General features: G+C 35.3%; 20 protein-coding genes across 28 annotated transcripts; 10 read left to right on the forward strand and 10 right to left on the reverse strand.

Moving 5' to 3' along the window:
* Positions 1-599: 599 nt before the first annotated feature.
* On the reverse strand, positions 600-4,375 carry LOC105176339 (protein kinase PVPK-1). The gene is made up of 3 exons (XM_011099105.3): positions 3,815-4,375; positions 2,262-3,295; positions 600-1,669 (listed from the first exon to the last, which is right to left on the reverse strand). Exons 2-3 carry the CDS (start codon positions 3,293-3,295, stop codon positions 832-834), a joined length of 1,872 nt encoding a protein of 623 aa, XP_011097407.1. The 5' UTR covers positions 3,815-4,375; the 3' UTR covers positions 600-831.
* Positions 4,376-6,836: 2,461 nt separating this feature from the next.
* On the forward strand, positions 6,837-10,503 carry LOC105176340 (GPI transamidase component family protein / Gaa1-like family protein). The gene is made up of 6 exons (XM_011099107.3): positions 6,837-7,026; positions 7,111-7,202; positions 7,726-7,825; positions 8,035-8,890; positions 9,133-9,257; positions 9,521-10,503. The coding sequence occupies exons 1-6, from the start codon at positions 6,938-6,940 to the stop codon at positions 10,383-10,385; spliced, it is 2,127 nt and encodes a 708-aa protein (XP_011097409.2). The 5' UTR covers positions 6,837-6,937; the 3' UTR covers positions 10,386-10,503.
* A 1,290-nt stretch (positions 10,504-11,793) lies between these two features.
* On the forward strand, positions 11,794-13,649 carry LOC105176341 (uncharacterized). The gene has a single exon (XM_011099108.3). The coding sequence runs from the start codon at positions 11,955-11,957 to the stop codon at positions 13,356-13,358; it is 1,404 nt and encodes a 467-aa protein (XP_011097410.1). The 5' UTR covers positions 11,794-11,954; the 3' UTR covers positions 13,359-13,649.
* Positions 13,650-20,734: 7,085 nt separating this feature from the next.
* On the reverse strand, positions 20,735-21,559 carry LOC105176342 (cyclin-dependent protein kinase inhibitor SMR6). The gene has a single exon (XM_011099109.3). It carries the CDS (start codon positions 21,199-21,201, stop codon positions 20,893-20,895), a length of 309 nt encoding a protein of 102 aa, XP_011097411.1. The 5' UTR covers positions 21,202-21,559; the 3' UTR covers positions 20,735-20,892.
* Positions 21,560-27,800: 6,241 nt separating this feature from the next.
* Positions 27,801-29,564, forward strand: LOC105176418 (LOB domain-containing protein 25). The gene is made up of 2 exons (XM_011099214.3): positions 27,801-28,127; positions 28,829-29,564. Exon 2 carries the CDS (start codon positions 28,837-28,839, stop codon positions 29,359-29,361), a length of 525 nt encoding a protein of 174 aa, XP_011097516.1. The 5' UTR covers positions 27,801-28,127; positions 28,829-28,836; the 3' UTR covers positions 29,362-29,564.
* Positions 29,565-34,424: 4,860 nt separating this feature from the next.
* Positions 34,425-35,175, forward strand: LOC105176344 (oleosin H1). The gene has a single exon (XM_011099112.3). The coding sequence runs from the start codon at positions 34,494-34,496 to the stop codon at positions 34,992-34,994; it is 501 nt and encodes a 166-aa protein (XP_011097414.1). The 5' UTR covers positions 34,425-34,493; the 3' UTR covers positions 34,995-35,175.
* A 17-nt stretch (positions 35,176-35,192) lies between these two features.
* Positions 35,193-38,290, reverse strand: LOC105176343 (Transducin/WD40 repeat-like superfamily protein). The gene is made up of 10 exons (XM_011099110.3): positions 38,055-38,290; positions 37,662-37,762; positions 37,469-37,578; positions 37,318-37,384; positions 37,014-37,113; positions 36,550-36,666; positions 36,340-36,477; positions 36,131-36,212; positions 35,656-35,708; positions 35,193-35,466 (listed from the first exon to the last, which is right to left on the reverse strand). The coding sequence occupies exons 1-10, from the start codon at positions 38,124-38,126 to the stop codon at positions 35,329-35,331; spliced, it is 978 nt and encodes a 325-aa protein (XP_011097412.1). The 5' UTR covers positions 38,127-38,290; the 3' UTR covers positions 35,193-35,328.
* Positions 38,291-39,210: 920 nt separating this feature from the next.
* LOC105176345 (uncharacterized) lies at positions 39,211-42,237 on the reverse strand. Its single transcript, XM_011099113.3, has 3 exons — positions 41,806-42,237; positions 41,124-41,414; positions 39,211-40,431 (listed from the first exon to the last, which is right to left on the reverse strand). Exons 1-3 carry the CDS (start codon positions 42,100-42,102, stop codon positions 39,388-39,390), a joined length of 1,632 nt encoding a protein of 543 aa, XP_011097415.1. The 5' UTR covers positions 42,103-42,237; the 3' UTR covers positions 39,211-39,387.
* Positions 42,238-43,417: 1,180 nt separating this feature from the next.
* Positions 43,418-48,096, reverse strand: LOC105176347 (glycosyltransferase BC10). 2 transcript variants are annotated; one of them, XM_088876801.1, is made up of 11 exons: positions 47,299-48,096; positions 46,744-46,860; positions 46,413-46,513; positions 46,131-46,202; positions 45,806-45,887; positions 45,576-45,656; positions 44,966-45,004; positions 44,725-44,790; positions 44,468-44,617; positions 43,894-44,022; positions 43,418-43,805 (listed from the first exon to the last, which is right to left on the reverse strand). In XM_088876801.1, the coding sequence occupies exons 1-11, from the start codon at positions 47,530-47,532 to the stop codon at positions 43,761-43,763; spliced, it is 1,116 nt and encodes a 371-aa protein (XP_088732927.1). In that variant the 5' UTR covers positions 47,533-48,096; the 3' UTR covers positions 43,418-43,760. The 2 variants fall into 2 exon arrangements, with proteins under 2 accessions (XP_088732927.1, XP_088732928.1); XM_088876802.1 differs by lacking the exon at positions 47,299-48,096 and having other exon boundaries at positions 46,413-46,509; positions 46,744-46,866.
* Positions 48,097-50,901: 2,805 nt separating this feature from the next.
* On the forward strand, positions 50,902-53,262 carry LOC105176348 (pentatricopeptide repeat-containing protein At2g13600-like). The gene has a single exon (XM_011099119.3). It carries the CDS (start codon positions 51,001-51,003, stop codon positions 53,191-53,193), a length of 2,193 nt encoding a protein of 730 aa, XP_011097421.1. The 5' UTR covers positions 50,902-51,000; the 3' UTR covers positions 53,194-53,262.
* Positions 53,263-54,045: 783 nt separating this feature from the next.
* LOC105176349 (Isocitrate/isopropylmalate dehydrogenase family protein) lies at positions 54,046-58,810 on the forward strand. Of its 2 annotated transcripts, none has more exons than XM_011099120.3 (15): positions 54,046-54,380; positions 54,467-54,510; positions 54,601-54,710; positions 55,606-55,643; positions 55,729-55,806; positions 55,899-55,952; positions 56,029-56,130; positions 56,231-56,319; positions 56,419-56,522; positions 56,640-56,708; positions 56,799-56,914; positions 57,208-57,242; positions 57,332-57,474; positions 57,674-57,796; positions 58,208-58,810. In XM_011099120.3, exons 1-15 carry the CDS (start codon positions 54,128-54,130, stop codon positions 58,299-58,301), a joined length of 1,452 nt encoding a protein of 483 aa, XP_011097422.1. In that variant the 5' UTR covers positions 54,046-54,127; the 3' UTR covers positions 58,302-58,810. The 2 variants fall into 2 exon arrangements, with proteins under 2 accessions (XP_011097422.1, XP_011097423.1); XM_011099121.3 differs by having other exon boundaries at positions 54,208-54,346.
* Positions 58,811-58,931: 121 nt separating this feature from the next.
* LOC105176350 (phosphoenolpyruvate/phosphate translocator 2, chloroplastic) lies at positions 58,932-63,744 on the forward strand. Of its 3 annotated transcripts, none has more exons than XM_011099122.3 (10): positions 58,932-59,948; positions 60,903-61,086; positions 61,219-61,341; positions 61,428-61,580; positions 62,156-62,241; positions 62,321-62,405; positions 62,495-62,605; positions 62,714-62,791; positions 63,072-63,201; positions 63,291-63,744. In XM_011099122.3, exons 1-10 carry the CDS (start codon positions 59,728-59,730, stop codon positions 63,359-63,361), a joined length of 1,242 nt encoding a protein of 413 aa, XP_011097424.2. In that variant the 5' UTR covers positions 58,932-59,727; the 3' UTR covers positions 63,362-63,744. The 3 variants fall into 3 exon arrangements, with proteins under 3 accessions (XP_011097424.2, XP_088733395.1, XP_020554297.2); XM_088877269.1 differs by having other exon boundaries at positions 60,906-61,086; XM_020698638.2 differs by lacking the exon at positions 58,932-59,948 and having other exon boundaries at positions 60,360-61,086.
* Positions 63,745-64,028: 284 nt separating this feature from the next.
* On the reverse strand, positions 64,029-70,189 carry LOC105176351 (ATP-dependent RNA helicase-like protein DB10). Its single transcript, XM_011099123.3, has 10 exons — positions 69,863-70,189; positions 68,972-69,307; positions 68,522-68,662; positions 67,793-67,861; positions 67,024-67,293; positions 66,368-66,718; positions 65,972-66,249; positions 65,204-65,563; positions 64,548-65,061; positions 64,029-64,419 (listed from the first exon to the last, which is right to left on the reverse strand). Exons 2-10 carry the CDS (start codon positions 69,281-69,283, stop codon positions 64,372-64,374), a joined length of 2,343 nt encoding a protein of 780 aa, XP_011097425.2. The 5' UTR covers positions 69,284-69,307; positions 69,863-70,189; the 3' UTR covers positions 64,029-64,371.
* Positions 70,190-70,701: 512 nt separating this feature from the next.
* Positions 70,702-77,032, reverse strand: DRM2 (domains rearranged methyltransferase 2). 2 transcript variants are annotated; one of them, XM_011099124.3, is made up of 11 exons: positions 76,875-77,032; positions 76,666-76,730; positions 75,632-75,672; positions 75,343-75,483; positions 74,906-75,005; positions 74,782-74,828; positions 74,556-74,678; positions 73,643-73,790; positions 72,372-72,466; positions 71,519-72,223; positions 70,702-71,333 (listed from the first exon to the last, which is right to left on the reverse strand). In XM_011099124.3, the coding sequence occupies exons 3-11, from the start codon at positions 75,632-75,634 to the stop codon at positions 70,896-70,898; spliced, it is 1,800 nt and encodes a 599-aa protein (XP_011097426.2). In that variant the 5' UTR covers positions 75,635-75,672; positions 76,666-76,730; positions 76,875-77,032; the 3' UTR covers positions 70,702-70,895. The 2 variants fall into 2 exon arrangements, with proteins under 2 accessions (XP_011097426.2, XP_088733394.1); XM_088877268.1 differs by having other exon boundaries at positions 76,653-76,730.
* Positions 77,033-78,415: 1,383 nt separating this feature from the next.
* On the reverse strand, positions 78,416-82,953 carry LOC105176353 (shaggy-related protein kinase epsilon). Its single transcript, XM_011099125.3, has 13 exons — positions 82,681-82,953; positions 82,355-82,535; positions 82,142-82,234; positions 81,214-81,273; positions 80,718-80,990; positions 80,333-80,404; positions 80,197-80,253; positions 79,619-79,759; positions 79,447-79,497; positions 79,243-79,338; positions 79,073-79,156; positions 78,756-78,858; positions 78,416-78,640 (listed from the first exon to the last, which is right to left on the reverse strand). Exons 2-13 carry the CDS (start codon positions 82,463-82,465, stop codon positions 78,558-78,560), a joined length of 1,224 nt encoding a protein of 407 aa, XP_011097427.1. The 5' UTR covers positions 82,466-82,535; positions 82,681-82,953; the 3' UTR covers positions 78,416-78,557.
* An 853-nt stretch (positions 82,954-83,806) lies between these two features.
* On the reverse strand, positions 83,807-85,898 carry PDF1B (peptide deformylase 1B). Its single transcript, XM_020698610.1, has 6 exons — positions 85,625-85,898; positions 85,410-85,548; positions 84,969-85,161; positions 84,600-84,710; positions 84,174-84,236; positions 83,807-84,031 (listed from the first exon to the last, which is right to left on the reverse strand). Exons 1-6 carry the CDS (start codon positions 85,851-85,853, stop codon positions 83,930-83,932), a joined length of 837 nt encoding a protein of 278 aa, XP_020554269.1. The 5' UTR covers positions 85,854-85,898; the 3' UTR covers positions 83,807-83,929.
* A 5,922-nt stretch (positions 85,899-91,820) lies between these two features.
* On the forward strand, positions 91,821-95,199 carry LOC105176354 (MYB-like transcription factor EOBII). Its single transcript, XM_011099126.3, has 3 exons — positions 91,821-92,044; positions 92,162-92,291; positions 94,667-95,199. Exons 1-3 carry the CDS (start codon positions 91,909-91,911, stop codon positions 94,998-95,000), a joined length of 600 nt encoding a protein of 199 aa, XP_011097428.1. The 5' UTR covers positions 91,821-91,908; the 3' UTR covers positions 95,001-95,199.
* A 2,713-nt stretch (positions 95,200-97,912) lies between these two features.
* Positions 97,913-98,768, forward strand: LOC105176357 (large ribosomal subunit protein bL12c). The gene has a single exon (XM_011099128.3). It carries the CDS (start codon positions 97,986-97,988, stop codon positions 98,556-98,558), a length of 573 nt encoding a protein of 190 aa, XP_011097430.2. The 5' UTR covers positions 97,913-97,985; the 3' UTR covers positions 98,559-98,768.
* A 1,517-nt stretch (positions 98,769-100,285) lies between these two features.
* Positions 100,286-103,812, forward strand: LOC105176358 (PWWP domain-containing protein 6). 4 transcript variants are annotated; one of them, XM_011099129.3, is made up of 2 exons: positions 100,286-100,515; positions 100,761-103,812. In XM_011099129.3, exon 2 carries the CDS (start codon positions 100,837-100,839, stop codon positions 103,543-103,545), a length of 2,709 nt encoding a protein of 902 aa, XP_011097431.2. In that variant the 5' UTR covers positions 100,286-100,515; positions 100,761-100,836; the 3' UTR covers positions 103,546-103,812. The 4 variants fall into 4 exon arrangements, with proteins under 4 accessions (XP_011097431.2, XP_011097434.2, XP_011097433.2 ...); XM_011099132.3 differs by having other exon boundaries at positions 100,815-103,812; XM_011099131.3 differs by having other exon boundaries at positions 100,286-100,511.
* A 150-nt stretch (positions 103,813-103,962) lies between these two features.
* LOC105176359 (universal stress protein A-like protein) lies at positions 103,963-106,253 on the reverse strand. The gene is made up of 4 exons (XM_011099134.3): positions 105,963-106,253; positions 104,926-105,047; positions 104,590-104,708; positions 103,963-104,364 (listed from the first exon to the last, which is right to left on the reverse strand). Exons 1-4 carry the CDS (start codon positions 106,150-106,152, stop codon positions 104,256-104,258), a joined length of 540 nt encoding a protein of 179 aa, XP_011097436.1. The 5' UTR covers positions 106,153-106,253; the 3' UTR covers positions 103,963-104,255.
* Between the last annotated feature and the right edge of the window lie 1,249 nt (positions 106,254-107,502).

A 107,502-nucleotide genomic window follows, 5' to 3' on the forward strand; every position in this document is an offset into this window, starting at 1 on the left:
ATATATCTTACTTTGTTTGAAAATTTATAATACACCATGAAATTAATAATTGTCTAACAAATACCTATTCATGACAGCACATTATAAAGAGTATTTCTTAGACATTCGTTAATATCACGAGAATATTTATAATTTTTTAATAATGAGAAGCTATTTGTAATTATATCAACGTTGACAAAAATCTATTATAATTTATTCTAAAATATTTATGTATTTATATCAATACAAGTTCACCATTTTTTTTTTGTTATCCAGAACCCGTCTTGATTCATGTATTTTCTTCAGATTCAGTGACTGTTAGTTAATCCGATTCAATGAATTGAGACTTTAAAAAATGATGTTATAATTTAGTTTTAATAATTGGAGAAAAGTTACTTGTTAGCATATTTGACTACGGTTTTACGCTATGTGTCAGTATCAGCAGTCACATCAATCCACAACATACCGATTAACGTGCAACTATATTATTGAAGTGATGTCGAGTTTTCTCATTGACTCTTCAAAGATTGGCCCAGCTCTCTTCATATGTAATCAAATGGTTCTACAGTGCAAGAAGCACAGGATTATCATTCTTCATATACAATCATACAGTATCAAGATATGATAATATTCTCTCTTTAATTTCATTTTCTTTATCAAGAATTTTACATCCCTGTGCTGTGCATGAGAATTTGAGCAAAATAATCAATGGATTGCAGCAATTTACACTTAGTTCAGTATATGAATAACAGATCTGTATTCCTTCCAATGGAACAGTAAGCCTACAAGTATGTATGATTGGGTCGAAGAGATGAAACGTCGAGCGAGATGAAAAGGAAATAATAATCAGGTTTAGAAGAAATCGATTTCGTAGTAATTACCTGCCGGCTTCACATCAACACCGTGCACTGTCCCAGCCGCCGGTGGAGGTACACCTGCATTATCCATTATGTAGGGTGGAGGTACCTCCGGAGGACTGGCACAACGAATAAGAGCCCAATTCACGTTCTGAAAAAATGGATGTTGCTTTATTTCGGTTGCCCCTCGTCTGTATGCGAGCCGATGCTGTGGTTCTTTCACCAGCAACCCTCTGATCAAGTCCCTCGCAGCAAAGCTAACTGTAGGCGAGTCAGGGAACCTCAGTGGTTGTCCAACAATGTTGAACAATGTAGCTCGATTCCCTGCTCCTTTGAAAGGTGTTCGCCCGAACAAAAGCTCATAGAGAAAAATCCCGAATGTCCACCAATCCACTGCACTTCCATGACCTTCACCTTTGACAATTTCGGGTGCTAGATATTCATGTGTGCCCACAAAGGACATGGAACGAGCGTTTGTAGGTTCAGCTATCAGTTCCGGAAGAAGAGTGATGTGGTTGTGTATTTCTGCATATCGTCTCGTCTTTTTTTCCTTTTTGGGCTTGCCTGACAATCGTGGCCGGAAACATGTAGGCTGGATGGAGCATGATGGCTCGAGGCAAGCTGGCTGAATGCAGAGTCCCAGGTTCTTGGATTCTGCATTCGAGGACTTAACGAGAGTTGGGCTCACCGCACATCTCAACGAAAGGTCGAAATCTGAAAGCATAATGTGCCCATCTTCCCTCACCAAAACATTTTCTGGTTTAAGATCTCTGTAGATAATACCAAGCATGTGCAGATACTCTAAAGCTAGGAGGACTTCAGCAATGTAGAACCTGAAAGAACAGCATAAAACATGGCACCGACATGCCATCCTCTTATTTCAATACAAAAAAAAATAGAAAGTTTGCATTCAAATGTTTTTGCATTTTAACGAGAAACTTTCAAGTTCAGGACTCCCATCTCAATAGTTTAGTAAGGGGCTGTTATAGCAGTTAATTAGATAATTGAAATAAGTCGAAAAGAGTGATCAGAGCTCACATATGCATAAAGGGGAAGTTCGAAAATAATGTTTTGAGTTCAGCATATTCACTTAATGAAGCTAACTTCCTGCATCCTAGAGACAACACATATTAAAGAGATGCTTTAGCTTGCCATTCTGCTAACAGGAGATAGGGACCATTTGTGCAAGCTTGGCTTTAATAGACTTCAGCACTGCATACTTGAGTTTTATGGATTAGGTGGAGACAGGAACCCTACATATGTATGACATAAAGAATTCATGATGTCCGCCTCATTCAAGGAGGATAATCTTATATTTTGAATCAAGCATACTGCAAACGAATTTATAATGAAATATAATTCTTCTAAAGGTTCAATTGACTAAAAAAAAAACACAGAAATCAAACAGAGTTAATCACTCTCTACCTGGCAGCATGCTCTGTAAAGAACTTCCCAGGTTGTCTTTGCCGAAGTGCATGCAAATCTCCCCCAGGACAAAACTCCATCACTAGGAATGATAATTTCTCCGTCTCAAAGTGAGCATATAAGGTGGGCAGAAAGGGATGATCAAGAGACTGCAGAATCTCTCTTTCCGTCTGAGCTCTGAGAAGCTTCTTCCGACTTGCTAGAGTTTCTTTATCCATCACTTTTATGGCAAAACAAGTTTGTGTGCCAATCAACTCCGCCAGATGGACAGTGCCTATATCTCCACATCCTAGCCTCTTGAAAATCCTGAAATTTTTCGACTCCAATGACCCATTTTTACGAGTTCTAACGGCTTGAATTGCTTCCCACCTTGTATCATTTGCTTTGTGTGGTTTGTATATAGCACTGCTAAAACTACTAGAGCTGGTTTCATCACTAAAATCACTGCCAGTGCTGCCTCTATATAGACTAGTCTTCCTGCTCTTCACGAAATCACGCAAGTTGCTGACTTCCACATTTTCACCATTTTTCTCCACACTGCTCATACTTTCACTGACTTCAGTGTTGGTGAAGCTTTGTTTAGCTTCTGCATACTCTGTAGCAGAGTAGAAACTGTTTTGGGGGCTTGAACAGTAAGCGACTCCTGATTTTGAAAGTAATCGAGCATTTAACAGGTCTACAGCTCCTTCAGCAGGCAATGAAGCAACATCAGCTGATTCCAAAAGCCCATTAGGATTGCAATTCTTGACATCATTGGTTTCAGATGTTGTAGCCTGCTCCTGGCTTATATCTTTTCCTTCATCTCTACAATGAAATTGCTCCTGCCCTTGCTCATTTTCTCGCATAATAAAACGGGATGTTTCATAGCGACATTCTGAAACAGCCTTGGAGCTGGATTTAGCATAGGTAGTTCTCATATCGTGATCTTTAGGGACTGCACGAGATTCAGATGAGCCCGCTTCACGACTATGTTGTCTGGCAGATGGAGGACGGGGAGCATGAATATTCCTCGTGCTGACGGAATTGGATGTCATCTGTAACAAATCAACTCCCTGATCAGACGGCATTATCGTCACTGAAACATTATAACACCATCAAAATGGAATAGAAATTTAAATAACCTAAGCACTCTCCAAAACCGGCTGTTTTTTTCTCAAGAAAATCTGAAGCAAGAATCAAATATCCCTAAAAGCATATAAACAAGAGAAATAATGAAAAGGCACCAATGCAACAAACAACTCTCCTGCACTAATAGCAACCCTTGTAGATGTAAACCTTCCAACATCAAGAAAATCACTGTCTCTGAAAAGTGAAAATTGTCAACCCCATTCATTAAAGATTACAAGAAAAGAGCACCCCAAGAATTCAGTACACAACTATTCAGTTCCTTCATGATCATACATACATAAAATTGACGCAATTCTTGTTTCCCATCACATATCAAGCTTATTTTCCGGGCTTAAATTAGCGCAGAAACCAAAATCAAGAAACCAACAATCAAACCCCACAATGAAAACAACACTAAGAACAGCAAAAACAGATTCTCCACTTACCTCATTAGAGAACGCAAATGCTTAACAATCATGAAAAGACTCTGAGATAGAAATCGAACTTGGTAGCAAAAGCTCTCTTCCCGCTAAATTGTTGTGGGAGTCCTTTTCAGATCCGATCAAGACAAGAAACAGAAACGGATAGTTAGATTACGTGAACCCAAAAGAGAAAAAAAGAGTTGAGGATCCCAATAATGACAAATCCAGCGAAGCTTATCTTTCTTGTTCCCGTCGTTTAATGGGCAGAATGTTGTGTAGTAAAGAAGTCGAAAGAAAGAAAGAAGGCCGAAAATGGAATTCGATTCATAAGCAAAGTATAGAATGGCAATGGGGCGGTATCTTCGACTTTTGCTTATACGAAGAGATGAGAAGGCGTCTTTACTCTAATTAAGAATACGCATCACACTCCGTCAAGTCTCCTCCTTTTCTTGTTTCTGCAACGCTTTCTCTCCCATTTCCTCTCTTTTTAATCTCTTTTTGGTTATGTTGCAGTACAAAATACTGTATATACTTCCTTTTTCTTTATCAAGGAACGACTTCATTCGCTCTCCCTATACTTTATTTTCACGCACCATCGCTTCTGTCTCTCAAAAGCAGCCGCAATTCTCTTTGAATATAATTAATAGTAGGGTTTAATATAAATTATTTTCATATAATATTATAAAACAGCACATTACCTCTTTATAAAAATTTTATATTTTTTAAAATAAATCAATTTATCACCCTATTTAAAAAGGTAAATTGCTTTATTTTAAAAATTACAGAGAGATAAAATTATTGTATTTTTAAAAAACACAGGGAGATATGTTACTATTTTTTTATAAAAATATAATTTGCTTATTTGCAATATCACAAATATTTGCTCGCATTTTTCCCTTAATTGTATGTACTCCACATATGGTATGTTTACTATTTACGTAAATTATTTTTATTTTATTTTATATATAATCATAGAAATCATTCATTATCTTTAAGAAATAGGGATAATTTGTATAATAATATTTATATTTCCATGAGGTGTACATGTAATTTGTAAAAAAATAATGATGATTCGTGTAAATATTGGTGTATGTGATCTGAGTTTGACCGCGACAATGGTCGCTCAGATTGGGGGGCGACGGTGATAATGCCTCTCTACGTTGGGCGACGGGGGAGGGCAGCCTGGTGGCGGGGTGGGTGGGATTGGGTTTATTAATTTTATTTTGTAAAATAATACTATTATTTTTTATAGTTTATAATTATAATTATAATATAATAAAATTTGGTTTCTTAATATTTTTTTATAAATTTAAAATCTAATGATTGAGATTGATTGATTATATCCTATGTATTTTATGAAATAAAAAAGTATTCACCGATGATTAAAATAAAAACTAATATATAATAGATAAATACATGATAGTGTTTTTACAAAAAAAATAAATAACGTCGTTAGTTTCAATTAGTGGTAATGCAGGGTAGGGAAACTACATAAATTAATGCTCCCCTATTTTCTTAGGTAATAATTACAAGAACCGGAATAATTATAAGACTCTTCATTTAATAAAATAGGTTTAGTTCCAGCCTCCTCTATATGTTATTATTTGTGCTGACTATAAAATTATACTGAAAATTATATTTTGTGGTTCGAATTATATTTGTTTTTATATTTTGATATCTAATTTTTTTATATACTATCTCAATTTTGTGATATTTGTATTTTGCTATATAACTTTTTTTTTTGTTCATTTTTCAGATGAAAAAACATTAAATATTTTGCTTATGTGAAAAAATCACATCACATAACTCTTAAATATTACATGTCCTCTGTATGCAATGTTTTTCCAATAAATAACTTGAGGGGAAAACAGTTATAAATGACAAAGTGCAAAGCTTCATAAAATTGACAAAAAAAAAAAAGCTTAAATACCAAAATGTAAAAACAATCATGATTTGGATGGTAAAATATAATTAACCCTAAATTTTATTGGTTAGTTATTATTGTTACTAACCTAATTAAGAGAACCTAATCCTCATGTGATGTTACTTTTGTCAAAGTTTATTGATTCATTGTTCAATCTGGTCACTGTAATCGTATTATATGAGTGTTTGTGAAAAAATTTATTTTTAGAAAAGTGAGTAAAGAAAGTTGAAATAGAATCAAAAGTGTGTATTGTTTATAAAAGAAAGTGAAAAAGAGCAGATAAAAGTTAAATTAGATAGTATTTAAAGAGAAATCACTTTTAAAATAAATTTTAATTGATTAAAGACCGTTTCATTCCTATTAAAAAGATAATATTTTCTACTTATTATTTCACTTGTTGTTTGTCAATAATACTTATTTTTTCACAAAAAAATAATAAATTTTATTAATTAGTGTATTTCATATTTTTTTTAAAATATTAAAAACTAGATATTTAATTTAATAATGCTTCCACTAAGTAATATAATTATTCATTAACTTGCATGATTGCAAAAAAAAATATTTATTTTATTAATTAATCAAATAATAATATTAGAACTAAATAATATGATGATATAGCAAATAAATATATAAAATTTAAAATAGTAAACATGTGATAGTTTAAATTTAATTATTATTAAATTATTCAAAAATTTAAAATTTCAATATCAACTAAATACACAATTTAAAAAAATTAAAAATGGTAAAATCAAATTAAGACTATTATAATAAGGGTATAGTAGTAAAAAATAAAAGTTAAATCTATTTACAAAAAAATCAAAACAACTAAAAGCACTACCAAGGTGCTTATAATTTTTGGCCTAAAAGCGCTTCTCTTAACTGTTTCAAAAATAAAAGTTGGCATATCAAATACTTAAAAAGAAAAGAAAACACTTTTTATGCCATATTGTAAATAATATATATATTTTATTTTAAAAAGCAGTTTTAAATTAGAGACAGGCCCAAGGGGGTCTGGGCCCATTCTATTTCTACAATGGCAACGGGCCCAAAACAGTCGGCCCAACCCAAATAGAAACCCATCTTCTACCGAAAAGCTACAGGAAAAACAACAGCCGATCTGTTTACGACGTCGTACTGTGAGTCGAGAACCCAGAAGCTTAAATTGAGTGCTGTAGTAGAGGGCGAGAGGAAGCGAAAAGCTCGACGCCGATCGGCGAGCAACCATGGCGGAAGCTGAACAGGTCGTCAAACCAAAGCCTCGACCGATTATTCGCATTGGTCTATTTCTCATTTCCCACAGCCTCTTCGTGAGGTATATTTATTCCGTAAATTGCTGAAAATGTTTCAATTTTCTTGCTCGAGTGGAAATGCAAACTGATTTTTGTATGATTTCAAGTGTGATATGCTGCACGGCAGGAATTGTAGCTCTTCTTCTTCTGCCTGCTCTCGCCAAGAACACCTATATTTCGGAAAATGCCCTGATGCCTGGTTGGTTCTACCATTATAATTCCCTTTTTCTGTTCTACGTTATTCTTTGGTCTTATATTTAGCTTTTATGCATTGATTTGTTCGAATGTTTTATGAGAACGTAGGGCTTTTGGTTTTAAAACTCTCGTGAAGCTCGGGTGATAACTTCCTTTTATGTAAAATTATTCGTGATCCATGTAGTTCAAACAATAGTTACGCCGTACTCTGTTCATCTACTCTTAACTTGTTTTAATCTTTTTACCGTGTGAGAGATCACCTTTCGTTGGACAGACTGAAACAAGAGAATCCATGTTGTAGAGATGATGAAGCTGTTTGAGTTGGTTATAATAGTATTATTTTAGTGAATCCACTTCTGCTTGATGTGCGCTTTCAGTTTTGCATTTGGGAGGAAGATGAAGTTATTGATAGTTTAAATCTTATTACTAGTCATATGCCCTTCAGGATAAATATAATCTGATTTTAGTTTTCGTTTTATGGTTGGCGAGATGGTATTCCTCAATGTTTCTGAACTGGCAATCTGCAGGTTCTGCCAGTCCTATGCTCTCTAAAAATGATGCTTCAGAGGGACACAATTTTGTGAACGGGATACTGAATTTGGATTCAGAGACTACCAAAACTGGCATGTAGGTATTTTCTGCTGAACCTAAATTTTTATTAAGATTCTCCATATCTTATCTCGTAACATTTGTCTGTACAATTCTTGGCAATCCTGTGTAATTTAGGTTGTAAAACATGTATAGGTTTCCTCTGTTTGTCTTTTCTTTTTCCTTTTTCCATGCTACATCTTCTGCTCAAATTTCTTTAAACTCTGCCTTCTAATTTGTGCATGCAGTGAGATCCCTGAGTTGATAGCCAAACACATAGTGGAGTTGGGTGGTGAAGTTAACTATCACAAGTTCCAACCAGTTTCTAATAAGTTTCATCCGCTGCACTTCTTCTTGGGTCCTGATGCAGGAGTAATACAAGAGAACTACAGTTGTTCATCTTATGGGATCAATACTGTTGGAATAATAAGAGCCCCTCGTGGTGATGGGAAGGAAGCCATTGTGATGGTCACACCTTATAATTCTGTCAAGATCACTACAGGCCAGGCTTTATCTCTTGGAGCCGCATACTCGGTCTTCTCTTTGCTTTCTCGAGTTACTTGGCTTGCTAAAGATATTATATGGCTTGCTGCTGATTCAAAGCATGGGGAATATGCTGCAGTTGCAGCATGGCTGAGAGACTATAATACACTTTCTTTTGGTGACTTGAATCTGTACCCTGAAATGTGTGGTGTAAGTACTTCGGCATCACGTAAGAAAAGTCAAGTTAAGCAAGACACAATATCTGATGGTTTTCGACGTGCTGGCACCATGGCAGCTGCGCTTGTCATTAAGGTTGCTGACACTAGCACAGAGTTTGAGAAGGATGTTCTCAACATATATGCTGAAGCATCTAATGGGCAGATGCCTAACCTTGACCTCATAAACGTTGTCAATTATTTGGCTGTGCATGGGCAGGGTTTGCAAGTGAGGGTGGAGAAGATTTGGTCATTGCTTGATTCTTGGTGGCTGAACAGTCTTGGGGAACTGATTGAGTTGCTTGGAAAGGTGGCTACAAGCTTAAATCCACAAGGGAGGTTTGGTATTCCTGTTGCAGATTATGTTGAAGGCTCTGTCACTCTAGCCAGTTCCCTATATAATCAGGTAAAATTTTTATTTTCATGAAAGATTGTTATCTGGCATGCTGAGACATCATTTACATGAGTATTTCCCCTTGTCTATGTTTCCCTTCCTCATAGTTGTGGAATACAGGTACTGAGGGTGATTTCCACATTTTAAGTCTTTGATTCTCCTTTTAGGCTTGAATGAATGGGCGATACCTGCTTGCTTTCACTTTCTGCGAAATATTTGTTGTCATCATTAATGCTTCTGATTTATTATGTCAGGCATTGGGTGTTCCGACGGGTCCACATGGTGCCTTCCGCGATTATCAAGTTGATGCTATCACTATGGAAATCTCACCAAAGTTTTACTCAACTGAGAGGGTTCTGTTCCTTTTGCGTGTTGGCAGGTCAGTCTCTGTTAATTACGCTTGTATATTTGCCCCTAGTTCTGAAACCAAGCAATGCACATGAACCATTGGCATGATCAGGTTTTGTGCATCGTTTTCCTGTTATCTCTTATTAACTGCCATTATTCGTTTGCAACTGTTTTGCTCTTGAATGCTTTTCCAGGATGTCTTTGTGCTCTTTGCTAGGTCTGTTTCTTGGAGAATGTGTATGTGTTGATTTGTTTGTGTTCCTCCAGTTGAGATGAGTTCCTGGTATTTTACAGGTTGGTTGAAGGAGTCATACGGTCTGTGAATAATCTCCTTGAGAAGTTTCACCAGTCCTTTTTTTTGTATCTCTTGACGTCGCCAAATAGGTTTGTCTCTGTTGGAGTATACATGATTGCCTTCGCATTGCTCATTGCTCCCCTTCCATTGGTTGCTGCTGCTTTGTTTTCTGATGCTAGTAAAACAAAATTGGGGAAAGACAAAGTTCCACTTAAACCTGCTCCTCATGGGGAATCAATCCCAACTTTTACATCATGGAAATGGCTTTATGCTGCAAAAACTGTTCTAGTTGTCCACTTATGGGGTGCAGTTGTGACATTACTTCCTAATTTTCTCTACCAAATTCCTAATTCCTCACCATCAACTAACCTCTTAATTTGGATCACTCTTTCCATGCTAAGCCTCTTCTTCACGTATGTACTATCCGGTTCTTTTTCATTTTTTAGCACGAGTCAACCACAAAGAAGAGAATGGGCCCTCCTTAAGTCGGTAACTGTTGCTGCTGCTTTCATAGGACTTTGTCTCATGTCTGTAATAAATTTTGCAACAGCAGAAATTGGAGCACTCCTGTTAGTTCCTATGTGTTTGACTGCTGTGCCCTTGAGGCATGATCTTAAAGTAAATACCATGAGGGCATTAATCCGTGGAGCCTGTAATATGCTATTGGTATTTGTGGGGTTTCCTCCGATTGCCTTTCTTTTGCTAAAAGGTGCATCAGATGGTTTTGGTAACGTAAGATTTGGTGACTTCTGGAATTGGGCCGAGACCCTTTGGGCATGGAACAGTGCAACTTACATCTACATATGTATGGTTCATCTCCCCTGCTGGGTTCTGTGTATTCACACTTTACTACATCAATGTTAATGTGTTCCAAACATTTTAGGCTCCTCCTTTGTTGTATCAGTTACTCCTATATGAGGACAGTAGAAATTCTATTTTGCTTCGGCTCTAACACGCATGAGCTCCGAAGCTTGTTTGGTAATTGATTACTTGGTGCATGTTCATATGAGTTTTATGCTTTACTCAGCAAGATCAAAATCTGGATTCGGACATTTGCTTCCTTACCCAATGGCCTAGTAATCCATGTATCTCCATACTTTAGCCTGATCACGTTGCAGTAATAAAAGCAACAACGCCTATTGTCACTTGGAAGTGATGAAACATTCTGATTGTGGTTGAGTCTTGGAAGCAGAACACAACTGCATAGGTACCTCTCAAAAGCTTCTTTTTCGACAAGGTACAGAAGGTAGAATTTCTCAAGTAAGCTACGTAGATATTTCTCCACACCTTTTGTTTGCACTTATTTACAGGTGATATGTTCCTTTATCCTTCAACTCAAGGAAGCTAATGGTTACCTGGTACGATCGTCTGACAAGTGCTTGTCGCCCTGCCAGATGTCTCTCATTGAAAGTATGTTCTCTTGAAACTGCCAGTAGTTTTCTGCAGAATGGAATGGTTGTTTATTTTGGTACAGGCATAGACACTGGGAACTCTGCTTTAGCAATGTAGGAAGAAACAGTTGTGATTATGGAAAGGTAGGTAAGTGGGAAGTCGTTTTGATGTTTTATCTAAGGTTAGTGGCAGGTCAATTTTTTTATTTTCTTCACAAGGCGCACATATCCACCTTTAAATACTATGTTTGCTATAATCAATCTCCCTTCCCTTACAAAATCTCAGTTAAGGTTATTAGGGATAAAGCCCATCCACTTGAAGCAAGCCGCCAAGCCGGCACGATTGATAGGCGGCTCAAGTCTTACAACTACATCACGACATTGTCTGCGTGGTTTCCTCTTTGAAGTAATCTCTCTCTCAAAGACTTGCTCATTTCATTGACGTAAGAATCAGAGTTTTTTGTAGTACTCTTTGTTCTTTAACTTGTTTTAATCGAGTAGAGTTCTGTGAAAGTGATGAGTTTCTTAAATTGTAGACAACTGGGAGAAGAATTATTAAAGATTTGCACTACCATCATGTTTAAGGAAAGAATAAAATCAAGGAAATAGTACTTGGATACGAAACCAGAATATTGGATTTTTCTCGTTATATATTTTATTTTTACACTTAACATGGAATGTTAATTAACAGTCTTTTTTTTAAGAAATGAAAATTTCAATATAATCACATAATCATTTATTATTTATAATTATTTTTGTTTGTCTAAAAATAATTGATGAAAATAAATTGAAGTATAACCAAATTAAATTAGGCTTCAGGATTAAATATTCCGGTTAAAAATCAGAATCACAAAAAACGCCTTAAGAAATAATAAAGGGGGTGGGGGGTGGGGATGGGGATGGGGGTAGGTAGATAAAGACTTGTTAATTGTCCTCGTCACCATCGTATCATTATCATCAATCAATCATCATCAGCATAAAGACAGAAATAAAAGAAGCAAGCAAATGTGAAAGGAGAGGAAAAGGGAAAGACTCTTGGGAAATGGATGAGCTTCTCTGCGATGAGCTTATCCAAGAAGTCTTCTACCGCCTTCCCCCTTCCTCCTCCTCCGCCGTCTCCCTTGTCTCCAAGCGCTGGTGCCGCCTGCTCCGCTCCTCCACCACCTCTATTTCCCTCTGCTTCCCCCCTCCCCACAACCCCACCACCATCGCTTCTTTATCCGCCTTTCTTTCCCACCACCCCTTTCTCTCTTCAGTTTCTCTCGCCGGCGACTGCCCTGACTTCGGCGATCCTCTCCTCCTCGCCGTTGCCTCTTCTTGCCCCAACCTCCGGAAACTCCGCTACTTGACCTCCCCAGTTTCGTACTTTTCTCTTTCCACTCTCTCAATCTCTTGTCTTCATCTCTCGTCAATTGCTATCACTATCTCAAGGCCTCTGTCTTTCCATTGGTTGCCGTCGTTTAATTCCTTAAAATGCCTATCGCTTTTCTTGGTAAGCCCTTCAACAGAATTTGATAATCCCGAAGTCAAAGAAATGAGAGATTCTGTCTTTGATTCGGAGTTGAATTTGGAAAGCCTTTCCTTGTGTGGAATCTTGCCCGGGGATAGTGGGCTTAGCTACCTATGGAGAAACTGTAAGAATGTAAAGAAACTGCGGCTGAAGAGCTGCGAAAGCCTTGGAGATTACTCATCCTTTTCTTGTTTCTCCAAGTTCTTAAGTGGTCTTAAAGAACTGGAGCTGAGAACTTGTAGGAGTATTTTCAATGGGGTGTTATTGAAATTGGCTGAGAACTGTGTTTCTCTTGATTCGTTGTTGGTTTATGATGGTGGCAGCGGAGAGGGTTTGCTCCAATTCATTAATCAGTGCAAGTGCAGTTTAAGGAGGCTAGATTTGAGGTTGCCTCTTGATCTTGATAACTCCCATTTAATTGCCTTAGCTGAGAATTTGAACTTCAGGGGCTTGGTGAGTTTAAGGTTGCAAAGTTGCTGTTTTGTTACTGGTGAGGGGTTAAAGGTTCTTGCCAGGGCCATAGGTAATGTGCTAGAGGAGCTTGCTTTGATCAACTGTGATATGGTGGAGAGGGAATCCGGTTTGTTAGCTGCTCTAGGACAGGATTTGAAGAGGTTGAGGAAATTGGACTTGTCGTACAATGACATGCTGCTTGATAAGGAGCTTGTGTCGATGCTGGTTTCATGTAATTGTTTGGATGAACTGAAGTTGAGGGGTTGTGCAAGGTTGTCCAATGCAGCTGTGGATTCGATGGTTAGAAGCTGCAAGCAGTTGGAGAGCGTCGATATAACTTATTGCTGTGGTATTGAAGTTGAGGGAGTTGAAGCTCTTGTGTTGAACTCCCTGCGGTTGAGACGACTTAAGGTGGAGCAAAGCAAACTTTCTGTGGATGCTAGGACACGGACAGCGGATAAATTCATTGAGGTTGTCTATTGATAGGTGATTTGGCTATCAAAGAATTAATACAGCTGACGAGCATCTTCTCATGGTCTTTGTTGCTATTGTACAAAGCCAAAGGGGTATATATTCTGTGGCGTTATTACTTGTGCAGTTATCTTCCTCGTGTTGATTGTGTGCTGTAAAATTGGTAAGAATATTTATTTTGCCCTCATCAACATAAGCACCTTTGTTGTAATCATACGGTGGACTATTATTACATGAGGGACAAACTCAAGTTGTATATTAAATTTACTCTGCACATGTTTTAAACAGTTCCGATGATGCTTATCTCGATCAGTATTCATTATAATGTACTTATCATTGATTCAGGAGGCGATTGGGTGAGTTAAACTCACTTCGATAACATATTTGATAACTTGTAAGATGTCGTCCCGACTTGTGAACTTTTTTTAAAAAATAGCAGCTTGTAAGATGAAAAATAAAATGTAAAGATTTGCTTTTAACGAATTACTTATATTCGTTATATTATTTATAAAATATCAGTATGTAAGTTTTAATTTTTATTTCATTCAAACACTTTTAATAGTTATTTTTAGCATTAGAAAAAAGGGAAGTAAAAATTGAAAATTTTGTAAAAGGGAAACTGAAAATGTAATCTGGAATAATAATGCGTTGGTGAGGAATTTTGAATTAAAGCAAAAGTAGATCCATTTGTAAGGTAAATGATCTGGGCTTGTCGAAGCCGTAGAGGCCCAATTATGGGTCATACAGCAGGCAGCAGCGTATGCTCTGCTACGGCCCAAACTTGGGATCTTGACCAAAGTTTAGGAGGCCCGTTATGGCCCAACATTTTTCCCGGGGTTTGGCCCTCATCATGATTTCGTAAATGCAATTTGCACATCAATTATTATTATTATTAGCATAAATTATAACGGATTTTTTAAGGTTTGATATTATTAAAAATATTTTTTTATTATTTTTAAAAAATTATGAACATTCTTATGGAATTAACGGTTGGCTAATAAATACTATTTCGTGATAGCCTATTATAGAATATATGTTAAATGTCTGTTAGATTTAAAAAAAAAATTGTAATTTTTTAAAATAATTAAAAAATATTTAAAATTATTACAAACTTCAAAGCGATCCATTATAATTTATCCTTAATATATTATTTTTAACATAACCGATTAAGGGGTTATCACAAATGACTTTTTTTGCCAAAATAAAGAAAAGATAATTAGTTAACTATGAACAATGATATTGAATTCATAATTACCCTAAGTGGGGTAGTTTTTAATGGTTCGGTTATCAATTTTAATTCAAACGTTATTGAGAATAATTCGTAAATGTTTGAGGTTGAGATTCTTTTTAAATGATATTTTATTTTTATTAAAGATACGTCTCGAATTTGAGTGTGGAGAAGAGTTGAAAAATAGGTCTGGACATTCTAAAAAAGACCGTGGAAACTAAGTTTGTAGAGTTTAAACTTGTTCCTTTTATTACAGATATTGTAATATTTAATTTAGTAAAGAATAAGTTGAATCTCTAATATACTATTAGGACTGCAAGGATAAAATTGAACATATTTCCATAAATTATGATCTAATTCTTTTGTTACAAGAAAAATAAGAAATAAAAAAATATATTACTTGGAGATGTGATCGAAGACGACAAGTGCAGAGATCATTGGATGGGTGGTGTTTACAGGCAAGTACACTGTTGGAAAAATCAACGGTCGCTATAGCACAATGAGGAAAGAGACTGATCATAGAGAATCACCGCTTTCCGCGGGCTGCATACATTCCCGTTGCGCGCCAATTCTAAAAATTCAACCCCCCTTTTTCCCGCCCAAAAGTCCCGGGCAGTTCGGGCAGACACGGGTTTGTTAAGTAAACACAGGGCCGACAGGCAAAGCCAAATGGGCCTGCGCCGCGGAATAAAGGGCCCATCAAACTGCAATTCTTCAAAAATCAACCCCCGTTTGCCCATCAAAATGTGGAATGTGGTGTTCCATAGGATTCCTGGGACGGGGCATCTCTCCTTCAATTCAATGTATTCCACCATCTCATCCACGCCTCGGATTCCTATTCATTAACTATCTATCAACCCTATTCATCTCAAATTTATAACTCTTATTCATATCCCTTTTCCCTTTCCTATAAAATGGATAAATTGCAGTGGGATTTTTTGAAATTTATTATAATTATAAATAAAAAAAATTCAAGAATCCTATGTGATATTAAAAATATTTTTATATGAAATTTTAATTTTATATATTATAGATATATTATAAATATATTTAAATAGACTTAGGTTGACAAGAATGGGAGTTTTAGTTATTATTATTTTTTTTATAAAAATAGGCTTAAATTGACCAGAGGTAGTGTCGGTCATTATTCATAATATAGATGTGATTTTTTATATTAGAATTTTTATATATATATATTTTTTTCATATCGCAAGGGGTCAAAGTGAATTTAACTCTTTAATATCTTTTTATTGTTTGGAAAATAACAAATACCCTTTAAGATTAATGATCGTCTAACAAATATTCCGTACAATGGACTGTCACGTACGAGAGGGTATTTTATTAGATGGTCGTTGATTCTAGAGATATATTTATAATTTTTTAAACAATTAGAAGATATTTGTAATTATACCAAATTTAGGAGAAGTGTACCCTATTTGAGATGACACTCCATAATTCCCCCAAATACTCATATTATTGCTGCAGTAGCATTCCATCTTTAGTAATAATAATTCTTTTTAAGTGGTTATTAATTACGAGAGTGGTCTAATCCAAAAGTTTTACAAGTAAAAAAAAAAAAATAGTTAAATTCAAAAAAGAAATCTGATTTATTTTACAATTTTTAATTTAATTCTAAAGTATCTTGAGCCAATTTTATTGACCTAACTTAAAAAATAATTCAACCAATATTATGTCAACCGAGTTTGACCAATTGATGATGGTTGCCTTTTTTCAACCTTAAAGCACATCATTTTGAAATTTTTGTGAAAAAATTCAAGATCATGTGTTCGAGTCTCATTAAATGTGTGGATATTTTATCTCACTTTACGCGAGTTATTATATGTAATTTATTTACCGTCATTAATAATAATAAAAAAAAGAGAAATAATATTCCTATACGTCTCTAAACAACGGAATCAAAATCTGTTAATTGATCTTACAACAATTATTTGTCCCATTTATTTCACTAAAATTACATGTTAAATTCTTGTCGGACTGAAAATTTTTCGAACACTATCAAGAAGAGATGATCATAAGAGAAATCAGAATCATATTATTGAGAAGAGATCGTCATAACGGATGAATCTATTTATTAAACAAAAATAAATCTTCAAATTTTATTGCATAATTTCTCAAATTATGAAAAATTTACGTATAATTAAAAAAAAAAACTCAAAAAATGATAGTGTAATAACTTCAACTTGTGCGTGTATAAGTTCAAAGTCAAGATGCTAATTAATACTAGGAAGTAGGAACATATCTATATGTATCCACCACGTCCACATTTTAACGCCCAACAATCAATCCGATGACTTAGGATGAATTGTAGGAAAATTGAATGCTCCATTCTCTGAAATAAGCAGCATTAAACCTCTTCCTTCCCAACTCAATTTTCTTTTTTTTTTTTTTTTTTTAATTTTTTAGTTTCTCCTTGTCCTTACCCACTTTAATCTTTGAGGTTGTCCCCACGCGCAAAACAAAGTAAGCATCAAAACTCGGTTAATGTTATGAACCCATCTTACAGGTCTTACTCGAACAGTAAGGTTTAAATTTTAGGGTAAAAAAATTGTAAGTTTGAGTCCCGTAAATATATATGTACATATATAGTAGTGTCTTGCTTCGTTGTTTTATTTTGATATATTTATTAATTTCAAATTATCGGTATATTGAATTCATAATACGATCATGAATCTATTTTTTTTTTAAAAAAAAAGGAAAAAAGGGAAAGTACACCTTGTTCAAATGGTGGTTGGTATAACTGTAGTAATTTGTACTGATAGTTATCGTTTTACCTAAAAAGATGTAGCTTTCTTGAATAATATCTCGTACAATTCCAAAGTAAAATTGTGTGTTTTTCTAAGCGGGAATAGTTCCCCAACATGTTGAGCTTTAATCAAGTAAATCTCTTTGTTATTAGTTTTAGTTTTAAATATACTATCAATCCAATCCACCCACATTCGATTCGTGTGTATAAATTGAAAATTTTATTATATTTATTTAATTAAATAAAGAAAAAAAACCAATTGTAAACGAAGAACTTTTTAAAAGAAAAGTATAATTTCATATTTTTAGAGAAGGTGTAAGTGTAAATTAAAAAAAAAAAAAAAACAATAGTGGGACTTGGAATATCAAGATTTTTGGACATAGTGTAATTTTGGGTAGCAGATTTTTATGAACAGAGACTTGAAAACTATGTAGTAATAAAATTAATTAAGTGAGTAATAATAGTTAATTAAGGTTAGAAAGTGTAGACTAAATTATAGCAGTAGTCAACAATATTTTATACACTTATACTTTCCTATTATTGAATCAATTCATTAACCCTTTCGCTGTCCAGATAGAGAAAAAAACAATAACTGATAACAATTATTTACCCAAACAAAAGAGATACTTTTTGTGCAGCAGATGATGCTGCTCCTTTGAAGGAAACAACACTGAAAATTGCTACTTATCCTTAATATCTGTTAAGGGAATCCGATGAAACCTATGATTTATGGATACGGACACAATATCAATACTATAATGTGAAGAATTTTTAAAAATTAGAATATGATACGACACTGATATAATTACATATATATATATATATTCTCAATTTATTATAAAATTAAAATATATAATATGAAAAAATATCAAGATAAAACATAGAGAGGCTTAGAAGGGGAAAAGATGATACTAATCATATGAAAAGTGAGTCACAGAGAGAATTGAATTATTATTTTTTTTTATTGAATTATAGTCCAAAACTTTTTAAAATTATAAAAAAAATCACAAACATGTCGGACACCCCAGAAGGCGTGACACTGCGTCTTTTATTTTTTTAATTTATTTTATATTTTTGAATGTAGAATCGTATAAGACACTGCATCGAGTAACTTTTAAAATTTTCGTACATTATAAGATGAAATCCTTACAAGTTTAGATTAACGTATGCGTATTTAAGAAATTTTTTTATACGAATTAAATTTGACCACACAATCAATTAATATGACAAATATTTTTTGTTTATTGTATAATGGTCATTTTTTATAATTTGGTACACCAACACAAAATATAATATATTAATCGTGTAAATAATTTAAAATTTCTTATATACGTTGATTTTCGAGTCATCTTCCATAGATTAAAGTACCAAATCTACTAACCGGTTTGCAATGCAAAAATCAAGTACCTAACCAAGGTTGCAAGGGTTATCCACATAAGAAACCCTTTGATGGTCGAGAAAAGGTATTTTGAGATTGAAAATGCTTGTAATTTGGGTTTCGACAGATCAATAATCATAGAAAAGAGAGGATTATTGCACGATTATGATGTGACTCTTTTATATATATGTTGCAAGTATTTTTTATTTTTTTTCAAAAAACAACTTATATTTTGGTTCAAATTGGGTTATATATACGGAATTCGAATAAAAATAGGTTGATCTTGATCTGTTTGGACAAATATTTCATTGTTTAGGGGGGCATAATGGGAATTGGACAGGTTTTAGATGAACATGTGTTGGGGGGGAATGTAGTAAGAAAGGTAATGAAGAGGGATGTCAGCCTTTTGCTACTATTGCAAATTAGGTAGCTTTGTTTGATCCCAAGAAAGCTCTCTCTTTCAATTTCAAGTAAAGATGAGGCTTTAGTTTAACTTCCCCTTACACCACACACTTTTTACACAACACAATCCACTTTGATTTGTTTGATGAATGATGCAAAATGTGTTCTTGCCCTCGCCTCGTCCTACCCATGCACATCATGTGGGGTTTAGGACAAGCATTCTTTGACCCTTTAATTATCCTTAAACGTGTTGACTTCACTCTTACACTACTCAATTATTCATCTTTTCACATACGCGCTTGTTTGGTTTATTAGATTTAAAATAGTCATGGAGACACATTCCTACATTAATATTTTGTATTTTCATACTAAAGAGAGGATAAATTTGCTGGAATATGTGTTTTATTTTTACAACTTAGATGTCGAATTGGGCTAGTGATGTTTGGACTGCACAAACAACTCGTTAGGTTAGCTGATATGACTCTTAATTAAAATCTTCCAAAATTTAAGTCAGTGTAGGATTTGAAGTTATAAGAGGTCACACTTATGCGATCTTTGTACGTAGTGCGATTTGTCAGTAATAAATACATATCTGTCAAAAAAACCCTTCAAGTATTTATAGGATTTTATGTGATAGAATCCGTACGGGCCATGTATCAAAAAGATAATTACTATATGAGTGTTAAATCAATGAGTATCCAAGTAGGTGTTTAGAAATACTTAGAACGTGTGGTTCCCAATAAATTCAAATATTATGAATATACTCTGTACATAAAAAATAGTGAACATAATAATGAAAAATTAAAAAAAATAGTATTGTGTGCAAGGTGATGCCCTCATTCTTATCCTTGACAGTACAGATCTCTGACAGTAACTAATTACAATAGTTAAAAAAGAAAAAGGAAAAAAAGCAGTAAGCAAATTACAAAGTTTGTAAGATATAGTAGGAGATAGATAATAAGCAAAGGTGATAATGAGGAAGAATGATGTGGGCCAATCAGATTTGACTGTGAGAAAACGCAGTGCCTTGAAGTCATAAAACCCCACATAGGATTCTCTCTCATATAGCAGAGGCTGAGCCTCACAATTATGCAAACTGCTTTGTCCTTTTTATTATCACCACTGTAGCTGTAGCATATTACGAGGGGGGGCTTGACTTGGGTTGGGGTTCCCAATCCAATACACACTTAATTCAGCTATGATGGCGACCCCCCATTTTCGAAAATTTGGTACTTGGCTTCCAAGTAACAATGATAATTATTAATTAGGACAAAAATTAAGGATTTTTCCTTTTACTTGCAACTTTTGCGTTCTTGGTTTTGCATTTCTATGTACGCACGTGTTCTCTGTTTAGAGTATCATGAAAATTTAAGAAACGGGTTATTTTCTGTCAGAAAATTGATACGATCAATATTTTTAAAATTATATTAACGAATAATTTATAAATACTAAGCAATTTATGATTTCTTAATATGTGGTGTCGATCGAGATTCAAAAAAAAAAAAAAAAAAAAAAAAGAAATGGGGGTGAAGGTAGGGTTTATTAAGGGTTTTAGTGGTGGTTGTAAAGCAAAATTAGGGTCATAAGTAGTGCAGTAAAACAGAAAAGGCAGAAAATCATTGAAAAACTAATCTTGATTGAGATAAGAGGGACAGAGTAGTAGAAGATTGATACTAAAATCTAGTGTATTTATACATAAAACCCTAAAACTACAACTGACTAGCAAAAAGGGCCTTCAATTACCTAAACCCTTGAAACTTGAACCTCAATCTCATCACTTGGCTCTCTCAGCATGACATATAAACACCGATTCCAACTCCGGAGGATTGAAGAACTCTCTTACTCCATTGTAATGGCACGTCGAAGCAGGGCGGCGCTTCCTCGGCGCCGGCGGGCACTTGAGTTTTTCAGGTTCAGGTATCCTTGATTCACGCGCAGTCGGGGTTGTGGAGCCGTCTTCATCTTCGCTGTCCTCTCTGGATATGGGTTTCAACGGCGCCATTATCGCTATTCCGGCTATAACCCATTTCTTCCCTTCTGATTCCTTCCCCACTTCTACTTGATGCTTCTTTGAAAAACCCATGTCAATTTCTCAATTCTAGGGCGCAAAGACTACTTTTCCGACCACCAGGAATGAAGAAAAAGGAGTATTTTTCCCTTTCTTTTCTTTCAAATTTGAAGAATAAACCAAAAAGGGTTTCTCTTTCTTGTAAGTGAATGATTGCAAGAAATTAAAGGGAAATTGAGGGGTTTTCGTTTTCAAAGGGAAGTTTGAATGAGAAGAAGAAGAAGAAGGGATGGCGGCAAAATGGGGGGAGGGGGAGGAGGAGAAAATTGTGGTTTAAAGAGGGATTTTTATATTTGGGGGAAAAATTGCTTGACCTAATTATATAAGTCTGGGAGGTTTAAAGGGCTGATTGATTGTCTGGGACGCTACTCTACTCTACTCTACTCTGTCTGACCGATGATTGAATTTGTGGAAATTTGGGAACGCATTTTCTCGGGACCTGCCCGTCCAAATATTCGGGCAGCTGAAAGATTTTGGCGCCACTTTTTGGTGGTCTGGCAATCCAACGGCTCTCGTTCCCGCCCGTGTGTTATAATTTTTTTTTCCCGATCTTGCCCCTGTTTCTGCTTGTTATTTCCGGATTATGATCTGGGCTGGCGACGTCGTACAGTGTGTACAAGCCCAGGATTTAGTGGGCTGGTGTTGGGCCCAATAGGCTGATCAACAGCTTGAACTTATTGTTAATTGGACCGTAAACATAAGCTCAATATCGAGTGGGCTTCCAAATTTATTAATCCGCCCACGAACCTATCACATACCACGTGAAGTTACCCTTGCCCCAAAATTGCTGTTTCCCTTCTTGCAATAGATAACCGTTGAAACCTTTTTTCCGAATATTATAAGTTGGGCTGTGTAATAATAACCATTCTTGTTGAATTGTTAGAGAGGGTGAGAATCGTTGGTTTTCTTACAACAATTGTTTCTGTATCATATATGATTACACAATTATTCCCCTACAAACTTTTTTGGGCAAACCCCAAAGAAGTTAGAATACATAACCCACTGACTCAAATAATTCAACCATATATATAATTCCTCCCCCAAAGAAGTTAGAATACATAGCCCATTAATTCCTCCCCCAAAATAAACAATTTGTATCCGCATTGGATTTTAATTGATTAATTTAAATAGAGGATAGAAGAGGAATAATTATTAAGAGGGTTCCTAATGATTAGGGGAACAACACTTGATTGGACCTCAATTATTCCCTACTTACTTTCTCATCAAAATCTAACTCCATTTCATTCAGAATGTATATAAATTATAAAGCAGAAATGGACTCCCATCATATAAAATTTGGGGGGGAATCACATGCCATTTACCCTATTATTTATGATCTTATTTTATAAAAAATTGCATTTTAATTAAGTCCCACAAATTAATTCTTTTATAATTTTGATCTCATTATTTTTTAACTCACCATATTGCATCATGAAACTCCATAGATATACATTTTTAATTCCGAGCATGAATTCCATTTTACGAAAACAATGATTGCACGACACAAGTCCCGTTAAATCTCAAGTGATTTAGGCTATTTTTTTTAAAAAAATATAACAAAATTAAAATTACTTAATTTTCCCAAAAATTTTAGTGATGGTACATATGTAATTAAATAAAGCGTGAAAAAGATTAAACAAACCTCAAAAAGATTTTTGTAGGTGTCCCAATTAAAGGTATGCTTTAACATTCCAAGAACTAACAAATAATTAATGGTTTTTCCAAAGCCAATTATGGAACTAAATCCTCTTTATTTTCAATTAATTAATCTTGGGCGTGCATGGTTATGGGTACAGAATCATATATATTTTTATATATACATCTACTACTATATATATATATATATATAGGTCGGTCACCAATTTTATTTATTTTCTTAGTTTTTAATATTTATGTAAAGGTAGTAGCTTGGAGAATAATCATATACATAATAATAGTTATGGATTATTGGGTCAGGTCACATGATTTGATTGTAATCCTAATTTTATTTAATTTATACTAAAAACATGCAACAATGATTGCACAAATCTGTGATAAGATTTGAATAGGTAGGTACATGTATATATTTATCCCCCACATATTATACATACCTTTTCTTTCCATTTATATAAACAAGAAATTGACCCCTATGTACTCACACACCTCCAACCAGACTTGACTTAACCGCGAAAATATAATTTTAGTCTTGTAATTTATGGGAACGGTATTTTGATTTTGAATAAATTGTACTTTCAAAATTTAGTTATGTAACTTAAAAATTTTTGGAATTTTTGTCATTTTTCAATAAATTTAGCCGGGAAATTGCATATTACTTGCAAATGACCCTATTGAATTTGTAACTTTAGTCATGTAACTTACGGGACATGAACAATTTTAGTCATGTAACTTAGGAGACTTGGCACCTTTGGTCCTTCACGAATTGATTTACAGGATTAAAATTATAATTTAATTGGGCCATGCGCAAATCACATGCAATTTTTCGGTCAAAAGGATTAAAAAATTGCCAAAGTTATGAAGTTACAGGACTGAATTGCGGAGTTCAATACATACAACACTAAAATTACAATTTGTTCTAACTTAATTGATGAAGTCGAAGCCCCGTTATTATAAAATGATGAGTTCGAATACCACCAATATGTAGATTCATTCTACTTTAATAGTAATTACTGATTAGATATAGGTGTTTGATATTAATAATTAGTATATTGGTTTTTATAATTATTATTGGTGATTGGCATGATTTGTGATTATAATCGATTTATTTTATAAAAAAAAAAAAATCATAAACTTACAACTTGTTTATTTCAAAATACTACAATGTGTATTAAGTGTAAAAATTTTAACTTTGTCACAATATAATTATCTAAAACTTATTGAGAAGGATTTTAGTCCCATAATATAGAGTATCTTGCAAAATTAATTCCACACTTTTCATAATAGATAATTTTAATACCATAACTTAGTATTGGTGTGACAAGTGTTGGGAAAAGTATTATTTTAGTCCGTTAAGTATGTCTAATTTTAATTTTAGTCCGATAACTATGTTCATTTTTTTTAGGTTCAGTAACTTACGAAATTACTTACTTTTAGTCCTCTAGCAGATTTTCGGACAATTTTACCCCTATGAGTGCATATGGACTAAAACTGCCTTTCAAAAGTTGCATAGAGGTAAAATTGTCCGAAAATCTGCTAGAGGACTAAAAGTAAGCAATTTCGTAAGTTACTGAACCTAAATAAAAATGAACATAATTATCGAACTAAAATTAAAATTAGGCATACTTAGCGAACTAAAATAATACTTTTCCCGCCAAGCGTTATGCTGTTAAATTTTTGACAGAATGACGACATGCCCAGCTAGTTAAATGTTGTCATAATCGTTAAATTACAATTTTAATCCCATATTGTAAGAATTTTGCAATATTAATCTCATGCTTTTTAATATTGAACTAGCTGCTTAACCATCATTAAGAATTTAATGATGGGATGCTTTTGCCATACCACCATCAACTTACTGAATTAAAATTGACTATTATAAAAAGTATAGAACTAATTTCATAATTAAACACCTTATATAATATGGAACTAAAATTATAATTAATTTTAATATTTGCCTTTGATGAATTAATTAAATAATGTAAATGTATCCAATCTGCACCTTAAAAGTCTTCCCCACGACTTGCACATATATATACATATATATATGTAAAGTTTGCTATCACAATCACCATTTCGTCCCTTTACCGACACAACCTTTTTCAGAGCTTAAAAATTGTCTCACAGACTCTTGGATGCTACGTACCATTTATATTCTCTTTTAACTGCACAAATTTTGTCAAATACAACTTTAAGGTTATTTTTTCTGAACTATATATTATAATTAATTTTATAATATAATTAATCACTTTTTATGAATTGTATGCTTATCACGTGGTTGAGTTTGTTTGGTTCTAATGAGAGGAAAAAAAATTGAAAGAGGGAGGGGAAGGGGAAGTGAAAGGGGGAGGGAAAGAGAAATAATAATAGTTTTCCTTCAAATTGTTTGGTATGATTGGAAGGGAGTAATCTCAAATACTTCTTCTAGTTTGGTACGAGAAAAATAGATTGAGAAGAAAAAACTAATTTTTATAATTTTACTAAATAACCATTCTCTTCATTATTTATATTAGAAAATAAATAAATTAGTATTATACTAATATGATTTTAGTATATCAAAATTAAAAAATCTTATTGATAAAAATATTTTTTATTAATAAAAATATTAATCAAAATGAGTATTGTTCATTTATTTTAAACAGTTTAGTTTAAATAAAATAAAAATTATTAATAATATTTTCAACTAACGAATTCGAGTCTTACGTCAGTACTTTTATTGATACCAAAAACAACTTTAAAGGAAATTATATATATATATATTATATACATAGGTAATAGAGTAAATAAAAATAAAAATTATATTTTTTTTGTCTTTTTGGCCTTATACTTCCACTTTTCCACCTAATTTTGAATAGAAATAAAATTAGAATTCGTAGGAGTTTCATATACATGGAGTTTTACTTTCCCTCCATCTCTTTTCTCTAACCAAATATCAAATTATCTCTTGCAGTGTTTTGAAACCTAGACCGTTCATCGAACCGAAAAATTAAGTGGGTTACGAGTCACTGGTTCAACCGTTGGGTCAATCATATTCGAACCAGTAACATCATATTTATACCATAAATAATTATTAATATTTTAAAAATAACATTAGTTACATAATAAATAACATTAATATACTTAACAACTTATCTTTTTTTTTAAAAAAAAATAATTATTTTTTCTTACATTAATAGTTCAATAAGATATACAATATAATAAAATAAATTTAGAAACAAACTTATAAAGATCAAATACAAGAAATAATATTATATATTTTCAAATTTAACAAAAAATTAGGTACACTAAATTATCATAAATAATCTAACATAAATAGCAAAAATGAATTGAGAAGAAAAATTAGGATTTCATATTTAGAAATAGCATAAAATAGTTTAAATTAACAGAAATTATCCCGATTTAACTTATCTTTTAGAAATAATCTATTATCCTTTTCAAAAATAACATAAAATTATGATACTTAACAAAAAATTAATACACATTTTAAAACAAAAATTAAAGATTTAATGTTTGGCTTCTCATTTTTTGGTTTCAACCGACCCGTTTTGTGGGCTGGGTGGCGGTTCGGATGGTCCGACCATCAAAGTCGGGTTGAATTTTAAAACATTAATCCCTTTTATATATATTTTTACTTTCACTTTTTTTATATTTTTACTTTTCAGTTTTCACCCCAATAAAAGACACTCTACATATACAGAAATTGACATTTGTCCTGGAACAATACATTTTGATGACAAGAACAGTGAATACATGCAAGTTGTAGATGGACATGTCGGCGAGAAATAAGAGAAACAAAAAAAATAAAGAGGTAGCTAGCAGTAAAGTGAAAATGATAGATACTGATACATGAAGCCCCCCATCCATATATTACATTCATGGAAAATCTTGTATGTCTATATATATATATTGTGAGGGGGGGGGGGGGGGGGAGTAGTGGGGGTGGTTCAATAATACAAGTAGTATAAACAGTGATTGAGGGATGGATGTAGGTTGAGTTGGATTTGTACATACATTTCAATTATGAAACACTGACACATTAGGACTTGCAAAGGAATATATATCATATACATATATATATGTCCTTTCAAAACATACATCAATTTTCAGAACTGGCTGTTCATGATGCCTTTTGTCTCCTTCCTACAATGTGTATTTTTCCAGGCCATCTTAAATTATCCATATGTATATGCAAACCGGTAAATTGTTTCTTTAGTCCTATAAAATAAAGGTAGAATTTGTTTTGGTACTATAATTATGACAAGTATCACTTTTAATTTAATAAAATTCAAAATCACGTTTATTTAGTCCCACAAATATCTTTTTAGTCCCAAAATAACAATGTACATGATTTTTTTGGACTAAAAATGCATGATTATAAGTTTTATGAGACTAAAAAGGACACTTATCATAGTTGTGGTATCAAAACAAATTCTGCCCTTATTTTATAAGACTAAAAAAATATTTTGCCCATATACAAACATACAGCGGACAAATTGGATAATTTTCGAAAAATCGGTATTTCCTTATTGAATTAGTCGAATGAATTTAACCTAATGTAACCTTTTTGTTTAATAAGAAACATTAATTACTATGTTCGTACAAAAATTGACTATGAGAATTATTTCAATTTTGTGGTACGTATCGATTATTTGGTTGTAGCTAGCTAGCTCAATATCTGTAAATTTAACTATACCAAATTCTATTATTAATTATGTAGTTTTTTTATCAACGTATTTGAATTTAGAAATTTCAAATCTATCAGAGTTGTATAAACTCATGCAATAAGAAAAGTTGGAATCCATTTAATATGAAATTATTAAGACTTTGTTTTAGAGAGAAGAGGCAGCTAGCTAGGTAGCAAGGGTGAAATGAGTGATGAGCATTAATTAATTAATGTCTAAATTAATATATATATATATATATATATATAAGTTATGATGGGAATTAAAGGGTAGGTTTTGCTTTACATGGGGTTGCAGCATTGATGAGTCTAATGTGCTCCTTTCCATATCTTGACTCTCATCATATATACTCAACATATTATATAGATAGAGAGATATTGCAGCAGCAGGCTGGTCTTCTAGGGTTTTCTATTTTCTGCTCTTTATCCCAGAAAACTTTGATGGATGGCGACAAAGAGGTAGCTAGCTACAACTAGAAGCAGCTTAAGAGATGATCCGCCCCTGCTGCACATCATTCTATCCTCGTCTTTTCTTCTCTATCACCAACCAACAAAAACCCTTGTTTTCTTTGCAACTACTAACATAGATCCAGTACTTAAGGATCAGGTATGTATATGTATTATGTATGTGTTCATCTTCTTAATCACTTTTCATCATCATTCATCACCACACACACACACACACACACATATATATATATATATATATATATATAGAGAGAGAGAGAGAGAGAGATCCATAACTTTTACCTATTTTGATTTGCAGGATTCATTCATTTAGTTCATGAATTTCTAAGCAAGAGTAATAGAATTTCTGAAATTATGGATCGACCCTGATAATTGAACTAATTAATCGTGTCCATCTTTGTCCAAATCTTGTTTTCTTGAGGGTCTGTACTTCAATTATAATTATACTAATTCTTCAAAGTGTGTTTAATGAGGTTAATTTGGATTAAATCATAAATTTAGGTCAAAAATGAAGGAAGAGGAAATTATTTTAAAATTAAACCTTAGAAGTTTTCTTGCTTCTTCTCCTTTTTTCCTTTCTCGAAAATAAGTAGAATTCTTGATTCACCTTTAAACCTTTTGATCAATGGTTGTGATCTTTTTCATCAATTTCTGTCGTTATATTTAATTTAATTACCACCAAAAAATTTCCCTAATAATCCTTTAAAATAAGCAAAGATTAATCAACCATACTCGCATGCATATATATATATATATATATATATATATACATAATTGATTATTATTGAGAATATCTGAATTATGATCACAAAAACACACATTATTCATGAAAATTGGCAGCAAAAAGGATGGCTTCCTCCAGCAGCTACTCAAACCCTCCGTGCGCCGCCTGCAAATTCCTCCGGCGAAAATGCCTTTCCGGCTGCATTTTCGCCCCCTACTTCCCACCCGAGGAGCCCACAAAATTCGCCAACGTACACAAAATCTTCGGCGCCAGCAACGTGAGCAAACTCCTGAACGAGATCCTCCCCCACCAGCGAGAAGACGCCGTCAACTCTCTGGCGTACGAAGCGGAGGCCCGATTAAAAGACCCGGTTTACGGCTGCGTCGGAGCCATTTCTGTTCTTCAAAGGCAAGTTCTTCAGCTGCAGAAGGAACTCGACGCCACCAATGCTGATTTGATGCGTTACACAAACCTAGTAATGAATACTACTCAGCGGAGGAGTTTCGATGACCATAATCGGGTTAATGTGGGTTATGGTGGAGGGTCCGATTCGTTCGACCCGAATCCGGGATATCCTGTTCCGTATTATTGTCCCAGCTGGAGTAATGGGCCTCCGGGGGAAAACCCGGAGACTGGTGGCGATGATTAGTGTTGAGATGAACATCGATCGTCCACGTTTCGTGTGTATAATGTACGTACGCGTATCTATACGTAATTCGGGTGGGTGCAAGTTCATGACATGCTTGTTATGATTTGGAGCTGCGGAATACTTAATTAATGTGATCACTTATCTAAATTGATTGTATGTGGATGAGTAAATTTTTGTGAAATAAAATGGAACTTTAATGTTAATTCGATATATGGTGTATATATACATGAAATACGTGCATGATTGATCATTCTATTTATTTATATTAAAAAACTACGTTAGATATGAGATGGTCGTTATTTAACCACTCTATTTACTTGAATTAGGAAACTAAGTTAAATATTCGATCCTCTCGTCCTAAATGTAACTAGCCCTAAATGTCGATTTTTGTGTCTATTAACTGTTGTGGCGGATTTCTAAGTAAAAATTATCATAAATTGTAATTTCAAGAATAGAATTAAAATTCCTAATGCCTTACTTGCACCACCCCTATATATTAGAATTATTATTTATATAATAAGTATATTGTACATATGGTACAATAGTTAAAATTCAATTGACATTGTACACAAGAATAATAAAAGTATGGTGTGGATGATTAATTTAAATAAAGTGGTGGCTGTGGCTGCCCTTAATCATGCTTCAATGTGCTTAGTTCAAATGATTTTGTTTGGTTTAATTTGGATATGCTTTACAAAGGTTGCTCAGTTTTTGTTTGCCCAAAGATGAATCAGTTAGTCTACTTATTAATTAATGTAAAAAGGAAACTCAAAGTTGCAGGTAAAGCATCTTCTATATATTACACAACCCACCTATATAATTTACGGGCTTAAACACAATTTTCGTCCTATATTTTTTGTATTTTAATATTTTTAATTCTTATTTTTTTGAATAATAAATACTAAATAGGTTCGATAACTTTTTAATTTTTTGCGATTTCGATCCTTCAATCTTCGAAGGTTGCAAATGTCGCTTGAAAAAAAGAATATGAGGCCGTGCTTTTTAATTTGAGATTTTTATTCCTATTGGTCAATTTCTGCTAGTGTGGGAGCCAAATTTTTGTCATGTATCTTTTGTGTTTTGACGTTTTAGTTATTTATCTTTCTAGGATATCACGTAGGTCCTATAACTTTTAATTTTTCCCAATTTTGGTTTATTAAACTGATCAGTAGGAACAAAAATCTCAAATTAAAAAACCACGTGCTGGGCACATACTTTTTTTCCTACAATATTTGCAAACTCCGAGGACTAAAGGGCCAAAATCTTCAAAAATTGAAAAGTTATAGAATCTATTTGCTACTCTAGAAAAATAAAAGACTAAAACGTAAAATACAAAAGATATGAGACAAAAATTGCTTTAATCGTATTGTAGCAGTAGAGAGTAGTCGCCAATGAGACTTAGTTCGGTTGACGAAGTTGAGGCCCCATACTTAAAGATTACGAGTTCGTGCTTAACAATACCTTATTGTTCGTAATGTTAATTATGATATTTACAAACAAAAGTTGAAAGTGAAAAAAAAAAAGTTGAAGTTGGAGAGTTCAAAAAATTAATTTAAACAGTTTATAATTTAGATCAACTCAATTGAAACGATTTAAAAGCAAAAACTATACAACAAAAATGCTATTATTAGCATATTTTCAGCAATAAATTGATAATTACTCATTTCAAATATTTACAAAACACGTCTATATTATTATATTTTATTATTGTCGTTGTCTTCAATAGTAAAAAAATCCTAAGAAGATTTTTCTCTCATGTGAACCTACATCAACCTACAGAACTTCCATATGCACCTTGTAATTTTACTAAAATACCTTCTTTTTTTTTGTTCTTTCAAAAACTATTATCTTCTTATATATATATATATATATATAATTATAGTAAATTATTTTTTAAATTTATTATAATTATAAATACTCTTTATATTTAAAAGTTTACAAATATCCTCTAAAATTAACGGCCGTCTAACAATTACCTTGATCATGACATCCTATTGTTGATGGCTATTTGTTAGACGGCAGTCGTTAACTCTAGGAGTTGTTTTTAATTTTTCGAATATTAAAAAAATATTTATAATTATAACAAATTTAAGAAAAATCTTAAACTCGTAATAATACAGTGAGGCTCCATAGTCCATACTATAAGTCACTAAAATGTTGTCAATTATAGTTTTTTTTTTTTAATTTATTTAAGATCTCATTTAGTCTTTCACTTTATGAAATTTATAAAACTAATAATGTAGATCGAATTTTGAAAGATAATTTGGTAAAACGCAGAACTAAGCGTAATAGTTATAAGGAAGAAATAAGGAGCGATTTAGATTGAAAAGTAGGATGTGCAAGTTATGTGAAGTGGTGAGGGATTGAGAGTTGAGAGCCGCACCCGCTCCCCCATCCCTACCCCTCAAGAAAAAGCGCATTTAGGAATGACAGTTTTTGGAAATGTCTAAAGGGATAAAAACAAAGAATTGGGAGGTAGGCTAGTGGAGGGGGACTATGGGATTGGAGTTGTGGGGCTGCTGCCGATCATTCACATTTATTTGCACAAACTTGTACATCAAAATATGCTCTCTGTCTCTCTCTCTCTCTCTCGCTTTTTCTCAGTCTCAACTAGTTCAAATTTCTCAACCACACATGGCTTCTAAGGGGGTTCAATTTCATTACAAACTCACTCACTAAATTGTATGTTTGATTGAATGACAGTGAAGTGTATTTGAGTCTAGTAACATTATATAAATTCAAGTATTTTTAGAAATTATAAAATGTTCATAGGGTTAACCTGTAAAATTGGGATCAACGCACTCTGATGTTTAAATCAGCAAATTATTTGAATCAAAGGAAATAAAGAAACTTTCAGTAGAATGTAAGACCTAACAAGCTTAATGTGTAAATTTTTTGTGTATAGAGTACTGAAATTATAGAAACTCTTGTGTGAAGAGTGGACAGTGATGAGAAATCGTGTATATTTTTTTCGGTAAATGTAAATTTCATTAAATAAATGGTAGTACATAGAAAAATAATTTGTCGAGTCAATACAAAAACAAATTAATCGAGGAGGTAGTTACCTGTCATCCTTATTCAATTGGATACAGTTGACGAGTACATCTTTGTTGGTGTGCTTTGAGGGTAATGTGTTATTTGATGTGTACAATATGATCGACGTAAAAAGTAAGGTGGACGGGCCTTAGCCTTGTCGAAATTGCGTCTGGATGAAGGGCCGTCTCGTCAGTAGGTGAACAGAAGTTGGATTGGTAATGGTACAACCTAGTAGAGCTAAATGAACTAGTCTTGACTCCTTAATATAATATGGATAGTATTTTCTTGTTGAATTATGAAAAAATGAACAACCATAAATGTCAAATAGGACAATAATTATTCCCATCAAATAATTCATACACTACATTCTAATTTTGAAGCTCCAGTAGATAAATTCCATTTTGCACAAGAGAATCAGAACATTATCTTTTTAGGAAAAAATAAAAAGAAAACAAAAAATAAAACCCAACCTTGAAAATCTACAAAGATGACGTCCAAAGAAATCAACAGTACAACTAAAAAAGAAGTCTCAGTTCTTTCTGCTGGCCGTTGATTTAGGTCCAGCAATCAACAAATAATTAGTCCCATCAATCAGAGTCGACAGATGGGCCATCCCTACCGCCCTCGTGTGGCCCAACAAACAGGCCCAATCCCAAAGTTTGTACAGTGACTGATTGATTTGATGGGCTGAAAAGCCCTTTTTCTCGCACTCACAACCGGCAAATTACACTGTGCCCTTACAACCAATTGTCTCGCCTTCTGCCCCTTATATGCTAATGTTTTATTTTGTTTCCCATGTAAATTTGTTGTCTTGTGGGGGGTATAGTGGTGGGTTCGTTGCATCCAATTAGCACATTTACATTTTGATTTGAAGTGGGATGGTCCTTGTGTCGGTTCCACAATTTTTTAATTTTTATTTTTTTAATTCGAGTCGAGTTTGATAAAAAATTTTATTTAATTCTTTTATCATGTGAATGTACAGTCGTCTGGTTATTAGTTCATAAAAAAGAAAGAAAAGTGACCGATTGATATAACATGTACGTTTGTTACGAAATTGGCTACTTCTTGGATTTGAGTTTTTCTATGCTTAACATGTGGAAGTATTACGAGAGAAAATTGCCCGATGAGGCCATATTGGGCCCAATAAAGGCCCAAACTTCAGGAGATCCAGAACTTGCCCGGGCGAGCCCAATCTTACTTGTGAGTTAGCAATTGGACAATGATGTGGTCAAGATTTCTTTAATTCGGCCCAAAAGTTACATGTAATATATTGATGGAGGTGGAGTTCTGGTCGAGGGTTGCAGGCAATAAACTTAAAATTAACACAAACGTCAGAGATGTTGGGGGTTATATCAACGAAGCACTCTGATGCTCAAATTAAAGTTGGTCATGAGGTCATGTCAATAGATGGAAAAATGCATATGAAAATGCGCTATATATAGGTAATGCCCAATATACATTTCCCATTAAGCACTCCAAGAATAATACAATATTGATTCAAGAATTCAAATCTCGAGTTATTAGGGTGGAGATGGGTCAATCAGGTTCAACCCAAGTAAAAAGATGCGAATTCAAGAGCTTAGGGACATCTGGAGGAATTATTAAGATAATTTAACTCTTTTTTTTTTGGGATAAATTACATTGAGATATTTTGATATTTGTCATAGTTATAAATATATCTTTTAGAATTAATAACCTTATAACAAATACCTCTTATAATATGTTGTTATGAGGCAATAATAATTAATCGATCATGATTCTAATAAAATATTTATAATTTTTTAGATAATAAAAAAAATAAGTTTTATATAAGAGTTTTTGTCATAATAAAATAATAAAATATCATATATAAATAAAACCGAAAAAAGATGAAAACAAGATAGGTGTAATGGGTGTGAGCGTCGCGGCAGGAAAAAGAAGGGAAGTATTAATGTGGCAGCACAAAATGCAACTTGTATCTCATGCAAGCCCTCTCCTCGCATGCAATCCAACACGTCGCACTTCTCCTTCCCTTTTTAATCCTACCCATTTATACTCAATTTCACAATCGAGTTTCCACTTCTAGCTCATTTCATTTCCTCACGCTCCACCCTCCCATGGCGGACCGCGACCGCCCACTCCCGCACCACATCCAAGTCCACCACCCTCAACAGCAACACCGCTATGAAGACAGCGTCAAATCTCTCCTCCCTCAAAACGGGCCCTCCACCACCCAAGTCCTTGCTGTAATCACCCTCCTCCCCATAGGCGGCTCGCTCCTCGGCCTCGCTGGGATCATACTCGTCGGAACACTAATCGGCCTCGCACTTGCCACCCCAGTTTTTGTGATCTTCAGCCCGATATTGGTGCCGGCGGTGATTCTATTCGCCGCCGCAGTCACCGGATTCTTGACTTCAGGTGCTTTTGGTCTCACCGGCCTTTCGTCGATATCATGGCTTTTGAATTCATTCCGGCAGGCGACAGGACCTTTGGACTACACAAAGCGGCGGTTGCAGGAGGCGGCGGTTGCAGTGGGGGATACGACGAAGCAAGCGGGTGAAACGATTAAGGCAAAAGCTCAGGACGAAGGAAGAGAAGGTGGTGGTGGAAAGACTTGAAGAAGAAGCTCCAAGATTCTGTTAACTAAAAATACTAATAATAATGCGGATTTTTGTTTACTATGATCTACTTATGTTAGTGTTTGGTTGTCTGTGTATCTGTTGTGTGGTGCAGAATTGATGTGGAGGAATATTGTGTAAAAATTGTAGAATCAATAATTGTTGGTGTTGATTTTGTGTTTGTCAGGTTACTGCATGTTTAAGCAACATAATGCCAATTCCAACATTTAAATTAACGAAAAGATAAAGAAAGTCCCCTGTGGGTTTCATAGCAAGAAAAGGAAAAGGGAAAGAAAGAAAAAGTAGTAATTCATGTGATGAATTGAGGCAGACATCAGGATTCAGGGGCAGGCTTGGCGTCGTTAGGAATCCAGAAGGTTAGAACTGAAGAGGCAGCAGCCGCAAACATCACTCGGCGAGGAGCCCATTTTAGGCACGACGGTACGCCGATGTAACTATCCATACACGCCACCTGAAGACATACATACAACACCAACTTGTTCAGATTCTTGTAAAAATTTTGGATCATATTACTCGTTTTATCCAAGTTCTTCTACATATTCAGGGTGCATCTTACGGCTGTCGATTTTCTGGCAGTTAGGTAAATTCCCAAGACATTTTTGTGCGTGTATAGGTGTGGGTGTGGGTTCCCGAATAATACCTTATTTGGCTCATTACTGATGTTCCACGTATGTATGTTTCCATCACCTGAACCTGGAAGAAGATTAAGGCATTCAATTCAGTCACAATCTGACAGACAAAATAACCAGAATGACGTTCTGAATGTGATATCATTTCATCAGAGGGAGATTCAACCTTCAATAGAACACCCATGCAGAAATAATGTAATGTTCCCATACATGTTCGCACAGATAACAAAGAAAAGTCTAGAAGATGTAACTCGTTCATAGGAATCTCAGTATTAGAAGAACAAAATGCAGGGAGTTCAGGACGAAAAATCCATACGAGAAATATTGAGATCAAAACATTAATTGCATGGAGAATTCAAAAAATAATAAAATAGAATAAAATAAAAATAAATAAAATTGCACCGAGAACAACTTGCAGCAATCCCAATAATAACACTTTGGGATGCTCTGTATCTAAAAAAAAACAGTTTGGAAAAGAAGCTGTACCAGAGAGCACATATTGGCCATCCGGCGTGAAAGTTGCCTCTATGGTTGCATTTGGGGAAGAATCCATACTAAATCCACTCCTCTGCACAGGGGAAAGTAAAACCATTTAAGGAAAGCTTAACAATAAGACCTCAGACCCTTGTAAATCCGAATTCATACGATTTGCAGCAGCAAAGAGGTCTGGAAGACAGTTCGAGGGGAAAACTGACCTTCTCTCCATTATAAGCATCAAGTAGATAAACATGGTTGTTTGTTGTTGTCAAAAGCATTGATTTACCATCATTGCTGAACTTAATATCACAGACCTCAGCTGTATCGCCGCCAACTAGGAAAGTGTCAAAGGGACCCTGAACAAAACAAAAATAATCAGACTGGTAAAATCTAAAGTTGTAATCTAACAACTTTTCGAACATGCAAACCTTGTCATATGATCTAGAATCGAATAATTTGATTGCACCTCCTTCCATTGCCACTGCAAAGACCAGACCTTGTTGATCATAAGCAACTGTAGGCCTACCTCGCAGATGTAAGATCCCCTGAAAACTACATTGGTGAGCACACACATCAGACTTTACATGCTCATTTGAAGCAAAAAGATGGTTCAAGAAATTTGCAGCTCCACAAGAACCATCATTTATTCTCTTATTCTTAGGTTTTAATTTCAGGTGGATGCAACTGAAATCGCGAATCACATAGGCTGTTTTGTGCCATGGTAAAGTGATTCTTTAAAAGTCAGTGTAAATGTAAAGACCAAATTCATTTATTCAACCACTAAAGAAAAATCAACTTATAAAAGATATCTCAGTCTAATGTAGCATAAATGCTGAATACATAATCCTTTTTCCAAAAACAAAAAGATCATTTCACAGAAATAGAAACCAACCTGACAGGCGTTTACACGAAGATCCCACATCCTGACACTGTGATCTAGAGAACCAGACATGAATCCGTCATTCACTGGAGACATGCACAGGGACACCACCCTGCATCAACTCAGAAGCAAATTCTCAGTCATCATCGCCAAGTATTAAATTTCAATGGTGAGCTGTGCTCTTTCAAGATCAAATCTTGTTCATAAATAAATGATAGAAGGACTTCCCAATAGATATTAAGTCATAACAAAAAGTGCAAATGCTTCTTCCAACCCCCAAAATAGTAGACAAACCATGCAAGCCAGGAAATATTACCTTTCTTTGTGCCCCTTAAAGTATCGAAGGCATCTATTGTCATACATAGATAGATACCTCAAACACTCTGCCAACAAAAAGAACAAAATATATCAAAACTAGCATGTTATGTAATTAGGTAGACCATCAAAATGTAGCTATAATTAGTCACCTCCATGGGCATCCAAATTGTGCTTTGAAGAACATATAACCGAACTTGGGTGATGAGTGAAACATATCCTGTCGGCCCCATGTTTCTTATGATACGTGGTCTTCAGCAATCTGAACTCAACAGAACCCATCAAACTAAAAAGAAGGAAAAGAAAGGGAGACAGCTCTATTTGCTAATCAGGACAAGGTCTTACTTAGCACTAGCAATGTCATAGAGTCGCACCGAATCATCATCACTTGCTGTTACCAAAAGATCAGCCGTTCGATGGAAATCAAGCGAATTAATTTTCCCACCCTAGAAAAACATGCACAGCATCCATAGTTACAACTTACAAAGGCACTGCTCGAAACAGCAAAAACCAACAATTCAGCGTATTCTACGCGACAACCATTAACTTCATTAAAGAATTCCACTGCATTACATTCGCAAACTATAAACCAACTCATGCAATTGCATAAAATTGCACTCGGATGATGCTTTTACAGACAACACAACATCCCATAACAGAATTTCATACAACAATCGTGATTCAAAAGTTAATGGCTTCATCCAAAAATAAAAGATTTTGAGAAAGACAAGAACTTACAAAATCAGAGAAGACAGCTCCAACTGACATGCTGCGAACGATGTCGTCGTTGAGTTCGGAAAGCGCCATCATCTGCTTCGGTTAATACTTCTCCGGCAGTGATTGGGGAATTTAAATCGATTAAGAAAATAATGCAGTGATTCAGAAACAAGACGGTATTTTCGTGCAGCGATAATTTGATTAGGGTTTATGTGGGGTACTTTAAGAATCACCTAGATTTTGGCTTTTCTTTCGCCCACTTTTTATTCGTTTATTTATTTCTTGAATATTTTTTTATTTTACTATCTATATATCGTGCTACCTTAATTGATAAAAGAATTTATGAATATAACGATTATGTATATTCAAATTATAAATATATTATTTTATTTATTTATAGTAAAAAAATTGTATCTAATTAATTTGAATTTTTAAAAAAAAAATATGCACGCGTACCAAACTCCAAAAATTATATATATTGGCCTTGCAATAAAGGAATAGACTCCTTTTCCTCCAACATAATGTTATTTGGGCCATGTTTTTCAATTTATTATATAATTAAATTATTTGTTTAAATATATATTTAGCTATTATTAATTTGAAAATAAAGCAACAAGTAAATACAGAAATTTTCATTAAAATGATATTGATACGTGAAATTTATTAAAAAGTCGTATTTGTTTGTCTGGTTGATATATATTGATTAAAATATACTTAAGAGTACAAAATAAATATTTTGAAATTCCTTTTTGTAAAAAATATTCTATTCATACACATTTAAAGTTAATGAAAATTATTTAAGATAATATCAATTTTGATAAATTATTTATTTTATCTTTACTAAAAATAATAAAAACTTAAATTATGCAACACATCAAGTGTTGTTATGCGGTATTGCACACACTTACCTACCTTGGATTTCATTTGCAAAGGAGAAAAAGTGCAATTGAATGGTTCTCAAAAGTTTAACAGTCTGCTGTTTGTTTACATCTTGCAACGTATGCTGAATTGTAATAAATCAAGGCAAGAGACTAACAGAAACACTACACTGTTCATCAGGAGGCCATTCAGCTTGTAACCTAATTGCGAATTTTAGATCGAATAAAATGTACATGTATAAATGATACTTGAACTAGCCTGCTTTCACTAAAAGAAGGAAAGAACTTGCAAAAAGTCATGGGCGGCGAATATCTTGGAACAGGAGTTCCAATGCTCTCAAGTATAAGGTGTTGAGTACAATAAATGTTAACAGCAGCAGATATGAATATACATTGGAAAACAAAAACAGAAAAACAAGAGTAACAATCACTATAAAAGCACAAGAAGAAAGGTCTCATGAAGTAAAAGAAACCCATTAGTGGCCAAACCAACCTCGTTGAGCTTGGCCGTCCCCATCATTCATCAACTTGTCTAGTACTATGTTCAAATCAACTGACTGTCCATTCTCCGTTAACTTTCGAACCGTTGCCCTCACTTGATCTCTTGGAAATCCCATGTTTGTCACCTTGTCAACCACATCATCAATAGGAACCCTATTTCCAGAACCACCAGCTGAGCCGGAGGCTGTAGGGAGTGCCTGAGGCAATATTCGAGCAGTAGGAAGATGTGGATAACCACTTCCACCACTCTGGCCCAAAGACTGAGAAGAAAGTTGTATTGGTTTCATGGGGGGGCCATCACCATAGTGCGGTGGAGGGCTACTATAAGTGTATGGCTCCCCATGACCTGATGTTGGACCAAATGAACCAGAATATCCTGGACCAGGTCTGCCAGAAGGAGCCTCATAGACACTTGGTGTAGGTCCATAAAATTGTTGAGAGGGAAGGGGAGGAACAGCAGATGGGGAATAAGAGGAAGATGGGCGAACAGGTGGTGAGTAATTTGGAGGAGTATATGGTGCTTCTTCAGGAGGATGACCTAACGATGGCTGAGGTGGAGTAGGGTTAACACCTGGGAATAAGGGTTGCTGCAGTTGGGATGGTAACTTGTATTGGTGCTCTGGTGAAGGTGGAGCCAGGTGCTGCTGCTGTGGTGTTGTTATTTGGTATCGCAGACTTGGGTTTTCTGGAGTTTGACCAGATGGTGGGAAGTGAGGCTGTTGCTGAGGGACAGAAGGAACCTGGTTCTGAGGGAACTGGTTAGGAAGCTGAACCTGAGGCTGCAAGTTCTGCTGTGGAGGTGGTGGAGCATTAGGTGGAGGGAGCATTGGGATTGGTTGTGTAAGAGAAAATGTAGAGAATTGCGGGTCAGCCAATGCACCAGGCTGGGCAGAACCGATATGTGGATTCTTCTGGATTTCAGCTTCTTGTTCCACCTTTGGAATTGGCAGTTTAGCAATGTGCAATTGAGCTTCAACTACTTCTTGTTTATCCCTTATAACCTGTACACCAGCTTGTACCTGCAGAAAAAAATTTATGATAAGCAGAAACATAATCGAATTTTATGATAAGCACAAACATAATCAATTAACCATTTTAAACATGTTACAAAGGGTTAAGCTAAAACCTGAAAATACTACACACTTCAATCGGATAGGGCCAATCCTACAATAATCTAAATCCAAAAATACACCCTCAACATAAAGCTGGAGTACCCAACTCAAGACATTTGTTATTTCATTAAATTTTATTCTTAAATTCTGTAAAAGATTAAGGAAATTAAGCAGCACTGACCAGACAAAATGATCATTATTATTATCTAGAAGAGAGGTGCTAGCAGGGGTACTAAGACTAGGTAGAAGACAAGCAATGCTTTGACTTAAGGCAGGATGCAAGCAAGTAATGGGAAAACAAGCCCGAATAGCTAGACCTGGCTCACATGCTGGATCAGCCGACTACAAATGCAAATTATGATACCGTTCTTAGCTTGCATGCATGAGCATACATGTATTTGTAGTGATTCAGAGGTTAAGCTTCAACTGCACAGAGTGTCCATATCAAGTTTCAAATCAGGCGAGCAGTCAACAACATGAGATCATGATTATGAAGCAAAGCAAAGATTTGAACACACTGCTCCGCCAAGTTGATAATTGAATATATTCCATTCTCCTTAGAAGTCATTAATAAAAGTAAGAAGTTACAGAATGGTTACCTCTCTAAGAATATCCTCCAACTGTCTAATTTTCCCATCAGTGCTCCCCTGGTTGTTGTCAATGGACTCCTTCAGATCATCCATGGAATTTTCAAGGTTACGACTCCTTGTTTCCAACTGTGATAATCGTGCACTCACACCATCCAGGGTATGCATCAGATTATCTGCATACTTCTTCATTGTCCTATCAATCTCAGAAACCAAAGACACATCCAAAGATGCATTTACGGGTTTGTGACTCTTCCCCAGAATGAATTTGGCAGGTTCACCGGCATCAAGAGAAGTGTAATTCTAAAAAATTACGAAGAATAATTCGTGAGAGCGTATCTAAAACTATAGATCAGCAAAGACCATAGAGCAATAAAACACAATTTACTCAACCCCAGATAAAAGGATAACGATATAAGTTATAACAGCAAGCATGTAGTGGGACCAATTCCAAAGCAGCTCAGCAACAAATATCCAAATAAGTGATACCATCCAGAAACCTCTGACATGGATTCCGCAGCAAAACAACCAACACCAATCGTCACCCACAAAATCACTACTATCACTCATCCACTCATATAACAAACACTAATAAAGTTAAACAGTGAACCAACCCACCAATTAGACCTTAGATAATTCAAGCATACATACAAAAGAAACAGAAATAGAGAAACAAAAATTTAGAGAGAATTACTCTAATAGGAGAGGCATTAGTTTTGGAGTCCAAAGAGTTCCACGTCCTGAGCGGACCATCGTCGTCACCGAAGTCAAAATTGGACGACCGCGTAGTCGGAGGCGGAGGTGACGACGATCCAACGGCTGGGCGAATCGGCATGAAATCGTAGCTGGGGACGATGTCGTCTTTCTTCCCCGGAGGACGATTCATGAAGTCGATGAAGTCAGTGTTACTGCTGACAGTAGCTATGCTCTGCGAACTCGATAGATCCATGATCTGCTTGTCCATTAACTGCGACGTCGTACTGCTGCTCATCTGATTGCGAGCAAAAGACGGGTTATATATCTCTCTATATATGTATATGTATATATATGTATCTGTGTGTGATCGAAAGAATATAAAATTCGGGGTGGGGAGATGGGAGTGCTGCTGCTGCTTTTGGATATTTGTTGTGATAAGCTGAACTGGAGAAAACTGGAGCACCGGAAACTGGAGAGTAGTTGAAAAGGCACCCGGAATTGGGCTTGTTAGTTCAGGCCCGTTAGATAGATGGGCTTGGGTCAGAAAAGAGCCTAACGTTTAGGCCCACCTAACTCAACCCTTGAAAGGGCAAGATGGAAGCCGTCTTCTTCTCAACACCGATGTCCTAATTTGACATTTACCATCAATCGAGGGTCTAAAACGTCATTTCGACCTCAGAGGTATATAAATAAGCCCAACCGTTTTTTCTTTTTTTGTATTTCCTACAAATTGACGAAAAGCAAAGTAGAAATGACCACATCTAGGGATTACAACAGAGTAGGTCTAAAACAAATCTGTTAAAATTTGAAACCCGCTTCATCAAGAAATTATTGAATTTGGAGTCTTGAACTAACATATCCGATTAATATTTTTAAAATATTAAAAAATAATATTATATAACTTTATAAGTATAAAGCAACAATATTATTAAAAGGTTAATATTTTTTTTAAAAATTTGTATGTTCATGTCTCAGTCATTGAAATATTAAAATTTTAGTATATTTATTACTAATATAAACATTAAGATGTTTATAAACTATTTATATTATTATTTTAATTTATATGAGTATTAAACTTATATACGATACGTAAGTATAAATAAATTATACATATTTTTTATATGCGTACGAATATATTTATACAAGTATATATATAATATGAAAAAAAAATTACTCAAATAAGTTACGGTGGATCCAACTCGGACTGTTGCCATCTTTAACCACATCGTAGTATATTAAATAACTATTTTATTTAAAATATATAAATTGATAGAAAGAAGAATTATTTAATATGAATATCTTAACACGTCATCATAAAAATAAAAAGCATCAACTAACAGCATCGTTGATATACATTTTCCAGCAGCTTGGACTTTGAAACGCAGATTCTATTTTTCTCCTAGCTGAAAAGCATTCCACTCGTGCCTCTATTTTACACGTTAAACTACAGTTAGAGTCACAAGTTTTCGATTTAAACACTGATAAGAGTTTGAATTCCACCAAAATTGTAAAATTTATCACTATGCTGGTCTATTATGAATTGCATCAATCAATTCATAATGTTCGATTCAGTATACCGAAAAAATATTATTCAAAAAAGTATATAAAAATTACTGCAGAAAGAAATTATTATTATTTTATTTCCTGGCAACACATTTTTTTTTGCTTGAAATAAATACACATTTTACTGCCCAACTGTAGGCCCTAAAATGAGGGGAGAGAATGAGAATTGTGATTATTTTGATACTCCCTTTTTCAGGGCAACAAACAAGAAGAAACCAATGACCTAATATTTTCCTTCTAAAAGCAAAGAAGTAAAAGATATTATAATGACCAGTTTTATTGCATTATTACAACAACAAAAGAAAGATGTACATATAATGCTTCCATTTTCTGCTTCCTATTGTACAGCAACTCCTTTATTCATAAAAGTTCCCACACAAGTGATCCCCTTTAGTTCCCTCCACTTGTTGCTTCGCTGAAAATTCCCAGAGCAGACTGCAGCAGAGATCAAGCATTACACCTATAGTTTGAATTGATCATCTCCAAGTAATAGGCAATGGCATTCACAAAAGATTGAACTCACTGTATTAAGAACGCGTAAAGCAGCAGGCCGTGTAAATTTCCTCGCAAAAAGGAAGCATCGAGAGGGTTTTCCCTTACTAGTGCACCATTCCCGTCTGTATTCGGTCTCATAATAGATGTTAACTATATCCTGGAGAAGTGAAAATGTTTGTAAGCTTTAATATTTATTTACCACAGAATAATGGTGGAAGTGGAACTAGGCAGTTATAAACTGTGAGCCGAAAATAAAATAACGTATTTCCAAAATAAATTGGCACTATATAAAGTAGCACATTAAGATATATTCTACAAAATACCTGCAATGGGAATTTTATGATGAAAGATCTCAATCATGTCTATGTTTTCTAAAAATAGAGTTGTTAGTTATAATATGACAAATTGGAAGTTAGGTCCAGATATTTTGGATTTTATTGGTGGGGTTGCAGGTTGCATGGCTTATCCATACCCTTCTGGTTCTCCATGTGGACAGGTAGGCTTCACGTATGTTCGAATATTTACTGATGCTTCCAACCATTCTACATCATCATGAAAGTTGGAATGCATAAATGCAAAAATCACGGCAGGCACGAACATACCTTGATAGATTGGATAAGCTTGGGAGTAGCATCAGCCAGCTTGTAGGTCACAGGATGCCATCCTCGCCTTTCAGGGTCTCTGGAAGATGAAACATCCCAGGAAGTATGTGTCAGCGATCTCCTTGTAATTTCTCCTTCAAGACCTTTTTGCTGATCAGTCAGAAAAAGAAAGGATAGCCAATCAGTGCAAACTGACCTTATTACAGGAAATATTGGTAAGGTAGTTAACTCACGTATGTGAACAAAGATCAACTTACAGCAAGCAAGGTTTGAACATAATGCTCATCTGGTATACAGTTATGTTCCTTAGATCCATCAGCAGGCTGCAGATGGCAGAGTAGAGAAAACCGATCGAAGCTTTAGAAGATTACTTGCAGTTTAATGAAGACTACATAGGGTTAACCCATGCAACTTCAGCAATTTATATATGTGAGAATATTATGTGTTGTTATATCCAAAGATATGACTGGAAAGAAATAAGCAAGAAGCAAAACTTACAAGGGGATGGTCCCGCCAAAATTCAGGTAAAGACTTCTTCTGCTTGTGGGGGAAAAGAGAAAAACGAACAAGTTACCAAATTTGTAAAACATGAAACCATAAGAATCTATGCCTCTGTGGTCTGAAGATATATGCACATTTGTGTATATAGTGTCGCTTTGAGTAACGCAAGATTCACATTTGAATGAAATTGTCGCCAGATCAGATCGATGTGGATTAAATGTGCAGGTGTCCTAGCTCCTATGATCACAAAAATATCTGTGCAATTAGAATTAAATGTTTCAGGCCTATAACAGAATTAAAATTTGTACTTGCCTTCACTAGCCAATTAAGAAACCACAGGTAATATAAGTGGAAAATAATAATAGAGTATAACCCAACTGATGAGTCCTACTTGATTTTTATTGTATCAGATAAGATAAATTCAATATGAAACTAAGTCAATCATTACTTGCAGAAAATAAAGTTGGCACCTACACCAATGGCCCGCATAAAAAGGACAAAAAGGAAAAAACATCAGGCCCTATATTTATGACTTGTGGCAAGGACTCATCGGCTCGTTGCAAAAGGATTCATATCTTGATCGCTACAAGTTCAGAAGATGACTTGCCTTACAATGCTGCTCGAACATAGGGTATACAGTGTCATCTTGAACTACAATCTCGGCATGCTTTCTGGTCAGAACGACCCACTGCGAGAACAAAACACAAAGATAACAGGCCAGAACTGGATACAGCACGACATTTCTTCTCTTTCACATTGCCCATTTTACTTTCAGCAAGTGTGTTTCTGAACTAGTTTTACCTTGGGAAACAAGGAGTGAAACAAAATAAATGTTACCTGAGATCCTTTCCTCCAGTTTTCAACAGGAATCACTGGATGCATTTTTGGATTGTACCGGCCTTCTTTTGTGTCAGCAAAACTGGTTCCATGATTACAAGAATATCAAATTATAGTAAACAGTCTGAGAGGCACTTTTCTCGCATGCCTACTAATCCATCAGATGTTTATGAAGAGAGAATTTTCTAGAGGACAAAGGTTTTAGAAAGATACAGAGAAAAGAAAAATATTTCTGAAGAAACAAACCATATTAGTAATGACATTTATCAGACACTTCAGATGTTAATGATTATGCAGCGGAAACAATAATTATATCCCCACTGACCTGTCAACAAAGCTAGTTGCGGCAGACATTATATAGTCATACGTATAGCTGAAATTGTATAAAGGTATGCAGCTGTAACACAATCGTGAAAAAAATAAAAGAATGTTAATGACGGAATTTACAATGACCAGAAATGCATGAGCTAAAACACATGATATATTCAGCACTTCTATTGTAATCAGAAACATAAAATTAATTCTATATTGCAGAAAAACAAAAGTAATATTTGAATAGTGATCGAAAGAAATATTAGAACAATCATCAGGAGACCCAAATATTCACCTGTCTGAGAGGAAAAGGAAACGTTCATTAAGATGATCCATTAATGCATTTTGAAGCAAAATACGCTCGGCCTGGATCATGCTAGCTTCTCCCCAATCTACCTGGAAATGAAGCATCACTTGCTAAATATCAATTGAAGCACAACAAAGAAACTGTCTCCAAGGTTCACATTATAATTAAGTAACATATAGGTTGTAGTTAAAAATAGAAAGGTCACAAGGCCTACAGATTACTTCATTTATCACCCACAGAAGTTTCAATGCATAAATGTGTCCAACTGTTGATCATAAATGTAACCATATGAAGGTCAGATCTTTAAACGGAAAGTAACCTGTACGCTATCATTAATTTGTCGATTTAGAAAGTATGTCGATCTTGTTGTTGTTGTGGTCAGCAAGAACCCTGGTCTTGAATGTACGTAAACTGAAAATCTATCCTCATCAGCACCCTGCAAAACAACAGAAGCATTTTGTCTGCACAAATCAATCATCGGCAGAGATGACAAAAATGTTTTGTTTCAGAGTAGACTAGCACAGTTTGATGATAGGGACACTGCCAATAAATCATCTAATCTTTAATACAAGAGTGAGCAGCAATGTGTAAAAATAGCAAGGATAACCAAGCACTCCAGAGGAACTACTCTTTTACTGCCCGGCAAGCCCATCATTCAGTTTACAGCTAAAAGATTTAACACTGCTAAAATCACTTTAGATCACATTTCCATAAACATCATGAGTCATTTAAGAGCAACCACTGCTATTATTAGTATAATGATTGCCAAAAACAAAATTAGAATCTTTTATTTTTTTATGAACAGAATTAGATAATGTTAAAAATAACAAAGACGAGAAATCAATGACTCACTCAGGAAAACTTAGATTTATACCCGAAAAAACGCATCCCAAACCATGTCAAGAGGAATCCGGTTCCTCGCAATAAAGAGGAATGCAATTTTAGGCTTCCGAATCAAAGGCGGAGATATCAACGACAACATTTTGATTCTGCTGTACTCCGACTCCATTAACACAAAAGTCGCGAAACAAAACCCCAGCAAAAGCGCCGCTAACAGCTTCCTCTTCCATCTGTGGTGAAACTTGTGCGAATTCGACCTTCGCCTCATCTATCCTGCACAACCTCTTCGCTTCACTTGCCAACCATTCCGAGGCAGCACAAGCCGCCTTAACAATTTCAGCAACTCCAATTTACCCAAAACTCCACTGCATTCACTTCACGAATCAGTCTCAGTTTTCACCTCCCATTATTACTCTGTTTCTTCATGTAAATCACAACCCACACACATAAACTCAGCTTTAGTTTCCACGCACATTTTTTTCCGGAAATAAACAAACAGATCCAACGAAAGATTAAGAGCCCAAAACTAACTTTACTACAGTGCCTTGAATTCTGTGAAATTGGAGGAGAAGTACCACCAGGAGCCACAAAAGACAAAGAAACTAGAAAGCTAGCGTGATTTCTTGAAGAATCTCGTGAAAAATCAAACAGAATGGAGCAGTAAAAGAGGAAAATGGAAGACAACAGAAAAGCGAACAAAGAGTTGGCCTGGAAAGTGAGATTAGAATAGAATAATAGCGGAAGTAGGAGCAGTGAGTGTTGGATCATTTTCTACTACTCCATCTCACTTACAATACGCAGATCGCAGCTTCCTTGCGTGTTTTGCTGGACATTCCATCTCACTTTTTGACTCCATATCATTCTCAATCAAACTTTTATTTTAATTTTAATTTGAAGAATATTAATTATTATATTCAATTTGATTCATATCAATGAATTATTTTATTGCAAATTTAAGATACAATTCGATACTTTAAAAATTAATTGATCTCGCAATTCAAATATTATTACAAAATTATACTGTCTTACTTGAATATAAAAAACCGCCCGATATGAGTTTAATTAAAAGCATCATACGTCTTTGTTCATTTTTTATTTTCTAATTATCTCGAAAAAGTAAGTAAAAACATAACGAGTATTTGTTTAAATTTTTGCAAAACAAATGATTAAAATATTGTATTTTATTTTTATTTATCTCTTCTCTCATAAAAATTTAAAAATAAAAATTAAAAAAATTATTAACCGACATCTCATCTAAAAATTCAAACAATTTAAAAATAATCAATCTATCGTAATATTTTAACGCATTCGATTCATATTCAAATTCTGCACGTAAAACCTCTTTATATATGAGATTTAAACTTAGAATTTTTTATTTAGAGATCATATTAAATGATCAAAAATTTAAATTTAGGTAAGAGTTAATATTTTACGGAAATAAAGAGCAAGTGATGCGAAAATTTATATGGCCGCAATAATATGGTTCCTAACTACGACAGCAATTGAATAACTAACCCAAATGGGTATGCTTTTGGTGCCAAGTTCGAGTACGTACCTACTGGTTAGTTGCTCCTAAATAATTGCCATGATTGCGGCATTAAATGTAAGGTGGGGAGTCTGCTATTTTCTATTTTAAATTTTATTACATCTTCTATTTTATTATACGTTGAGAAAATATTTTATACATTTTGTATGTATATATTAATTGAAATAAAAAAAATACAATATAATTTAGAATAGAAAATTCAATCCGAAAGAGACACTTTAAGTATAAGGACTATCTGTTCTGCTGGGGATATATTATATTTACTGAAAAATAACAAAAATATATGTATTATCCATTATAAGAAGCTTGACTCGAAAATTTTCAAGCTTGAGTTGAGCTCGGCTCATTTTGCGCTCCTATTCCCAAGTTGGATATGCGCGACCCGTTCCGATCGATTCCGCAACTCAATTTGTCGACCTGATTTATTACTTTTACATTAGCATTTATTACCTTCATCCGACTTTGAACTGATTTAAGCGTTTGAGGGTCTTTGTTGGGGATCGCTCAGCGAGTCTTATGGTATATCATGTTTTAAGGTCCATAAACTTTATATTCAGATTATCTTTAGAATAGACTCGATCTTCTACTAGGATCATTTTGAATTACTTTTATTATTTTTTAATAGAATCACATATAAAAGAAACCAAGACCAATGTAATAATTTTTCTATTAATTCTCTAAAGTATTTTGTTTAATTAAGCTATTAGTATGATCGAAAGGATAATATGTTAATTGTTGATAATATTAATTATTATGGTCATTGAATTAATTTTATTTTATTTTCAGTAAGAAATGATTGGTCCTTGAGTGACTGCTCTTTGTTGATAAAAGTGTTAGGTAGCATTTTCTGTACTTAAAGGCAAAGGAAACCAGACTTACTATAGTGGTCGATGACTTTGCGTGGATAATTATATAATTGATTATAAGATAATTTATTATGAGATAATTAATTTTAAAATAATAAATTTAGAAAAATAATTACAACATTTAAATTCACAATTTCATAATTGATCATGTAGATTTTACAAATGCATTTCATAGCTAAATTCCAAAATTAATCCATTCTCACTATCAATAAATGGGCATGACGGATAATTAGATAATGATAATAATAAAAATAATAATTGACGTGTGATTAAAAACTACAAAAATGTGGCAGCTATTATAACGTAGTTTTTCATGAAATTTAATAAAAAAATTATTAAAAAAATTGGATCAAATAATACAGTAGATCTATATTTACATGCAAAATACAGATTTGAATTGCTCAATTACACATCCAATAACACTTATTAAATTAGGGGTACATAGTCGCATGTGATGTCTAATGGACGCAAGTGGCCCCTAAGTCACTTGTAATAGGACTTGGTCCATATGTAGCCCCATGAACTATTTGATAATTGAAGTCTTAACAATGACCAAATAAGAGTGTGATGTCTAATTACAATTGATTTGACGACTAAAATGTATTGTATATTAAAAATTATATAATAATTATAGTTGATATGATGTATTAATTTTCTTAAAAATAGTAAAAATACATTTGAGATATTCTTTTTGAGATGAGAAAATATTTTCTACAGTCAAATATATATTTATCTCAGTCCAATATGATGCGATGAAATAAGAATTATTTGACAAACAAACACGTCCTACGCATCTTTGAAAATCATAAATGCAACTGTTGTAATAAATGGAAGTGGACATTTTGTTTTAATTTCCTTACTTTATTTCCTAATTTCATAATTTTGTAACCTTTTGGTCCTTTTTGTTAAATCTTTTCCCCAGAAAAGACACAACTTTGGGATTTTTTTTTCTTCTGTAAGGGCACATTAAATTGAGAACAATGAAATGTTGGCAACTGTAAGAATACTTTCGCTTATTCATTAAATATCAACGTTAAGATCTTAGTAGCTAATAGTGGTTGTCCTAAATTATTACTCTTGATCATTATTAATGTAAATTTCCTTGCCAAGAATGTGAATACGGTTATTAGCCGTTCATTCTTTAAAATTTGGTGTAATAACACGTAAATCTATTTTAGTGCATTAGAGGGAATCATCTATATCATTTTATTTAAATTTGTAATGTTTGTAGATTGATGATGTTGTGTTTATAAGAGGTATTGAACTGTAATTTAAAATCAACCTGTCCAGTTCTCACCAACTAACTTAACGACCTCTCTTCAGAATGAGAAATATGTTCAGCACTCTCTTCTCCATAAGCTCGAGAAAAAGCCTCAAGGCGTTCATCAGAAAAAGCGTTACTCTGCTTGAGAATTACACAAACGAGAGGTTAATCCGTCATGGAAATGCCCTCCACTGCCATTTGATCAAAATGGGTCAATCATCCCAGAAATACATAGCCGTTAAATTACTCATTATGTATTTAGACTCGAGGAAATCGTTCGAAATTGACCAGATGTTGAAGGAGTTTAAAGGGTTCAATTTGGTTGTTCACAACTGTTTGATTAACGCAAATCTTCAGTGGGGGAATGTGATAAACGCGTGTCGGTTGTTTGATGAAATGCCCGAAAGAAATGAGGTTTCTTGGACCGCGTTGGTTTCTGGTTTATTGAAACATGGATATGTAGATGAGGCAATGTTTTATTTCGAGAGAAACCCGTTTTTGAATGTTTTCTCATGGACGGCAACGATTAGTGGGCTTCTCCAAAACGGGCTAAGTTTTCGAGCAATGGAGCTGTATAAGAAGATGCTTCGTTCTGGGGTTTTGCCTAATGATATTACTTTTACGTCTATTGTTAAAGCCTGTATAGAGTTAGGTGATCTTGAATTAGGAAAAGGTGTTATCGCGTTGATTATTAAGGTTGGATTCGAGGATGATGTATGTGTTTCAAATTCTTTAGTTACATTCTTTTTGAGGTTGGGCGAAATGGACTATGCAAGGAGAACATTTGATAGGATGGAAGAAAAGGATGTGGTTTCTTGGACCACAATACTCGACATGTATGTTGAGATGGGCGACTTAAGGGAAGCTCGTAGGATTTTTGATGAGATGCCAGAAAGAAATGAAGTTACTTGGAGTGCAATGATAGCAAGGTTTAGTCAGAGTGGCAATGCAGAAGAGGCTGTAAGGCTGTTTCAAGAGATGGTTCAGGAGAGGTTTAAACCGAATGAATCGTGCTATTCTAGTGTAATTAGTGCACTGGCCAGTCTGGAGGCTCTGCAAGCTGGAAGGAATATTCATGCTCATGTTATGAAGATCGGTATGGGGACAAATATGTTTGTTGGTAGCTCACTTGTTGACTTGTATTGCAAATGTGGAAATACTAAAGATGGACGCTTGGTGTTTGACTTGCTTCCAGAGAAGAACGTCGTCTGTTGGAATTCGATGGTTTCTGGTTATAGTTTGAATGGCCAACTTGCAGAAGCTACAAAGCTGTTCAACTGTATACCTCAGAAGAATAACATATCCTGGAACTCATTGATCGCTGGTCACTTAGCTGTTGACAATTTTGATGAAGCATTTGAAGTGTTTAATGAGATGATTTTGTCTGGAGAACAGCCAAATAAATCCACTTTTTCAAGTGTTTTAAAAGCTTGTGCAAGCTTAGCCTCACTAGAAAAAGGTAAGTACGCGCATGCAAAAGCTGTAAAATTCGGCTTTCATCATGACATCTTTGTCGGGACTGCACTTGTTGATATGTACGCAAAATCTGGAAGTATCAAAAGCTCTAAAAAAATCTTTAACAGGATGCCCACAAAGAATGAGGTTGTATGGACTGCTATGATTCAAGGGCTAGCAGAAAACGGATTTGCGGAGGAATCACTGCACCTGTTTGAAGAAATGGAACGGAACTCATCTGTTCCACCAAATGAGCTGGTCCTTTCGTCGGTTTTATTTGCTTGCTCCCATTGTGGTTTAGTTGATAAAGGACTAAGCTACTTCAATTCAATGGAGAAGGTTTACGGTATCAAACCAAACGAGAGGCACTACAATAGTATTGTAGACATACTGTCTCGATCTGGACGTCTTTGTGAGGCTGAAAAGTTCATCAGAAATATGCCCTGCGAAGCTGAAGCAAATGCATGGGCAGCTCTGCTCAGCGGTTGTAAAACCTACGGCAACGAGACTTTAGCTAAGAGGACTGCAGAAAAGCTCTCAGAACTTGCAGAGACAAAGCCCGGAGGATACATTCTCCTGTCTAATGTATATGCATCAGGAGGGCGATGGGTTGATGTTATGAGTACAAGAGAATTGATGAACCAGAAAGGAATCAAGAAAAGTGGAGGTTGCAGTTGGATTGAGTTGAGAAATAGAGTGCATTTGTTCTACTCACAGGATGAAACTCATACTCAGTCCACAGAAATCTATTGGGTTTTGCAACTATTCAATTCTGAAATACAATCCCTATTTACTTGAAAAAAACTTTCATTCTTGCAAATTTTATGGGCACTTGTGCTAACTGACCACAATCAATGCACTGTTTGGGTGGGTACCTTGTGTCATCTCACAATTTAGTTGCATGGTACACACACATTTTGCCAAGACAATCATGTCGATTTACAGTACTTTGAGTGGGCTCGTTAGAAAACGTAAAATTAGTGGTTCGCCCTTGTCAAGTAAATTATAGCCACATAAGAGAGAATCGAAGTTATCAGACAATGTATTATGATCATCATGAATTGACCTTCCTCCAATACTTTGAGATTAAAAAATAGCCTAAAAACACAAAGTTATGAGAGCCCGCGTCGTTCTGATGGGATACTACCCACAGGTCAGATAATGATTCTAATAAAGGAGTGTAATATGATAATAAAAGGTCAAAAATTTATAAAAATGTATACCTTAACAAGTAGAGTGTTTATAGTTGTGTTCCAATTGTACATTCACATGTGGGTTTCATTCAATTCATCCGTGCATTTGAAGATGATGTTGGGATTCTTATTACTAAGCTTGGCCCAAAAATTGATTTTTATACATTTGTCGAATTTCAAATACATAAAGGCCCATATCATATTAAATAATATATCACTTTTCTCTTTTTTCTTTTATTATTTATTGAGTCAATGACAAATATAAATACTCCCTTCCAAGAGAAAGGAGATTCTTCTGCATGTATTCTGTTTATAACCACCTCAAAGTAAACACAATGATTCGGCAAAGTAATTGAATAATTATATTAATACTTTTTATAATTAGACTTTTTTGTTAATCATCATAATCTAAAAGTTCAAACCAAACATGCCGCAAACATTCACGATCCATTACTAATCAACATCATACAAAACGCCGTCCCAAAAAATAAAACCCAACGGCGTAATTTTTACTTATAAAGCAATAAACCCTCTAACAAATGCTTGCACTCCGCCCCCGGCTACTTCCCACCGCCATGATCGGCGCCACCGCTGCTCTCTCCTCACCATCATTTATTGCCCTTAGAAACCCTACTCTATCAACACCCCACTATCCGCAACTTTCCGGTGAGATGTTTCTCGGGAAGCGCCTTTCTCTCTCTACTCGCTTCCCCAATGCTTCCATTCGCTGCTTCGCGGCTGCTGCAGCTAACGAAAAGGTTCGAGTTCAGAACCCCGTCGTCGAAATGGACGGTACTTGAAAAGAATTAGTACCAATGATATTTGGTTGTTGTTGTTGCTATCTTGATATCAATTCTATTCGTTTTTGGCGATTTTAGGTGATGAGATGACCCGGGTCATATGGAAAATGATTAAAGACAAGGTGCGAGCTCTGAATTACTAGCACGCACTTATCGTGTTCTTATTGTTGGTCTGATAAGTGACATTCAGTTGTTTGTTTCCCGGAACGCAGTTGATATTTCCGCATGTTGAATTGGATATAAAGTATTTCGACTTAGGGATATTGAACCGGGATGCAACTGATGACAAAGTTACTGTGGAGAGTGCAGAGGCTGCCCTTAAGTAAGTTCATAGGTTACTGGTATTTTCCTATTGAGCATTTCATTGCGAGTCAAAGCTTGCTTGCTTTTCAAGTGTAAACATTTTGTGCTTAGTCGGTCGAGATGATTAGATTAGGGTGACATTTATTAGGTTATTCCTTTTGTAGCTGAAGTAGGGAACTTTAGGTGTGGTTTGGAGCTAATAGTTATGTTTAGCGTTACTGACGAGTGGTGTGTACATACATACGCACATATATTATTATTATTATTATTTATTTATTTATTTTCTTTCTCTCAGGGTTTGAGCTACTGCTGAAACCTCATTGATGACTGCGATTATCTCTTCTCCGTATCACTTAGCGATAGACAAATTGGAGTATGTGAAAATAAAACTTCAATTTGCTGGTGGTTAAGTGGTGTATTTTCCCCATCAAAAAAAAAAAAAAGGAAAAGTGGTGTATTTTGTGGAAGTGGTTTTACATAAAACTTAGAAGGAAAAGATGCTTTTTTTGAAATGCTATGAATTTTAGGCTGCTGCTCACCCTTGCGATAAGCATTGAAAGTCAAGAAATAGATAAGGGCTGCTTGTTTCTTTCTTTTTTTCCCCTTGTAATACATTATCTATAAGGGACATCTTTGAGGAACTTTCATTTGGCAACATCATGTTAACAATGAAAGATAGTAAAGTACTTTATTCATGACTCCTACAGGTGAAATTTAACATTGGCGATTAGAAGTTTCTGGTTGAATATTCAAATTCTAGTTCTTCATAGAGAAAATAAAAAGGATACCGATAGACAGTTATATTACACCAGTGAGGATCTTGTCTTTTATATTCCTGAATAGATGAAGTTTTCCCTAAAATATATAATTTTATTATGATAAAACCTCATCTTTTCATTCTGAATTTTCTCCAGGTATAATGTTGCCATAAAATGTGCTACAATTACTCCAGGTTACTTATACTTAATATTTCTTGCTCTATTTGATATTTATTTGATTATTAGGAAACACAAAGAAGTTTAATCTTGTTGTTTCAGATGAGAGCAGAGTGAAGGAATTTGGACTAAAAGCTATGTGGAGAAGTCCCAACGGCACAATCAGAAACATATTAAATGGTCTGTGTGTACAAATATGCTATCGTTCAGTCTCAAAATATCACCATTTCGACTTCTCCTGTTGTATATCTTCTCATATTACTTTTCTCTAGGAACTGTTTTCCGCGAGCCTATCCTTTGTCGAAATATTCCCAGAATTGTTCCTGGTAACATTCTGCTTCCTATTTTGTGAATAAAAGTGAAATAATTCATGCACGTAGCCATTGAGACCTCATTTTGCAGGCTGGAAGAAACCCATTTGTATCGGCAGACATGCCTTTGGTGATCAGTATCGTGCCACTGATACAGTAATACAGGGATCTGGAAAACTTAAGCTCATTTTTGGTTAGTTGATTATGTTAAAGTGGTTTAGTGAAATGCAATTGAAGCTTTATTTCTAGAAAAATGAGTGCTTAGAAGGAAAATTTTTCTGTTTATTCCTCAGAGCCAGAAGATGGGAATAGACCCTTAGAACTGGAAGTCTATGATTTTAAAGGACCAGGCATTGCCCTTGCTATGTATAATGTTGATCAGGTCCGTCCATTTAGTGATGTACCACCAAATTTGCGATTTCTGTTGATGTACATATCCAATTGTTTGCCCCTTATAAAATTTCTTATGAAAATCTATCAGTCTATCCGAGCATTTGCGGAATCATCAATGGCAATGGCATTTGGGAAGAAGTGGCCTCTCTATTTGAGTACAAAAAATACCATTCTTAAGAAGTATGACGGCAGGTAAAATATTTTATCCTTTTGTTTTTTTTGTAAACCACAGAGTGTATTATCATTTATAACAAGGAATGTTTTTAACTTTTTGTTAGAATATTCACATTCAGATTTTCATTATTGCAGGTTCAAGGACATATTTCAGGAGGTATATGAAGAAAGATGGAAGGAAAAATTTGAAGAACATTCTATATGGTTATTTTTTTTTTTGTCTGTGATGTAAAGTTGCTCCATACACTATCGCATTCTGTGGACTTTTTACGGGGTGTTCTTTGCTCCTTTCAGGTATGAGCATCGCTTGATTGATGACATGGTGGCCTATGCGCTCAAGAGTGAAGGTGGATATGTTTGGGCATGTAAGAACTATGATGGAGACGTCCAGAGTGATTTACTTGCTCAAGGTGATTTAAGCTTGGCAATAAATTATCCATGCATAATATGGTCATATCTCCCATGGGTTTCCAATTATTTTGATGATTTTATTACTCTTATCTTGTGGATAAACCCTAGGTTATTACATTTAAAGTTATAATCTGTGTTCCTTAATGTGCACAAAATGGGTACACCAAATCAAAGATGTCAGCAGGCCCATTATCTTCTGATATGACTTTGATTTCCTCCACCCAAGATCTTCATGCTTTGCAAATTCTATAATGATGTTTGAACATTGGCCGATGGGCTTTGCTCTGTGCAGGATTTGGTTCTCTTGGGCTCATGACTTCTGTTCTGGTCAGTCCTTATTTGGAAAATTCGTGATCTAGCGCATCATATCTGTTTACTTCTGTGACATTTGTGAATCTGTCATGTCCGCTTGGCAGTTGTCGGGTGATGGAAAAACGTTAGAAGCTGAGGCAGCTCATGGGACTGTAACCCGTCATTTTAGGCTACATCAAAAGGGACAAGAAACCAGCACCAACAGTATTGCTTCCATATTCGCATGGACACGAGGATTAGAACATCGGTTAGTTTTTATCTGCTGCTCTGCATCATATATATTTGTGTATTTGGGAGTGGGGTGCCTGTTTCTGGACCTGTAGTTTTCTGGATGAGTTGCTACTTAATTCTAACCACCTGCAGTGTTGTGTGCTTATAAAACCTAAAATCACGTGCTTGAATCTTCTAATTGTTTAGTAATTCATTATGCCCATCATCTCTATCAGAGCCAAGCTTGATGAAAATCAAAAGCTGCTAGATTTTGCTCAAAAGCTAGAAGCAGCATGCATTGAGACAGTGGAGTCAGGAAAGATGACGAAAGATCTTGCTATTCTGATTCATGGACCAAAGTAAGTGGTGCTTTAATGATTTCTAGTAAATGATTCATGCTCTGACACCAAATTGATATCACAAAATTGCTCTTTTGTTACTCATTTTTATGTTATGATGCACTTATAATGATTTTGCTTTCATGTTTGTGTTTGATTACTATGCTTCAATGAAAAATGAATCACCCAAAGACCATACTTATATCCAAATAAAAGAAAAGATTGTTAGGGGAAGCCTGAGGAAGAAATCAATTCATCTTGAACAGTAACTGGTTTAACATTTTCAAGATTCAATTACTTGGAGCACTGCACAATATATGGTGTTAACAGCTATCTAAAACCTTATGGCTTCATTCTTGTTGGCCGTTTCTCATAGTTCTCAGTGCAAATAATATCTGTTTCCGGTTTCTGAGAAATCAGGTTTATGTGCAGGGTGCTGAGGGAGTTCTACTTGAGCACTGAAGAATTCATTGATGCTGTTGCTCAAAATCTTGCGACAAAACTTCACTCTCCAGCACATAATTAAAGTTCGAATCTGAATTTTGAAGCGGATAGTAATATTGGAACTATAGAGGGAGAGAAGCTGAAGTTGTTCATCGTACAGCACCCACTCTCTTCCAAACAGAGAGATCCTACTGTCGTGAGAACCTTCCAGACCAAAAGTACCATTTATCTGTGATGAGATATTGAATGGGTTATCAATGTCAAGGATAACAATTACGCGCAAGTTGTATTCTGACTTTGATGGATCTTGCCACATTTCTCCATTCTGAGTTAGGACGAGATCGTACATTGAGGAAGTTGATAGGATAATAGCCCGCCATTCACTCATGATGTGATGAATTGATACTTCTTGTGTTTGGAGTTGCCCGAATAAGAGACTCTGGGAAAGGCAGCTGTCCTTTTCTATTTCTATTTTGATGAATTTTAGATTCCATTACCTTTTCATTGTCTTTTCTCTAATTCCCCACGAATATGATGATGTATGAATATTTACTTTATAATATATTGCCACATGTCTCGCGAGCTTGGATATGAGTTTTCAGAGGATATTGTTCCAGTGGCGTTCATGCATTTGTCTGCGAGATAACACCCAAATCTATTTACATACTTTGATAATGGTCCAAATGCGTCAAATATTGTCTCCTCGCGCCAAAAAATTGCTGCTTCCACTCCTCTCTTCAATCCTTTTGAGTTTGTCTTCCTTCCTTGCCTCCTCTTAAAAGAGTATTCATCTGATTTTCCCTTGATTATGCATAAATTTATCATCACAGGCAGATTTATAGAATCGTTTATAGATTTTCATTTTTTCCCTGTGAATGATGATCGCCTGATCCAAAATTAGCCTAAAATCCTAACAATATTACCACTTGATCCTGGCCATCATACGCTGTGAAGTATTGGAAAAATGTGTTTTCGCAAAGCCGTTTGCCGTGCGTTTAGGCATTCAGATTCATCTGAAATCCTTTCGGTTGGCACACCGGGCTTGAGCTACAGGAAGCAGTGATGATGTAAGTGGTTTTCCTGCTTATTCATCAAACCAAACCAGAAGTTACAGTCATGGTGATTAATAATGTTGGGGAATTTCGCTCACTTGTTGAGAAGCTTTAGTCGAGTGGATTTCATGTGTATGTTGATTTCTCCGAGGGAGGATTTGTGGGGCGAGAATCCTTGGGATTTACTTGACGTAACTCAACCTTGTTTGGCTATTCCTTCTGCTGCAAAAGTATTGAAGCAAGATGGGTATTGGGCCGGTACGGCCAGGATTGATTTTTACTGATGTGCTTTTGCTGTCGGAATGGAAGGGGATTTGGTAGTTGCAATCAGAAGAGCATTTTTCTTTTCAATTCTTCTCTGTTTTCCTCTAAATTCAAGTGTTTTTGAACTATTATTTGTGGAGGGAATTCATTCTCTCTGTCAGGAAGACACCCTTACCAACGGAGCCCAGTCTAATGGAGATTCTGGAGCTTGTGTTGCGGAGAAATGGAAAGCCAGTTTTAAAGACCCCTGTGAAAATGGTGATTATATTTGTCCCGTCAGTTATATTGGCAGGCTTAAGCTCATTCAGATATGGCCTGGGGCTCAGGATGGCTAATTTCTTCACTACACAGACTGATGCGAGTTATGCTATGGATATGGAAATAATTTTTCTCAGCGATAGAGGTGAGAAAAGGTGAGCAGTGGATATTTGAGTTGATTTCACTCACAAATTTGAACTGGGGCCATGATTAATTCTATGGTGAAGGTCATACTCTTGCAAAGGCCTGGACCACTTTGATTTTGAATCATGGGAACTGTTGAAACGCAGAGTAGTTTGTCTGTACTAGGTCCACAATACATATGACTGGTAATTTGATAGTCGAGAGGAGTTCTGGTTTCCACATTCTTCTGTTCCTTGTTCAGCTAAGCATCTTGGAAAAACCTGATAGCTAGAGCTAAAACCCTGCCATCCACACGTTCTAAAAACCTCCTAATTCACCACTACCACTCATCACCAAATCCAAAATTGGCTGAGATCTCATTTCAGGATCTTTTCATTTTCCTGGACAAAACTCCTTTCAGGCTCGGTTTTATCATGGTAAAAGGACCTTAGATCTTGAATTTACAGTTTCATACTTGGTTCAAGTTGTTGATGTAACAGTTAAACCCTCGGCTATGGGGTGAAGGCCACATGTTCAATTCTTGAATCAAACAGTTTTATCTTCAACGATAAGACACAGACTTTTTTGGTTAAGTTTACACATGCACGAGTACATGTTGGTACAGAAAATTCTGTATGATAGGTATTTCAAACCACAAATGAATTTTTCATTGTTTTTTCTTTCTAGCAAAGATACTGAAAAATCAATATTCCGTACTACACATGCAAATTCTAATTGAAATTGTCAACCAAATTATGCACCCTTAAAGCTGGTAGAAGGCTTCAGAACTTCATTATCTTTGAGCGGAATCAAGAAATGGGGATCTATACATTGCCTCTCTCCCCTTCCAAACCATCTTTCTCTTCTGTAAAGCAACCATTCCGAAATTCCAACTCTCCCATTTACCAGTGCAATTTTCTGAAATCTTATGATTGTACATTCCACAACTATGGCTTTTCTTTACCTTCAACTTCAAATTCTAACAGCAGAACCAGTTCGTATAAGTTGGCTAGCAAGACACCCCATGAGTTCAAAGTCAGATCGGCAGCTCTCCCCGAAAGCAGAAATGAGGTAACTAGTATTGATGAAAGGATCAGGATTTTGCAGCTTGGATCCATGTTTGCAATCTGGTATCTGTTGAACATTTACTTCAACATCTACAACAAACAGGTCCCTTTTCCTTCCTGTTTTTCTTTCTTTTTTCATGCTTTTTGTTGTAGGATATAGTACAAGGAATGTCAGTCTGTTGCATGTAGCCTTGTACAATATAATGATATTAGCTTCAATGAATTTTCATTACAGGTTCTGAAGGTTTATCCATTTCCTGCAACAGTAACGGCCTTCCAGTTTGGTTGTGGAACAGTTCTGATACTTCTGATGTGGGCGTTAAATCTGCATCCCAAACCTAAAGTTAGTAGGTCTCAGGTAATGTTTTTCATCATTTTGAATGGTGCAAATGACTCTTCTTCATGTTTTTGCCTTAGATGTTTATTCTGGATATCTTTGTTTAGTTTGCAGCAATCTTACTACTTGCTCTTGGGCACACAGTGGGTAACCTTTTAACAAATGTCAGTCTCGGGAAAGTGGCTGTTTCATTTACACACACAATCAAGGCAATGGAACCTTTCTTCACAGTCTTGCTTTCTGCACTTTATTTTGGAGAGGTACAAGCATTTGTTCTCATGTCATTGGAGTATAGAATCTACTTTGATATTTATATGCTGCATGCAAGTGTGATTTTATGTCTGTGTTTACGTTTTTGCTCTTCAAAGTACTGCATCATAAATGGCACTATTGGATTTGCAGCTTATTTAGGATTTTATACTTCTCCCATTTCGTGGCTGATATGTTTCAAATGGCATTCCAATTCTTTGACAATCTGCATGCTCACATATGAGGAATTCTAGAAAGCATATATTCTGATTTTGAGCCGGAAAGCGATTGTACTTAGTAGGAACATTTAATTGTTAAGATGCATTTTATCATTATGCAGAAGGTAATAACCATGACAAACTTTTCACATGAATAGTCGGAGGTTTTTCTTCGCTATATGTACTGCAGTTTACTTTATTTCCACTTAGAAAATGAACATACAAGCAAATAGAAAATGTAAAGTACGCAAGTTAAGCAGTGAGGATGAAACACTAAAATTACTCTAGTCGAACGTTGCTGTTCAACGCAAATTAATTGTTCGATGCTTTATTATTTTAAGACATTTGACTTACATTTGATCGCACAGAGACCCTCAATATGGGTTGTTTCTTCTCTCGTGCCTATTGTCGGTGGCGTAGCATTGGCATCATTCACTGAGGCCTCTTTCAACTGGTATGAAGCTAATTGCAAGTGAACATCAAGAAAATCATTTCCTGTAAGTTGTAGCCTGATGATAGATTTCTTTTAACAGGATAGGTTTTGGAAGTGCAATGGCTTCTAACCTTACCAACCAAACACGAAATGTGTTTAGTAAAAAGCTGATGGTCAGAAAGGAGGTACAGTTCTTCAGGTGCAAAAAGTTCCTCAAGAGCTTCTGCATGCATTGTAACTAAACTAAAACGTACTTTTCCTTTCTTAATTACAGGAAACTCTGGATAATATCAATCTCTTCTCCATTATAACAATCATATCATTTTTATTTCTGGCGCCTTCTGCCATTCTCCTGGAAGGTGTCAAGTTTAGTCCTTCATTCTTGGTAAGTAGCATATTAAAAGCAGAGTTTCTAACTTAAAATGCTCTGGTTCCTTTTCCAGTATCCCTGAAATTCATTATTAATGGTTAATTCATCTAACTTTGGTTTCAGGCAACTCAAGGTTTCAACGTCAAAGATTTGTGTATAAGATTGATTCTCTCTGGCTTCTGCTTCCATACCTACCAACAGGTGAGGTGCCATACACTCTCACCCTACTTTTTGCATCATTTGAGTAACGCCATCTAAGAATGATATTTCTAAATTGCATTCTGCACACCCACAATCTTAGCTAAATCCTTCTCTTAGATGAGAATTGAACGAGTCTAGAGCCTCGTTCTGTCCAAATTCTATTGTTGTAGACGCTGAAAAAGGATACAATAATACAGAATCACACCATAACTCAAACCATGCAAATCACTTAGCCTCAAGCTCGAAGGGCACAGTAATTTCATCTGTTTCTTGTGGGCAGGTTTCCTATATGATATTACAGATGGTGTCACCAGTGACACACGCAGTAGGAAACAGTGTGAAGAGAGTGGTTGTCATTGTATCTTCAGTAATCTTCTTTCAGACACCTGTGTCACCAATAAATTCCCTAGGTATGTAGATATGCTCTGATCTTAATCTTTTATCTCCCTCCCTCCCTCTCTATCTCTCTCTCACATGCATTACGATTTAATGAACTTAGGAACTGCCTTGGCTCTTGCTGGAGTTTTCTTGTACTCGAGAGCAAAGAGGATCAAAGCGAAAGTTGCTTAAGGAGTCGCAATAATTGCACTTGGTGTTGCGGAAAAATGTAACGATTAGCAAGTATTAAAGCTCCGACAGGATGAATCACTTTTGGGGGGGGGGGGTTGGGATTCACTGAACTGCAAGCTTTGCTTTGAGGATTGGTTTCAACTCAATTGATTCTTGGAGCGATCACGGGAAGACTATGTATAGGCCTGTTTAAAATTTGGGTCAATTTTCATGTCTACTTTAAATGACATAGAAATTGTGGGACATTCTTAGTTTTATACTCAATTTTTTTCCCTTAATTGTTACCTGACTCTTGTGATGTTACAATTAATGTGGCAGCTTGTATATTTCAGTCTTAAGGTAGTTACGACGGATTAAGTGAAAAAATTCAGATTTGTATTTTATACGTGTGGGTGTGATACTTTTATACCAACTAAATTGATAATAAGCTCATTGAGCATTTTATTCCACCTAGACAAATTTTCCTCTATTTTCCCGTTTCTTGATCATAAGACTTTCATTACATTGGTTGCTTTACATATCTGCGATTCTGTTTATGACTTTTTTCACAATTATTCACAATCCAAAATCCACTTCTTAAATTGATTTTTACTTCTAACTGAAAGCATTTGTAATTAAATAGTCTGGAGTCATTTATACCTTCTCATATACATGCATAACACTCAAGTGGGCGAATGAATATGTACATAACCAAATCATCAAACTTCCCCAATACAGAAATCAGAGAAATAAAAGATCTAGGAGCACATCTCATTTTCACATGGCACCAAACACATCCTGTAAATGACAATTTCAAGCAACAAAACCTAATTACTGACCAACCATAGATTTACATTTACAACAAAAAGAACTGAGACGACCATCATCTATGGCATTAGCGTTTCTGCCTATAGCCCCCTCCTGTATGCTTGTACCTGCTACAGCACACAAATGTCCAGCAAAAATTCCGACAGTTTGATACTGTTTATCAGACATACACCTTCAGGGGCCGAAATTCAACCACCAAGTATTCAAAGTCTTACTTGCACAATATGAATCCCCCAACAGCTGCTAAGATGCTAAAAGCAAAAGTAATTACAGCGTCAAAGCATGGGGAACAAAATCAAAATCAAAAGCAAGTGAGATGCAACAAGGCTGTGGATCCTCATTTTGATGTTCATGATGATGCATTATCCTCTGGGCTTACCCTGTTTTCTTCTGCTAACAGCATACCTTTATCTTCCTCATCCCGGTCATTGGTGTCTAATCCATGGCCAAACTCTTCATTTCCTGATTGCCTGGGAGATGATTCTCCCAATTCCTGCCCAGCATTGTTATGTGATGCTCCAACAGTTTCCTTTTCGTTAACATCAGGTGTGGAGATTGATTGCTCACAATGACTCTGTGGGCCATCACAACTCTTAGATTCCTTCGTATTAGCATTGCCATGAGGTAAGGTTTGCTCATTGGTAGATGGCAATGGTCGAGCCTGCTCCATCATAGTTTCATGAAAACTACGTCTGGTAGGAGCTGCTCCACCAAATCTCTCAGGGCTACGGCTACGGGCTCTACCTTGGTTCTCAACCCATCCAAAATTCCTGTTGGGGCTACTGCCACTTGTACCTCCATCTTTTGCAGCAGCCATCATGCTCTCGTGAAAGCTCTTATAATGGAAGCTTCCTGTAGCATTCGTGTCTTGTTCAAAGGATCCAGCACCATGTCTGTGAGCATAAAAAAACACGATCTTAAACTACAGACTTGACATTTGCGAGCAAGCAAATAAAAGACCATTGCCATGCCATATATAAACTGAAGAAGAGCTAAAGGGGGGTCTAGATGGGACAAAGAAAAACAAAAATATACCTTTCATGCTGCTTGTAGTCATAACCGCCGGAAAGACCTCTATCTGGAGATGATGACATGCCCCAACCTCCCCTTCCCCCATCCCTTCCACTGTACGAGGAATCAAACTGTCCACTAGGGCCAGAGCTCCACTGGCGCCTTCCCCTTCCCATTCCACCACCACGTGAAGCCATATCACGAACTTCAACAGGAACCTTTTGGTTTGCTCCTTCTAAAAGTTTGACAAGATCTGATGCATGTCTTGCATCTTGGTCACAGAAAAAAGTATAAGCCACCCCAGTGGCACCTGCTCGTCCAGTTCTTCCAATTCTGTGAACATAGTCCTCTATTCCTGTTGGGAAGTCATAATTTATCACCACCCTGCGATTGGATAGATCCTATCATCACATAAGATGAATCACAATGAAACACAAGTGTGCCACGTTGTGTCTTATTGCAAAAGAATCTTAATTATAAGGTTGTATCCAGAAAAATGCTTGAGACAGATGATAAAGGCTCATTTAATGGGATGACGAACATGAAAAAAAAAAAAAATAGTAAACATGCGTTGAGGCTTGAGTGCTAAAATTATTCAAAAAACAAAAAAATAAATAAAAGAAACATTCGCTGCAACAAACATATTCATCAGGTATGAGAACGATTAGTGTTAACACTATGGGCCATATCACAGCTGAAATTCTCTAAAATCATTTTTAGGTTTTTATTTTTCAGGCATGTGCAGTAGTCTAACCAAACAACTGAAGGTATGGCTATTACAGAGCCACCAACCTGATATCCTTAATGTCCAGTCCTCGAGCAGCAACATCAGTGGCTACAAGCACCGGGGACCTTCCCGTGCGAAATTGATTCAAAACATGATCCCTCTCACCCTGAGATTTGTCACCATGAATAGCAGCAGCTCCAAATTGCCGGGTTAGGTTACCTGCAAGGTGGTCGCACATTTTCTTTGTAGAGCAGAAAATAATTATCTTTGATCCTGGTTCTTGAGATCTCAATATTTGTTCCAGGCGTCGGCGCTTATCCATTGGTGATAAAACTTCAACATACTGCAATGAAATACCAAGTTAATTCAACACAATACCTCGGAAGCAGCCAAATCGGAGAAAGATCACATCAAGTATATAAAAAGATGAAACCAAGATGAGAAATCGTTCAAAAAGATACCTGGGTTATTGATTTGTTCGCAGCAAGCTCATCAACATTTCCGATGTTAACTTGAACGGGGTTAACCAGTAAATCAGCAGCAATTCTGCGCACTTCCTTCGGCCATGTCGCCGTGTACATCAGGGTTTGCCTACGAGAAGGCACCTCCTTCACAATTTTCCTTATCTGGGGTTCAAAACCCATGTCCAGCATCCTGTCTGCCTCATCTAATACCAAATATGACACTTGATGGAGGCTAACTCTATTCATCTCCAGAATATCATTCAATCGACCAGGAGTAGCCACCACAACATCCACACCTCTGTCCAAGTCTTTCAACTGAGGACCTTTAGGTGCACCTCCATATAAACACTTCATCAGAAAAAAGATCAGAGCTAATATCAGCAAAATATTAGAGACATTGAAAGTTGACAAATAACATGATCATATACTTACTGTGTCACCAACAATAAAAAGAAAAAAAATTGTTCATATGGACTGTACACGAAGAAAACAATAGAACTCAATTCCCAAAAGGGAAATCATACAGAAAGGAGATTTCAAGAAATAATATAACCACTCCAGAGCATGGTTTTAATTGTGCGAGACTAAGGCAACTTTATCCCAGCACAAAATCAAATTTGCAAACTATGAAGAGGGCATTGCCGAAGTCATACCGTACAAGATATCCTAGATGATTTTCCGAACTTCACAGCTTCATCTTGTATCTGAGTAGCCAACTCTCTTGTTGGTGAGAGAACCAAAACCGTTGGGCCTAATTTAGGATTATTATGCCTTTGTTTCAAATGAATAAATCCAGGAATCAAGTAACCCAAAGTCTTGCCAGACCCTGTCTTAGCAATGGCAACTATATCACGACCTCGAAGAGCAATGGGCCATGATTGCGCCTGGATTGGAGTTGGAGCAGAAAAGCCAGCACTTTTTACCTGGAAAATGTGGGGGGGGAACCACGATCCTTATGAGAAAGGTAGGGTTCAAAGTTTATGATAAGCTTTTTGAAATTATGCAAGTGGCCGAGGAAAGAAGAAGCATCAACCTCCAATAAAGCCAGGCACTACTTGCTGAAGCAAGCAAGAGAGGAGGATGCCTCTTCTTCTATCCAGACCAAGGGCAGAGTGAATCACAACCAAGACAAGTCCTGGCTGAGCCCCGAAGAATCAGAAAACCAGTCACATAAATTGGTCCCCAACGAGGTCAATCCAATTATATGAAAGCACCCAAAGGGGAGAGCACAGTGTACGACATTTGGCTCCTCTCTGGAGCAAATATCGCACCTCTGGCAGAAAAATCTGAGCATGAGTTTTTAAGTTCACAGTGTGCCTCCAGTTGTATTTGAACATTGTAGAAGGCTTATTTGATTAATAGTCCAGCTTTGTAAATGCATCTAATGGCCAAGAAATATAAAAAAATGAATTGGTTGCATACCTCCCGTAAAATCTCTGAAGGAAAACCAGTGGCTTCAAATGAGGAGAATGGCTGGGGCACATTATCTCCCTATCAAGTTGAGTACAGCCAGCCGATTAAAATTTATTAAATAAAAGATTTAATTAATAATAAGTCAGAATCACAAAAAAAGGAACGCATGCAGGCAAAATAACAAAAGGAAGATTAACCATAAACAACTTGACTGAGTTAGATAATGAAATTACTTCAAGCCAAAAAATAACAGGCTTGGAAAACAAGTATAAAGATCTACCCAAACTACAGTAGGATATAAGAAATCCAATTGAAGACCCATATAACTCCACAGAAGAATAAATAAAATGACTAGCCAAACATCTCTGCTACTTCTGGTACTGTCTATGCTGACAGTTTCAGAAGAAATGCATTCATATACACTAAACAGTATAAGTATTAGTAGAAATTTATCAAATCAAACCATATTAGTGGGTAAAACGGTAAAAGGTCTTTACTTTTCCTTCAAAATCTGCACCACTAGCACAATAGATTCTAAGTCAGATTTCAACTCTTGATTAAGCATGATTCCAACACTAGTGGAGCCAGATTCAGGGTAAGTGCTAAGGGGCTTGGATAGATCTAGCTCAAGAAATATCTGGTTCCACATGAAGTCATGAACAGACAGCACCTCTTTAAAAAGTTAAGTCATATAAATATTAGGAATACATAATTGTATGGAATGATATAGATGCTTACAGTTACAGTAATTTCATGGCGAAGACGATAAGACTCGGCAGACAAACCAGTTTCTGCACCTTTAGATGCAAATGGCCCATGTGCAGTGCCAGTTCTCAAATTTGGATCATTCAGTGAGTAATCTGATCGGATTCTGGCAGTCTAAAGCAAAGAAGATAAAAGAAAAATACAACTCATCAGTCTTCGTAAATTCACATTGCTCAAGCATATGATTGTAAAATCAACCATTCCAATTATATTAGAGCTAAGTTACACAAGATGCCAAAGAAAAAAAAGTAACAATTACTTTTAAAGTTCATCTAAAAAGAAGTGAGATGTAACAGTGTGGATCTATATTTCTTAATTCAATATGCAAAACTTATGTCTTATATAAGAAAACTTTCTATTTCTGGAACAAACTTTGCATAAATACAAAATGCAGAAAATGTATGAAATAACTACTTCAGACACCTGATTAGTTCCTGCTCCAGAAGCAACCTTCTCTGAGCCACCATTGCTACCTTGGTTATATCTGTCTTCACTTTCATTTTTCCAGCAGTGTCCTGGGGTCGTTTGAACAGATGAACTCAGAGATTCTTGAGACGGTAGAGCGGTTGCATGCAAGGAGGCAACAGGTCTCTCATATTGGGTTATTTTGGTCTCTGGATTCCAGAAGTACAAATATCCAGTCTTACAATCAACAAGTCCTCTCCATGGTTTTGGGAGGGTGGGGTCCTCCGGCGCATACCGTACACTAGCAGATGAGGCAGTGGCAGCTGCCATATCAGAGCTTCCCTCTTAAGTATCCTGTAGAATGAACAAATGCAATCCCAAAGAAAAGTAAAACAAAGATCAGAAACACATATAAAATTCTTCTCAAAGAAAAAGAAGGAAATTCATATAAGATTAGTTGATTATTAGGCTAACTGCCAGAAGAAATAAGGGAAACAATTGTCTCAAACCACAGGACAATACAACACATATAAAGGGGAATATACCTAACGTGGAATTCCTAATTCCAGAGTTGATAAAATAATACTTTATTACGCATTTATAAAGATGCATGCATCAACAACAATGCCTAATACACACCACATTCTTAGTTCGTATAGTTGTACAGGCAGCAAACCAGTAAATAATTTTTCTCCGCGAAACAGAACTGCCCATACAGGCATAAAATAAGCAAAGTCGCACGGAAGATGCGAATCTAAAACCCTAAAAAGTAGTTTCACGAATGTGGCCATCGAAAGAACATGCATTGCTCAACCATTACATCTAGATCTATAAAAACCAGAAATCCACAACGTAAAATGTCAAAACAATACTAGAAATTCAAGGGAAGAAGCGATAACGGCAGCGTACGTCGTCGTTCTCCAAGCAAGAAGGACAGAACAGAAATGCTCCTCTTCCCGGGCGATTTGACCAAACACAGTGTCTGCTCTCTCAGAAAAGTTTTGTTTCTTCTCTCTCTAAGAAATGATCACAACAACAACAACGACAACAGTTTATGTGCATTAATATATAAAAGTGAGAGAGAGAGAGGGACGCTTCCGAGGAACCAGAAGCGGAAGGCAAGTGAAGAGATGGGTGAGAGTATTAATTAATATCAGTCGAAATTGAAAAAAGTAACCCACGCCTATGGTAATATAATAACACACCCATGGTTAATTGGTTACTACCATTAATACCCACTACCCGGAACTCTACCCCTGCTCTCACCTCTACTACAATCCTATTTAATTATTTTTTAGGCTGTATTTTGATGATTATATTTGAATTTCAAGAATGGAGTTCCAACAATTCATTAAAAAATTTAATATTTATTCTTAATCATCAAATTATATTTAAAATTTAAAAATATTCAAATAAATTTATTATTGCAAATAATTTTGAATCCTTAAATTCAAATGCAATTTGTTCACGTCAAATTTTTGCAAAATATTTTAGTTATCTGTTTTTATATTTTCTTCATCTTCCTCATGGAAGAGCAAAATCAAAAGAAACGAAGCAAAATTTTGAACTTTTTTTTATTCTCTCGCTTATATTGATTAAGATTCAATTTTTTTCTACATAATGAGAACTGAATTGATGGATAATTTATAAATAATCGTGAAGTTAATAATGGGTAACACGCCGTGGCTAGTGGTGATTCTTGAAACCAGAACCTCCAGACGACTTGTAAAAAAAAAAAAAGACGAAAATAGTTGAAGTCGTAGCACAGTAACTAGTTACATTGAAGAACAATGTTTTATGGTACAGTTCTGAGACTAGCATTGAACAGGGAAAAGAATGGAGCTGCAGTCCAATGAAGCAAAATTATTAACAGGGTCAGCAAGAAACAGAAATAATTAACATTTGGCAAAAAGGTGCCAAAACAATCTGCATTCAACCCAAGTTACACTTGCCTGCCACTCATAAGGCACTTGACTAAATCTAATATACGAACATAATCATAGAAAAGTGACGATTCTTTACCCTCCAAACCATCCCTGCTCACCCTATTGCTTCCTGCCAGATTGTTGCAGGGGCTTCCACCAACAACCAGATCAAACCCACCTATGCTGTCGATTATCTGCTCTAATCTCTCACCGTCAATTTGTTGAACATCATCAAAGTCAATCAAGTTTCCCCTCTGGTTAGTCTGCTCCCACCAACTCTTCACTATGTCTCTGTTCACTTTGGATTTCTCAACTGAAACTACATTCTTCAGTTTAATACCTAGTCGGTGAAGTGCAACCTCTGCACCACCGATTCCAGAGAAAAGAGACAAGAGGTTTATGCCGTTTGGGAATATGTCCTTCAAGACAGACAGATGATAAGCCACCGTGTCAACCTATATTGAAATTGAGTGCAATGTATCAGGATCACGACCAAAATTTTGCTATTGGAACATATTGAAGAAAATTGAAATGGTCAACAAAAATCCCAACAAACTGCACCGCACTGTATGTCCAAAAAGAAAGAAACAGCTAGGAAACATAAGATTATTTTACTGAGAAAGATGGGATAATTTCAAACCTGAAAAGAGTTTCCAAGAGATTTATATCTGTCGGTCCTACTTATCCCACCTCCCCTTGTGTGGTTCTTTGGAAAGCCCAATAACATCTCCACTTCATCAGGTTCCAGAGGGGCAACCTTGTTCCTGCCCACCCAAACTAAGTTCCACTTGCGGCACTGTTCGAGAACAAATCTTTGCACTGTTTCAGGCGGGTCACCGTCATACCTCTCTAGAGCATTGCGGATTCTCTCCGTCAGTTTTGCACTCCCAATGGCAGTTTGTATGCAATTCAGTTTATCTCGTGTATCCCAAGAAGGCCACCACTTTCTTGACAATGGAAATGCTTGATGGATGGTAAGAGGTGGGAGGGGAATGAGAGGAAATCTGTTTTCAATAGGCAGATTATGAACATAGCCTCTTTTTCTTGCAGTGGCGCAAAAATACTTTGAATCAACAAACTCTGGTTCAACCTCGTAGAGAAATCGGGATATAGTGTCCCAGACTCCCTTGGGGGCAAGGGCCACATTTTCATAATAAAAGTACGGCGGTCCTCTAGCTGCTTCTGGCAAAGAACGGTTAATATGTTCAGGATGTTGAGAAGGTACACCAAACCCTATCATTGGGTTAGGCAGACGAATTGTCTCCTCGGTTACGTTTTTCTTTCGGCACATCTCATAAAACTTTCTCTTCTTGTTTGTGCTGTTTCCACTATAAAGATGCTTTGGCTGTGAAGATATGGTAGAAAAATGGTCAGTTAAAATTTTATAAAATTAATTGATGCTGAAATATCAGATCTCAACTAATTCACCCTTAGTTTTCATAGAGTTTAAATATTCTAAGCATATATACTGAATAAATGGGAAGAAAGTTAACCTTGAGATCATCTTCAGGCAAATAACAGTCTGCTTCTCTAGCCATTTGAGCAGCACATATAAAATCAGTTAAAACAGCAACTGGAGCCTCTTGGCCTGAAACAATATACATCCAGAAAATTATTTTGAAGATTTCTTAGCTTTAAGATAAAATGTTACTCTATTTCTTCCACTTTCAAGCATGCCAATACGCATGCGTGGCGTATGGTATGCGTGTCTAACAAGTTCAACGCGAGCATCTGACAATTTAAGAACTACTAAGGCTTCCCACTGCAATCTTATTTGCAAGTCTACATAGAATGATATAGCGAATATTGAGTGCAATAAAAAAAGGGCGCAGGAGACAAAGAAGTAAGAATTAATCTTAAAACCACAAGACTAGTAATGGCCCCATCTTGCCTCAGATTCAGCAATCAGCATTGGAACTGTGACCAACGTCAAAGAACTTCTGTACAGATTACTTTATTTGCCAGGTTAAAAATGATAATCCACTGCAAGATACAACATCCATCTCAAACATTCCAAGATTTCTTTATGGAAACTAAAAATGATAAACCACTACAAGATAAAACATTCATATTAAAATTTCAAGATTGTTTATGAACAGACTCATAATACAAGTTTGCACCAAGAACAATAGGAAACCAAACATATATTATGTGCTAATTACTGAGCTAAACATCAAATATGAATGCAGAAGAAATCCAAAAGACATCAGCAAATTCAAAATTGAAAAGGATGACTTTAGTTTGCAAAGGACATCTTTAATTTTATGGGTAAGTTTGCAAAAAGATAATGAGTGAGAAATAGAGGGAGTATGAACATGAAACGTAGCAAATATCTTCATCCTGTCATTGTCAGAGGTTTAGAACTGTTCCAGGACATGATAACCAAAGCTAATTGTAGTGTCAATTTGTCACAAGTTAACCTTAAATTCAAGGAATCATTTCAAACACATAACCTTAATTTTTAAAAAAATAAAAATATAACTATCTTCCAAGCATTCCATGTACATTATCATCGCAAAATAAGCACATACATCATTCTGAAAATACCATTCAACCCATGCCACAACTCAGGTGAGATTATTGTGTATGGAAGAATTGACAAGTTCAGATACACAGTTGTCATTGTTGCCTCACCACAAACAAAAAACATTCAAAAAATGAGACAAGCAGATCATGTAGTAAAGGGAATGCCTGTCGAAAACATGATTTGATCACTGATGACAGCCTAAAAATAAGGGAGAATAGGTAGCATTTTATTACACACCACATCTGTCCATAGCTATTGAAGCCTCTTCCACAGTGTATCCCATATTTGCTAATGCTAGCAATTTTTTGTCTTTCTCAGACAAAGAGCCTGTATTTGCCAAGGATAACAACATTTTATGCTTCTCAGACACGGAATCAACATTGTCCTGCAAGAGGAATTTCTTAGTCAGTCCTCCATGCCAGAAGGAGTAGAAATGACCAAGATGATCATGAATGCTAGTCTAGATTAGCAAATGTTAATGAAATTCATTGACCGAGTACCATTTCAATAAACATAGAGAGTTCCATGAGCGAAATAAGAAACTGACAAACCCAAACCTTTATGTGAAATCACAAAGCAGAAAGATAAACAACTCAATCATGCGGGTGGATTTCAGGTTTTGAACTAAAAAATAGGACTGTACTCAGTTGCCACGTTACTGGTTTATCATTCTCTGAGGACATCTGAATTTGAGATCGAGTTACCACATAGAAATTGTCAGTAGATACATGCTTCTCTTCACACAGCAAATTGTAGACACTGGTAGCAAATAACATTTTATTCAAAGTATTCAACAAAAGTAAACAAAATTACAAGATGGAGTGACCCTTCAGTTCCTTGATAAACAGCTTATGGTTACTAGCAGACAACTGACAATAACCTAGATCATTAGTGACCATAAAAAAAGAAGGGGGAACCAAGTGAAGTCAGATATCAAATGTGTCCTGTAAACTGAAGTGTACACAACACACCAATGGCAGCTTATGGTCTTCATTATTACATATCAAATATGTCATATCCAAAATAGAAAATAAAGAATGACAGAATTTTTTGGCTAGGATGTATTTGCCTTGCAAGAGACCTAAGTAAAACATAATGCACTGACTGCATCAAGACATAAACTGCTCATGAATAGTATAGCATCACATACTTCTATTTCATCTTCAGACCAGCTGTCCATGTCCGAAAGATCTTCCTGCAAGGTGTCATTGTAATCGGAAGAGCTTGGATCAGAGTTGATACTCAATTGTTGTTCAGGAGAGTCTTCAAGAGTCTGTAAAACAAGCAAGTATCAGGGAATACAACTTCTTGAGAGTTCTTTAAAAAACAAAAAGAATTCACACTACATGCATGAGTAACATGCACACATTACCCACCGAGTATGTTAAAAGGGCATTCAGTATCGATTCCGTATCTCCTTCGCCTGCATGATAATGATAATCAGATGAATTGGAAACCAGTGGTACTCAAACAAATCATTCTTGGTAACTTTGTTCCTACCATTTTCCTCAATGGCCTTTGAGACCAATTTTTCTGAAAACCCCATACCAACAAAATGATTGATCAACTTAACACGGGAAGCACCTGCGGATGAGCTTGCCTACAGAAAAGGAGTCACTTAATCAATCATAATATCAAAGAAATATGCAGCAAAGCTAAAAGCCATCAGTTCTTGCACTTGTTATACCAGCAGCATCAAGCTTTATTCAATCACATGGCAAAAGGAAAAGGATCCTCAATCTAAAAGGTTAGTGTTATCTATTTCAATGGCAATCATATTAATGTTACTAGTGACTAAGAGCAACAGAATGGAGTTTAAAACCATAATTATGTTCTAGAACAACCATGATAGTAAAAAATTCTGAACTGGGCATGTCTACAGCGGGCGGTAAGGGAAAGAGCATAAGAAATTCAATAATCCAAGTCCATAGCTTAACCTCTAAATTGCCAGCGATAGCTTCTGTGCTACAAGTTGCTAGAGTCGGCTGAGAGGATACCACTGGTTCTGCAAGAATCTCCAGTTCGTCATCTGTAGTCCAATCAACACTGACACTTTCCTCTCCAGAGGCATTCCCATCCTGAAACAGGCAATAGGCACATAAGACACATTAAACAAACTAGCTATAACTGATAACAAAAGCCATTTGTGTTCATCAACATGAGAAGATAATAAAACCACTCTTCAGGTTATACAAAGAAAATGTGAAAAAATAAGAAAGGTACTACCATGTTTTCCACAAGTTCTGAACCAAGCACAGCAGCCTAACCTGTTCAGTAAAGCACTTACTTGAAGTAAGAATCAAATTAGTGAAACCAATAGACATACTAAACACTTTGATCTAAATTGACTCATAAAGCACATTACATTATTTTTAGTTCATGTATCATATATAATTGAAATGCACATGTTCCGGGTTAGCTGTATACACGCTATAATTTTCAAGAAACCATAGAGATAATAGCAGAAAACACAACTTATTGCAAAAATTAGATGAGATTCAAGTGAACCAAGTAATCCACAACTTTGCAAATATTAGACTAATTGAAAGCTTCAGGTTCAATTTTGAGTGTCTTCAGTTCTTTTAATCAAAGTTTTCCATTTAAATTTTATTTAAAAGTTATTGACGCTTTAGAAATTCTGGAAACAATATCATCTGCAAAAAGTAATGATAAGAAAAAGTTACAAGAAAATAAGCATGGTAATACACCATAAAAATAATTTTATGAGGTGAGGTGCTCTAAAGAAAAGAAACAATATTTCAGGGAGTGAAGTGCAACTTTGAATCCCATTCTGTTTTGAATTAATTCATTATTGCCCGAAACTTGATGATGGGGGAAAGTGCAACCAAGAAAGCAATTCCGGAGGTTAAGTGCTTTTTCTTTATTCTGGAGGCAAAATGCAAAGGACATGAAATGCAATTTCCCCATACAAAAATAGTGAGAAGCACATCCTAACCCAAAAACCGCAGTCGCTTGAACAAATTACTAAAATAAAGTTTAACCTTACTACCACGAACTCGACAAACCCCAACAATTCCGTGAAACAAAAGCATACTCTAAGTCGCTCCGCCCTGGATTTCACCCTAAGCATCAGAATAAATCAAAATGTAACACTCTCACCCTCTGCATGTTCCTAAACATATTCCAATTATTACCTAAAATGCAACAACCGTAAAATCAGACAAGCAAACAACTCTCGTGAAAAAAAAAAAGGTCAAAAAACACAAAGAATTCAGATGATCCTCACAAAAGCAGTTCACCTGCTCAGTTCAACGCCAAACCTTCCTCGAGCTCCCTCCAGACAGAAAAGTAAGGTACCTATTACCTGCAAAATAAATTGGAGAAAAAATCAATTAAAAAGTAACAGAAGTAGATTGAACAAGAAACAGTCGAAAATCACAACGGAAAAAAAAGGAAGGAAAAAAAAGGGCAAACTAAGCCCGTGAACATATCGAAAAGATTCACATACCCATAAATTGAAAAGAAGAATAAAGAGTAGAGAAATCGATTGCAGAGAGTGTCGGGGAGGAAATGTAGAGTAATAAGAGAAAGAGAAGAAGAGATTCCTCCCCTCCCAGCACTAAGCAGAAAGAAGTGAAGGAATGACGCCTCTTACCTCACTGTTACCGTAATATACACATTACCACACTCAAATAAATAAATAAGACCAGTCATTTTATTTTATTTTACTTTTCCTACGCGCCAACCACTCAACACTCTTTTTTTTGTTTACTTTTTTTTTTTAAAAGAACAAATATATTGTAAAATTGAACCATTATTTTAAACGATTTCAGGTTATATTTTTTAGTTGACTTAGCTCCACTACCACTACCATTAAAATACGGATGTAGAATCAGAAAAAACAAAATTAAATTAAGGGTAAATTAGAGAGGCTTCCCTGAAGCTTATCTAATTATTGAACAAATATTTTCTACAATAAATTGTGATAAGGGATTATTTTTTATAATATTTATAATTTTTCAAACGAAATATGATATTTGTAATTATAATAAATTCTAAAAAATTTATTATAACATACTCTTAAAATAATAGAGAGCAAGTGGCATGAATTTCATACGTTGAAAGCGCAGACAAGCTATTTTTCGATATCCGTGCAAAGATAAAGTAGACTGGTATTTTGTCTTTTTGAATTCACTTTGAAAGTGATATTTTAAAATTCATCAATTTTCATAGGTTATAGGTCACTCGATATTTGTATCATTAATTATGTAAGTCAGACTCGTTTTAAGACACAATACTGTTAGTCACCCAACATTAAGAGCAAATCTGATGTCAAATGTTGATGATTTTGCTTTTGCATGATAGTTATTTTGTGAAATTGATCAAAAGGAGAATCCCATGGGAGGCCCCGTTTTCGCAAATTTGAAACATAAAATAAGTGCTTAAGCTAAACATCTTGCAACACACACACAGGCTCGAAAGGTGATGAAGAATTTACTAAATCACATAATCATCCATGCCTTGACACACAACACAATCAATATGTCACCACTGGCTTGAAAAATGTTACAACATCATCTTGAAATAGCAACAATGATCTCTAATCATTTAGTAAAACGTCCACGGAATAGCAGCGCTCTAGGAAAACTGCCTAGGCAATTGGAACAGACATCACAATGCTTGTGGCTTTTACTATGTCAACTATGCAGTTCAGCCTCTGTTACTATGATTCTTTGTTGCGGTTGTTTGAATCATAAACGAGTTGTTATTGCGAAATCCTCTACAACAGATGTAACTGTACAGTAAAACATAACATGATCTGCTAAAAAAATGGCATTAGATTTGTTGGATCGCTGCTCGTCATGGCCCCTGGAATACAGGCAATTCAAGCTAAAATCTACCTCGCATTTGCTAATCAATGGTGCAATAGGTGTACAATAATGCAGACAGGAACCAGATATCGTGCTATGCTATGCGGCAACCAAAAAACTGGAGTTAAGATGTCCAAATATGATGCACTGGTATGAACAGAATAAGAAACAGAAGATATAAAGCGAAGGTGAAGTTAGACAGGCAAATAATACAAAGTCCACATAAAAGGAGGTCCAGGTTCTTCTGTTAGCATCAGAAATTAACACAACACACAAATTAGTGTTTCATTATCCACATAGAACATCAGCATTTCCAAATCTCAGGAACCAAGGGATGGAAACTGCTTCCTAGCGTGCTCTGGTATCAGTTTGGAGAGTAGCTCCAATGATGCTCCTTTCAACTCTGAAAAATGCACAAGTCAACTCAGGATCCCAAATAGAAAAAGGCAAAAAAAGCAACCAAAGACAAAGTTAACAAACTGAGACAATAACAAGGGGTGCAAGAAATTAGGGAAGACCTGCAGGTTTGAAGTTGAAAAGTGGTGGCAATGGTCGACCATTGGGAAGCCGGGTGTTGGGATCACGGAGTTCATTGAAAAATGGGTGTATACAAGCTTCCAACTGCAAAAATACATCAAACAGTAATATATAAGAGAAATAGCTAAAAGAAATACCAAAATTATTGACATGCATAAGACGAGTGGCAATCAAGCAAAATATTTTTCAGATTAAAATTAAATGAGATACGTGATACTACACCAAGGAAGCAAGGTTCCAAGGATAAACTGTAATCTTAAGCATTAAAATACCAATAAAGGAAAATATAGAAACTCACAGCAGAGTATCTCAAGTTTGGAGAGTACTGAAGGAGTCGCGACACAAGATCCACAGCTTCAGGAGGTGTCCTTTTGTGAAAAATCTGCAAGAACAGAAACAAAGATGAAATCAACAAACAAACAGGTAAAGGATTACAAGCAGCGAGCAACCCACAGACAGAGATCCAACCTTGTGCCATGGATGTGCCTTGATTTGTGGGAACTTGTACTCGGTGTAATTTGGATTCATGCATTTTATTTCCTCACGAGTTGGTGTTCCCAGAACCTAGATATAACAAAAATGCAATCAGCTTAGAATGAGCTCTCTTGGAGATGACAACAACAAAACATATCGTATCAAGATACTCTTCTAGAATAATTAGGCACAGGTTACCTTGATAATTTCCACAAGCTGATCTACTCCACTCTCACCAGGAAAGAGAGGCTACAGAACCAATCAGTAAATGGTTAAAAGGTAGTAGCTAATTGGTCAGAAGATTGTAAACCGAAACCATCATGTTTTTCTCTTTACTTCCAAATATAAGTGCCTTAGGCTTGTTAAGAACCTGTCCAAGAAGAAGTTCGGCGAGGACGCAACCCACGGACCATATGTCAATTGCACTAGTGTATTCAGTTGCTCCAAAAATCAGTTCTGGCGCACGGTAGTACCGAGAACAGATATAAGATATATTTGGCTCACCTTTCACCTGTTACACATGATGAAATACTTTAGATCATTTAAATTTCTCCCAGTGAGCAAATCAGGTGCCCAGATTAACAAACAGGAGGCAATTTTACAAACAAGAAACTGAAGTCTTGAAAGGGAAAGAAGAAGGAAAAAAAAAAAAGGAGCAAAACATGCTCTAAGATGGTTTCCTATTAAATACTTAAAAGTAGTTTGTCATGCCATGAATCCACTGGAATAATATATATGATCAAGCAAGATTATTCAATTCAAAATTGGTAGAACTTTTTTCTGTTTCCTAAATTACATGAAGCACTTGAAGCCTAATGAAAATTTATTCACTTGCATAATATATTCCCAACTGAAGGTAAGAACAAATTATGGCATTTGGATGAAGGTGGGGGATTGACAAGGAAATCAGCCACAGTATCATAATTACAAGGATAACATAAAGCATACCAAAACTTTTGCACTTCCAAAATCACAAAGCTTGAGCTGATGGGTATGCGGATTGACCTGCAATAAGGATTGTATTGGTCAAACTATAGAATACAAATATGCTTAACTACTTATGCCTTATGCATTAAGCACATACCAAAAGGTTTTGAGGTTTGATGTCCCTGTGGCAGACTCCTATACCATGAATATATGCCAAAGCTCTGAAAATCTGTGGCCAAATGTCACGAAACAAGATATTATCAGACTGCAATTCATCTTTTTACAATATCGCACCACCACATTTTGTGCTAATATGCAATAGTTCAAGATCAAATAATTGCAAACATGAGAAATACTTCAATAAAAAAAAAAAAAAGATGCAACATACTGTAATTTGAAACAATTAGTTGCTATATAGAGTTCAAATAACTAAAGAAGGTAATTACAAACATGCATAGCCATAGTCTCAAATTTGGTCAAGGCAGGAGCACATATGAAGTAGGCCGAGTTCTGAAACTTTTAACCTATCCAAGTCAGCTGACCTGATACGTATAGAGCTTGACATATATCATAGGCATTCGTTGGTTTGCTTTGCTATAGTGCCTCGCTACACGGTACAGAGTCTCAGGCACGTATTCAAGAACTAAATTGAGGTAAAGCTCGTCCTTGTCGGTGGTTGAGAAGAAGCAGTGCTTAAGACAAACAACATTTGGGTGATCAAGAAGGCGCATCGTTTGCAGCTCACGGTTTTTATATCTCTTATCCTGTAAAACTTTTTTGATTGCAACCGTTTCACCACTTTCAAGACACTTGGCCTGCAACATAACAAGAATTGCTTTGAACATCTATCTGTTTCTCAGACATATTTAACTCAAAAGCAGCGATGTGATCAACCTAACACAGGATATGGATGGGTACATTTACTTCTTAATTAAAAAATGTTGGATTATATCAATTCAACAGAACTCACCAAGAAGCTAAAGATCATCAGTAACAAAAAAGTTATGTCTCCCAGGAATATAAAAGAATAGCACTCACCTGAAACACAATTCCAAAAGATCCCTGTCCAACAATGCGCTCTGCCATATAACTTATAGTCTGATAAAAGATGAACAGAAACAGCAAATAAGACAAAAATCAACTACCTAACACCAAAAGGAGCAAATTTTTGTAACAGTGTCACAGTATTGGTCATATAAGAAGAAGCAGTCAGTGGCACTTGTAAGGGAACCCACTCCAGACCACACAACTGACAAGAAAATGGAATAACAACAAGCTGGATTTGCGGTTAAACAAGAGAATGACATTTAGAAAGCATCATAGGAAAACAAAAATAAACAAAGGCTCCATAAATTGGATTGTACTCCATCTTTACATCGAAAAGAGATAATTAACATGCATTCTCCAAAGAGAAAAATGAAGACAAAACAAAAGGAAAAACTATACGAATTTACTGCAGCATATAAGCATGAAGCTACAACCATGTAAACATGATAGAAAAACACATAAATATACTTCAGGTCACAACCATGAAATTTGACCTATACGAGGACAGCCATAAAATTTTTGTTTATCAAGAAAACATACATGATAGTTTCTTTTTCCTGCTCCAACTTCATATTCTTAAGACTTTTTCCCAGCTCCACCTGGAATTGTAAGTTATGATCTTTTATGAATTAAGCCTCAGAGGCTGCTCCCTATAGCGGTGTGATTGAACATATAGATAACTACAACAGTTCAAAGTACAAGGAAATCTTTCAAACTTCACTTGTTAACTGAAAAATCAATTATCAACATATAGAAAGCTTAGATCACAGCAAAATGCCCAGAAACACCAGTCCTAGCAGGAAACTACTTTGTAATAATCTTGAAACTTCAGGCCCTACAGCATCTAGTCATATGAAGTAATTACAGTCCTCAAACTTAAAACCTAAAGTTCACAGAGCAAAAGTCTCCACCATAATACCTGCTTCGGTTGGCCATTTTTACCACCAATAGTTGTCACAATGATGTGCCCTGTCTCCGTTCCATTTCCATCCACTACTGCTGCTTCCATTTCCTGCAACCAAAAAGCAAAACCAAAACCACAAAGATTAACTATGTTAACAAGTCGACCTGAACCTGATCCAAGATCAAGAAGAATACAAACAATAGACACAATTTCTATACAAAAACGAACCTTTTCCACTTTTTCATCCTTGATTTTCATCTCATTGATTTCCTCCGGAAGTTTGTCCACTAGCATTGCATCACATTTTGGCTTGTCAGCCACAATACCACCCGAAGCCATAGTCCAAAAGGCAAAAAATCAAACACCGGCAACTGAGCTTAAAAAAGAGACGCACTTCGGCTTCCAAATCCTACAAACGGGCAACAATAAAGAAAACAGATGGAAAAAGAAAAAGACACAAATCTAAGACAACTTTCCACAAAATAATCTTCTGAAAATTGATCACCAAAAATAACAAATAGCAGCATTTCAGGAGAAGCTAAAGCAAAACTTACCTGCAACTACGGATCAGTCATTTTGCGAACCACGAAGCTTGAGATTAACAACAGAGCACGCACTAAAACAAATGAACCCTAGAAATTTAGATGAGAAACAAGAAAAAACAAAAGCAGAGGTGAAAAATGTGGGGAACTGCGAGCTTCCGAGAGGTTTCGTTTTCCACAAAAGCTTTGACTAATGGAGACACACCCTCTATTTCTCTCTCTAGACAAGACACCCTCTCTCTCTCTCTCTTTCTGTATCTGTGGATGCTCTCTGTTTCTGATGTGAAGTGAAATTTCTGGCGGACCCCAAAGGATTTCATCAAATCCAGTTCAGAGGGAGTTTCCGAGTTCGAGAAGCTGGAGACAGTGCCACGTGTTGCTTCTTGGTTGGCAAGTAAGCGGGCGTACGTCACGGTTTGACTCGATTGGAATCTGATGCGATGTTGATATCTGGGCTGAGACTGCTAAATGGGCCATAAGTGGGCCACTACTGTTAAACTAGCCCAATAAGTAAATTGGATTATCTGAGAGGAGCAAGCCACCTTCAACAGAGGTTTTGCTCCTAATACCCTAAGAAATATTCGATTATATAATCGAACTAATTTCGATTTGATTTTGTACCATACAATTAGAAAATTTAATAAAAACATTACAATTTAATGTTAATTAATTAATTAGAAATTATTTATTAACTAATAATTATAATCAACTAAATATATATCAATCATAAAATTATTATTTTTTATTATAAATACAAATATTAAAACTATTTAAAATTTTTAATTTAGTATTTTATTCAGTTTCGATAACCCGCAGAAAAAACCAAAATCAAACTAAATATCAAAATTTTCAAGAAAATTAACTGTTGGGTTCAATATTCAGTAAAAATCTAATTTTTTGGTTCAGTTTGTTTTCAATCTATTAACCAAAAATTGCACATTCCCAAGTCATTAGTTCCATTGAATCCTAAGTGAGTGATAAAATTGGTGGGAGAATATTATGAACTGAGAGATGCACTAGTGATTGCTCACTCCCGAGAATCACAGGAGTAAAAACGCAGCACTCTTTACTTCAAGATTCATTGTTTGATTGTTTCATCTCCTATGTCAATTTTGATGAAAAATCAAACTCACTCTAATAGAGTAGAAACCAAATATAACTATAGAATAGAGCATCCAAAAGTTGAATCACGAAAGGTAAAGAGGGTAGTGTGTTGCTTATACATTCGACGGAGGAGCGTAGATTTCTATATTTGTAAAAATCATGACTTCCCAAACCCGACAGCTTTCTTGCTCCTCCTGCGTGCATCAATCTTTTCTGGACTTGGCTTTCCGGTCCTCATCTCATATTTCTTTTCCAGGCCCTGCAGGCAAGAGCATCAAGGAATTTACTTATTGAGGACAGGTGAACATAGCAACAAAGATTATATGGAGAAGGAACATCCATGATCATGAGTTTCCAACAAAAGTAGATGAGAATGTATGACAATTGCAAGGATCACTTGCCTGTAACTCTGTACGAATAGTTTCAAGAACTTCATCACTCATTCGATCAAAGAAAAGGATTCCCTGCAGAAAGATGAATTAGCATTCTGTTACGGGGTCTAGAAAAAGAAGTGGCATCTGAGCTGAAAAATTCGCTCAGTGGATGTCACTAAATATATTCCAAATGAGGAAGTAATCCTGATAACATCTAATGGGGTCGTTCGAGACCCTGTTAACACAGAAATCTAGGCCTATTAATACACAATGCGCACTGAACCAAGTAAGGCGTGAGTTGCTGACTAACAGTAACTTCAATTGCAAAGTTGATGACGGTACTTAAGATTGGTCTCAAGAAAAGCAAGAAGCATAATAGAATAGGTCACTTTGCAAACCCCCATAGTAAACTAACTGCATAACAAGAAAAGTACGGCATTTCTGAATAAGAACCTGCAGATGATCATATTCATGCTGAAACACCCGTGCAGGAAGTCCAGTCAAGTTAACTTCAAACCTTGCACCAGTAATATCCTGTGCATCAACCTTTAATGAATCTGGTCTCTGCAGAATAAGAAGAAAAAGGAAGCCCAAATCAAGCGAAGATCAAATTCCGCTGGGAAAACACTTTCAGAATGGAAATGAATCTAAAGTGGAGACGAGCTAGAGCAACAATTAATTATATAGTGGAAGGAATCCAATCTTGATTATCTCACGCTAGATGGCTCGAGTTTTGCTGGAGGTTAGAACAATGGAGAAGTGAACTTAGGAATAATGTAGTAAACATATTAAGATTAAGTTAAATATCATGGTAAGGTGTACCTCAACATCAGCATAAATCCCAGGAAAGGATAAACAACCCTCATTATAAGGCACTATCTTTCTTGAATATCTGCTGATGCGTGGATTGACGAGAACAATCTCCTCTCCCTCATCACGCTCACCAACTGAATTAAACACCATAAGCTGAACATTAATCCCAACTTGGGGTGCTGAGAGCCCAATGCCATCAGTTCTGTGGAAAATGAAGCCAACAAGTATTGTTCACATTCCTGTAATTGCCAAGAATCTACAATAAGAAAAGATAGCAAGTCCATCATTGCAGAAATTTACCCTGACCGTCACAATATCTCAAATACTAGGCCGAACATCCTTTTTAACTAATATTCAATACGAACTAATTTCCAAGCCTCTAGTGCTAAATAACTGAAATTTACCCTGACCGTTACAACTAACAACATACTCCAAGTGAAGAAAACTTACCTGTACATTACATCAAACATAACGTCTACAAGCTTTTTCAGGCTCTCATCAAACGTGTTTATCCGCTTGTTTTTGGCTCTCAGTACTGGGTCTGGATACTGAACTATTTCAAGCCGCCCCTCAAATTGCAATTCAGCCGCTGCTCAAAGAGCACCAAAAAACCACGTAAAGAATAAGGGGCAAAAAAAAACCAAGTATCTCAATCATTCACTTACGGGAGGCTACTGCTTCTTCTTTAGCCATGGAAGAAAAGCTTCGCCGAGCCTGCGCAAAAACCGGCGGAACCAGATGTTTAAAGCTGTTCGAGGATAAAGTAAAGAAACCGGGCGAATTGAAGCGGTAGAGACGGCAAAAGGTAGAGTGCCCGAGAGGCGGCCCGCGGTGGAGAAAGGGGACGAGTGTGTGAGTGAGGGCGGTGGAGTGGACGCAAGTCGCAAAAGCCATTACCACATACGGGCACCAGTTTTGATGATGTGTGCGCTTTTGATATTTCACCTAATTTAGAATTTTTGTTAAATTTGTTAAATGTGGTATATATTTTATTTTTATTTATAATACGAAAAATAATACCCGCCACTAGTGACCTTCAACTTAATCTCATGACATTAACAGTAACTATTAAATGAAGACATGATTGAATTTTTCAGATATTGGGCCGTGACTATTGCAACGGCCCAACCCATTTATATTTATTAATATTAATATTAACATTATTTTACTACCATTATTGGACTACTCAATCTACTTTTATAGAATAATGATGAGAGAAATGGGAAGGCGGGTTTCTTATGATATCTAATTCACTACATATAATTGATCTAATTATATACCACATCACTCCTGTCGCACACAATCATGAACAAAATCTACCGCATCAACAAGAAAAGTAGTCTATTTAGAGACAAATAATTACATGTTGGTTTTATCCGATAAACTCGAGCAGACAAGCTTATCTTTGTTGATGTGTCTTTATGGTAACATGTAATCTGAGTTGTGGAATGACTAACATATCAGTTTTGCTGGGTCGGCCACCAACAGAGTGAGATTGGGCCTGAACCAACTTTAGTTTTGCCAACAGATTGGAGGTAACTTTGCGGTGGTTAAATTTGATATTTTATAGCTTACTGATTTTTTTCTAATTGGCCTCGAATCAAAAGGTTGATTGAGATGAACAACTCCATTAAATTCTAAAAAATTGATACCCTGTATACCATTATTAAAAATAAAAGATATATACGAATCATTTATATAGTCGACGTACAACATACTAAATATAGCATGAATCTAAACATAAAATCCCAATAAAATTAGGTATAATTAGTTTATGGAAGGAGTTCAATTTTGATAGTGAAGGCCCACTCCACTAAATCCATGTTTAAGCCACAAAAATGGGGATGTGGTCACAAATACACCAAGCAAAATCACAAGGTAATGAGGCCTTACACTTTCTAAACCACAATCAATCACTACTTAAAAGTCCATAATCCCCCTCCAAATTTTTCTCCATTTATAGTAAGCAAAGTGGTCTCTCACTTCAAAATCAATGAGCTAAAAATAGTAGCCTAATTATGTTCACAATTAAATGTACTCTCACTTGCCTACATTGCATGTGACCAACACTTAAATGGGATATTAAGCTGCCATTGTCAATGTCCATTCAACTTTGAGGGGAAAAAGAATTAGCATTCATCACTTAGTGTTGGTGTGTTCTTGTTTTTTCCTCCCTCCATGCACAAAAAAAAAAGGGAAAAAGAAAAATATATATTTATTTTGACGCATGAATTGTCAATAAAGTTTCAGACAGTCACTATAAAAAAGAAATATCATCAGCAACAATACAAATTCCTTACAAATTATTGGAATTTGTTGTTAATTAAGCTATGAAGAAAAATATTTACTTTGTAATTAGCTTGTTAAATTCTGGGGGGAACTTTTTAATTTTTTTGCCATATCAGTTACAAAGTTTTGCAACATCAAAGTTCCTTTTCAATTATAACAAATATTTTTTTATTTTTAACGCTAATTTTGAAATCAAAAAATTAAAATTTTTATCCCCTTGCTAAATCGATGGTAGTTACCAATAAATTTACTCTCGTTTCTAATTTTTCTAGCCATTGACATAAGCTTCTGTACGGTGTCTATGGAGAAGATATGTTGGACTAATAGGTCCAAGTCCTGATATAAGTATTTGTTTCATTTTATATGAGTTTGTCATAATTTAATATTATTGTTATTAAATTATAGTAACAAATAAATAATATTATTAATAACAATATTTAAAAAATAATCATTGTTTTTCTTTGAAAAAGAAATAAAACCACGAATATGTCCAAATTAGTAGAGGAAAGAAAAAAGAACAAGTGAGAAAGCAAATAAGAATTAACCTAATTCCTTAGTCATATCCCTAAAAAAGTATCCCTCCCATGAAACTTTTGCAACAATTATTATAAACTTTTCAACAAGTCCTAATTCTTTAGCCCATCCTTTTTCTTATAATTCAGATTGTAAATTCATTTGCTTTCTCTACATATTCCTCTTTTCAAAAGTTATAATTACATCAACATTTTAATAATTTGATCAATACATAAATTCAATCAAAACATTAATATAATCAAAAATAGTTAAACAACTTATAATAAACTCACGTAAAATGAAGACAAATATCCATATTTTCTGAATGAAATCGAACTCATGACTTTAAACTTGTTTAAGAGACTCCTTCATTAACTATTAACATAAGAGGTCTTGAGCGGTCGTCGTTCTATATATTTTAACATAATTTTACTATCTTTTACATTATTAGACCCCATAAAACTGACCTATGACATATTTACACAAATTATTCATATTTTTTGTATAATTATAGAAACCACTCCTTACAGCAAGAAACATCTGTAATTTCTATAACGATGTGGACGTTTTTAGGGGGTGTAGAAGTAATTTTTTAAAAATCAACAATGAATAATGTTGACGTTTACGGTGAATATATATATATATAGCCAAAAAAAAAAAAACAGGAAATAATTTAACATATTTTTTGAGTAAAAATCAACAAGTTACTGCCGTATAGAAATAAGGACATGCAAAATGGTGTGTTTGGAAAGTAGAAATATATTTCTAAACTAGTAAAAGTCTAGACAACATATCCAAATCGAAGACAAGTGATTTTGTCCCCTTCCTCTATTTCCTAATTGCAAGACTTTTGAGTGGACAACAAATGTTCAGACCTAATTCAACATATGGCCCATTGCTTCATGTTATCACCAAAAGATCTTTTTCAAACACAATAGCAAATACCCTTTTCATCTCAACCACATGTTTTTGGTCGATCATGATTTGTTGATCGAGGAGAAGTGGATCTAATTCGGATGATGATTTGTCTTGGGACTTGGGATTTGTCAGTGTACGTAGATTTATCAATATAAAAAATAGGGACAACTAAAGCTTACTTATTTAGTACAACGTTACGGGTGTTTGTCTTATTTTTATGTACATTTATTATTTTATAATTCATAATTATATTAATATAGTAAAATTTAATGGGTAAATAGCAATTTATTTTTCTGTGATTGAAAATGAGCAAATTATCTTCCTATTAAAAAAAATATAATAATTTATCCCCTTGATTTTTTTTTGAATGAAGTAATTTACTTTTCTATCTAAGGAGGTAAATTGCTTCATTTTAAAAAATATAAGAAGGTAAATTGTTATATTTTAAAAATACATTGAGGTAAATTGCTATTTATTTTATTATAGGGGATAATTTGCTCATTTGCAATATCACAGGGATTGATTATATTTTTTCTAAAATTTAATTGATGTATTGTGCTATGTATTTAAATATTAATATAACTATCGGTTATATCTACAAGAATTTTTTTTTAAAAAAAATCTGATTTTAGATTCAATTTGATTAACTCGAAATTCATTAAATGAAGAAATTATTGTATTTATTATATGAATGATGTATAATTTAAGAAAAAAATAATTAATTACATCAAAAATTTTATTTTCTAGTTGGAATAATGTATTGATTGTGTATTTTATTTTAAGAACAATGTTGAGTACATATTAGTATATAGTAGTTATAATTGTCGATAATTGTTAGATATATATATATATATATTTAATTTTGATAATTATAATCGACTTATTTAAAAAAATATAATAATAATAGTTTATCACTTTCACTTCAAAAAATAATATATATACGAATTTGGCCGTTTTTCAATTTTATCCCTTTGAATGGAATGTACCATCGATTATAATTTAAATTCCATTATATTAAAACGTCAGGAATTTTAATGAGAAATATAATTTATGAGATACGGAACTATTGCGATGCATTTTAGTAAAATAATAATACTTGCAGTAATAGAATGCGTTGATGCGAGAAATTAATAATAGTGTTTTACACTAATAGTTGATTTCATTGTCAAAATCAAAGACAAATTTGCTACACAATTTGAATCCAATATGTACCAATTTTAGCTATCTAAAATTAATTGAGTTAATTATATGTCTTTATGATCAGTTTCTTGTGTTCAATTTTGATTATTATTTTATTTAATATTTTAACCTAAACTCACCGTTGCATCATCTAATAAATGTTGTTTATTATTTATATAATTATTTTCATATTATCAATTTTTCTAAAACAAAAAAAAATAGTAATTGGTGTTTAATTATTCATATTTTTAAAAAAAAATTATACACATGCATCGAATGTGCCACATAAAACGTGTGTTGAGGTATTAAATATTACTAATTAAAAACTATGTAACCATAGGGTTTTAAATAATTATTCTGCATATAAATTTTGATATTGACCAAAATCTGAAAAACCCCGTTGATATTATCATATATATATATATATAATTTAATTAGTTTACTCCTGAATTGATACTATTATAATATATATCTTCAATGAGAATAATGTTGTATTCGTCTATTTTGATTTTTGATCCATGTCGAGACAGGTTAAATTGGACCCGTACCCAATAAAAAGTTGAGATTTTATTTGGGATGAATATATCGACATACCTAATAATTATTTTTTAATATATGTATATATAGAGAGAGAGATTCATATTAAATTGAAAATGCGATCTCATGATCATATGTTGTTGTCCCGAATGAGTTCCACGCTTTCATTATTGAACTTGTTCTATATATCTAGTTGACCTCTTTGGTATATATTATTCTTCTTAATTCTTTCACTCCTCTTTTGTTCAAATTAAATGTTGGTGTTGAGTTTTCTTACTTATTCAACGTAACATTTGGACTCTCTCTCTCTCTCTCTCTCTCTCTCTCTCTCTCTCTCTTTCTATATATATATATATGTATATATATTGTCAATTAGTTGGAGCTATTAAGAATGTGGAGCGATTGATGGAGTAAGAGAAATGAGTGGTAAGTGAACATTCTTACCATTCTTCTAAGACTTGAGAGTTGAGTCAGTACTCTCTTCTCTATACTTTGGAACATTTTCTTTCATATATATAATACATTATATGGGAGATCAAAATCAAATCATGCAAATAAATGTAATCACTCTCTCCACTTTTTCCACATACTTAATTTATACAACTAGTTCACCCTATATAGCTACGAATTCATATCTTTTAATTATATCATAAGTTATATATATATATATATATGTGTGTGTGTGTGTAGGAAAAAATATAATTTACCCCCTGTGATATGAAAAATGAGCAAAAAACCCCCCTATGAAAAATAAAATAGCAAATTACCCTCTATCTAAACCGTTGATAGGGGATATTTTGCTTTATTTTTTGAGACACATGGGAGTAATTTACTATTATTTTTTCACAAGTAAGTATTTACTCATTTCCCATAACATAAAGTTGTAAATTGCATTTAATCCTATATATATATTTATGACTTAATTATATATAGAGAAATATGGTGTAGCCTCGTTATTTGGATATTAAATTTCCTCTCTCTCTCTCTCTTTGTTTTTTATTTTTGCTACGAAGAAGTAAATAGTATATATATATGTATATATATTTGTATACTTCCACCCGGAAATTAATAGGTGAAATATATATTATCTTAAAAATTGAGAAAGCTTTTGTTATTATTATTATTATTGTAAATAGCATAATTAGCATAGTGGATCTTCTTATACGTAGCTAGCATGTTACAAGATATTTTGTCCAAAGCTTATATATATATAACGTGGTATATGTATAACTTGTCTGTGCATGTTCACATCCTTGTTTCTTATGCATGCACATGCATGCATGCTTAATAATTAATATATAGTGCATGATGATTAGCATATTAAGATCCCAATTAAAAACATTTGATCAAAGTTAGGCTAAAAGCTCTTGTTTCTGACGTCAACTAATAGCTGATTTAGCTGCCTAAGAAATCATCTTAGCCAACCTCTATAAATTCAGCACCACCTCCATTATTATTTTCATCAAAATATCTACCATATTTACTCTCTCTCTCTCTCTCTCTCTCTTGCAAGATGGACAAAAAGCCATGCAACTCCCAAGATCCTGAAGTGAGGAAAGGGCCATGGACTATGGAAGAAGATCTCATTCTCATCAACTACATTGCTAATCATGGTGAAGGCGTTTGGAATTCGCTAGCTAAATCTGCTGGTAATTGTTCGATTTTCGATCTCGATTTCCTTATGTAGAGACAAAACCCTAATCAACTTTTCCTCTTCACTGAAAACCCTAATGGAAAATTGTTTGTGTTTTTCATTTTGGTTTTAGGGTTGAAGCGCACGGGGAAGAGCTGCCGACTACGGTGGCTCAACTACCTCCGGCCGGACGTCAGACGGGGAAATATCACGCCGGAGGAGCAGCTCTTGATCATGGAGCTTCATGCTAAGTGGGGAAACAGGTGAGTTATCCATCATGTGTACCTAGGGTTTGTTAGAGAGCATTACATTAATTAATTTGTTGCAAAAATAAAATTATTTTAATAAAAAATATTTGTTCCAAAAAAAGGGTAAAATTTAAAAAGGGACAAAGAATTCAACAAAAAAATAAAAACAACAACAAAAATGGGGTGGTTTATTGTTGTCCAAGAATTAGATTCAGCACATGATTCTTGATGTTCGTGGGGAGAAAGATGAGCCACTAGTATAGTGTTCGATTTAGGCTCATGTTGTTCTTGAAAACATAGCTTGGACTAGATTTGGAGAGAGAGTGCTCCTCTCGGCTGTACGAATCCTCAAATTCCCCAACGTGGGGAATACAAATCATTGGCTGCAAAGGGATCATCCTCAAATGATGTGCTTTTCTGCTTATGGCCACCAAAATTTTCTTGATTTTTCATTTCACTTATTTCCAAAAGTTAGGAATACAACTTAATTATTCACATGATAATTTTTTTTTTCTAACAAGAAAATTAATCTTTATAGCATGTTATTGTAATTAATAGACCATCATATACCTTTTAACAACCCTTTCTCTTCGTTTTTACGGCTTATATACATAATATATATATATATATATATAGGACTATTAGGCCGGCAATCCCGTGCCCGGAATTTAATTACCAAGGCCTAATTTTGAAAAATACAAACAAAATAAAATTCTAACAATAATCCATAAAAAAACATGAGTTAGAAAAAAAAGGGTATGGCAGAAAGATGTTGTGAAGGAGCAGCAAATTTCCATTTATGAATAAAGGCACATGTTATAACCTTGAAAGACCCCAATCCTCAATTGCTGCCTACTTATGATGAAATCGACACCTACCATATTGTTTTCGCTCTTTCTGGATAAAAACGGCCCCTTCCAATTCCTCTTCCCTGCATCCAATATATATGGTAAAACTATTAATTAATTATTATACGCTTTTTCAACTAAAATACGTATTCATACTGTTACTATTTACTTAAGTCATGTATATATATTATAATTGGATTAAAATTAATTTAAACATAAAGTATATATATATATATATAGAACAGCATTAAGCATGATATTTATTACGAGGAAACATGTATGTAAAAGGAAAAAGATAACAATTTTCATTTATTTTCATAGTAAGAATTTTAGTGAATAATTAGTTTTGAAATTATTAGGAGTTGGTGACAACCCATGCAAAAATTACCAAACCTCGGACCATTGTCGATGTCGAACATTTTTCCGTCCTTTCTTCCTTTTTCTTCCAAAAAATTAAGCGAAAATGGTGGTCGTAACCTAACAAAACAACCCTTTTTTTTCTGTATGGAAAATACATATAAAGATGAGAGGTGCAGTACGTGGTCTATATATTGATAGTGAGAATTAGGGCGGCTACATATATACATACATACATACATACGTAGTTCTTATGTGCTGATCAAAATGAATGCGATCGAGTTTGCCTTAAATACTATTGGGGAATGTTAGTAACTTCGAATTTGAACCATAGAACATGCGGACATATGATTTCAACCACAAATTGTGACACTTAATTTTGAACATGATGTAATTGACTAGGAAGTTGGATTCTGTAATAACCACATAGTGGCCCATTATCATACTTACATATATATATATATATAGTTTAATTACGTACTGTTTCTTAGATATATCATGGCATCTTTAATTAATTAATTCTCTAAAGTCAATTTCAATCTTTATTACAATTTGTTAATTTTTTCAAATTAAGTTAATTATATATATATGAAAAATACATATTTGTTTTCTTTCTTTTTTACCTCAATCATATGATATTATTCGCTTTTGATCATATAATTCAATCAATTTTAACCATTTTATTTTCTGCTACCTCTTTTGTTTAGAAAAGAATTAATTATAATAAACTTAATATATATAATAAAAATTTTATTCTTTAAAAAAATTTAGAAAAGTCTCCCCCAAGAAATTAAAGGGTCACAAATTAATTTTGTAGAAAAATTTATGCACGCGTCTAGTTACAATAATATAAACATACTAATGTTTCCTCTACCAAAAAAAAGAAAAAAAAAATAGAAATAAAACAACATGCATGCATATAAAAAATTCTAACTCAATTCGGGTTTGGTCGGATTTAAAATAATTATATGGTAAGTATAATACATTTATCGTATAATTGACGTACATTTCAAAGAAACTGACTAATCACATGATAGGTATGTCTGTAATTGATTTGATTCTATTAAATTTGATTTGAGTAAGAAATTTTGACATGTATATGCAATAAGACGGTGGATCAACATATGAGCGAAGCAAACGTACAACACATGAATCTACCTTATCTTGAACTGTGCATACGTACAGGTGGTCGAAAATCGCTAAGCATCTGCCTGGAAGAACCGACAACGAGATAAAGAACTACTGGAGGACTCGCATTCAGAAGCATATCAAGCAAGCCGATCATCAGAGCAGCTTCCCTGCAGCAGCACAAAATTCGGAGCATAGCAACGATTGCACGAACCATGCGTCTACCTCCAGTTGTTGCCCTACGGATCATGCAGTTGAATCCTACTCTCCCACGACTTCGTTTAATGGAAACATGGAAACCACTTTTCAAAGTCCTTTTCCCACCGAATCACATGACAACATTTGGAGCATGGAGGATCTTTGGTCCCTGCAGTTACTTAACGGGGACTGAATTATATTATCATTATTAATTAATTACTTTGATTAATCCTTCCTGGTAATTAATCATCAGTAATTATATTATTATTATTATTATTATTGCTTAATTAGTTTCTAGCTATAAGTATATCGTGGCTAGTTTTTTATTTAAGTATTATTTCGACTGTAACATATACGATTATCGCTATTTAATATGTATGAATTCGCGTAGTTATGTGCGGACACATCTGTTTATATATATATACATATATTAAATGAAACAATAATTATTTTTTTTCATATAAATTTCTTAATTTTGTGATCGACTAAAATCTGTATCTACTCGAATTTACAAAAAAAGTAAATAAATAATACCCAACTAGTTATTTCTTTTAATTTAATTAATATAGTATAAACTTTTTTTTAAATAGGTAGCGTTCGTATAAAGGACAAGTACGCAGTTCTTACCTATATATGTACTTAATTAAGTGATGTTCAAATTAGGGTAATTATTTTGTCTTAATCTAATAAAACAATGGCCTAATCATATGACCATTCACTACAAATCTCACATCACTTGTAACTACTACGGAACTTTTTTGAGTTTGATTGTTGGAAAAATTTCATTCCGACAGAGACATCTCCTTAATTGTCATCAACCAACCTTAAGTACTGTCATAATCAACTTTTAAAAAAGGTTCCCTTTCTTCGTACTTATTATTTCGAACTATCCCATAACGGCACAATGTTTAATTCATGATCAAGAGTTTGCTAAGAAAATTCGAACTAAATCAATTACAAAGCAAGTATAGCACATTTGTCATGTAATTAGTCACTTTTAATTTTCTAAATAGTAAATCATACGACAAGTACATTATACTTGTCATATAATTGATTTAAATTCGACCAAACTCATGAATTTGAGTTAGAATTTCTCGAATTTACTATAGTTGTGCAATCTAGATAGAATTTTCTTGTCAAATTAACACGATTTCCCTCTCACATGTGTGTTTACTCTGACTTTCCGTGTAGCTATACGTGCAAGTTATACACATGTCATGCATTACCTCATACGTATATACATACATATTATCATATTTTTAAGTACTATTACACTTATTATAGAATAGACGAAATTGAATGATATACGTGCATATACCTGGACACAACTTGTTGATGGATGAGGGAAGTGGGAGGGGAGATTTATGGGGCCGGGAAACAAATACCGAACTGGAGTTTGGAAGAATGGGCACGTGGAAAGGTTGTAGAGCTATTTTTGGAAAATTTGAATATTTGCTTTATATATTGAACTGTATTTGTGAATGGCATTGCTGATATGACGTTGGACGCCTGCCCAACTCTTTAGCTGCTCTAATGGAAATCTTCACGTGGTCCCCATTTATGTTCTTCACTAACCTTTTCCAATTTTATATATAATTTAACTTTTAAGTTCAACTTTTTTGTTTTTTCCTTTTATAAACTATTTCTTATAAGTTTCTTCATTAGTCAACAAATTTAATAAATTTTAACGAATAGATGAATTTGTTTGTTAGATGGAAGCATATAGTAATTTTGTAAATTACAGACATCTATGTGTAATTATGTTAAATTTTAAGGGAGGAAAATATAATTATTCTTTTTTTTAAATATAAATATGATATGGGGTGAAGGTCATGAACGGAACAAATCAGTACCTCCATACTTTCGTTAATGACGAAACAAATCAAGATTTGTGTCGTTTTATTCGGATCATTTTGACCCGATCTAATTCAAACCCGAAGATGTATGGAATGATAACCATATGATGATTCATGAGTCTATGGTTCATATGAAATCATACAACTAAAAAATTCTATAAATACTAAACCTCTAAATATAACTTTTGACATCTGCTCATTTCATACAAACTTGCAAATTTTCTCCTCTATGACTTTGTGACTTAGGCACCAACAAACTATAATCAAGACATTCTTAGTGGGATTATTACTGTTTATCTGCGTTGCAGGTCACTTTTGCGTCATGACGCTTACTACTTGATCTATTTATACATTCAAAGTGAAATAAGCCAAGAATTTAACGTACGAAGAATTCTGGGGAATCTTATTGGAGTGAGTAGCAAAGAGGAAATGTGGTTGTGGGCTTTCGTAGTACCAAAGTCACACGAAAGAAATAGTCTCAGAATTTGAGCCACTCGTTTGGTTTCGCGCACATGTTTGTAGTGCAAAACGGTAATGAGGCCACGTGAAAGATAAACAAGTCTCACATGCCGGGTCGGCGATGACTGCATGCTCAATTCCACCATACCCTACTTACCTACCCATGCTAAAATTTATCAATCCATAGAAGAAAGAAAATAAAATTCTTGTTGATGTGTGAGGTTGTACGGACCCGACTAACTTGACGAGGTTGTACCAACGGGACTGGTTCAAAGCATTTTCAAAATTTTATAATATTTTTTTTGGAAAAATTTATGAGTTGGTGACTCAAACACCCCGTGAATATTTTCTTCAGTCATATATATATATATATATATATATATATAATTAGTACGTAATACATAAAGCGATGGGCTGTAATGGAGAAACATTAGGGTGTGCTAATTTAAAGTGCATATTTTCAAATAAGGAAGCATGGTTTATCGGTAAGAGGCCCACTCCATCTAATTGGGTGGCGATGTTGATATGGCATGAATTGAGCAGGATCTAGTAAAGGATAGCATGCCTGGTGGTTGAGGAATAATGGCTCTCACTTTGGTCAAGTTGTATTTATTCTTGGTTTGGGTCTGAGAGGTCCCGAGTTCAATTCATTTTTTCATTTGGGCCTCCCGACAATAATACTGGGCTGGGGATTCCGGAATGATTGTCCCATTAGGCCCATCCCAGTAGCATTCATCTTGAAGGGCATTTAAGTCAAAACAGTAATCCGAGCTACAAGTTGAAGTTCCCACTAATTTTTCATCCCGAATCACCCCTTATCCTATCTTCTTACTCTCCCACTCCCTCCCTCTCTCCAATTCAGTATGGCTTCCACGCTCTCCTCCGCCACCCTCCTCTCTCCCTCTTATTCCACACCCTCCGCCGCTTATCCTGCCCACCTCTCCGCCACCTTCCCCAAACTACCTCCCGAATTCCTCCTCAAGTCCTCCCACAAGCTCCTCCGCCGCCGCGCTTCCGTTCTCCGCCCCCTCGCTGCAGTCGATGCCCCCGAAAAAGTCGTCCAACTCGGCGATGAGATCTCAAATTTAACCCTCGCCGACGCACAGAAGCTCGTCGAGTACCTCCAGGACAAGCTCGGTGTCTCCGCCGCGTCCTTCGCCCCTGTCGCGGCCGTAGCCGCAGCTCCGGCTGCTGGCGATGCGCCGGCCGTTGTGGAGGAGAAGACAGAGTTCGATGTTGTCATTGAGGATGTGCCGAGCAACGCGAGAATCGCCACCATTAAGGTGGTTAGGGCTATGACAAACTTAGCGTTGAAGGAGGCCAAGGAATTGATTGAAGGATTGCCGAAGAAATTCAAGGAGGCTGTGTCGAAGGAGGAGGCTGATGAAGCGAAGAAGCAGCTCGAGGAGGCCGGCGCGAAGGTCGCCATTGTTTAATTTTGCTGCTTACTTATAACATTAGCCTTAAAAGAAGAACATCTGAGTAATTTTGCCCAAAAGAAATTGGATGTTTAATTCGTGAATTTGTTTCATTTCGTTTCAGATTCAGTAGCTGTAGATGCATCTACATTCATTATGAATTTGTTATCAATTTAGACCGGAATTTGATGTTCCAAATTCAAGTTATCTGTTTACAGTTATTGCTCATATTGGCACTTGAAAGTTGGAAATCAGTAAATAGAGTAAGTAAATTATGTGCATTATTTTCCCAACTTTTCAGATTCAATGACAAGTCGGTGACTTCATGTGAGGAATCACCAAGATGAACAGAAGTGAAATCTTGAACTATGTATAGAAATAGAAGGGAACCACTTGAAATTCTTAAACATAAGGCATATAAAGAATGGATCACTAGTCTCCATCAATTCTAACTCAAATTGTATTTGGTGAAATTTGATAATATATTTGTGATCAGTTGAATAAAAGTGACATTGTTGGATTCGCATCCGTGTTCACCTACTCTTAGTTTTGGTCAGACGTAAGGCTTCCAACGTGGTGGATGTTTGAATATGGTTGTCTAGGTTTGGATAGAGATCAACGCAGCACGAATATAGATACTTAATATATTGGTGTAGCTTATTATATGCATTGTGAATGTCAGCTTAGTTTCTGTTGAGCTTCACGGCCCTGGGCTGAATCTTTTAGTTATTACCAACTGTTTGTTGATTTAGTAGCAGGGAAGTTGAATTTTAAGGTGGATTTTTGTCTACCAACATAATTCGAAATCTTAAAGTCATAATTTCCTTTTTTGTTTCCCTTCCAAACAAAATTAGTTTTATCTTCAATACCTTTATTGAAAACCAAAATAAAAATCAATTATTTATTATATATATTGATTAAAGGCTGAATTACAATAATTTTTTAAAAACAAGTAAAAATATAATTCATCCATAAGAGTGTTTTTATTAATTTTTAAAAAAATAAATTGAAACCTTACAGAGACGGCAACTTGTTGGACGGTCAATAAAAGCAATGGGATGTTACTAATTTCCAAACAACGTGTGATATTTGTAATTATATTAAATCTCATAGAAACTTATTGTAATTTATTTTTATGTAATAAATGAATTAAGTAGATAATTTAGTGATGTTGGTTCGCTGAAATTAGTTCCATAACATATATAAAATAAAAGCATGAAATAATGTAATATATATTTATTGTGGGTAAAGTGCCAAATCTTATGGTCATTCAAATTAATGCTAAGTTTTTGTTTTATCTTTTAAATGCGTAGCATCAACGGCGAATAATTAGTCATTTAAATAAAGTAAATGAAATAAAAATATATATTATAATTTCCCAAAAAAAGAAAGAAAGAAATAGTTGTTGGTTCTCGCATAAACTCCACTCTATTTCGGACCATATCCTTACATCAACGTTAACCGACGACTGCCGGTCACCTCCTGTACTTTTCCTACTCTCCTTTCCCATACTCTACCTCCACTAATTTCCGCGTACGTGACACTCGCACCCACTGCTCACCACGTGCAATCCCAGATGCCCTAATGTTGCAAGTTGCAACCCAAGACATGGCGAGTAAACTGAAATTCCTACTCTCGAGAACAATAAAATTCTTTAATTGGGCATATAGGAACAGCACCGCCTGGGGCCAAAAAGCTACGTTCTGCGCGGCATTTATTTTCCGTAATAATGACTTTTTTTTTTTTTTTTTTTTGTTTCAGGAAATAGAAAAAGTAGTACCCCTCACCACACTCCGACTCGCGTTTTAGCTAACAGTCAGTTCAATTGTCTGAAATCCTTTCTCAAACCCTAATTTCTACTCGTAGAGGTTCTCCGTTTTGTGAAATGCTCTGCGGATGAAAGACCTAGAAGATGCTTCCGGGAGGAAAGTACGGCGTTAATTTTTGGTGGAGAAATGTTGCCTTATGTTGGTTGGTATGCTTCTTGTGCTCTCCAGTTCATATCTTTTGTAATTAACTCGTGTTTGTTTGGATTTGTTGGTATTATTAAATGTTCTGATTGTCTGTTTGTTTTTCGTTTTTTTTCTAAGGGCTTGAACATTTTTTGTGTACGTTTATTTAATTTAGTTCTTGGTAGTTGATGGTTGCTACTTATTGTTGTTTACTGGTTTCTCCCTCTCTCTCTTTTTTTTTTTTTTTTTTTTTTTGGGTCTTTGGCAGTTTTGAGTATCCGAAAACTTCGGTGATATAATTAACGGTAAAGGGGATTTTTAGGGGATTTTGGTTCTATATATAAATGGCAAGTCTGGAAGATATTGTAACTGCGACAAAAATTCTTTCGGAGGATTCTGACTCCATTATGGGCGGCTCGGGTTCAAAATCGAAAGAAAATGGGGTTCGGACTTCTGATGTGAGGGAAGATGGTGTTGGTAGTGCGGCTGCCCCTGCTGCTGCTGTTGTTAGTGAAGGAGTCCTCCAGAGTGGAACTGTTGTAGAGTCTGCGTTTGTTGGTGGTAGTGCAGTGGGCTGCGGTTCGGGTGATCAGGAGAAAGACAAGAGCAGTGTTTCTTATGTTACTACAAGTGTTTCTGTCAATGGGAGTAATAGTGGGGATGCTGTCGTTGGAAGTGAGGGAAAGAATAAAGATGGTGAAGGTTCTTTTGCAGATAATGGGGAAGGTATGTGTGCTGACAATGTAAAATTGAATGGAAGCGGGAGAGACTGTTTGTATCTGGATGTGGATGGAGACCCAAAAGGAGAAGGGGATGTTGAGAAGTTGGGAAATCAGGACGACGGTTTTTGTCCGGGGGATTTTGTTTGGGGCAAAATTAAAAGTCATCCTTGGTGGCCTGGACAGGTCTATGATCCCGAAGATGCTTCAGAATTTGCCATGAAATGTAAACAGGAGGGTCGTCTCCTGGTGGCCTTCTTCGGGGATGGATCTTGTTCTTGGTGTTTGCCGACACAGCTGATACCCTTTGTGGAGAACTTTGTGGAGATGTCAACAAGAAGTAGTTCTAAGAGCTTTCTCAATGCTGTGCAGAGTGCTGTTGATGAGGTTGGTAGGCTTGTGGAGTTACAGATGACTTGTAAATGTATACCAGAGGAGAAAAAAGATGCTCTTGCTAGGCCAACGGTGGTAAATGCCGGACTGAAAGCAGGAGTTCTCAGGCCTGAGGTTGATATTGATCGCCTTTCTATACACGTATATGAATCTGCGGAATTAATTGAAAAAGTGAGGGAGTTGGCAAAGGCTGCTCCTCTTTGCAGTGCTCTTGACATTGCAGTCATAAGGAGTTGGTTGTCTGCATTTTATTGTTCTAAGGGCAGCCATCAGTTGCCTGTATATCATGACCCCCTTCCAATTGAGGGTCTGGAAGACAAGAATAAAAATGTAGATGAGGTTTCAGATGACTTCAGTGTTCCAATTGAAGTCCCTATCATGGGTCCACAGGATGATGACTGGCTCTCTTCACCCACAGGTGGTGCTGTAAATTCCCAGGGACGGTCTGATAATAAGATTTATCATAAAAGGAAGCAGAAAAGTGTTGCTGAGCTCATGGGAGAAAAGAAGACTATCAAGCCTGAAAGTGGGAAGAGAGTTACAGTCAAAGAGGGAACAGATCTCGAGAAGCCGGTATCCTCCCAAAAGAGGAAGAAGAATAATGATGGAGAAGCAGAGGGAGGTGGAGGGGCTTCTTCAACTGGGAAGACTGGTAGGAAGAGGAAGGCCGAGGTTTCGGAATCTGCTGCAATAACAGATGAAAAGGTTCAGGTTGCGCATGGTGTAAGTGAAGGCCCAATGTCAGGAAAACTGAAGGAAATTAATGTTGCTGATGTGGAAAATACCGACTCCAAAGAGGAATCAGAAAGGGTGCTTTCTCCAAGGGAAAGGAAGAAGAGTAAATACTTATCCCCTCCGTACACTAATCTTACATGGAGAACGGGAAATTCAAGCTTTCGGACAGAGTCAGAAAATGAAGATGATAAAAGCATGAAGGTAGCTCAGGCCGGAAACCACACTGCAGAAGCAACTGGAGATAAGTCATGTGAGCAAACGTTACCTAATGGCCAAACTGAAGGGGTTGACATTTCTGTTGATACAAATCCACAGACAACTGAGGACAATAAGAAAATGACTTTTCCTGCATCTGATGTTGATGCTCATGTTAATGAATTGCTATCAGAGATACAGCTTGCAGCTCTTGATCCTTTTTACTTGAGCGAGAAGGGTTCCCTTGATATGGTCTGGGCATTTGTTTCTGCACTCAGAAGCTCAACCTATTTACATGGACCAGACTATAAAATTTTCCGCAAATGCACGACCGGGGGGAAGAGAAAATCACTGCCTTCTCAGCTAGGAAATCAACAAATTGACTCTATGCAGAAAAAGGTGAAATCACCTGAGCAAAGTACTCCCAAAGCATTGAAAGCAGAAGGAACGCCAGATACATCCAAGTCCAAGAAAACCACTGAGGTTTTTGCTTTACCGTGCCTTATTCTGGAATTCACCTCCGGATTTCCGTTGCCTTCAAAGGAAGATATCGTAAAGCTGTTCAGTAAGTTTGGGAGCCTGAATAGAAAGGAAACAAAAGTGGTAACAGATTCTCACTCGGTCCAAATCGTCTATGTGAAGGACTCTGATGCAGAAGCAGCCTTCAAGTCATCATTGAGTCAGAGCCCATTTGGCTTGGAGAATGTTAATTACAGGTTGCAGCGTTCTTCAGCTGGTTCACGGTCTACCAGATCTCATACAAAAGTCTCTCCACCTCTTAAACGGGCAATTGAAAAACGCAACTCTTCGCATCCCGCTGATGATTTGATTTCAGATGCTAGCATCATAAGGCAAAAACTGGAGATAATGACAGCTATTCTGGAAAACTACCATTCCAAATTTTCACCGAAGGACAAGTCTAACTTGAAGGATGAGATGAAACATCTTATGGAGGAAGTTGAAACGATTAGTGAGAAGGTAAGAGTGATGGCTGAGAATTCCTCATCTTGAAGAATGTCGGAGTATGAAACTGTGGTATCGATCCAGTCTACTAAGTGTTTGCTTTGTTGAATCACATCTCTGTTTCCGGTGGCTGACGATGCATCAGGACAAGTACTAAATTCCTTTTATTCTCTTTAGCACTCGTTGTATATTAGTAAGAGAATAATCAGTGGTGTTCTTGTAACTTGACACTATTGGATTAGCCGTTCTTTAGGTCATAAACGGGCTCGGTTCTTCAGAAGACTTTTAAGTTATTGACTGTTGAAATTTTAATCATTATCTAGTCCCGCTTTTCTGTTTAGATTTCCACAACGTTTGAGAGCGTTGAAATGGTGCTCATTTCTGCATGGAAGTGTGAAGCCCTGCTCATCAGATGGCGGCGTTTTGATTCCCATTGCATCAGATTTGAACAAGAAATCCAAGTAATTGACCAAATTTATGTAATGAAATTTCATCCTGGCGTGGTGTTGCACAAACACAAAACAATATAAAGTCCGTATGTCACTAAAACTGTATACACTGGTAGTGCACGAAACAACAGCACTCCAAATTGCTGAAATGCGGACACTATACAAATAAAAAATGTCACTCCGAAACAAATAGAGTCAAGAACTTATCCAGTCTTCACGCGTTTCAAACAACCAAGTGAAAGAAAGAGAGCAATATTAACCCATTTACATGCAAAAAGGAGGAGATCTCCATTAGAGGCCGCAGATCAATCAGTCATCAACTGGGTCCTGAGGAGTCTGAGCTGCACTGCGCTTTATCGCAATGACAGGACAATCAGCGTGCTTTACGCAGAATTCACTGACAGTTCCCACAAAAACCCTACAAAATTAGACAGATACTTCAGTCCAATCTTGATCAAAACATTAAGAGCAGCTTGGATTAGTAACTCCCAATATGTTTATTTATGTCCAAGCATCACAACCGTGAATAGGAGCAATTTTTCTTTAACTTTGCTCCTGTTCCTTAATTTTGCAAAACTAACATTTGTGACAAGAATGTATGAGTTTGCAGCATATACAAAATGAATGTGCTGAGGGTACGTACTTCTGAAAAGGACCCAGACCCCTGCTTCCAACAACAAGAAAATCTGGCTGGACGCGTTTCACCTCATAGCAGATGATTTCTTTAGGATCACCCTTCTTGACCCATGCTTCACAAGCAACCTAGAAGCATTTTCGTATTTGGTTGAGAGTACGTTACACATGAAAATATATGCAAAACTGCTGCTTTCTTCTCATGAATGACTGGCCAGATTAATTGTGGAGGATATAGATGCAGTTCCGTGAACTTTCATTTTGTGCATGTGTTCCCAAATATATGCAAGTGAATGAAATCGAGGAAGGGAGGATTGCAAGAGGCAGGGTAGAAATTCTCTTATACCCCAATTTCATGACATTGCTTCACAAAGTACTCCAGAAGGTGGAGTCCCCTTATCTTGTCCCTGTGCTTCATAGTCCTGAAATCTTCAGGGGAAGCAAATATACTATCCATATCATCAAAACCTAAGCAAGAACCACAAATTTAGAATTTTTTATCACTCTGCAAAGGCAAACACAAGCACCAGGACAGGATAAAAAAAGTTGCGGAAATGAACAGAATGCAGACTTTTGATCCATGTTATAGCGAGTTACATAAACCCCTTGATGATATAACTCCAGAGAATTTCAGTACACGTCCAAGTCAGCCAAGTCAAGCAGGTAGATGAAGAATAATATATGCAAATCCAACAAATGTACTACTAACTCGCCAACACAACAAGCCATCCAAAATAGATGATAACCATATGAATGATTAAACAAAATATTTACATAAGTGGTGACACAAACAATTAGTTTGTCGGATGCTGGACTGGAAATCAACATAAGAACTAAAACGTTTAAACAGCAAGATCAAATGACAATGAAAGATGACCAAACAAGTGGCATTGCACACATATGAAATGCAATGCAATGGATATACCACACTTCTGCAACCAAGTCACTGAAAAATTATCTCAAAGCCGTGGTAGTGGCATATCAATAAGTACAAGCATCACTTCTGCAAAGATGACAGATAAATCTCCAATAATCGGAAGATACAATCAAGGGGAAATGCTCATACCACACATTCAGGTAATAAAAGTTAATTAATTGTCTCGGAACAAAAGAAAAAAATCAATCCAATCAGAAATACACGATTTTCCACGTTCTACACAAAAACGATCACGAATCTTACCATCTTCTCCAAAAACGAAACACAAAACACAAACAGAAATTAGGAAAAAACCTGAATAAACAATTCTAGAGCCTGAAAAGTAATGTCCTACGAACAATAAGCAACAACCACACAATCACATCAGCTGAAACCAGGAGTACACAAAAACACTGAAAGATGAATTAAAAATACGACAAAGAAGGCATAATTTCTAGTTCTCATACCATCTTCATCAGGTACTTGAACATGAAGAAACAGGAGCTTGAACCCAGAAGTATTGGAGCGAACGACTTTCTTCAAAGTCCACTCGAATGCTCCTCTGCTGCTTATCGATGCGTGGGGATATCCCTTGATTGTTGACTCGTTTACCGCCACCATTATGCGCGTCGGCTCACCGCCCTCCGCCGCTGCCATGGCTCCACGAGTCTCTCCAACTCAGTCTTCTTCCTCTTACTAGCGTCTCGACTACTCTAGACTCTACCGGTGAACACGCACGCTCAGTTTTTCCTCTTTTTTATTTATTAACAATAATTTCGTCGGTGTAAGGGCGTGTTTGGATTTACAGTTATGAGGTCCGAGCATCTTCTCGCTTTCCAATGGGCTTACCCAATTTGGTGGTTTGGGCCCAGTCATCCTCAAAGGCCCATCTAGGGACTTTGCTTCTTCTTGAATGGGCCTCCCAATTTGTAGCTCATTCACCTACGCTTATTCTTTTGAAATCCTAAATCAATTTTGCATAGAGGTCTCGTAACCTAGTTTGCACTCATGGGTTCTGAGTCATAACACATGTGTAGTTATTTATTTCATTTTTATATGAGTTCATGGGTTTGGGTCTCACGAGATACATGAATATAAATTTAATTTATTTTATACGAGTTATTATAGTTTATTTATCGTATTAACTATATTAATATATTAATTGAATTAAAATATTACTCAGTAAATTTAGATGAATTATTATTATAATTTATGTATCATTATTAGTAAATAGAAAAAGAAAAAAAGACATTGTCACATGATACGATCGACTCATATATACTATTGTCTACACGTGGTTTAATTTTGATGGAGCTCAAATATATTTATTTATATGTATTTTTATTTATAGTTATTTACTCTCATTAATTTCATAAAATATGGTATTTGTATTAATATAAACGACATCATATTGGTAGCCGTGTAAAAGGTCGTTACAAAAGGTATTCCAAAATGATAAAATGAAGTTCTTTGCTCCTTTTTGTTCAAAAAGCCGTTACAAATGGTGTTCCTAATAATTAATTATTTTTTCATTTAAATGTATAAAAAGAATCCGTGTTGGACAATTTCATGTTGTAGAAACGTATCAATTATGTAGAACAATATAATTGAAATATAATATAAAAAAATATAGTCAACATTGATACATTTTTGCAATATGCAATAAATTTGCATAGTCATAAATGTCAGTATTATATTAATGTAACTATCATCTTACATTGCTGAATTGCATGGGTTGATCGGACTGTTAAAATTCAGATTAAACTGTTACATATGATCACACCTATGAAAGAATGCATTTGATAAAATTTTAGCCTTATTGAGTATACAGATGTCGATACATCATACTTGGAACATGTTAAATTTGATATGAATCAGGTGTTCGGATTTTAAAATATCATAATTTCCAATATGAATTTTTGAAATAGTGCAATGTTTGGCGTTTTAATGGCCTATACATTATAGATTCATAACGGCTTTTGAGACAACTTTTGTAATGGTATTTGA

The sequence above is a fragment of the Sesamum indicum genome, linkage group LG13 (assembly GCF_026168435.1).
Source record: "Sesamum indicum cultivar Baizhima isolate 11 linkage group LG13, ASM2616843v1, whole genome shotgun sequence".
NCBI classification, from domain to species: Eukaryota; Viridiplantae; Streptophyta; class Magnoliopsida; order Lamiales; family Pedaliaceae; genus Sesamum; species Sesamum indicum.

Coding starts and splice junctions, on each gene's coding strand:
- LOC105176339 (XM_011099105.3), bottom strand. CDS start 3,295: ATGACATCCAATTCCGTCAGCACGAGGAATATTCATGCTCCCCGTCCT. Junction 1,670..2,261: donor TTTACAGAGCATGCTGCCAG/GTAGAGAGTGAT, acceptor CTGTTCTTTCAG/GTTCTACATTGCTGAAGTCC.
- LOC105176340 (XM_011099107.3), top strand. CDS start 6,938: ATGGCGGAAGCTGAACAGGTCGTCAAACCAAAGCCTCGACCGATTATT. Junction 7,826..8,034: donor GAGACTACCAAAACTGGCAT/GTAGGTATTTTC, acceptor TTGTGCATGCAG/TGAGATCCCTGAGTTGATAG. Junction 8,891..9,132: donor CCAGTTCCCTATATAATCAG/GTAAAATTTTTA, acceptor TTATTATGTCAG/GCATTGGGTGTTCCGACGGG.
- LOC105176341 (XM_011099108.3), top strand. CDS start 11,955: ATGGATGAGCTTCTCTGCGATGAGCTTATCCAAGAAGTCTTCTACCGC.
- LOC105176342 (XM_011099109.3), bottom strand. CDS start 21,201: ATGGGTTTTTCAAAGAAGCATCAAGTAGAAGTGGGGAAGGAATCAGAA.
- LOC105176418 (XM_011099214.3), top strand. CDS start 28,837: ATGGCTTCCTCCAGCAGCTACTCAAACCCTCCGTGCGCCGCCTGCAAA.
- LOC105176344 (XM_011099112.3), top strand. CDS start 34,494: ATGGCGGACCGCGACCGCCCACTCCCGCACCACATCCAAGTCCACCAC.
- LOC105176343 (XM_011099110.3), bottom strand. CDS start 38,126: ATGATGGCGCTTTCCGAACTCAACGACGACATCGTTCGCAGCATGTCA. Junction 37,114..37,317: donor TTTAAGGGGCACAAAGAAAG/GTAATATTTCCT, acceptor GAGTTGATGCAG/GGTGGTGTCCCTGTGCATGT. Junction 36,667..37,013: donor TTCGTGTAAACGCCTGTCAG/GTTGGTTTCTAT, acceptor TGTAGTTTTCAG/GGGATCTTACATCTGCGAGG.
- LOC105176345 (XM_011099113.3), bottom strand. CDS start 42,102: ATGAGCAGCAGTACGACGTCGCAGTTAATGGACAAGCAGATCATGGAT. Junction 41,415..41,805: donor CTAATGCCTCTCCTATTAGA/GTAATTCTCTCT, acceptor GTAATTTTTTAG/AATTACACTTCTCTTGATGC. Junction 40,432..41,123: donor TGGAGGATATTCTTAGAGAG/GTAACCATTCTG, acceptor TTTTTTCTGCAG/GTACAAGCTGGTGTACAGGT.
- LOC105176347 (XM_088876801.1), bottom strand. CDS start 47,532: ATGAGGCGAAGGTCGAATTCGCACAAGTTTCACCACAGATGGAAGAGG. Junction 46,861..47,298: donor TTTGGGATGCGTTTTTTCGG/GTATAAATCTAA, acceptor GTTGTTTTGCAG/GGTGCTGATGAGGATAGATT. Junction 45,657..45,805: donor ACTGGAGGAAAGGATCTCAG/GTAACATTTATT, acceptor TTGTTCTCGCAG/TGGGTCGTTCTGACCAGAAA.
- LOC105176348 (XM_011099119.3), top strand. CDS start 51,001: ATGAGAAATATGTTCAGCACTCTCTTCTCCATAAGCTCGAGAAAAAGC.
- LOC105176349 (XM_011099120.3), top strand. CDS start 54,128: ATGCTTGCACTCCGCCCCCGGCTACTTCCCACCGCCATGATCGGCGCC. Junction 54,511..54,600: donor GGAAAATGATTAAAGACAAG/GTGCGAGCTCTG, acceptor CCCGGAACGCAG/TTGATATTTCCGCATGTTGA. Junction 57,797..58,207: donor ATTCTGATTCATGGACCAAA/GTAAGTGGTGCT, acceptor GTTTATGTGCAG/GGTGCTGAGGGAGTTCTACT.
- LOC105176350 (XM_011099122.3), top strand. CDS start 59,728: ATGGAGATTCTGGAGCTTGTGTTGCGGAGAAATGGAAAGCCAGTTTTA. Junction 61,087..61,218: donor TCAACATCTACAACAAACAG/GTCCCTTTTCCT, acceptor TTTTCATTACAG/GTTCTGAAGGTTTATCCATT. Junction 62,406..62,494: donor AGCTGATGGTCAGAAAGGAG/GTACAGTTCTTC, acceptor TCTTAATTACAG/GAAACTCTGGATAATATCAA.
- LOC105176351 (XM_011099123.3), bottom strand. CDS start 69,283: ATGGCAGCTGCCACTGCCTCATCTGCTAGTGTACGGTATGCGCCGGAG. Junction 67,862..68,521: donor GCCATGAAATTACTGTAACT/GTAAGCATCTAT, acceptor TCAACTTGATAG/GGAGATAATGTGCCCCAGCC. Junction 67,294..67,792: donor CTTCAGAGATTTTACGGGAG/GTATGCAACCAA, acceptor CACATTTTCCAG/GTAAAAAGTGCTGGCTTTTC.
- DRM2 (XM_011099124.3), bottom strand. Junction 73,791..74,555: donor GGTCTGAAGATGAAATAGAA/GTATGTGATGCT, acceptor TTCCTCTTGCAG/GACAATGTTGATTCCGTGTC. Junction 72,224..72,371: donor TGCCTGAAGATGATCTCAAG/GTTAACTTTCTT, acceptor ATATCTTCACAG/CCAAAGCATCTTTATAGTGG.
- LOC105176353 (XM_011099125.3), bottom strand. CDS start 82,465: ATGGCTTCGGGTGGTATTGTGGCTGACAAGCCAAAATGTGATGCAATG. Junction 82,235..82,354: donor AGGATGAAAAAGTGGAAAAG/GTTCGTTTTTGT, acceptor TTTTGGTTGCAG/GAAATGGAAGCAGCAGTAGT. Junction 78,859..79,072: donor CAAACTTGAGATACTCTGCT/GTGAGTTTCTAT, acceptor GTATTTTTGCAG/TTGGAAGCTTGTATACACCC.
- PDF1B (XM_020698610.1), bottom strand. CDS start 85,853: ATGGCTTTTGCGACTTGCGTCCACTCCACCGCCCTCACTCACACACTC. Junction 84,711..84,968: donor GGATTTATGCTGATGTTGAG/GTACACCTTACC, acceptor CTTATTCTGCAG/AGACCAGATTCATTAAAGGT. Junction 84,032..84,173: donor CTATTCGTACAGAGTTACAG/GCAAGTGATCCT, acceptor TCTTGCCTGCAG/GGCCTGGAAAAGAAATATGA.
- LOC105176354 (XM_011099126.3), top strand. CDS start 91,909: ATGGACAAAAAGCCATGCAACTCCCAAGATCCTGAAGTGAGGAAAGGG. Junction 92,045..92,161: donor TTCGCTAGCTAAATCTGCTG/GTAATTGTTCGA, acceptor TTTTGGTTTTAG/GGTTGAAGCGCACGGGGAAG. Junction 92,292..94,666: donor CATGCTAAGTGGGGAAACAG/GTGAGTTATCCA, acceptor GCATACGTACAG/GTGGTCGAAAATCGCTAAGC.
- LOC105176357 (XM_011099128.3), top strand. CDS start 97,986: ATGGCTTCCACGCTCTCCTCCGCCACCCTCCTCTCTCCCTCTTATTCC.
- LOC105176358 (XM_011099129.3), top strand. CDS start 100,837: ATGGCAAGTCTGGAAGATATTGTAACTGCGACAAAAATTCTTTCGGAG.
- LOC105176359 (XM_011099134.3), bottom strand. CDS start 106,152: ATGGCAGCGGCGGAGGGCGGTGAGCCGACGCGCATAATGGTGGCGGTA. Junction 105,048..105,962: donor TCAAGTACCTGATGAAGATG/GTATGAGAACTA, acceptor GTTCTTGCTTAG/GTTTTGATGATATGGATAGT. Junction 104,709..104,925: donor AGCAATGTCATGAAATTGGG/GTATAAGAGAAT, acceptor AAATGCTTCTAG/GTTGCTTGTGAAGCATGGGT.